Here is a 130,207-nt window from a genome sequence, read left to right as displayed (position 1 = left end):
ATTTTAATCGGAAAATCATCTTCTCTCCTCCCAAATTTTAATATTTTTATAATTTTCTTTATATTTATGTCTTTTTATATCTATATATCTTTCTAAATCTAGAATTTTAGTAGGACTTGTTATAGTTTTTGTTGAATGTTTTTTATAATGGAAGGTGTTGTGAGCTAAAAATTTACTTTTTTAGAATTTTTTTTGAAAACATAGATCGGCAAACATGAATTTTCAGCGGATCTAGCGATCTGAAGATAACTTCTAGATCTCTATTGAAGATGCGACTTAAATATTTTGAAGTTTGAAGATTAAAGCGGTTTTAAGATCATAATTTCAATATTTATGTATCTGTGTAACTTTTTGATGTTTGAAAAAATCTTATTCGATGACTGTATCAAACAGCTCTCATCATTATTCTAGATCAGTTCTTTCAATTTGTTGAGGAACTATTCCTTTATATAATTTTCATTTTATCAATAAAAGTTTTAGCCTTTGAAAAAAAAATTAAACGTTTAGAAAGGGAAAATTGATCGAAATGATCTAAAGAAATCTCTCTGAATTTATAATAAATGGTCAAATTGATTAAAATTATTCTTTAAATTAAAAATAAAAATATTAATTTAAATTTATCATTTAAACAAAAAAGCTATTTGAATTAAAAAAAAAACAGTAAACATTTTTATAAACGTGGACGATATTTTATTAAGAACAAAAGGTCAACGTGCCCCCCTGAACTTGTAACACGGAGTCATCTAATTCGATTTATACTTTTTTGAGCAACTAACCCCAAAACTCTTCATTTTTGGGTCAAATAACCCCATAATTTATATTTTTATTTGAAAAATAGATTTAAGATAATTATATCGCAATAATTAGAGAAGTATCTAATTAATTAGTTTCATCCCTCAACTTTGATTTCTATTTTACGCATTTTAAAAATACAATTATGGGATTATTTGACATAAAAATGAAGAGTTTTAGGGTTAGTGAGTTAAAAAGTATAAATTGAATTAGATGACTCCGTGTCACAATATAGAGAATGCGTTGACCCTTTATTCATTCTATTAAAAATTCTTACTTGTGGAGAAGGGAAACCGTGATTACATAATACAATATGAATAATCAGAATGAAAATTAATAGAAACAAAAAGCATCTAAACCCTACAAAATTTAAAACCAAATCTATCCTGAAAAATAATTGACGATACACTTTTAGATAATTCATTAATCGAAAAAATTCTAACATTGTTGAGATGATGACCAATTTCAATAGTGCATCCGCCGACATATTCCGCTCTCTAAAACATAATGAAGCCTTGTAGTACCCATCACACCAATAATGTAAGACTTTAAACGATCAACAATCCAGGGAGACCGAACATTGCCCATTTATGGCATCAACAATTATTTTCCAATCAAATTTAATAGAAGAAGATTTGTGTAACAAATGAGAAAAAGTATCCAAACTATAAAACAATCAAGCCTGACGACCACCATTGCCGGCTGCAAATTACAAAAAATCATAGCTTGATAATCAGCAGATTTTATGTGAACGCTAAACTTCTTCCCAATTTGAGGACTCAGTAGAAATTTACTGCCAGCAACAAACACATATTGAACATAAGCCTTTTTTTCCCTTTAAAAACTCCATTTGCACCTGGCTTTTCGAATTTTCCAACGAATTGAGCACATCGTCTGTATTTTAACAAAATGAAACTGATTACATTTGAACCTATCAAATAGAAGTAAAGTAGATGAACAACGGTCAGTTGATTCCCACAAATGCCAAAGACAATTCTGCACATTGCGCAGATTGTTGCAGCAAGCTTCTTTTTAAGGGTTAATTATATAAAAAATCACGACTTTTAAACGGTGGAATTTTAATCACGAATTTTAAAAAGTGGCATTTATTTGTTTCAAATCTATCATCAAAGTATAATTCGGTGTATTTTTTATGACTAAAAATTCATAATCCTACATACTCTAGCCGAAAGATTAAGATTTGATGTCGATTTATAATTTGAGTCTTTAATTAATGGTTTATTGAAAAACTTAGTCAACAAAAATACATTAAAATGATGAATTTGAAAAGAAAAAAAAGGTCATACCTTTAAATACCACCTTTTAAAAGGCACGATTAAAATAAAATTACATGCAAAGCTAGTGATATTTATGTAATTAACCCTACTTTCAAAGAAATGGTGTTGGACTATTTCAGCAGCAGCAGCAAGTACAACACATCGAAGCTAGCTGAATGCCAATACTATAGATTCTATCATCGCTCGAAATTTCACTAAACCATAATTTCCACATGAGAAAATTGACCCTCATAGGAATATTAATTTTTCATATTATAGTATTTCAAGAAAACCTTGAATCCAACAAATAATTGAAGAATTTCCATCTATAAAAAAATTAGGCTCAGCAAAGGGGTTATCTTCTTTATTGGAGATCTTAGTTTTCTCAAAAATCTGCCATGATGCACAAGGGACCAAAGAACAAAGGTGGTCTTTAATATCAGCATCATTGCTCCTGTCGGCAGCCGAAAGACCATCATCGATATTCAAATGAGCATAATTAGGAAGGCAAATACTTTCACGACTCGATTTCCATCCTGAAACTCGTGTCGAGACCGGCGCTAGAAAATAAGAATGGTTGTTCCGAAACCCGTAGTAAGCCTAGAAAAAATAATAAAAACTTTTCGCGTTTTGAAAATATAAAAGATTTCAATCTCTTTTCGTAAGTATTTGAAAACCTTTAAATATACGTGTAAATATGTCGCTGCCGTCGTCCCCTGCTCCCGCCGCCTTCCCCCACTTCCACCGCTGCCGCTCTCCTCCACCTTCATTATCAGAACGGATTTGTTCGGCCTCAGTAGAGGCTGGAGTGGAGGAGGGAGGCGGTCAGGTGCAAGCGTCGGCAACTGGCGTTAGGGGTGGTGGAGTTATGTAATCAGTTTTAGGGTTTTCTTAAGAGTTTTCTGGATTTTAGAAATATTTAGAGTATTTTGATGGCGTGTTAGATGATGTGGGGTGTATTTTTTTTTTAATTTTTTAGGCACCACATCTGCATCTGTTAATGTTGTGAGAAAAAAAATAGACTAAAGGACGTTACTGTCTTCTAAATCGAAACTCGGGGGTTTATAGGCCGAAATTGAACTTTAGAAACATCACTGATAAAAAGCTCAAAAATCATGTACAGTAAGTAAAATTAAGCCATTTCCGATATTTTCTAATGAGAATGGATTTGAATTTAAACAAGGCTTAATTACTTAAAAACACCCCACCTTGTAATTTTTTTTCGTTTATACCCTGTTCTAGGAAAATTTTCAATTGTACCCTATTTTGGATTTTTCGTTTTCATCTCTACCCTGAAGCACTAAGTTAATATTTTTTCATCTAAAAAAAAAGTTAAAATAGTCCTTCATCTTTAACCTATATTCTAATTAAACATAAATATTATTAAATTTACAAAAACACTATCTCTTTAAAAAAAATCAACTAATTATAAAAAATTAAAAATCCCTAAAAAAAACGTCGTCCGCCGCCGCCGCGTGTTCCTCCTTCCATGGAGGAATAGTGTTCCTCCTTCCATGGAGGAACATGAAGGAGGAGCTGCTGCTCCTTCTTTTCCGGATGGGGGACGGCGGCTCCGGCGAAAGTGTACAAAAATAAAACAAAATTAATTTTTTTGTTTTAATTTAGTGACGGATCGGAGAAGTATGATGGTAGATCGAAAAGTTTTTTTAATAATTTAATTTTTTAATAAATTTTTAAAAATAATTAATTATGTGGACTTGTTTACACTTTTTGAAAGTTGAAGGACTTATTTGTATTTTTCCAAATAAGAAAAAATATGGTAAAATCCTTCTATTTAATTGTTATTAACGTTTTTATCCTTAAAATATTTAAATTATTAATTGTACCTTTAGTTGGGGTAGAGTTGAAAACGAAAAATCCAAAATAGGGTACAATTGAAAATTTTCCTAGGTCGGGGTATAAACGAAAAAAAATTACAACGTGGGGTGTTTTTAAGTAATTAGGCCTTCAAACAAAGAAAAAAAAATCTAATAAACTTTTAGTGAATAATAAAAAAATATAAAATTACAAGGACACAATAAGTCGAGTAACAATATAAATTAATAAAATTATTAAACTAAATAGGCTTAATTTTTTAAAAAAACCCCACCTTACACTTTTTCTTCGTTTATACCCTGACCTTGTAAAAACACCATTTGTACCCAATTTTGGGTTTTTATGTTTCATCTCTACCCAAAAGCATTAAATTGTACTTTTTTCATTTGGAAAAGAGTTTAAAACATATTTTTTTCTATTTTAAAATATATAAATAAATCCTTAAACTTAAAAAATAATCAGATACATCCAAATAATTAATTGATTTTTTTAATTTGATAAAATAATAAAAAATTAAAAAAATTATTATTATTTTTAATTTTTTTGTCGGAAATATTTTTAAAAAAGTTGAAAAAATTAAAAAAAATTCGAAATATTTTTTAAAAAAACTAAAAAAAATTATTATTATTTTTAATTTTTTGAAAAAGATGGTATTTTTGTACTATTAATAACATTAATATCTAATTCGTATATAAGTTAAAAATGAAGGATTGTTTTAAACTTTTTTTCAAATGAAAAGAGTACAATTTAATGCTTTTGGGTAGAGATGAAACATAAAAACTCAAAATTGGGTACAAATAGTGTTTTTACAAGATCAGGGTATAAACGAAAAAAAATGCAAGGTGGGGGTTTTTTAAAAAATTAAGCCAACTAAATAATTACAAAGAGTTTTAGAATAACAACTATAAGTACAAGTCAAATACTACCAGTTTAAAGTCGAAGAAATATTAAGCGTAGCAAAGGAGGCGGGACATACAATGCTCAATGAGTGAGAATCTTCCGACGAATTATTTGACCTTTTATTGTTTTGGTCTCAAGAAGTCAGAATTCATAAAAAATATTGTCAAAAATAATGTATTGCTGCAAACCAATTTCCACCATTTTTCCTCCTATCATACTCCATCTCTTAACTGCCCATTACAAAGTTGGACATACCCAAAATCCTTGAAACATTAAATTGCCTCAACGTCAACTGGCTAAGGGGATTTGGTATTTCCAAAAAATATATTCCCTCGGTTACAAATTGATGAACAATTTAGAATAAACATAAATATTAAAAAATTTAGTAAACTTATACACAATAAGTAATTTTTAAAAATATATCCCACTTGCCCTTATTTAATACAGTATTGACTTTATTTCTTAGTGAGTTTTGCTCTCTTTTTAATGTAACATATTCTAATTAGAGTAATGCTATATAAGCTTCATTTTTAACCCACAACCCATCTGGCGTGGCAACAAATTAGTGGATGTATTAAAAGTTGTTTTTTGAGATATATACTTTTGGAGAAAAATTGAACGAATTAAATGCTGTCACGTAAGGAGGGACAATGAAGGAGGTACCAAATGGTGGGTTAAATAGCATTTTTTTCTAATTAATGAGGATATATGTCATTTAAGTATTAAAGCAATAAGACAAAAAAATAAAATAATGCCTATCAATTTGAAAAGGAGGGAGTATTAAACTTTATCAACTTTTTTGGTGGTAACTAAAAATAGTGGGTATTCTCAAAAAAAAAAGGTAAATATTTGGTTTTTCACAATACATATAAAAGATAAATCTGTAAAAGTTAAAAAGTAAAATAATTAATTCAAACAAATTGTAAAAGCAGTTTTTAATCTCCATATGACTAGATAATTTATAATTTTTTCTTTGTCCCCTCCTTTTCAACTAAGAAATTTTAAAAGGGTAAACTCAAACTTGAAAGGGAAAAGGCTAAAATATGACCTTAATGTTTATATAGTGTCTCATTTAGGGTCACAACTGAGCCAAAAAGATATTAGTGTCTAAAATGGAACACGGCATAAATATTAGGGCCATTTTGTAGTCTTTTCCCAACTTGAAACATTATCTGAATTAATATACACCAACCCACTTATACTTTTTAAGATTTTATCCAAATAAAGATATACACTAACTTATCCACCAGAGTCAGACTTTGCATACCTTATGTCATCCAAGTCCCTGAATTTGTTTCCATTTAGACTAATCAATCATCTAATTATCATCTAATTATCTAAATGTAGAGGAAATAAAAGTTGCCAATATTCACATCTTCCTATAAATGATAACCTCAAAACCCTAATTTTCCGAAGAGCTTGTTAAAGGTTTTTGTTTCTTTAATCACAAGGAAAATTAGGGCAAAATGTTTTCCTCCATTAAAAAGACAATATAAATGGGATAAATAGGACTTTGGTTTTTCCTGTGTCCTTCGTAATCCGTTTCGTATCGGCATTGGCTCAAATCACCAGTGCCTCCCCTGCGAACCGCCACCTTTGTTCTTGGCAAAGAAGGTATTCTTGTTCTTTGGTTTTGGTATATCATGAATGTCCATCACTTGAATTGTTCTTTGCTTCTTGGCTTCAGAAACCAAAGCATAGCACACCATTGAAATCCCAATCAGAACATGCTTAAATTTTTTAACTTCACCAAGTTGAAACAAAAGAAATAAACGGATAGAATCTAACCATTTTCGGCTTCTTTATAACTCGCTTGAAGCCTCTTCCTAGCAGAATCTAGCTTATCGGAATCAAATTTACTTGGTCTCTGTGGCTCTCTCTGTCTCTGCAAAACAACAAATATCAATCCTATATAACTAGCAAACAGGTGCCAAAATCTCAATTTCTGTCATTTTATACTTGCACCAGCTCGAAAACTGTAAATCAAAGCCTCATTTCTCAGTATCTAAATAAAACAAATTCTCAATTGATGCACATTATACCTGTACATTATGCAAAGCAGGTGAAGATACAGGGGTTGATCGTTGGAGAGGTCGCGATGGAGTTTCTTTTCGAGGAACTGGTTTTGGCTTTCTTTCTGGTTCAGAATTATACTTGTCGGACCCAGAGCTCCCATCTATGGTAACAGTGGGAAAGAAAAGGAAAATTCCAACACAAAAGCATAAGCCGAGAATGTAATAATTATTAATCCCATAAAACGGATGAAATAAATATTAAACCGAACTTAGAATCTGATTCTGTACTTACTGTGAGGATTTGGAGAGTATGCAAAATCAGGAACCTAAAAAAGGATAGAATATCAGAAAGAAATCAAAAAGAAACCCAGAGCCTTTCAACAACTTTCTCATACAAAGCAACTAGCAATAAAGAATTTCCTTCACCTGGTGATGACCATTCTGCGAAAGTTTCGGCTGTGGGGAGTCCCCATCAGCTGCAGAAAACATCATCATTAATTTACCATTCTTAGCTTCATCTAATTTAAGTAAATCTCCATTTCACTTAATTAAGATTGTTTTTTTTGTCGTGTACGAAAACGGAGAAAGTATTGAAACATAAAAAGGTTACCCATAAGACCGGAGGATGCATGCTCTCTTTGCGGATTTAACTTCACCCATTCGTCTACAATGTCTTTCCATTTCCTGATAGCAAAATAATCAACAAGTCCAACATAAAGAAACAAAGAAAAAACAGCAATTTCATCAATTATACTCCAAACTAAATAATTTGTTTAAGTTCATCCGAACCTGACGAGTTGCTTCACTAATCTCCGAACATCGTTGGACGGATGTTTTCGCAATTGATTCACATGTCTTCCAATATCAGTCTCCTATGAAATCCAAAATTTTAAGAACTCATTACAACATTAAGTAAACTTAAAATTTAATCTAAAAACACAAATACACAACTAAATTTACCTTAAGTGCCTTGAAGGTTATATCCATATCAGCTAAATTTTGAAGCAAATCAACCACATAATCATCAGGCTGAAACATCAAAATCACCATCAGAAAGTCAAACACAATTACCAAATAATCCAAAAACAATTGACAATCAACCAAATGAATCAACAACCTGGTCAGGATCTTCAAGATTTTGTTTGATCTCAAAAATCTTCTTCTGTTCATCATCAAACAATCCAGCATATGGATCCATATCATCCTCCTCCTCATCATCATCATTAACAACATCAACATCATCCTCATCACCATGATTAGACCTCAGCGGAGTCGCTAACGGCGACCCCCCACTTCCACTTCCACCACCACCACCACCTTTTACATCTTTAATCAGACCACCATGATCAATCCTCCCCACTTCAAAATCACAGTTCCTACAGCTACCAGACGATGCATACAACATCTCAACAATCTTATCTCTCCTGTGCTTCAATTCATCACCAAAATCCAGAGATGCAACAGAAATTGCAGTGTTTATAAAAGTCCAAACATCAACCCCTGAACTATCTAAAATAGATCGAAAATCATCCACATCCATTCTATCTCAAAATTCAACACAACAAGATGAGCTTAAATGGGAATAAAGCTTACAAATTTCAAAAACCAATTTGGAAAATCCGTACAAAAAAGTAATCAATGAGAACAGAATTTGAGAATCTGACAAAATGGGTACCAAAAATATATGCTTATGCTTATCTTTTTTATGCTTCCAACCCAATTGAAATTTCCAAAAACCCAATTTAGATCTGAATCAATTACTACACAAACACCAAACCAAATTAATCAGAGAGATCATACACTATGAATTGGGTTTGTTGTTGTTGAAAGTAATGAATAGAAAAACAATTAATAAAGTTTTTTTCCTATTTGGGTTTGAGATATGAATTTTTATGACAGAATGAATGGTATATTCTATGGGTAAAAAGAAAAGAAAAAAAAAATTCTGTTTTGGTTAATATTTTAGAGGGATTGGTTTGTTTTGTTTAGGGTATGCTGACCTATGTGTTACTGTCTAAAAAAGAACCAGGGTTTTGTTTGTTATGGGTTAGGGGAAGGACAGAGAGACTAGTGGTGTTTTTTTTAATAAATAATGTGTGAGTGCTTAACTCAAACAATCGTTGTGCCCGTCATTTTTATATCAAACAACGAGTATTTGCGATAATTTTTTTTTTAATTTTTTGCATTATTATCCAATTTTTTCATGATTAACGTACAATTGATTTGTTACACGAATGACACGGTTGTTACACGAATGACACGACACAACGGTTGTACCGTATAATTAATGATAATGAGAGTTAATTAATATTGCAAAGGTGTTTGATGATGCAGAGAAGGTGAAAAGGTGGGCTGCACTGAACGATTGCTGCAATTTGAGAGAGGTAGTGGGGATTTTTGTCGCACATGTACCACAAGAGAGTTGGATTTTTACAATGAAGCAATTACCAATGCCATGACGTTTCGTTTTCTCTATGCTTTTCTTCTACTTTGTTCATTCCTGGGCTTGTTTTTTAGACTAATAATTAGAGAAATTTACACCTATATTATAAAATTTAATGTCATAAAATTTATAAATTTTAGATGTTTTTTTTATTTTAATCATATAATTTAAATTTTTTCATTTTCATGAACAAACTATTATTTTTTTTTCAAATATGCACAGTGATGAGATATCACGGCTCCATTGATGTAATTTTCTGAGGTGGTGTTAGGATTATTCCTAGAATTCTAATTAGTTTATGACTTTAATTTATCCTAATATGTGTTGGATGTTGATTATGTCATTATTAGGTTTGTGTAGGAAAAGGAAGTCTAAATCCTTTTTGGATTTGAACTCCTTATTCCTTTGACCTATTTAGAACACTATAAATAGACAAGCTCATGGCTTGTCTAATTTAAGAGTGTGAGGCAGATTAGTACGACCAAAGCATTATTTGGGTTTATTATTGGGTTTGGGCATTAGAAAAATCTCTACCGTTCTTTTGTATTCTTCATCTTTTAGTGAATAAAACTCGTTCCTTTGCCCGTGGAGTTGTCATTGACGAACCACGTAAATCTTGTGTTTGTTTTTAGTTCGATTCTATATTTTGCCATAAGCTTGATTTCCTAATTTTTTTTCTGCTATTCCGCTGCGGCTAATCTCACAACAGGTGGAGGTCATTTTCCACCAACGAATGAATGTCACCTCAGTACCGTGCATAAATCTGAGAAAAAAATGATAGTTCGTGCATTAAAATGAAAAAAATTTAAACTGCGTGATTAAAATGAAAACACGTGTAAAGTTTGAATTTTTTTTAACATAAACGCTATTATAAAAGACTGAAATTTTGATAAGAGCTTTTTTTAGTAACAACCAAAATTCTTTCTTGGTTTACTTGTATACAGACCCAACTTTTCATTTACTAAATTCGGTACACGCTTGTCGATATATCATTTATACAGTATGTTTTCCTTCTTCTTTAGTTTTGTCTTTCTCATTTGCTTCCTGTTTTCATCCTTTTCCATCTCCGGATCTACAAATGATAAACACTGCTATTTCATCGTTATGTTGTCGCCTTTGTTATTCCACCCCCGCTGTCCCGTTTTTTTTCACCTTCAGATCTGAATCTAATATTGTCATTTTGTCTTCACTATTGCTCTATTACAGCCATCGTTCCGCTTCACTATTATACCGTTGCTACCGTTCTTTCACCTTCACCATGGTTTTCTCTATTGAAGTCATTTTCTTCGTTTGTTATCGTTGTTGCCATTGTCGTCGTTTTTCTATTTTAATTTCGGATCTGAGATTCCTCGTTCATTTTCTTCTTCTTTTTCTTCGTTTTCAGATCTACAAATTTCTTTTTTTGTTATTATTTTTATATAACAATATCTTTTTATCATGAAACATGTATAAATATTATTTTTAAAGAATAATAACACTACTTTTAACGTTACATTTATGATTTTATGGAATAAATTCTGTTATTTCTGCATTTCTACTGTGTTTTATTCTGCAGCATGATTTATTGATGATGGTTGATCGCTGAATTATTATAATATTACAGTGTTGTTGATTTTATGTTAATGTTGTGTTGATAATCAATTGATTTTATGTTGATATTTGATTGATTTTATCATTAACGAGACCACCATATTATATGTGAAATAAAATTAAAAAGTTAAAATAAAATTGAAACAATGTTAAAAATATAAAATTAGTTAAAAATGTAAATTAGTTAGTTTATATGTTATTAATATTTGGTTGATTTTGTGTTGGTTTTATGTTGATATATGAAAAAAAATTAAAATTAAATATATAATAAATAATAAATGATGATTAATTATGAGCAAAAAATAAACATAAAAAATAGAAAGTAAAAATTTGTTTAAAAAAGATTTACAAATTAAAAAATACTCAGTTTTTTAAATGTTATTGATATTGTGTTGAAGTTAGAATAAACGAAAAAATCAGAATCCCAAAAAAAGTAAATATATGATAAATATTAAGTGCATAAATGTAAGGGTTAATTGCATATAAAATCATGACCTTTGCACCAAGTTTCAAAAATAACATTACCTTCAAAACGTGTCAATTATAGAAACCACCTTTCATTTTTTTTTTCAATTTCATCATGGACACAATTTTTGGTGAAATTTTTGCTGGCTTGGACAGCCGATGGGTCTGCCACGTGTCATGTCACGTCAGCAAAAATGCCACTAAAAATCGCCGATGCTGTTTTTGAAAAAAATGAAAGGTGGTGTTTATAATTGACACGTTTCAAAGTTTATGTTATTTTTGAAACTTGGCGCAAAAGTAATGATTTTATATATAATTAACCCTAAATATAATGGTGAAAAAAATAAAAAAAAATTAAAAAAATGTTAAAAAATAAAAATTAGAATAGAAAGTAAAATTAAAAAAAATAGTATAGAAAGGAAAAAAATTGGTATGAAATATAAAGATTTAGAAAGAGTAGTATAAGTAAATGTTGTAGAAAAAACAGTATTTTATATAAAAATCTCTATTTATAAAAACTAGTTATAAGCATGTGCATTTGCACGGAACTAAATTAATAATTATATTTTTATAATAAATTTATAAACATAATAACCATAATTTAGTATTTTATAATTTATAAAATATAATATAAATACTTCATTCTATTTGAATAACTAATGAAAACTAGTTATAATAATAATTTTAGAAAAAACTAAAATAAGGATTCCATTTAAATTTAAAATTTATAAAAGTGCTTATTTGATATAAGTATTTTATTCAAGTCGGAAAACTAATAAAAAATATTAATTAATAATAACTTTTAAAAATTAAATAAGTGCTTTATTTAAATTTAAATTGGGAATTCGTGAGAATGCTATTTCAATATTCTCAGTTATATAAGTATATAAATTATTTATATCTCAATAATTATATTAATTTTTTCATAAATTTATTTTATTTAAATTAAAACTATATTATATTAGATATAGTTTTTAATTTACAATATATGAATGACGATGATTATTTTTCTATATATTATATAGTGCGAATAAAATTTGATAGAAAAATAAAAAAATTAAATAATATTTAAAACTTCTTAACTAATTTATTATTAATTATAAATAAAAAATTGATATAATTATAATAAATTTACTAATATATTTATTGAGGAGTTACGTTACGAGCTACGTGCATAGCACGTAATGCGAAACTAGTCATTATAAAAGGAACAAAGGATCAATTCACCCCCTCAATTTGACACAAAATATCAAATAAATCATTCTCACTGCTTTTGTTACAAATCAACCCGCAATTTGCGTTTTTAGCTTTAATTAGCCCCTCTGACACAAAAACACCCTAAAAAGAGATTGAGATTGCTAAATTTAAAAATTATAACTAATTAAATACAATCAACATTAATTAAACACAACTAACACTAATTAAATTTAATTATGATAACTAATTACTTACACCTAATCCAACTGAAACCGTCGCCGGAAAACGTCTCTTCTGCCGGAAAACATCGCCGCCATCCTGTTCTCAGTGTCACGACCCGGAATTTAGAGTCGAGACCGGCGCTAGAAAATTGGAGTGGTAGCTCCGTAACCCGTAGCAAGCCTGAAAACATTGTAAATTTTTTTCTTTCAAATCAAACATTCATTCATAAAACTGTTTTATAATATTATAATCCCATTTTAAATAAACATCAGAGTTAAAATACTTAATACATAAATATTAAAACACTAGTCTACTGCGCATTTCTAGAATAAAAATCTTCTTTTCAAGTCTTGAATAAAATGACTCCTGAAGAAATAAAACTTTAGAAGTTTTCATCGGATCATCATTTACTTTCCTGTAAAATTGGATGGACAACGAGGTCAGTATAAAACTGAATGAGTTCACAATATTATTAATAAATATTACATAAAGGGTAAAAACACTTTAAAACCACTTTATGTAAAATATACTCTTTTAAGATTATTTTTAATATTCTTCTCAATTAAATTCACCATCTACGGTCTTTTCAAATACCTTGAAAGTATTTATAGAAAATACTTTTTAAGTCAATAAAATCTTAATTAGTCTATAACATTAATACTATTGACAATCACTTATAAGCAAGTAAAAATCATTTTTCAGAAACATAGAAGGCATACAAAACATCTTTAAAACTTATAATCACATGCAGTGAACAAATCACTGTCGCCTCAAGTTTACCCGTTAAGTTCAGGTATCAAGGCAGTGAACAAATCACTGTTGCTTCCTGACTTAACACGTACGTACAAAAAGTCTGGGATCATTCAACCAGATACAAATTCTTTCATCTCAGTTAGTTGGGTTTGTTCCATTTTTGTCGTCTATATACATGACTCGACTCTATGATCACATCTCTATTTCAAACCGCATGCACATTCACAATTTGCATATACAAAACAATGTAAACAATACAATACAAGCCAATACAAGTCAAATCATTCAAGCCAATAAAATTAATTCTATCCAAACAATCTAATCCAAATCGATACCAGGCAAACAAATGCAAACCAATCCAATTCAATTTTAAGCCAACAATACAAATCAGAATAATACGATCCAAACCAATTCAATCCAACAATCCAAACCATACACATTTGAGATGCGTTCAAGTACTATTCATATATTATAACATAATTTTTGATACGATAATGCAAGTAAGTAAAATATACTCCCAACTTGCTATTCCATTCATTCAATATTTATACGTCGACCACTGTTGTTAGACTATACGAGTCGGCGTCAAATCAATAGCAAAACGAGTTGAATCTACTAGGGGAATCGAAATATGCATAGAATCGGTCCCGAATTGTTCGAATCAGACCTAAATTGTCAGACTCGGATTGACTCGGTCGATTCAAACGATTCTTATAAACCTTGAAAAAAATGTAAAAAAAATCTTGTTATGAATATGTAAGCTTTATTCACAAGAGACTCGGTATAGAAGCAAGCAGATGAGACGAGGTTTAGAGGTAGAATTAAAAAAAAACACAAAAAAAGAAGAAAAATTATAGAGATAGAAAAGCTTGAAGATGAAGATGTTGAAGATGAAAGTACAAAAAAGAATAGAAAAAGTTAAAAAAGAAACACAAATTAAAAAGAGTGGAAGGTAGTGTGGATAGAGTCTGACTGATGTGACAAGTCTTTGACTTTTTGACCTGTTAAACAAATTTTGACAAAAACACATATTCTAAACCTGAGATAAAAAGAGTCCTTCAAATAATGAAGGTAAAACGTTCATAATTTTATACTCATTAGTATATATACTTTATATTGAAATATTAATAGATTTATAATATTTATTTTATAGTTTCTCTATTTTATTAATAATTAATATTATCAATTTAAATTGAATCTTACGATTCGATTCAATTCTCCATTCTCCATTCCAAAATTAGAATTTCGATTCTCGATTCAACAACTATGACGTCAACCGCATTCCACTTAGTCAATGTCGTCAATCGTAAATCTTGTCGACACGTCTGTCACAAACATAACCAAATACGTTTAATTCTATAAATGTACATCACACATAGCAATCATAAGTTATAGACTTAGGTTGACTTAGTCCAACCCCGACATACTACTTAACTTTTATTCGCATTTTATCTCTTAAAGTCATCATTATTTATGACTTATACTTTACTTAAAAACATTTAACATTTTATCGAAATATCGTCAAACTAGTTCGCGTAGATTAGAATTGAAACTATTACGCGTCGAGGTTTACAGACTTATAGAAATTATGCTTTTATACCTACATATTCCAGCCCCAATATACATTCATAATCCCTTACAATTCATAATTTTAACATCATCAAACTCACTTGGACATGAATTACACTAAATAGCCGAATACTTCCTCCATTTCGCAACCATAATTCAACATTCCTACACGACTTAATTTCAGCTATAACAATTCAAATCCAAGCTTTATATTCATCATTTGAATCAAACATTATGCACCTAGCATAGTGGCCGAGTACTTCATCAAATTCCAATATCAAAATTTATTCAATTTATCCCTTCAATTCACAGCCACACATGCTTACTCACTCATATAATTATCAATTATCTTAAACTTCATTCAATTGCCAAAAATCCTATAATGTCCATACCCAAAATCAGCAATTGATTCTAACAATTCACTTAACCCAAGCCAATTTTCAATCATAAACATCGCATACTCATCAATTACATCCCAAAAATACTAGTTCTAAGCTTAGAATCATCAACACCATCATTTTCAATAAAATCCGAAAGTTACAACAGCAACCCTAACTCCAAGATGTGATTTTTACCTCAAATTATAGAGTTAGATCAGTAGAGCTCCTCCTCCTCGTTTTGTGATTGTAAGAATCGCTCAATTCCGTTGAAAAACGAAGAAGATATGGAGTTTTGAAGTTTTTGTGATTTGGGATTGAAGGAGACATACGGGCTGTTCTATTTTTAGCTGAAGAAATGAGGTTTTGATGATTTAAATTTACTTCTCTTGCTATATATAATTATGGCAAAAAGCCATCTTTAGTCCTTAAAGAAATCGACTCAAACTGCTTCGATTCCTAACTTAAAACTTGTCAGATTTCATCGATTAAATACCTGATTTTTACATCTCGACAAATTATATAGTATTCCTTGTCAAACTAAATAATATCACCCTAATATCTCATAATTCCATTTCTAATGATTTATTTTGGCAATTTTAGCCAAAAACGCTCAAATTCCAATTTTTGAGCTAACTTGCACTTCTTTTTCACTTTTTCGTTCAAATTTCATTATAATAACTATCGATAACCATTTTATCGATATTATTCTAATCAATACTAATTCCCGTTAATAATCTATTTAATTTCTATTTTCCGGGAATTAAAAGCTTATTTTTTAATTTTAGGCTAAATTGTACTTTTATCCACTTTCTCTTATATACCTTCTTAACTCAATTCCATTTCTCTTATGGAATATAATTATTGAAATTTTCTTAATAAAATTAAAATGTCGACCTACTCGAGTCCTCTTTCCCAACCTATTTGGCCTAAATTTCATAATTTCGGACTCGTGGTACGATCCAATTATCGTATCATATTCAGGATTATTACAACAATCCTAACAATTTACTTGTTCATATGAATTAGTGATACTGATAATGGAATTTCAAAAATTTAGAATTATACAGAGTAATAACGGGAAAAGAGTTTGTATAATAATAAAATTAAATGTACTGGATAAATATATGTCACGGCTCGATTTGCACCCAAAACTCGTGTCGCGACCAACGCTAGGAAATGAGAGTGTTTGCTCCAAAACCCATAGTAAGCCTAAAAATCTTTATAATTTTTTTTGCATTTACAACATAAAAAGGTTTGCAACCTCGTTGCAGAATCATTTTAAAACCTTTTCTGAAAACGCGTTCATAATCTGTAGTTGTATCTCAAGACATCAGGGCACAATTGATATTACACAAAACATATTACCTTGTCTGCATACAATGGCAGCAATATATGAAAACTGGGTCTTAAGACCCCAATTGAATTTCAAGAACCCAGAGCGCAAACGTCAATCTCTTATGACGTACTTGCTTTGTTTCCAATACAATCCTAAAATGCTAAAAACATAAAACAAGTGTAGCTCTCATACAACTGGTCATAGCATTTTAGAAAACACGCACCTTTTCAAACATATATTATTTATAGTAGTTCAATCAAAGTTTATCAAAATAAGTTGAACTACTGTAAACAGACAGACAAACTTCCAAGTACCCAACTACTTGCAGCTGTAAATGTATTATTGACATTGACTTCCAGAATTATCATAGAAGTCCAACCTCGTTCTTGATAACCTGAAAGGTGAATATTAGGGTCTGAGTGAGTCTATAAATTTACAGTTGAATATTCAAATTGCATATATATAAAACATTTGTATATATAAAATATTACCAATTACTGGATCCAGTTGAAACCCTACAAGGTACACTATTGTATGGGTCTCAACCTACACAATATGGGCCTTAGACCGTGAACTGAATCACTGCAGTCTAAGCCGGGTGTCTGGACCGTAACCGTGAAACTGCCATCACAGTGTTACATGTGACCATAACCGTTCAGCCGTCTCAGACTGTTAAGTCAGGGTTGTGTCACGACCCAAACTCAGAGCCGAGACCGGCGCTAGGGAATGGGAGTGGTTGCTCCAAAACCCGTAGCAAGCCTAAAAACGTAAAATAATTTTTCGCAAATATAACCGTCATGCACGACATACACAAACACGTGTCATGCAGAAGCACACATGCCAGGCACTAATATCCTCTGGCAGTCACAATATAAATAACGCAGCAGGCGTAAAACGTTTAAAACTTTAAAACGTTAAGGTAATATTTACAGAAAACTATATATTACAGCTGACTCACAAAATACTTATCTACTGCAGCTCTAAGAGTAAAGTACTGTTTCTTTACATACTCAAAAATACAGACTTCTGGAAGTAGGATAGAAGTCTGTTGCTTCAAAGCGTCTTTATCCTGAAAGGAAATCTGTGAGGGGTCAGTATATTGGGATATACTGAGTGAGTTCATACATTTACTAATAAGTATTCAAATAAAACATAAAGTCGTAATCAATCATATGCAGCCAAGTACAAGATCCGATTGAAACCCTAATCCTTAAATATGTTAACCGTATATATTCAGAGGAAGACTTATCCAATAGTCCGACCCGGGAGTATTCACACTCTACCACGTCAGTCGCGACACTTCTCTTAATCCCAGTGGTGGGTCTAACCCACTAGATACGGGGCTCAGGTTACACTGTAACCGAGTTCACTCTCGTATCACAATCATACATCTACCTTCAGAATTCATGTACTTAATCATATTCACAGCTGTATCAAATCAAAACTGGTGATCACACAGTCCTATTGCCGCTCAATAGGTAGCACGTTCCATCGGATCAATACTGGTTTCAAATCAAGCATATGTGCAACTCACTTAAAGATTTAATATGTAAATCATGCAATTCAAATATAAAGCAATATAAAATAATTGCTTAATTTAATACTTTAAAAGTAAATCGTATAAACTCACTGAAAACGCTTATCCAAAAATACGTCGGGGCTTTAGAAACGTCAAGCTTCCCGAGCTCCTGGTCCAGCTCCTTCTTGCTTCGCTGGATCTAAAACAATTTCAAAACATTTGACTCACATCAGAATCCTATTCTAAGATTGACTCTAGATTCAAGACTCGACACATTGAACTCTTACTAATCGTCGTGCTTCTCACGCATATCCCATTAAACGATATCAAACTCGTTTACGGATCGCAAATTACTTCCAATTCAATCTTCTTATAACCTCATTAGGTTAACTACTATTCGATTTCTGATTCAATACGTGAATTCCATTAATTCAATCGTGGCACGAAGACTCAGGGTGCGAGAATCGAAGGGTGCACGCTCGTGCAGGGAGGTACACGTTCGTGTACCTTGGTACACGTTCGTGTACCTTGGTACACGTTCGTGTACCATATGATGGTACACGTTCGTGTACTTTAGTACACGTTCGTGTACCATTGATGGTACACGTTCGTGTACCACAGTACACTATCGTGTACTGTCGTGCACGATCCCCGGAATCGATTTCCGAGGTTCCCGACCTGCTATATACGCAAAAACGCTCCAAACTCAACCAAAACGCGTATTCTAAGCTCAAAACGCTATATATCAATCCTATACTCGATAAAACGATAGAATCGTTTCGTGGCCTAAAACTTTGAATCGATATAACTTAAAATATGATCAACGAAACGGTAAAACGTCAAGCTTACCGTGATTCGCCTCGAGAGTACGATCAATTCGAGCTATTAAACGTCGAAAATGGACGAGAAACGGAATCGAGCGTCGGAACCGAATGAAATGAGCGAGAGAGAAAGAAATGAACTGAGAAAGAAAATGAAAGTATCTGGATCCTTCTCCCTCTCATTTCTTATATATATATTCTGGCTAATTTGCTCTTTGATCCTTGAAACTTTTCAAAAGTTTCAATTTAATCCAAAACCTATTTAATTAATCTTTCTATTAATTCAAATACGTATTATTTATCTCCGAATAAATAATACTAACTCAAAAATACATATTTCCATCGAAAATCCTCGAATTTCTATTTTCGGGCTTAATTGGCTAATTTGCACTTTAGCCCCTAAACTTTTCAAAATTTACAATTTAGCCCCAAAATGCTTCCACATCCAACTTTTCATAATAACTCCTTTAATCCCGCTAATTGACTCATTAAATTTATTCTTGAATTTCCGATATAATTAAATTAAATTCTCCTTAATTTAATTTATCGAAAATCTCGACACGTGGCACGACTTAATTACCTTAAAATATTTTGGGGTATTACATTCACCCCCCCTTAAAATAAATTCGTCCTCGAATTTAAAAATTTAGCCACGTACCTTGAGTGAATAGATATGGATACTTCTGTCTCATATCCTCTTCCGTCTCCCACGTGCACTCTTCTACGGATTGACTTCTCCAAAGAACTTTCACCATTGGAATCTTCTTCGTTCGTAATTGTCGTATCTGCGTGTCGACAATCTTCACTGGCCGTTCTTCGTAAGTTAGTTCCTCGCTCACGTCCACCACTTGTGGTTGAATTATTCGAGAAGGATCTGGTACATACTTCCGAAGCATGGAAATATGGAAGACCGGATGAACTTGCGACATCTCCTGTGGCAAGTCTAGCTTATAGGCAACTGAGCCTATACGCTCCACGATCTGATATGGTCCGACATATCTCGGAGCCAATTTACCCTTCTTTCCGAAACGAATAACTCCCTTCATCGGTGATACTTTGAGAAACACGTAATCTCCGATCTGAAATTCGATATCCTTCCTCTTGGGGTCCGCGTAACTCTTCTGTCGACTAGAAGCAGTATTTAAACGCTGCTTTATCAACGGAACTTTTTCTGACGTAATCTGAATAATCTCTGCTCCAGTGAGCTTTCGCTCACCGACTTCGTCCCAACAAATAGGAGATCGACACTTTCGCCCGTACAATGCTTCGTAAGGAGCCATCTCGATGCTTGAATGATAGCTGTTGTTGTAGGCAAACTCGACTAGAGGTAGGTACGTATCCCAACTACCTCCGAAGTCTAATACGCAAAGTCGAAGCATATCTTCTAACGTTTGAATCGTTCGCTCAGACTGTCCATCTGTCTGAGGGTGAAACGCAGTGCTAAAATTCAATCGTGTTCCTAACGCGTCTTGTAAGCTTTTCCAGAAATGAGAGGTAAATACGGAACCTCTATCTGAAACGATTGACACGGAAACTCCGTGTAGGCTCACGATTTTATCGATGTATATCTCTGCTAACTTTGCTGCAGAATACGTCGTCTTGATAGGAATGAAGTGCGCTGACTTCGTCAAACGATCCACGATTACCCAAATAGAATCAAAACCTTTCTGCGTCTTGGGCAATCCGATTACGAAATCCATCGTGATTTGCTCCCACTTCCATTCCGGGATGGGTAACGGCTGAAGAAATCCGTAAGGTCGCTGATGCTCCAATTTGACTTGCTGACAAGTCGGGCATTTCGCCACGAACTCTGCGATGTCTTTCTTCATTCCGCTCCACCAATACATTGATTTGATATCGTGATACATCTTCGTGGAACCAGGATGAACGCTATAGAGCGTTCCATGAGTCTCCTCCATGATCTTCTGTCTTAAGTTTTCCACATCTGGAACGCACATTCGATTGCCGTATTTCAAGATTCCGCTGACGATACTGAAATCTTGACTCTTTCCTTGTTGTACTTCCTCAATTAGATGCTTCAATTGAGGGTCATCCGCTTGCAACTCTTTGATCTGATCGATCAACGTCGATCGTATCGTTAACTGAGCCATTAGGTTTCCGAGAGATGAAATCTCAAACTTAACCCCTTGGCTAAACATCGTATGAATCTCGTTAATTAATGGCCTCCTCCATGTTGTTGTAACGTGCGCGAGACTTCCTGCCGACTTCCTGCTTAAGGCATCTGCCACTACGTTGGCCTTGCCTGGATGGTATTGTATCGTACAATCGTAGTCTTTCAGTAGCTCCATCCATCTCCGCTGTCTGAGGTTTAACTCTCGTTGGTCAAAAATGTACTTGAGACTCTTATGATCTGTAAAGATCTCGCACGTAGCGCCGTATAAATAATGTCTCCAGATCTTTAACGCAAAAATCACCGCTGCTAGTTCTAGATCATGCGTCGGATAATTCGCCTCGTGTTTCTTAAGTTGTCGCGATGCGTACGCTATTACTCTACCGTGTTGCATAAGAACACATCCTAGTCCAACTCTTGACGCGTCACAGTAAACTGTGAATCCTTCCGTTCCTTCTGGTAACGCTAAGACTGGTGCTGTCGTCAGACACTCTTTCAGTTTCAGAAAACTGAGTTCACACTGGTCCGTCCAGTTGAACTTCGCGTTCTTTTGAGTTAACTTTGTCAAAGGTACAGCGATCTTCGAAAAGTCCTGTACGAATCGTCTGTAATATCCTGCCAAACCAAGGAAACTTCTAACTTCCGTAACTGATTCAGGCCGTTTCCATTCTATCACAGCTTCGATCTTCTTTGGGTCAACCTTAATGCCGCTTTGTGAAACCACATGACCTAAGAAAGCCACTTCCGTTAGCCAAAATTCACATTTAGAGAATTTGGCGTAAAGCTGATGCTCTCTTAGCGTCTGCAGTATTATTCGCAAATGTTGAGCGTGCTCTTCTTCTGAACGTGAATAGATCAAAATATCGTCAATGAACACGATCACGAACTGATCCAAGTACGGTTTGAATATCCTATTCATCAAATCCATGAAGGCTGCTGGGGCGTTCGTCAATCCGAATGACATAACGAGGAACTCATAATGTCCATATCGAGTTCGGAAAGCAGTCTTTTGTATGTCATCGTTACGAATCTTCAATTGATGATAGCCTGATCTTAGATCAATCTTGGAGAAAAACTTCGCTCCTTGTAACTGGTCGAACAAATCGTCGATCCTAGGTAACGGATATTTATTCTTAATTGTCACCTTGTTCAGCTGACGATAATCGATACATAGTCGAAGCGATCCATCTTTCTTTTTCACGAACAACACTGGTGCACCCCACGGGGATACACTCGGTCTAATAAAACCACGATCAAACAATTCTTCTAATTGATCCTTAAGTTCTTTGAGCTCTGCTGGCGCCATTCGATAAGGAGGTATCGATATTGGCTTCGTGCCAGAAGCCAATTCGATACAAAACTCAATCTCGCGATCTGGGGGTAATCCAGGTAATTCTTCTGGAAAAATGTCTGGATATTCCGACACAACTGGCACATCACTTAAATTTACACTTTTCTTCTCCACGTCTCGTACTACCGCTAAGAATCCTTGACATCCCTTCTTCAACATACTACAAGCTTTAATAGCTGAAATAATACTCGTAGAAGATTCCATCTTATCACCCTGAATTGAAACCGCTTCAATTCCAGGCGTGTTAAACGTCACCGTCTTCTTCCGACAATCCACATTAGCGTAGTGTTGAGCTAGCCAATCCATTCCTAGTATGACGTCAAAAGCTAAAACCTCAAGTAAAATCAAGTCAACTAACAAATCTCGTCCTTGAACTTTCACAGGACAAGACGGGTAAACGATACTAACTTCCACACTTTCTCCAACTGGAGTAGCTACGGATAAGGGATTCCTAAAATACGCTGGTTGCACTCCTAACTTACTAGCGAAACTAGGCGAAACAAACGAATGCGTAGCGCCTGGATCAAATAAAACTAAGGCGTCTTGAGAAGCGATAGAAAAGGTACCTTGCACCACCGCATTGGAAGCCTGAGCCTCCTGAGGATTCAGTGCAAAGACCCTAGATTGACTCCCGCCAGCCTGCGAAGTCTGGCCAGTACCACGACCTCCGCCATTTCTGCCTCCTCGATTCGCATAACCACGGCCTCTCTGGCCAGTAAAGGTACTTCCTGTTTGATCATATCCTGACGCTATCTGCTGCGCAGTTCTCTGCTGCTGATAGGAAGGCTGTACTACAGTAGTCATCGAACCTTGGGGCATCTGCCTTGGACAATCTCTAGCAAAGTGGCCTCGTTGACCACAGTTAAAACATGCTCCATTAGCAGTGTAACACGCGCCATAGTGCCTCCTATTACAGTTCAGACATAAAGGAACTCCGCCTCCCATGTCACTCATCGATCTGGCACTAAATCCGGTGCCTGAGGTACTAACTCGAGTTCCACGTCGAGGTCTTTTGCGTTCTCGCTGACGTTGTGTATATCGAGAATAATTCCCAACATATGACTGAGTAGGCGCACTCTGTACGCTACGAAACGTATTATCTCTCACAGGTGCAACATTGGAAGGGTCAGGAATTCTTCCAAAACGGATCAGAGAAGCTTCCATTTGCCTAGCACTATCAATCAGTTGCACTAGGGTTCTTCCGATATCAGACGTCAGACTTACAAATTCCGCTCCTAGACCCTCTACAAACCTCGAGTTCACTCTGACTGGGTCTGTAGTCAGGTCTGGTGCAAACCTACTCACTCTAGTAAACTCCGTCACATACTCCTGCACAGACCGATTGCCTCTACTCAGGGTCAACCACTGACTACGATAACTCTCCGTCACCGCATAAGGTAAAAAGTACTCCCTAAAATGGTTCGCGAATTCAGCCCAGGTCATAGTCTCCATGGTTGGCTGAATATGCTGCTGAAACCAATCTTTTGCGGGTCCTTTCAATGACATTTCCACCATAATGATGGTCTGTCTCTCATTAGCTTGCAGGCGTCGAGCATTACGTTCTACTTCTTCGAGGAAATCGAGAGCATCGCCTGTACTGTCGAACTTAGTTGGCTTAAGGCGCATATAAGCCAAGACGATATCTCGGTCAGTGAAAGCCACATTACGCAACTGTTGCTGCTGTAGTGAAAGACAGGTACGAGAATCGGATATTAACAATTTAGTTTATCTCAATGCAATAGTAAAAGAAACGATGCGTTTATACCCCGCCGCACCACTTTCTCTACCACACGAATCCATGGAGGATTGTACGGTAGCTGGTTACCATATCCCACGAGGTACAAGACTGATTACGATTTTTTCGAAGATTCATCGCGATCCAAACACATGGCCGAATCCTTCTGAATTTCAACCCGAAAGATTCCTTACAAGCCATAAAGATTGTGATGTGAGAGGTCAACATTTTGAGCTAATACCATTTGGTAGTGGCAGAAGAATGTGTCCTGGAATTTCTTTTGCACTTCAGGTTTTACAATTGACACTAGCTACGTTGCTTCACATGTTTGATTTTTCATTGCCGACGAGTGAGCCGATTGATATGACTGAAAGTCTTGGACTAACAAACCTTAGAGAAACGCCTCTTGATGTTCTCATTAATCCTCGACTCGAACCTCATTTCTATCAGTAAATGAATTGTTTGTAACAAATAAAATGGAGATGCACCTGTTGTTAATTGTGCACGTGCCAATTCGTAGTTGATGGTTATTATTGCATATCTATAGTGAAGTGTACTTCAAAGTTTGTTAGTGTTCCACTGTATATTGTGCGTGTTGTATTCATAATATTCAACAATAAAATATATTTAAAAACTCCAATTTATATGGTAATATATATATATGTGTGTGTATGTGTGTATATTTACATTTTCACATGTTTTCGTAAAAACCGCCAAACTAACCTTGAGCATAACATCAAACTTGAGGATAATTCAAAACCAAACAAATAATAATTTGCACCAAATTTAAAATCAAAACAACCCCTTATCCAAAATTTATAGATTTGTAAAATATATCAAATAGTCCTCAAACTTATCAAATGTTACAAAATCAACCATAAACTTATTTCCACCACAAATTCACAAACAAACAACCCAAATATAAAATCACATATTTTCGGACTCTCTCTCATCTCTCTAAACTCTCTTTCTTTTCAGAAACCCTAGCCGCAACAAGAGGGAGGTGATTTTGGCCATTGTTTGGTTCAAAATCACCTCCCTACCTTTTCGTTTTCTCTTTAAATCTCGTATTTAGTTTATTTTACGTCAATAATCACAGATCTGAGATCTGTTGGTTTTTTCTTTCTTCCTTTATGGATGTTTTGTCTTCCTTAGTGGAGTTTTGGCTTTTACCCTTTATGGGTTTTGCTATTTCCTTGATGGAATTATCTACGGAATGTAGATCTGAAGTACTATCAGTAGAAATCTTATTTCTAATATTCTCTCAATCGGACTCATTCAAAGACCAAAGAGTCGATTTGTGGTTTAAAATAACCTTCGAGTGGAGCGGACGGATCGCCGAGTTGCACATTCAAAGAGCTCCGTCAATGCGATTGAAGAAATTAGATATGATTTTTTGTTACTTTACTGATGTTCTATTATTGTACCTCTTGAATGTATTGATATATTCAATATTTGATCAAGTTGTATTTTTATTTCTCTATTAATGAAATTTTCATTATTCTAAAAAAAAAAATATAAAATCACATACAATTAGCCCAAACATAGCATATAATCAATATATAATAAAATAATTATCAAAATTACCCCAAACTTTACAATTTCACCCATAAATTTGATTGCATGCAAAAATTAACCAAAATTCCAATCAATCATTAAATCAAATAGAATCATCCTCATATATCCATATGATGCCTCCGAATTACTCAAACATGCCAAATCACCAAAACCAATAATCTATACTATAATATAATCCTGAGCTCCAAATAAACATTCGATAATATTCACTACTAGAAAACAGTCGATTTGCGACGGATTTTAGCGACAGATTTGAAATCCGTCGCTAAAATCAAAATTTGCGACGGATTTAGCGACGGATTCAAAATCCGTCGCTAAATCTTAAAGAAAATTGGTGGGATGAATCCCGCCACTTTTAGCGACGGAAATTCCGTCGCTAAAAGTGGCGGGATGAATCCCGCCAATTTGTTTTAAGATTTTAGCGACGGATTTTGTAATCCGTCGCTAAAAGTAATACATATAGCGATGGAATACCATATCCGTCGCTAAATGCTAACTTTTAGCGACGGATTACTAAATCCGTCGCTAAAAGTATTATTTTTATTAAAAAAATTATAATTAAAAAATATATTTATTAAAAAATATATTTATTAATAAAATTATAATTAAAAAATATATTTATTAATAAAAACAATATTAATTATAAAACAATTTATTAAAAAATTATTTATTGTAATTATTTATTAAAAATTTATTTATTGTAATTATTTATTATAATTATTTATTAATAAAATAATTATTTATAACAAAATTATTATATTAGAATGTGGGAGTAAAGTGTAATATTAATAACTTATTGTTTATATTTAAAATAATTATTAAAAAATAATTTATTTTATTTAAAAATAATTAGTATGAAAAAATAATTATTTTATATGATATGGGAGTAAATTGCGGGAGTATCTTTTTGTTATATTTAAATATAATATACATAGATATAAAACAAGAATCTGAGCTGGATAAGTTAGAGTCACGCGCGGGGGAACTACAAAGTTAAAGAGGAGTGGATGGGAGTAATGTGAAGGATGGGTGACCTACTGGGAAGTTGGAAAATTTGCGATATTTGCGGGTCAGTGCGGGTGTGTGTTGTATAGCCAGTGGGTGTGTGACGGTGGTTGACCGTTTAAATAATATTTCATTTTACGATTTTAATTAAAAAATAATTTTTTTTATTTTTAAAAATTTGCGACGATTTAAATCCGTCGCAAAATCCGTCGCAATTTTTTTTAAATTCGTCGCAAAAAAAAAGTTTTCGGTCGCTGCAAAAGACGGACAACGTCGCTAAACTCGTTTAGCGACGGAATTTAGCCATTTAGCGACGGAAAAATCCGTCGCTAAATGGCTGTTTTTTAGTAGTGATTTAGCCAAGTGGACTCTTCTACATCAGCCATGTGGATAATTATTTCTAACCATTTGAATTTTTATTCATTTAAACCCTCTTAAACACACAATAATGATTATTCATTGTCTATAACTTTTCAGTCTTACTCATTAAACTCTCTTAAACACACAGTAATGATTGTTCATTGTTCATAACTTTTCATTCCTAAAAAATTCAAACTTTTCATTTAAATTCTCTTAAACACACAATTAAAATCTTTTATTGCCCATAACTTTTCCTTTTCCCAAAATTCTTTGAACTTCTTTACCATTCTTGCCTATAACTCATCAACACCATATATATATATATGTATCTGCTATATTCATTCAAAAAATAATAAATTTTTCATTTCATCAAACAACAAATTTACATAAAATCAGTGACATTCAATTTTATTGTTCTTCTTAGTCTATTTTGCACACAATAGTATGTTCGAAGAAAAATATATGATTTGTATTCTCGGTAAGATGTTATTTTTTGCTTCTATCTCGGTAAGAAAAATATATGATTTTATTTTTTGCTTTTATCTATAGCAGTCAAGATAATGGTGTTATTTGCAGAAATAAGCAATTTGCATACATATTAGCTTTCTCCTAAGACACTCAATCTTCATAATTTGCAAAAGAATTTAAATTTGAATTACTAATTACATTCTTTTATATTCCATGAACTAGGAATATTGATAATATAAAAAAATCGTAATATCATATTGCAAAATTTAAATAGATTAATATAAAGTATTCATATTGCATAACAACAACAAAAATTAGTAATTTAAGTTCTGCAAAATTTATGAATGGATGTTATATTTTATGTAGTTGAACTAACCTTTTAGTGTATTAGTTTTGATAATATGATCTAATATATACCCAATATTTGTTGTTCTTTCTTTTCAATTCTTGAAATAATTTATATTATTGAATTTGTACATTATATGTTAATATGGGAATTTGGCTGATGTTCAGTTATTGGTAATTGCATGTTGCCATATTTGATTAATACTCATATTCACTACAACAAAACAGAGCTATGGGGGCGGTGTAGTAGGTGCGGTTATATAAGCAGCCCCTATAATTTGTCATTTAGAAACTAAATCCTTTTATGGGGGCGGAAATCATAAATGCCCCTATTGTTGTGTAATTTTTAAAATAAAAATCTAATTTAACGAATCAAAATTTCTTCTTTTAATTTTTTCTTATCTCCCGCCTCTCAGCTTCTTCTCTTCATCCTCTCAAACATGATGATTGCCTAATTCTCAGAGGATCTCTTTGCTCTCCAGTGGCGAATTTGATTGACATATATTACTTCTCTCGATTTCATTAGCAGTGAATCTAATTTGTTCACTTCTCAGCTTTAGCGAATCTGCTCATTTAGGTTTCTGATTTCACTTTATTTCTCATGAGTTCTTCTTTCAGATTAATTTTTAGGGTTTAATGGTTTATGTTTCAATTTCTTCTCAATAGATCGCTACTCAACCATAGATTGTTGCTCTTTCAGGTAATTAATTGTCTTTGATGCTTTATATACATTTTTAGGTTTTATCATTTAATTTTATTTGTTTCATTGTGTACATAATAAGCTCTTTGATTTTGTAATGCTTCTGTTTTTTTTTCAGATTCCGTTGCAACCACAAACTAAACAGATACGTAGAAGTTTTTTTGTGCATTTTGCAATATTTGCTTGTCTAACTAGAAAAAAGTTGTAGTTAGGTAACTCTTGCTGAACATTACAGATAATCAGCTTTTGTTTGAAGTGAATGCGGAGCTCTATCTATATCTTAATCACTTGTGTCTTCATGGAAAAAAAATGCATCAATAAAATGATAGTGAATTTGTGACCACATGTGCTATAATCCAAACAGAAACTATATCTTAATCACTCCACTTAAATATCAATTTGTCCATTGAATTTACATGCAATGATCAATGAACACCATAGTTGCATGAGTTAGATCATGGTCGTTGATGTTTACTAATACATATTAACTTTCTTGTTGATTACATGCCTTGTGCTATGGTTGGAGAATCTTTTATTGGAAAGGAATTGATGTGAGAAGCTACAATGGTTTTTGTGTTGCACACAAGGTCTGTTACTTTAAGCAAGTTACACAAAGTTATGTCTTGGTTGAATATAGCCAATGCAATTTAGTTGCGTTTTATTTTCTTACTGATATTAGACTATTAGTTTCAGGTGTGCAAATGCTAATACTGAAAAAGAACAAAAATGGACTATTGTTCTTGTTGTTTTTCAAGTTATTTATGCTTCATCTCTTTTTATATTACGGTTTCACATTGGGATGGAATGAAGTTGCCTCTATCACAAAGCAGGACATAAATTTAACTGAACTGGGTCATTTTGGTTTGAGCTATAACATTTATAATTGACTTCTTGTGCAGGTCCTGAATTTTAGTTCTAGGAGTCTTTGGTGGGCTACTTACGGAGCTATTTCTGGTCTATTTTTCTAGTCTGCTGCAGTTTCTAGCAACTGCTGCTTCCTGCAATCCCTGTTTCTGTTCAGCTGTTGCTATTTCTACAGGCTGCTGTTTTTGGTATGTTGTCGCTGAACTAAGTGATCTAATAAATTTCAAATGCTTTTGTAATGTGTATTCCAATTTCAGTATGGCGTTGATGTTTTGTTCAATTTGAATTTGAATATAAAAAATGTGATTACTATTTTTATTCATCCATTGTGGATTAATTATTACTAAATGGGATGGAGGGAGTATAATCTAATGCACAACTTTATGCCTCTACAACTATAGCTTGAGACTTGGTATTGATGTTCTAGGGTTAGTTCATTCTTCTCTAATTTATTCTTGTTTCTATGTTATTTTGCTCGAATTCATAATTGTTCCTGGTTTTAGATTGTTATTTGTTAATTTTAGTCTTAGATCAACAAAAACTTATTGTGTAAGCTTTGCTCAACCGGGCTAGCAAGTGATGTCATCATTAAAGTTGGAGAAATATCCTTCCATCTCCACAAGGTATTATACAATTCAATTTTTATTCATGTACAAAATTGAGTTGCATAATGTGCTTAAGTTTGAAGTGCAATAGCCTAACTATTCTCTTGCTAAAACAAAGTTCTGGCGTGTTGTCTTCATCTTTCTTTGTGCAAAAGTGATTTGATGCCTTCTATTTTAGTCATCTCATCTTTAAAAAATCTGAAGAATATTGATTGCCCTATGAGCTTTTTTTGACATATCTACAGTTGGAAACCTTGAAGGGACAACTGAAGCAATCGCTAAATGATGATAGTTCACGAGTAAGATCCTGTTTCTATGTTCTTTTCTTGAACTATTGTATTTAGCAATTTGTTTTTTTTTCTTGAACTGCTGTATTTAGGATGTTTGCTTCTTTTGTTTCTTAAGAGGCGCTAATTAGTTTTTCTTTTATCTTAAACAGCAAAGTCAGACTGTTGACATTGAAACTTGTGACTATTCGCTTCCTAAAACCTATTTTGATAAAGGTAATACTGTTAAACTTGCTTCATTTCGTTCAGCATCACTTTCGCCTTATATACATTATGGCTATTATCTTTAACCTAACCAAATTCTGAAGCTACCACAAATTTTGTTTCTTTTTTGATTTGTAGTATGCATTTTACATTCCCATTGTTGGTGCTGTAATTTGGGCATCTTCTTGGGCAGGTTTGTTCTTTTTGACTTATTGTGTTCTGTTTTTTTAAGAATGTGTGAAAACTCAGCTTCTATAATTAACTTTAACTGTATATGCGCAGATAACATGTTGGATATGGACTAGAGAGACGATCAACTAAAAAGAGAATCAAGTATTCAAAAGCAGCTTTAAACCAATTGTTCAAATTTGAGTTGTGTTTGCTTTCGTTGTGGAATCGAGATCATTACAAGGATATTCATCAACATTGAACCTAAATGTACTTTGATGTTTACCTGTAATTGAAAATGATCTTTTACATATAAATATGTGGTTCTTTGGCTTAATGGAGTTCCCAGATGCTTTAGCTTAATATTAGTAGGAAAGTGTAAGTTCTGTTGGGGCGGTGTGAAGCTGCCCTAATATATTTTTTCAAAATTCTAGGAAGTAGGGGCGGTTTAAACCGCCCCAACATTTTTTTATTTCCTTCGATGTAGGGGCGGTTATAACCGCCCTATAATTTCGTCACAAAAAAATACTTTCCCCGGCAGGTGCTAAAACCGCCCCTATGACGTAGTGGCGCCCGGAAAAACGGCGGTTTAGGGGCGGTTTTGAGAACGCAGTTACCCCTTGTAGGGGCGGTTATAACCGCCCCTACGAAGCAAAAATACTGCCCCTGTAGATATTTTTTGTTGTAGTGATTACATGGTCGACAAAAAATTATGAAATACTAAATACCATAGATTAAAAAATAAATTCATTCAACCGCGCAACGCGCGGGTATCGACGTAGTTAACATATTAATCTCCAAACTAAACCATTAATTATGCCATACAAACTCAAAATATCATTTAGCAAATTATAAACTTGGTATGCATGTTAGATTTAGCCCTTAAATCATAATGAAATTCAACATGCATGTCATGTTTTTAACATTACAATCACCATCAACAACGATCAAGGCATGGTAAAAAAGCTTTCAACACAGTTCATGCTCAAATCAACCAAAAACCAGGGTTAAAATTAACATGCAACGCTACCAATGGGAGTTAGTCCAAGTGGTAAGCGGCTTGGTATCGCTTAAGCAAGGTCTCGGGTTCGAGTCCTTGTGAATGCAGAAAATTCCCACTGGAAGACTCACCCACCATGCCAGGTGCGCGACGTGGGTCGGATCCGGATTAGTCAGGGCGAAGCCTTGGAAACCGGATGGGCTTAATAAAAATTAACATGCAACGCTAAATCCATTAAAATATGGGTAAGACATACCTTAATGATGATTTGAAACTGCAATCAAACACTTGAGAATGAAAAATGAGAATCCTTTTACAAATTCTTGAAATTATTCAAGGAAAAATCTCTCAAAACTTAATCCATGTTACAAAATCCAAATTCTTGAAATTACGGGAAGCAAATTATAGATAAGAGAGTTTGTGAGTTTTGGGTCTAAAAAACCAGACATCTAGGCTTAGAATCGAAGTGGGGAAGAAGGTGAATAGCGTTTTGGAATAAAATTGCATTTTTTTTTTGAACAAATGGAGGTGTATTTATGTGATACTCCGCACCATCGTGACATTGGAATTTCATGTGTATATCTTTTGGAGGTATAAAAAGAGATTAGAATGTATAGAAAATATGTAATCGGACAATATTCGGAATTGAGATTCGATAATTTTTGAATAAAATAATAATTTATACAATAAGAGAAAACGAAGGGGGAATATCATTCGGAAAATTATGTAATAATAATAACAACAATAACAATAATAACAATAACGATTAACTAAGTAACTTTTTTTGGGAAAAAAACAATGCATTTCAAATAAACAAAAATAACGGGATGGTCGATTGTGAATATCTGATAGATTAAAATTGTTATTTATATGGATACTTTAAATTAACAAAAATAACATATACTTAAATGAAAAAAATTATAATATATAAATAATTGGATAAATAAATTTACATTTTATTAAAATTTAAAATTAATAAATTTCAATATTTTGATGTTGATCTATTTTTATAAACATGCAATATTTTACTATATTAATTTCAATAAATAGAAATATATATACTAAATAATTTTTATGTTTAAATTATTAAATCTATTTAGATCAATTGATTATCTATAACAAATATAAAAGTGTATTCGCGGGGGGAACACTTCCATTCACGGACAAAAATACCCTATACATATTTTATCCAAGTTGATATTCCTAATTGTGACATATAAGAGTATTTGTGCGTAACAAATAGAAAGATAACATTCCTAATCCGTAAGAAAACATATTAAAAATAATTATTGCAGTAGCTACCATTTAAATTCCTAATCCTAAAAGAAATTATGCAACGAGTTTCATTATGTGTTAAATTCCTAATCTTAAAAGAATATGACGAGTTTCATTAATATTAAATAATCATATTATAATTGTGGGGTTAAAGCTTTGATATTTTTTTATATTTATTAGTTATTTATTATGAAAAATAATATAACTTTTCTTCAATCATATTATCATTTTTTAATAACAATAATATCAAAAATTAAATCTATTGCTCAATTCTAACTTTTTAACATTTCCAATAAAAGAAATTAGAATTTTATAAAATAATTAAACAAAAATAAATAAAAAAACACAAGTCTAATAAAATTTAAATAATAATATATTATTAAAAAAATATACAATTATAATATTAAATAACGGGTCATATAGATACCGTTAACGTGCGTAGCACGTGGCAAAAAAAACTAGTACTAAAAAAAAGTGTATTCATTATCTTATAGAAGTTGACCAAAATAAATAAAAGCCGCCGCACATGTTCCTGTCCGAACGTTCTAATGCTCTTCTATATTGCATCGAACATCGGATACTTGGTACACAAACAAGGCTTGTTTTCTTTAGTTGTCAAGAATGGCGTCTCCTCAAACAAATCTATTCACGAGATTTCACTACAAACAAAATCTTTCCTTACCTCAAATGTCACTATAAAAGGTTAAATTCGGTTGGATCAGATTATAAAAGTTTCGGGTCAGCTGGACCGATTTCCGGTTCTTTCATCGCTGGGTGGCATACATTATAAATTTCTAAGTTCCATTTATAGATGGCGGGATATTAAACTCTCTGGGTCACTCAAGAGATAGAGATGGCAAGAGTAGAAGATGTGGTTATAGTCGGAGCAGGAATAGCAGGCTTGGCGACTGCAGTTGCACTGAACAGAGTTGGTATTCGACCTTTGCTTTTAGAAAGATCCGATAGCCTCCGCGCCACCGGGGCTGCCTTAAGCCTGTTTCCTAATGCTTGGCTTGCTCTCGATGCTCTCGGTGTTTCGCATAAACTTACTCCTCTATATTCTCCAGTATTAAGGTATAATTAACAAACAAACCATTTATGTAATATTTTAATCATCATATTTTTATAAATTAATCAAACTTTTCTCTAGGGGTTACATAACCAATGTTTCTACCGGAGTTGTGCAAGAAAACTCTTTTTCTACAGATAATAGGTAAACTTCGAACTTTGTTTAACATGTTCTGGATAAGATTCCGATGAACCTACTAAGAATTTTGAACTTTAAACAGCGGCAAAGTATTAGGACCGAGAGCGGTGCATCGGAGAGCTCTACTAGATGCGCTGGCCAACGAATTGGCGGCGGATTCAATTCTGTTTTCTTGCAAGATCTCTAGTATTGAAACGGCGGAACAAGGCGGTACTTCGATTCCTGTTCTGCATTTGGAAGATGGAAGTATTATTAAAACTAAGGTATTTCTAATAAAATGTCATATTTAGATCTTAAATTATAATGTTTCTCTTTTGTATTTCATTTTTATATACAGACAATATGTTATTGCAGGTTTTGATAGGGTGTGATGGGGTGAACTCTGTTGTGGCAAAATGGCTTGGACTGTCGGCACCGTTTGATTCAGGAAGATCAGCTGTCCGAGGGTTGTCTTTTTTTCCACAAGGTCATGGATTTAATCAACAAGAAGTGAGGCAATTTGTGGATGTTGGCAAAAGGGCTGGGTTCATCCCTCTAAATGACAAAGAGATTTACTGGTTTTTAACTTCCACTCAAAGTAATTCCTACCGTTTATGATCAGTTATAAAAAGAAAACAGATTGATTTAACCAAAATTAAATTGACAAAATTAATTTATTTTTTTGATCTAATAGACCGACTTAGTACACAAGTTCTTTTTATTATGCGATTCGATTTGTTGATGCTTGAATGTTAAATAAATAACTAATTCATAACATTTTTAGGATTCAGTGTGTCCTATTTGAAGTAGGCGAATGGGATCCTAGAGTGGTAGGATTCGGTATCCATTAAGAATCACCGAGTTAATGAAAACCAAATTAACTAAATTTTTTATTTCCTAGTCTTATAGGCTGAATCAGTAATTTCAACCGAAATCGAATGAAACAAATTAGTTAAATCTTAAAAAATTTGATTTCAGCAAAGGACATGCCAAAGAACCCAAAAGAAATACAACAGCAACTCATTGAGAAGTACGCACAAAACTTCCCCTCAACATACTTAGACGTGGTCCGAAATGCCGATCTTTCGACATTAACATGGGCGCCGTTACTGCTAAGAAACCCGTTGAATGTAATAATGGGCAACTTAAACAAAGGAAATGTGACCGTAGCCGGCGACGCAATGCACCCGATGACACCCGATCTCGGACAAGGCGGCTGCTCGGCACTGGAGGATGCGGTTGTTTTAGGCAGACACATCGGCACTTCTTTTATGCGAAATGGAAGAGTTATTATTGAGAAGGAAATGAGTCGGGTCATCGATGGATATGTTGGAGAAAGAAGGTGGAGATGTGCAGGGTTGATTACCGGGTCGTATTTTTCGGGTTGGATTCAAATAAGTGGGTCTAATTGGTGGATGAAATTCTTGAGGGATTATATATTTTATGGTTTGCTTTTTCGTAAGGTGTTTGGTGCTGCTGATTATGATTGTGGGACGTTGCCTAATGTGTCTGTTTCTAGTGATTTGCAGCAATTTTTCTCTCATAAAATAGACTAAATTTTCTCAAGTTCAATTGTTTTTATGAGGAATATATATGATGATTGTCTGTTTAAGATGTGTGTTTTTATTAAGTTTGGATTTAGTTTATACTTGTTTGATTAAATTGAATTTCACTATGTTCAAAGAATTAGTTTAAGATTCTATAGAGTATACATTCATTTTGTTAAGAGATTAGCCAGCAGAATTATTACAGAAAAATAACTAAAAAATTAAGCCAATAGTAAAATAGAGAAATTAACTAAAATAATACAAGAATTACCTGATTTGGCAATCAAGTCTATCATTTCTATCATTCATATCTATGCAATTTAAATAGTCATAGCAAAAAAAAAATTAAATATAGTAATGCAACAAATATAAAAATATGGTCAAACCCATAAATTGATCCCTACACTATCATTTTTTTTTTTTCAACTTGAATCAGTGCAATTTTCAACTTGAATCTCTACGTTGCACTGATAAATGTTAAAAATATGTTTTGCATTTTCAAAAGTCTTAGATGTAAGTCCCTCTATCTTAATCCGTTGGAGAGTGAGATACACACAATTGTCTCTGAAACTGGTGGTGTTTATACTACAGAATTTTTGCCAATTGGGTCCTTACACTATAGTTGTTTACCAATTGAGTCCCTATACTATAAATCTAAATTAAAAAATTTAATATTAGAAATTTAATAAATTATAATTAAATAATTAAATTAAATCAAAATAAATATTTTTGTAAATATAATTAATTTTTAATTTTTTTTAAAATAAAATTTATTAAAATCGTCCATCTTCCTCAAAACTGAACTTGATTCGTCTCGAGAAAGACGAACAAGATCTACTTCAGATCTTGTTCGTCTTCCATTAGGAAAACGAACGCTCTGTCTCGTCTTCCTCCCATGAAAGACAAACACTTTGACATACTTTGAAAAGCGTATGAACAAAGCGAACATACTCAGGTGCAATTGATATACATTCAAGATTAGATATACTTTTAACCTTAGGAAATCTTAGTGATTAATCCTTAAAATAATGAATGGAAACCAACCTATGGGTCACATACCGGACCTATACGTCTGAACCTTATTAAACATGGAAGATCAATTTAAGATTAGACAAACAATTGAATTTGTCACCTATAGGGTTCATCCATCTTAGGTGAATCTCTCGGGATTCACCCATAGGATTCACTCATCTTTTGTGAATCTCTTAGGATTCATCCATCAAGACCAATCTTTTTAGGGTTCGGCCAGAACACACTCCGAATAATCATCATCATCCGGATCAAATCTTGTTTTATCTGAACACAAACTTATTGTTTGAACACAACTCTATAGGAATATAAAAAGTTATAGCGACATCTAAAAGGATCTCGAACCATCTAAAACATAAATGAAGGATTGTACTCTAATTATATCAACTACGATATAATATTCGTATACAAAAATCCTAATTCTACTTTAAACACTACTATGTATTGCCCTCACTCTACTACTATAAAAGGAGCATGAGGTATATGTCTAATAACACATTATTACAATTAGTTTACAAGTTTTTAAATCATTTGTAAAATTTAGAGTGACTTTACCATCGGAGTGCTCATTGAACAACCAACGTCCAATCAACGTTTCAATTTTTATTTTGCAGGTTAACTCATACTAAAAGTAGACTTCATCAATACCAAGCTAATTAAACTTTAATTTTAAGTAATAAAATTGACCATATGAGCATAAAGATAATTCACATATATAACAGGAGAAAATTAAATAGTAGAATTAAATTCAAATTGCTGCCAACTTTATTTATAACTAAAATGAACAATAATTAATAGGGATCATATAAAATTTCTGCTTTCGAGGTTAATTATAACTAAACATTTTAAAATCATTCGATATAGTATGTTTTGCGAGTTTTCATATGAGTTTTGAAATTTAAGTCTTTCTGCCACGTTGATTGAAAAATCTGGTTATTTTCGAAACTGGCTATAATGGACACACCAACCTCCAAAACAAGTCAAATTAGATAATTTTAAAAAAAAATAATTAAAACTGACCTCAAATGTAAATGTATAATATTTTAAGAGAGAAATTACATCTGGCACAGTAGAATTGCTACTTATTCTCACTTGTATGGACACGCCGGTTTTTTTGCAAAAATATCTCACTTTTTTTCTTCCTTTCTTCTTTACATTTTCTTTTGATTTTTTTACTATTCAAAATTTTGAAAAATACGATTTGTGCTTCCAAAAAGAGTAGAGGTCCTGTTCGATCGATTCATATGGAATCGGGTCCGCTGAGATCTCTCCGGCTATGATGCGAAATTTCTGTTGAATTGGCAATGGATTACGATGTTGGGTTTAATTTAGTTGTGCTTGACTTGAAATCAACGGATCTACTCCTAAAAGATTATGTAATCTTCCCTAATTTTCGACCACGAGTTGCTACCACTGTGTTTTATTTTTAATTTCATGTCATTTAAAATAGTGAATTTAAGAAAAAAAACAAAAACGATGTCACATCCCCTCTCCAACCCTAACCCTAAACCTAACCAAACCACCACCAAAACCCACCACACTCCGGCCACCTTTCCAGCTGCTGATCAACACCAGGATGCTCCCCTACCCCTGCCGGTTTTTTACTTTGAAAACTTTCCAGATGACTGGAATTATATGCACAGGTAATTCAGAAGACACCGATGATGCGTTATTCTCCTTCTCAAAATTCATATTCGGATCTTTTGACTTCAATCATTGTGCGAGTCAGAGATATTAAATTGATCTTGAATGTTGCGACATACCTGAAGTAGAAAGGTGTCAACTTTGAATCAGTTTCATTCCTTGGAGGATCGGAATTGCTGATAAAATTTGAGACGTCTGTTGCCAAATCAGTTTTTGAAACTATCACTTTTCCCTCGCTTTTGGATTTCTTTGTCTCTTTTAAAAGCTGTGATTCTTCAAGTGTCAGCTCAGGAAGATTTATTTGGTTGAATATACTAGGCATACCGGTTTGTGCATGGGAAGCGAATTTTTTCATGCAAATTGGCAGCAGATTTGGCCAAGCTATTACTGTTCATCCTCTTGTTCTCTCCAAGGAAAGATTTGACTCGGGTTCCGTTTTGATATCAACGACTCGGGAATTTATTAATGAATCAGTCGCTGTTTTGATAGATGGGAATGAATTCTCTATTCATATATCAGAATCAGATATGCCTATTATGCTGGATGAGGATATTTATGAGGATACAGTTTCAGATTCTTCGGATGAATCTCAGGGAAGTAAAAGCTCTCATTCTGAACAGGACCTCGTTATACCTTCCAACCTTTCTGTGGAAACTCATGGATTTACAAGCCATTCTTCTCCTGCTTTTATTTCGGACAATAATAACAAGTCGGACAAGCTTTCTATAACTCCAGGTCTAGTTGCTACTGCAAGTCCAATTCCAAACACTGCAGCTAATAATTCTATTGATTCTTTGGTTATTTACGAGTCGGACAACCAGATATCACCAGGAATTTCTACTCCTAAGGAGTTCTTGGGGTTCATTACACATAGAAGGAAGAATAAGAGGATTAATGCTGCATGAAATTTAACCTCTTTATCTCAGCTTAGAGGCAGTTTAGAAAGCTCATTCCCGGACGATTTAATCAAGAGGCGTTCTGATAATATTTATGCAAAGACAAAGACTGAGGAGGAAGCTAAACTTACCTGGGCAGCTGGGCTCAAGTTGGGATTATTTTCAGAAATTAATGAAGCAGGAATTATTGAACTTCTTTCTCTAGGAATTGCACAGGATTTGGAAACAAGACTTTGACTTGTTTTTCTTTACTTCCAGGTTATTATTTTTTCTTATGTCGCAAAATTTGAATTTTGTTTCTTGGAATTGTCGAGGTGGTTTATCGTTTTCTCGCAAGTCTCGGTTTATTCGCTCTATGGTTGTTTCTCAAAAGCTCTCTCTTTTAGGATTGATTGAAACTAAAAAATAAGGTTTTGATGATTTTGGTGTTCGCTTACTTTGGCCGAATCTTGATTTTGACTATAGCTTTGATCCTTCGTTGGGTGCTTCGGGAGGTATTATTTGTATTTGGAATCGGAATTTAATTTCTCCAACGAGAATTTTTAAAGCTAATAGATGAATTAGCTTAGACTTTATTTGGCATGGCATTAGCATTAGATATATTCTTATTTATGCTAGTAACTGTGCACGTGAACGTGCGGCTTTATGGCTTGATATTCTTCCTGAACTTTCTACGGATTATTTGTGTATCTTGGTGGGAGACTTTAACGATATTCTTGATCCTTCGGAGCGATTAAAATGTGAAAGTTACTCGTCCTCTATGATGGCTTTCTCGAGTTTTATTTCAGATTCTAATCTTGTTGAGTCTACTCTTCAGGGTAGATTTTTCACGTGGCAAAATAGTATCTCGAGATCTAAGATAGACAGATGCTTTGTTTCTCCGTCGGTTTTTGTTTCTTGGCCAAATTGTTCATTGAAGGCGCTTCCCAAATCTTTTTCTGACCACATCCCGATTCTGTTTAACTCATAATTGCCTAAAAATTGGGGAGCAAAACCTTTTAAATCGATAAATGCTTGGTGGAGCCATTCAGATTTCAGCTTGTTTGTCGCTTCAACTTGGTCCTCCATTTCTCTTAGGCTGCCTGCTGCAAACCTCGTCATCAAGCTTCGGGAACTCAGATCTGCTATTAAAACCTGGAATAGAGAAGTCTTCGGGGATCTTAACTTCAGACTCGCAAATGTTAACTCTGACATTGCTGCTCTTGACGCAAAATCTGATTTTCAGAATTTGGAGGAGCCCGACCTGTCAACTTTGGCAGCTCTTAAATCTGAGTTTGATAACCTTTCTAAGCATATCGAATCTCTCTGGCAACAGAAACCCCGGCTTAATTGGAATATGAATGGTGACAGGAACACGAAATATTTTCATACGGTTAATTCGATTCATTCGAAAACCAACAATATTTCGAGTGTTTCTATTGATGGATGTATCTATTCCTGCCCCGAGTTGATGAAGCAAAAAATCCATTCTTTCTACAAGAGTTTATTTGCCCAAGATCCAGTAATAAATTTCTCCACAGCGGCTCTTCCTATTCAGATGCTTTCAGATGTGCAGGCAGCAAATCTGTCGATTCCGTTTTCAGAAGAGGAGGTTTTTGCTACGTTATTGAGTTGTGATAGCAATAAAGCACCGGGACCGGACGGTTTCAACTATTTCTTTTATAAGAAAGGGTGGAAAATATTTAAACAAGATTTCATCAATTTGTTTAATGAATTTCATCGATCAGCTACTTTTCATGTGGGTTTGAATACTGCTTTTTTAGTTTTAATTCCTAAGTTTCAGGGAGCTATGGACATTAAAGATTTCAGACCAATTAGTTTAATAAACGGGGTTATTAAACTAATTTCTAAGGTTATTGCGAACAGATTATCTCCGGTGCTTCCTTTTGTCATCTCAGAAAATCAATTCGGGTTCATTAAGGGGAGGAGCATACACGATTGCCATATGATAGCTTCTGAGATTATTCATCTAGTTAAGCATCGCAGGGAACAAGTCTTCCTTATCAAGTTGGATTTCAGGAAAGCTTTTGACTCCGTTTCATGGAATTTCATCCTGAATACACTTCACAGGATGAATTTTGATTCTAAATGGATTAGCTGGATTTCATCTATTTTTAATTCTGCTCAATTATCGGTTGTTCTTAACGGTTCACCAACAGATAATTTTTACATGAAGAAAGGTGTGCGTCAAGGGGATCCGATATCTCCTATGCTGTTTGTTTTGGCAGTAGAAAATTTGAAAGCAATTTTTTCCAAAGCTTCGGAAGTCGGGTTGCTATCAGGGGTTTGTGTGGATGGCTTGTCTGAACCTGTTTCTATCCTGCAGTTTGCGGATGACACACTGCTTTTTGTTCAGAATGATTTGCCAATGATTGCGAATATGCTTCGTATTTTGAGGTGCTTTGAGCTGATTTCAGGACTCAAAATTAATTACCAAAAATCTTCAATTATTGGAATTAATATTGATTCAACCTCTATTGCACAAGCGTCTGAAATCCTTAACTGCAAAGTGGAATCGCTCCCTATTACTTATCTAGGTCTTCCTCTTTCAGACAGATCAGTGGGTGTTAGATTATGGGATCCGGTTGTTTCTAACTTTACTTCCCAGTTATCATCGTGGCGAGGTAATATGTTGTCGCCTGCAGGTCAACTAACGCTTATCAAGTCAGTTCTTTGCAATTTACCGGTGTATTATCTTTGTTCTATACGTATGCCTCAAGCAGTGATTTCCTCTCTTGAGTGTATTATGCGCAGATTTCTTTGGAGCGGAAATTTGGACCGTCAAGGATTCAGTAAGGTAGCATGGAATGATGTTTGTTTTCCATTTGATTCAGGGGGCCTGAACATAACTCCTCTTTGGTCTAAAAATATTAGTTTGCTTATGAAATGGCTCTGGAAATTAATGATCGGCGACAACAATTCTCTTTGATTTGCAGTGGTTACTCACAGTTCTTCATTCTCTTCTTGGTATGATCTTGAAACAGCAAATATCAATCATCTTTCCCACATTTGGAAAGGAATATATAGAGTTTGTGTTAAGGATCAGAATGTTTGGGAGACCTTTACTCGTTCTGTTGTTGTTTCAGTGGGTAACGGAAACAAAACAAGATTTTGGAGAGACCGATGGATTTCGGAGCCGCTGTGTTCTTTATTTCCAGACCTGTTCCATCTTTGCAGGAACCGGGAAGGTTTAGTTTGCTCGTTCTTCAATAATCAACAGCAGATTTTTCATAGCTTCAGCTGGAAACGTAGTTTGCGAGTTGGAGAACAAGACCGGCTTTCTTCTATGCTCATTCTGCTGCATTAGGTTCAGATCATCCAGCAGGCAAACGATTCTTTTTCTTGGCATTTGGGGAAACAGTTCACTGCTGCAGCAATGGTGAACAAGCTCTCTTCAGTCTCAGCAGGTTTGCAACGTGGAGTTCCTCACTTGGCTTGCAATATTTGGAAAGAAACAGTACCACCGAGAATTCAATTCTTTATTTGGCTTCTTGCTCGTGACCGTATTTCATCTAACGACGTTTTAATGCGACGAGGAATTCTTCGGGAGGATTAGAATTTGTGCGCTTTGTGCAACATGACAGAAACGAGTATCCATATTGTCCTTCATTGCGATTTTGCTTGGATTTTTTGGTCGATTATTTTGCTTAAATGCAATATTTCATGGGCGGCTCCCTACTCTATAGAGAACTTTTTTATTATTTGGTCTTCTCTGGCTAATGGTCGGTATCGTACTCTTTGGAAACTCATCTGGTTTTTTTGCGTGTGGCATCTGTGGAAGGCTAAAAATAAAAGAGTGTTCAAGAACGAAGTAGATAATATTCAGAGCTTGGTGTTTTTGTCGATTTGCAAGGCCGTGTATTACTTTCGAGCTAGGAATCATCAATTTCCATTTAATGGGAATGATGTTTTTCGTACTATAGATTTTTTCTGTAATAATTCCTAGTTTTTGTTCTTGACTTTTTTGCCATCCATCTCTTTAGTGGATGTGCTAATACACCTATCATTTATCCAAAAAAAAAAATCATGTCATTTAGGATTTTAATTTGATTGCTGAAACTTTATTTTATGAAATGGGTAGTGTATAAAAATAATGGGTTCGATGGAAGAGTTAAAAAGAAGTTGCACACATAGTGTTTGATGAAAAGTCTTAGAGAGAATTTTATACTAGTTATGTGCTCAATTTATTTTGTTAAGTAAACCAATAGTAAATTCTTATTTTTATTTTAAAATAAAATTAATAAAATTAAACTAATTTAGCATATTTTTTATAATGCCGCTAGTAAACTGATAGGGAATTAAGAAATAATTTATTTTAATATTTATAATTTAAAAATAAAAAATAGAATTTTAAGTAAATTGATTGTAGACCGTTACTAAACCGTTAGTAAACTAATTTTTATTTTAAAATAAAACTAATAAGCTGAAATTAATTTAATAGGTGTTTTAAAATAGAGTTAATGTTATAAAAATTCACCAATCTTACACGTTTTCTCATTTTAAGCACGCCGTTTGAAAATCGTCATTTTCACACACGAAGTACCAATTCTCAAATCCATACAGCATTCACAAATCCGGTGAAATCAAGCTAATTAAACTTTAATTTTAAGTAATAAAATTAACCATATGAGCACAAGGATAATTCACATATATAACTAGAACAAATTAAATAATAAAATTAAACTCAGATTGCTGCCAACTTTATATATAACTAAAATTATCAATAATTAATAGGCTGAATTCTTGAAAATATAAAATCTTTGCTTCCGAGGTTAATTATAACTAAATATTTCAAAATCATTCCATTTAATCCGTTTTGTGAGTTTTCATGTCAACTTTGAAATTTCTGCCATGTTGATTAAAAGATCTTGTAATTTTCAAAACTTATTATATACTTGACACACACAAACCTCTGAAAAATAATAAGTTATATGATTTTAAAAAGTTAATTAAAATCGACCTAAACCCAAATGTTTAGTAATTTTAAGACCTTCTGGCTGAAAAGTACTCCCTCCGTCCCGTTTAAGAAGTCTCATATTCTATTTTGGGATGTCCCATTTAAAAAGTCCCATTATTATTTTTAGAGTACTTTTCCATTGAATACCCTATTTTACCCTTATTTTAGTCATCTTAAAAGAGTTCTATGGAAAATTCCACTATCATTAATAGGGGCAAAACATGAAAAAACATGAAAAGACAAGAATAATTAATGTTTTCTTAATCTGTGTGTAAAGTCAAATGGGACTTCTAAAGTGGGACGGAGAGAGTATTTAATTTGAAAAGTCAAAATAACGAATCAAATGTATTTGACTCAGTCAAGTGGGTCATATATATACCTAGCTTCCAAGATTCCTGTGTAAGCTGTTGCTGTCCAAATAATTGGGAGCTAGTGTTCTTCGTTTTGAACTTGTGCAAGCCGCCGGTAATTACTTGCCACCCAAGGATCATATTCTTTGTGGTCAAAAATGACGATCTTCAAACTAAAAAAACAAAAAACTCATCACTATAAAAAGATCATACGAAAAACATTGGCAATACATAGTAGATCAAACACACATTTAAAAAACTGAAACATAAAGAAAAAGAGAGACATGGAAATTATGGAAGATGTGGTGATAGTTGGGGCCGGAATAGCCGGAGTGGCGACGGCTGTAGCGCTGAAAAAAGTTGGTATCAGAGCTTTGGTATTAGAAAAATCGGAGGGACTACGAACTACTGGTACTGCTTTATCACTCTTTCCTAATGCTTGGATCGCCCTTGATGCTCTTGGTGTTTCTCATAAGCTCACTTCCCTTTATCCTGCTCTTTTAAGGTATTTTATTATTTGCTTAATTTTTTATTTATAAAAGTAGTACATAGTTTACCTTTTTTAAAGTTATTTAATTAACAAGTGATATTATGCATTGAAAATTAATCCTTAAAAATTATGTATGTAGATACAAAAACAAATTAAATTTTTTAAAAATGCATATTTCTTTTTTATTACCGTAAAGGAGAAATCCGCTTATGAAATTCAACTTTTAATTCATCATTTTAAATGTTAAAAAATTAACATATAATTGTGAAAAATATTATGATTTAGAGCTATAAATTAATGGTATTTAATTCTTTTGATTAAATATGTAAGAATGTGAAAACGTTTGGATATTTTGAACTACTAAACCTTTATTTTAAGTATCACTTTCACTTATCTTGATAAAAGAATTAGCAACGATTCAATGTGAAAACGTTTTTTTATTTATTTTTATAATGTTTTGCATGTTCATGATGATTAGGGGTTGTGTAACTAATGTTGCTACCGGAGCTGTTCAAGACATCAAATTTGGCGAAAATAGTGGGTAAGCTTCTTAGATTCGACCCCTTAAAACTTTACGAGCAAAGCGGATCAGTCTGGTCCTTCAATTTACAACTCGAAATTAAATAACTCATATCAATTAAGGACAACTTTTTCTACTTTTGAGTTAATTAAGGACTATAAAATAAATTTAGGGACCGAAATGATCCAATTTTATCCTTAATTGACTAGAACAGAGAGTATTGTCCTTAACTGATCCAACAATTGAAAGTATTGTCTTTAATTGATCAAAATAATTTAAACCATAAGTTCAGGGACCGAGTTAACCCTTCATTCAAACCTATATTGTTTTCTTTCAATAATTTATTTGGATTAATTAACTTTTTATATTAAATAAAATATTCATATGAATTATTATTATAACTTAATCATTTAATTTTGCATAGACCAAGAGCTATTCATCGCAAAACTTTACTGAATACTCTAGCAGAAGAATTGCCACCTCATTCGATCCGATTTTCTACCAAGATTACTTCTATTGAATTGCAAGAACATGGACGCATCTCAATTCCTGTGTTACATTTAGAAGATGGAACCACTATCAAATCAAAGGTATATCATATAAATGTTATATTTTAAGAATTTAAAATTTGACTTGGTAAACATTTTTACGTTTCATTTCGATACTGAAACTTCGTCATATCAAAACGGTTATAATTATATTTTATTTCAAACAAGAGTATCTCATCAATTAGTCATCCACTCGCAAAATATATCTTTGAAATATATTTATCGCATCGATCGCTATATCAATCATCGTTTGACATAACGCCTTGCATGGTATCATACTATCATATGATGACTACAAAGTAATTATTTTTATTCATTTTACATTATTTTATCCATTTAACATTAATAGAAAAAATCAGCATCCTATATATATTTTCAATATATGTTGTAACTGACTATCATATATGAAAAAAGTTTAATGCAACTCAAATATTTTGTATGGCAATGCTATTGTAGGTTTTGATCGGGTGTGATGGAGTGCATTCGATGGTTGCGAAATGGCTCGGACTTTCAGAAACAATCCATTCAGGGAGATATGCTGTGCGAGGATTATCCGTGTACCCAGAAGGGCATGGATTTAAGCAAGAAGTTCATCAATTTGTCGACGTTGGCAAAAGGGCTGGTTTCGTACCTCTCAATGACAAAGAGCTTTATTGGTTCTTATTGATCCCTCCTCAAGGTATTTAATAATGACCAAAATATTAAAAGTTTTGATTGTATTTTTTGACTATTAGCCTGATTATTGTTGTTTTTTTGATATTTCAGGAAATGAAATGCCTAGAGACCCCGAAATAATACAAAAAGAAATCATCGAAAAGTATGCAAAAAACTTCCCCTCACTATACCTAGACGTGGTTCGACGAGCGGATCTTTCCGAGCTAACATGGGCGCCGTTGATGCTGAGGAATCCGTTAAACGTGATATTCGGAAATACATGCAAAGGAAATGTGACAGTAGCTGGTGATGCAATGCACCCAATGACGCCTGATATAGCCCAAGGCGGCTGCTCCGCCTTAGAAGACGCAGTTGTACTCGGCAGACACATCGGCAACTCCTTCATTAAAAATGGAGTTGTGGTTCCGGAGGAAATGGAGGGAGCCATTTATGGATACGTTAAAGAAAGAAGATGGCGAGTTGGTGGGTTGATTACTGGTTCGTTTCTGTCCGGTTGGGTTCAACAAGGCGGCTCTAATTGGCTCATGAAGTTTCTCAGAGATTTTATTTTTTATGGTTTTATATTTAGTAAGCTCAGTAAGGTTGTGGTTTATGATTGTGGGAAATTGCCTACTGTCTCTGGTGATGATGGTCAGATGCATTCCTCAAATCATAAAACAGATTAGCTAGCTAAACTACTTTCAACCTTTGTTTCACTGGACAGAGCGGTTCGATTAGAAACTGAAAATCAGTCTGGTTCGTTTCTTTTAAGATTATATTTGTCTTGCTCAAATTAAGATATTCATTTCTGTTTCGGAATATAATATGATTTTTTTTTGACAGCAAATAAATGAGACTGTAGGTCCTTATTGTTGTATTTTATTTTTAGCATTTCATATTAATAAGATCCCAAATTTTTTTACTTGTGTTATTTTTTAATTTTGTTTATCTTAGTTGACAAATCTATATAAAGCATGTCTCCCTTTCAAAAATGGTTAATTTATTCCAAAAAGATACCGATGCCGATGACATGACAGAGCAAGGGAAATTCTTAGGTGAACCTAGTCCATTACATGAGATTATGAATCACCCATTAAAAACATGCCACATGTTATAATCACATCAAACTTAATCATGGAAATTCTTTATCTAGACCTGGTTCATACAAAATTAATGGACATAACCAATCAAATTCAAACACCATTAATATGATTTTTCCTTTTTCATGTTTAATAATTCACAGAATGCTAAAATAATCAGACAGAATAATGCAAAACCAACAAGAAATCTTTACGTGAATTTTCTGAGAAGCTATTTTAAAATTTGCTATGGCTATTTCATGAACCAAATACTTACATATGCAATTTTGAAAAGCAAAAAAAATTAACAAAACAACAAGAAGAAATCAACATCAACAGGCAAAAACAATTCAAATACAAGAAAAACAATTTCAATAGATGAATTTGAATCAATGCCGTGAGTTCATCTACGGACTCTTGAAATTCAACATACTTTTAACTCTCGAAATTCACAAGGTTTCATTTCGCTTCTCATGACCTTTAATATCAATTCATTCAACCATGCCATTTCAGAAATTAAGATGACAGAACATAAGAAAAGGTTGCTGTCCTATAAAGTTTTCAAACATGGCAAACATTTTTTCAACATCAAGAACCCAAAAGCTATTTTATGATTCATTAATATTAATAGTATACACACATATTGATCCAAGTAGTTAAGAGTAGGCTTGCCCCTTAAGTTATGTTTCAAATGGAAGAGTTTTACTCTCCTTGTGAGTCGGAATTTCCAAATACCAGCTCCACTCTAGATGAGTCGGAATTTCCAAATACCAGAAGATCACTAGAAAGCATCATTAAATTTGCTATTATTTCTTGTTTAGACTTCTTTTATTCTAAACAAGAAATGTTTTTGTACACATGTGCTTCAACAGGCATAGCTTTAGCTCATGCTAATGTTTGATAGAGCAATAAGAAGCCACAAGACTCCATGGCTTAATAACCATTGTAATTCAGGAGTTTCTACGAGGCATTTCTCAGAACATTTATAATGGAAAGAACAATACTAATTTATTTTCCAGGAAATCAAAAAAATTGCTGAAGATTATAAATTATGCATAAAGAAATTAAAATTCTTCATGTTTTTGCCAGATGATCATTACCACACAATAATCCAACAGTACAGTAGCATTTAAAGCATCACTGATGCAGAATAAAAATGGGTAGCAAGTTTTATACCTGTACGATGGGAAAATGTTGGTACTTCGTGTTGTAGGAGCTGAACATTAGAGTCCTCTGAGGATGCAATTTTAAGAATTTCAAAAATTTGAAGGGCCTAAAGCATCCAGCCCCCAAGAAGTGATGACATTGATTGAAACAAAATTTGATATGCAGTCATAATTCGTCCTTGAGAGCAATTGGCTCAATTAACTGCAAAGAAAATTGGAGGCAGAAATGTTGTTCAACATCAGGTGTCAGGTGATGAACTGCTGGAAACAACTGGATGTGTTTCCTGCTAATTTTCCACTTCTTTCACGCCCATTTGAGCGGCAACAGAGAACCAATGTCATGCACTACTTATGTGCATTGAAATGGAAAAGATGAGACCAAAAACCCTGAAACAGAAAACGGCAAAATGATATTTTTTATATGAATATGTTATAATATAAAGTTAAGCGTTTGGGAAACGGAAACGAAATATCGGAATGTAGAACACGATAAGTTTCCAAGCAACATAGTTAACTACCTTGGCTTGCTCCTTGCTCATTCTAATTCTTTAAGGGAATCCATTGAATTGCGAGTCCAGCTGGTGATGGAATTGGAAGTTATTTACTGGCTTATCAATGTTTTTTTCCGGCACAAGCCCATCATCCAAGTTCTTTGAGAAAATCTGATTGCCAATCATGTTATCCATTGGTTGCAAAGATAATGAAAGCCACTGTTTCCTCTGTAGTGCATCGGTGTTGGTTGGCATAGGAGGCTCAAGGTGATGGTCACCATTATTGCTAACCATTTTAGACTCTTCAGTTGCTCTTTTCTTTATTATTGGGGAATGTACATTATGTTCCAAGTTATTATCGGTGCTTCTCTTCAGATCCAATGACGCGGATCCTATTGGACAGCTTAAGGATTTAGTAATACTTGGATCAACCACTACCTCATCTCGCTTGCCAACCACATAAACACCACAACTTTTTAGGGTTGAGGCCCCAGTTGGCCCGAGGACTTTAAACGATACCTCAAAGTGAACGGAACCATTCTGCTTCAGATGCAAGCCCTTAATATAGCGACGTGGAAGATAGTACAACCAGACATGATCAAACTTCAATGAAAAGAACTCTCTTGAAAACATAATCACATTTTGCCCATTGATGAAAACTTGACGAGATATATTCGCTGTATCTCCATCTTTTAGACTTATAATAGCACAGAGAACTAATGCTTTGATTTTCTCACAATGACGTGAAGGTACTTGGAAAGAAAATGAATGTGCTTCACTGCGATGGCTGAACCACTCTGGGATCTCACTTCCAGGAAGAAAAATTTCAATTCGAAGGTCCTGTCGAAATCTCTGTTACATGGATATAGCCAAATTAATGGACAGGACTAGCAAATAATACAACCACCCAAATGGGGAAAAATAAACACTGACAAGGGTATTTGGTCTAGTGATTACTGACTGGCCAAATGTATATAAAATGGACACAAAAATAAGCACAACAGCATGCTAAAATATAAATACTCATTCTATCCCAAAAAGATCCACTTTTTTTTTACATTCTAATAAATAAAAATAAAAGATATGAAAACTCGTACATTTTACATATTTCCTAATTTATCCTAGGGATTTATAGTAAATATTTTTACAGAAAGTGCTTTCATTTAAAATGGAAAATTAATGAGTAATTTGGAAAACTAATTTTAGAGTTATGTTATAAATAGAAAGATATAATCATTTTGGAACATCCGAAAAGGAATAATGGACAATCTTTGTAGGATAAGGGAAGCAGAAACAGCTTGAGATCAATATCAAATTTAAGGAAGACATGCAAAACCATATTCTTAACTTTTTTGCTGACTTACCAATAACGTAACAGAATCGACACATGCAAACAAAGCAAATTTTGGGGGAAAGAAAACCAGTGATATATAGATGCCTAATAAGTGAAAACAAAAACTGACCTTAGAAAGCATTGCTTTCTCTAGAAATTTCCCTTCATTTACGGCAAGTTTATGGCAGTTGGATAAGTCAATATCATGAAGTCTGTAGCGGCTTTCCTCTTTATTACAACTAAAGACCTTTGCTAGTTGTGGAAATCTTTCCAGTGATTCGCAGTCTCTTGCTTCTATTCTCTTGATATATGGTGGAAGTTCTGGAATTTCTCGGACATTCTTACACTTGGATAATTTGAGGCTCCTCAAGTTGTTAAACAGGTGAAAGCTGGAAGGAAAACTAACAAAATCATTTCCTGACAGGTCCAAATCCTTCACCATGGCAAAACAATTGCTCTTATTTAGGAAATTGACTTCCAGCAGATTGCAGTTTCTTAGATCCATGCATCTTAACGTAGGAAATCCCAGTGAGGAATTAAGATTCGTGGGAAACTCATTAAGTTTTGAGCAACCTTCAAGCAGCAGATGCTTCAGATGCTGCAACTTGTAAATGCTATGTGGAAGATTCGTGAGGTGTCTGCAGTATGTCAGAGTTAACACTTTAAGGCCGGTGAGATTTGCAATTGATGAAGGAAGATTTTTTATTGCAGTCTCAGTTAGACAAAGTTTATCCAGCCATTCCATCTCTTCCACAATTTCAGGGAATGCCTCAAGTTTTTTGCAGCCAGTAAGAAGCAGCGTTCGGAGGGATTTCAGTCTGAACGTACTTGGAAGATTTCCGAGGTTAAAGCAGAATTCGAAGCTCAAAAATTCGAGTTTAGGGAGATTCCCAATAGATTGATGAACCTCAGCTAAATTTGAGCAACCTCCAACATTAAACCTCTCAAGATTAGGGGTTGCTGAAAAGTCAGGTGTTTCCATTAGAAATTCACAATCTCTCAAGTCCATAAATTTCAACATTTTGTAATTCTGTAAAACAAAGAAGATAACAGAAATAAAAAATATGTAAATATTTTCTAAAAATATTGTTATGTAAGTAACAGAAACAAACGGAAAACATGTATATAACCTTGAATCCCTCCCCAAATCGCCTAATGTAGCTTCGATGCATGTTAAGTCCAATGAGTTTTCTTGCACAAAATCCAGATGGCATTGATGTCAAAGGACAAGCAGGCCATTCAATCCACCTTAACTCATTAGGGAGATCGAAAGGGCCCCCAGTTATAGTTGCATTGCGGATTAATAGTATTCGTAGACTTCTCATCTTTACGAAGGCATCAGCACTCAAACGTAACTCTTCAGATTTAGGTAGATCTAGCAAAATGCCTTCAATATCATATGATCCCTAAGAACCCAAAAAAAAAAGGTAAACCATGCACTTGATCATAAATTAGTCAAATTATGAAGACGTTAGTTGCAAACAAGCAAACAAATAGAGGTAGTAGCATTTAAAGTAGTTCATTTTAAAAAAATCTTTGACATATAAAAAGAAAAATGTTTTACATTTGTGGACCTTACTTTATTTCCTGTCAGTACAGAAAGAACATCCTCATGAAACCACAATCTTGTGCGCTTATGAGGTTTAGGAGACTGCTGGCAAACAACTTCACGGCCCATTGATTGCAATAGAGCATGCATCTGGATCGTATTGTTTTCTATACTTATTAAGGACTTCTCAATGAGAACTTGTACTCCAATAACTGGTTCAAAACCACAGGCATCTAGAATTTTCATCACAACATCTTTGTCCATCCCTTTAAAGAAACAAGCAATATCAAGGAAAATGGCCTTCTCCTTATCATCCAAGCCATCATAACTTATTTTGAGCATTTCATATATTTCTTTGTTAGGCTTTTGTTTCAGTTTAGCTATTTCACTTTTCCATTGAGGTACCGTTCTTTTATACAAAAAAGAGCCCAGCACAACTAGAGCTAAGGGAAGTCCGTTCGCATAATTTACTATCCATCTTGAGAGCTCCACGTAATCATCTGGAGGCTGGGGATTCTTAAATGCATTCCAACTAAAAAGCATAAGAGCATCATCGGGAGGCAAGTCACTGATCTTATAGCAACCTCTCACTCCATGTTGAACAAGCAAACGCTCATCTCTAGTTGTAATAATGACTTTGCTTCCTGCACCAAGCTGATTCACTGTAGCTAACTTTCTCAATTGGTCCACATGATCCACATCATCAATCACAATAAGGACCTTTTTACTACATAACCTATCCCTTATGCAATTAATCCCCCTAGAGAAGTTTCCGATAAAGACGTTCTTATCACCTAATACCTCAAAAAGAAGAGACTCTTGTAGTTGAACAAAGCATTCCTCGGGTGATTTTCTAACATTTTCAAGGAAACAACTTCCTTCAAATTGATAAGAAATTTTGTTGTAAATAGCTTTGGCAATAGTAGTCTTGCCAATTCCACCAGTTCCGCATATTCCTACCATTCTAACATCTTTTGAACCAGGGTTTAACATAGAAATCACCTCTTTTACATGTAAATCTAAACCAACAGGGTTTTCAGCAACATGCAATAGTCTGCGGTTCAATTTAGCTGAGACAATTTCAACTATGCTGTGAATAAATTTATATTCATCCCTGCCATATAAAAAGCAAGAGACCTTACATGAGAAAGGCCAAGAGAGAGAAGTATAAAGGCTTTAAAATTTACATTTCAATCACGAATAAGTAACATTTCATCTCTGCCAAAACAGTTATCGAAAACTTGAATCAAAACTTTAGACCACCTAAGAAATTGAACAAATATGCACTGAAAACTACTTTACCACACTCATTCAAAGGAAATAGTAAGCACAGAACACACAATAGCACAGTCCAAAAATTCTTTTTATAACAAATCATTAAAACAATTGAAAAGCACAACATTAGCATTGCTTCATATCACAGAAGAATATGATTTAGAGATAGGTGGTAATGATATTAAAGTTCCATCAATCCTAGGTACTAATTATTCTAGTCGACTTCCTATGCACCTACTGCAGGGTTGTTAAAAGGTTTGTATTTGTTAGGAAGATGAAATGTAACCCATTTCAGAGCTTCAAAGACTAAGTTTTCAGTCGCCATTTTCGGCCTTTAATCATTCACAGCCATTTTTATTTTTTCTATTTCATGAAATGATAACAAGGCAAGATGAACAATAAACTCTTTACAAGTATTTGGATCATGAAATGGTAACAACTAATAAGAAAAAAGAGACCAATTAAACTCTTTAACCTACTAAAAAAAATACCACTTTAATAGATAAAGGAAATTCAACCATTAACAGAACACATCTGCTAAATTCTCAACCATAAAAAGGAACAATTAACACAAAAAGCTAACTAAAAAACACAATAACTAAAGTCAAGACTAAAAAAGAAAAAGATTACCCATTATTATCCAAGGGCCACCCAGCCAAGTTAGCAGCTTTAGCAAGAGCCTCCTTCCATTTCAACACTCTCTCCAAATCCCCATGAACCTCAACTTCAACTCTACTAAACCCCTCACCAAATCCACCGCTCTGCTTCTCCACATCTTCTGGGCTAACTTTATAAAAGATGGGAATCAAGACATGATCTTTACACTCCTTACAACAAGACAGCATCATTAAAAGCTCATCTAAACAATAAGAAGACGATGCATAATCTTGGGAAAAAACAATAACATAAATCCTTGACTGTTTAATAGCATCAACTATTGCTGGTGAAATTTCTTGGCCTCTCTCAATCTTTCCATCTATGAAACAGTTTATTCCTTTGCTGCTTAAAGCATGGTATAGATGAGTGGTGAAGTTGAATCGGGTGTCTTTGCCTCTGAAACTCAAGAAAATGTCGTATTTCCAAGAGTTCATTGAAGATGAAGAAGAAGCAGCCATGGTTGGCTACTGGGTGGGCTAAGAATGTTGAAGACGGAGGTATATGCAAATGGGAAAATGAAGGTTCACTGTAGTTTACCGAACCATAAAATATGATTGTCGTAGGCCCGGGAGGAGAGACGAGAGCTGAATTTTCTCTCTTGTTTACGGACAACAAAAACTATTGTTCTTCGCTAACTTTAGTTGTTGAATATTTCCTTATTTTTTCATTACCAAATGAAAATACATATTCCATAAATTATACTAGTATTATAGATTATGAATTTTTGTTGTGAATCTTATTGAGAGAATATAAGCTATATATAAATTTTATTATTTTGACGAGTTATTAAATGAATGTAGCTTTTTAAATATTAAAATTTGTATCACTATAGAAAAAATGAACCTACTCTCGTAATATTTATATCGAAAAGTTCAATAATATTTTAAAAATTAATTACTTAAAAACCACCCATATTGTAATCTTTTTTTGTTTATATCCTAAAGTAGAAAAATAACTGTTTGAGCCTTTTTTTTTTTTTGCATTTTCATGTTTCACTTCTACCTCAGATTTAAAAAATTGATAATTTTATAAATTTAATGATGAAACTATTAAAAACAAATAAATATAAAGGCTATATTATATATTTTTTTATTTAAAAAAATACAAACAAATTATTCAACTTTAAAAATATTTAAATAAGTCCTAATAATTAAAAAAAAAGGTTTCGACCAACCCCACTAACTATCGGATTGAGAGGCTCACCGCGGCCTACTAGAGAAGGAGCTGCTCCGGTGAGCCGCAAACGTTTTTAATTTTTCGGAAAGGGTGTTTTTTATGGTTTTGATTATAAAAAATTATTGATAATAAATTTAAATTTAATAAAAAAATTATTACTCCCTCCATCCCAAATTGATATATCATTCTCATAAGAAAGGGTGGTATAAGAGTAAATGTTGTAAAAAAAACAGTATTTTGTATAAAAAGCCCAAAATTTTATAGGTTGGCCATGGTCAATTTCGATCCGTTAAACTTCCAAATTGGCCTATAAATTTTTAAGACATTGCAATTAGTTCAATTTCTGGATTTAGACTACAATATCTTTATATTTTTATAGGCTCTTTATGTTTAATTACGTTTTAATCCTCAAAATTTACAGCTATGCACAGATTATGCCTGTATGAATTTTAGCAAACAAATCCATAACTCGTCATCCAGACAAATTTCTCTAAAAATCATTATTGAACGCTTCAGTCCCTTATCACTTTTTACCTAAATAAATATCTACACCTGCCACCACGACTTGTTGCAGCTCGTCCTCCACCTCATCCTCCTCCCATGGAGGACAAGCTCAAGCAACCCATCTTTTTTTTTTTTGGTAAATATCAATTGGAATTATTAGGGCCCAAACGCCAGAGTTCAACAATACAAAGCTGCACTACTTGCACAACAGCAAAAAAAACCCAACTGCTCACCTATATATAACCTATACAAGTTATAAACTCATCTTTTACTATCTGTACATAAAATTAACAAAACTTTTGCCAGTTCTTATAGACCAGCATATACTTCTGTGTGCTATTCCTTTTGCTATACATCTTCAACAGCATATCTCTTCTTATCCAGCTCAGCATCAATGGGATATTCACAGCCTCCTTCTCAAAAATGCATCTATTCCTCCCCTTCCAGATATAGTAAATCATACTGGTAAATACAATTCTTCTGATTCTTGCCAGAAAACTTTTACCTGCAGCTCTTCTCGAGAACCAAGCAACCCATCTTCCCATAGAAGACTATCAAGCAGCCTGTCCTCCCATAGAATACAAGCTGAGAAACTCGTCTTCTACGTGGAAGACGAACTTGGCGACGGGTCCGAGTGAGGTGTCGACGAGTCTTGGGGATGCGCCGACGGAGTCAAAGGTGTTTTTAGTTAATTTTTATTAAACAATTTTTTTTATTATTAACTTTTTAAATTTATGAAGAAAATTATTTATTTAAGATATCTGTAATGTTAAATATTATTTAAAATATATATTAAATATGAAAAATTTAGTTTAGATCTTATCCAAATAAAAAGAATACAATTAGATACATAGGTACTATTAAAAATAAAAAATACAAATCACAGACAAAATTACAATGTGAATACGTTATCGAAAAAAGAAATCAAAAGATACTGGTCTTCAGTGTACTAGAAGAGCAACAACAACCCATAATAAAGGCGATAATAACTGTATGTTATGGAAACAAATGATGGAAAATATGGGTGTTATAAGTGGTAGCTGTGCTGTGCTATTTATGCAACGAACCCACCACTAATCTAACCACACACAGAGATCATCAATGGCGAAAACAGCAGAAGAAGAGCATCCACAGAAGGCATTTGGTTGGGCAGCCAGGGATAGTTCCGGAACCCTCTCGCCTTTTCATTTCTCTCGCAGGTTTATATTATTGATCAGTGGGTCTTATATAGAATAATGTTTTGTTTTTTGTGTTTGGTTTCTTATTTAAGAATCAATAATTAATTATGTTATTTGCATACGTTGAATGGAATACAATTATTTTATGTTTGTATCATCAACAAGTCAGATCTGAAAACTAAAAAAAATTACATGAATTTTGTTTTATTTCAAAATGGTTTTATGAGTTACTCAATTTGGTCAGCTTAGTGTTATTATTGTGGACCACTAGCTGCACTTTGGAAATTGGCTTTTACTACTTCAATTGTGTCACCTCTTACATTACAAATGTTTCTTATGCCACTAATTGTACATCAAAATTTAAATGGTGAATAGTTTTAGATTTAGAATTTTGTTTTTATCATTCAAATGTGAAGGCTTTTGATGGTACATTTTGTTAATTTGCAGGGAGAACAGTGGTGAAGATGTGACTATAAATGTGCTTTACTGTGGGGTGTGCCACTCTGACTTGCATGCTTGTAGGAATGAATGGGGTTTTTCTCATTACCCTTTAGTTCCGGGGTACCATTCTTTTATCTCAATTCAGTTATGCTTTAATTTGTTATTTATGTTTTATCAATAATATTATTGAAATCACCAAAATATGTGAATTCTATGATTGATGACTTTATGTTCATAGGCTAGCTATGTTTTCAATTCAAAGTAAAACTGTTATCTGCTAGAATTTTAGTTCATCTAGGCGGTGGTAACACGGAAATTCACAAATTGCTGAATTTCATGATATGTGTTAAGTTGAATTCTTGCACTGCAATGTTTTTAATTTAAGTGTGTCTACTGCAAGATATAATAGAGGTTCTTCCCTTTCTAGAGGAGATTTGAGATACGCCATGTTCGATCTAAAAAATAGAACATTGTGTTGCTACTATTTTGATACTTTTAATGCCAAATTCTTTGTCTTTGATTATGTATTAATAACCGCATTCTTTGTCTTTGATTTGATCTATATGATGGTACTATTTTGCATGTAATTGCAGATACATGCTAATTTTGCAACTCAAAATTTTAAAGCAACACTACTATTTGAATTTTACATGAAAAAGTGGGCATAAAACCTGCCAAATTTTGTTCACCATATATAGAATTTTAATGTAAACTTTCTTGTATTTGTTGTCTAGTAAAAATATGCATTATGATACATATAGCTGCTATTCTCCAGACATGAAATTGTTGGTACTGTGACAAAAGCGGGGAGCAATGTGGAGAAGTTTAAAGTGGGAGATCGGGTTGGTGTTGGCGTTATGGTGGGCTCTTGCAAGTCATGCGAGTATTGCAAGCAGGACTTGGAAAATTACTGCCCTAAAATAATGTTTACCTACAACTCCCTTGCCGCTGATGGAACGAAAAATTATGGAGGTTATTCTAATATGATTGTTGTTGACCAGCACTTCGTCATTAGATTTCCTGATAGCATGCCCTTGGATGCTGGTGCTCCACTCTTATGTGCTGGGATTACTGTATATAGCCCAATGAAATATTATGGAATAACCGAGGCTGGCAAGCATTTGGGAATAGCAGGCCTTGGCGGACTTGGCCATGTCGCTGTGAAGATTGCTAAAGCCTTTGGGTTGAAGGTTACTGTCATTAGTTCCTCACCAAAGAAGGAGAATGAAGCAATCAATAATCTTGGTGCTGATGCATTCCTTGTTAGCAATGACCCTGGAAAAATGAAGGTATGTGATATTCTAGCTTCTGAATTGTATAAAACTTGAAACAGAAAATAATAATAATAATAAAGTATATACTAAAATGATAATTTAGACTCACCAATTCAAATCACGTAGAGTTCAGATTGGTGGTTAATAGACTCGTTATGGACTGCATTGTATTTGACGGTATACTTTGCACATATAGTCCATAGTGTACCTGATTAGTTGAAATTAGGCGTATAGATGAAGCGAAATCATTTGATGTTTATACAGTTTAAGCGCGCTTGCCTCATATATTAAATCAGATCCATATAAGATTTAGATGTTGAAGGGTTTCTTTACAAAGATGACACTGTCAAATGAATATCACTATTGCATACATTGTTAAGCCTCATCTTGCAGTTTACGCTTTTTAGATAGATGCATGTTTGGCCATCTTTTATGCTTATAAATTCTATATCTAGAAGTCAACTGCATAATAATATAAGATCATAGAAGGATAATTTATGTTGCCAACTTGCAGGCAGCTATTGGTACCATGGATTACATCATTGACACAGTGTCTGCAGTTCATGCCTTGGCACCTCTCCTTAGCCTGCTGAAGCCAAATGGAAAATTGATCACTCTCGGCTTGCCTGATAAGCCCCTAGAGTTGCCTATTTTTCCTCTAGTTCTGGGTAAGTTGCATTATTATTAATTGCAGAATGTAAGAAACTAAAAGGGCGAGATAACGTATTTCGAAGGTTTTATTATGTTGTTTCTCATTTTGTCTTGTGGATAATTCTTTCAGGGCGGAAGCTTGTTGGAGGGAGTGACATAGGAGGGATAAAAGAGACTCAAGAGATGCTCGACTTTTGTGCAAAGCATAATATAACTGCGGATGTCGAAGTTATCGGAATGGATGAAATTAACGTGGCCATGGATAGGCTTGCTAAGTCCGATGTCAAGTACCGATTTGTGATTGATGTTGCAAACTCCTTGTCTAAGTCTCAGCTATGAACTTATGACACACTTATGCTAAGAATGAAGTTGTGATGCATTGGTTACTATACTCTGTTATTTTGAATTCTGGATTTTATAATAAAAGATTTAGCATCTTTCATATTCTATGTGATTTATGAAAAATAATAGACTAACATGAAGGAATTTGAGAATAGATTTTTATGTTTATTCATTTATCGAGATTTATTAATTTTTATGATTTACTTATTATTTTGACTGTTTATTATAATGACGACCCAACGACCCGTGTTTGATAACCCAATTTATTACTTAAATTAATGTATTAAGCACTTAATTGTTTTAAGTTGGTTTGATAACTCAAAAAGGTTTAACTCAACTTATTCAGTGAAGTCAAAAACCACTTAAAATAATAAGTCAGAAATTTTGACTTATTTTTTTTGCTGAAAACATTAAGTTATTAAATATTAGTCTGATCATTGAAAAAACTTTATATTCTTATTATTTCCAATTATTACTCACGAATAAAAATATTTTATTTCACATAATTTTTTTTTATTTTTCTTAATATCACAATAAGTGTATTATATTTAAATTAACACTTAAAATTGCAAGCTACTATATTTTTTATTATAAATATTTTATTTTCTATCTTTATTTTTATTTTTATAGTCTATGTCATTTATTTATTATTTCCGCTTTTTAATATTATTTGAACTTCTGTTTGTAACACACAACATTAATTATCAGATTTAAACGATTTTTTAAAGTTTTAAAAACTAGTAATATATTTTAAAGGTTAATTTTCAAGTTAAAGGGGAACATCATTATAATCTTTAAGGACTAATTATCTACATATGCAACTAACATTTATGATTTTTATTTATGATATATGTAATATTCATAATATATTTTATATACTATTTATTTATATTTTAAAAATTTAAATAATATATAATTTATATTTAGTAATTTATTTCTAAAATAGTTAATCTTTAAAGGTTTAATATGTAAATATAATAAAAATTTAAATAATATTCAGTAATTGCAGACTTGCAGTTATCAAACAGACTTATTTAATTCAGTATTTAAAAAAATCAGCAATTATTATTTTCAGCACTTAAAATTCAGCACTTAATTTTCAGTTTTATCAAACACCACTTAAGTTAGATAAATATATGTAGGTTCTTAAGCAGGCAGCTAAGTAATAGCATGAAAATAGTTATCTACAATGGTTTAAAAGTGAATAAAAGTATATATATATATATATATATATATATATGAAAATAAAATTTGCACTATTATATGTTTATATATAGATGATTTACTTATATTAGGTTTGAATATTTATGCAGTAAACACCGTGTAATGATTGTTGCGTGCTAATTTTGATATAAAAATTTCAAAAAAGCGAGTGTAATTCTTATTATTAAGATTATCAGGTCTGAAAAGAGAAATTTATCTAGATCAATGACACTAAGGATGAACACAGATCCTGGATATCTCTAAAATCGAACTGAACGAACCGAAAATATTCAGAACCGAAAAATGTTATTGGTACGATTCTAGATCTTAGGTAGATAACCGTACTGAACTATACGCAACCGAAGAATCAAAATTATATGTATATACTATTCTATTTTTAATTTAATTTTATATACATATTATATTTGAATTACTAAACTTTAAAATTATTTTATAATATTGAATAATATATTAAATTTATTAGTGTATATATATATATATATATAAATTATTAATTTACAAAAAATATATAATTATAGAACTTAAATTATATTAAATAAATATTTTTTATTTATTTCAATAAAAATTATATAAATTTGTCAAAGATTTAATAGTTATTAAAAAATAAAAATTTAATATAAACAATTTATATATTTATAATTCTTGTATTATTGTAGTTCTGACAGAAATTATGTAGTTTTAGCCTTGAGAAAAAAATGAGTACCGTAATCAAATAATAAAAACACGCGATATTATTATGATAGTTGGAAATATAAAAGCAGTGGAATGAATAAATTAATTTAAAGAGTCAAAACAATATAGTATATACTTGCACAAAATCCTAAAATTCATGTCTCTACAATGTTTTTCTACTTTCCCAGTAATTTTGAGCAACTATTTTTAGGTGTTAGTAGATTGATACTGTTCAATGCAGAACATAACAAAAAAGTGATATGCAATCTTTTATTTTTGAAGCGGCGTGGTTGATAAACAGTCTTGCACGGCGTCCAAGCCGCAAAACGCCTTTAAAAGAGCGATTTAGTTTGCGACTCAGCCAAAAAAATTCATTTGGAAATTTTTTTACAACAATAAATGCTTTAGAGGTTAACATAGATATACAGTAACAAATGATTCGGAGATTATCACAGATATTCAATAACTATTAAAGTATAATTACATTTTAAGAACAAAACAAAGACTTTCCTATCAAATAAACTTTATTGAGTACTAGAATCAATCACTCTAACCATGAAAGCCTTGCATTCAAACCATATTCAAAGACAACTAACAAAGTAAAAAAATTATTTTCTACAAAACAACATATTAATACAATATCTACAATATTTATAAAAGCATTAATTTAAAAATACTCTCCTTCTACAAATAATTGATGCAATTCTGGGGGTTGTCCAATAGGTTTAATAAGATACAAATTATCATCTTTAATTGTCCAATTGCATTGCAAGCATTGCAATCTCACTTGATATGCCCAAAATACCCCATGGTAAGTTTCATTGAGTTGCATATAACACCAAGATAGAGGAAACATTATATCAAATAATTGATATGAAAATTTCTCTCCTGGTTTCAATTTGTGAAGCCCTTTATCATAGTTTTTGGTATCACACATAAATAGCACATCATGTTTTCCATTGTTCACCATTTCCACTTCTATTAATGGAAATAAGTAGTTTACGAATCTTTTTACCGAATCATAACTAGCCGACGATGAAGATGGCCATGATAGAAGAAGGACGATGCAAAATATACCTTTCAAACTCTCGCCTTTTGATATAGTCATACCGTGATGTTGATGTCCGTCTTTTTCAAGACGGAATAGAATAATGATGATAACGGCGATGATGATAACAACGATGATGAAAATTGATATGTATTAAATAATTTTTCTTATAGGAAGAAAAAAAATGAAGGAATGTGGAGTTGCTAGATTCTTGTTAATTATATTGTCATAAGGAGTTAGAATTTGTTTTTAGTTAATATTTATTCTGTCATTGATTGTTAGTAGTTAATAATATGTGTTAAATTCGGTAAATTTTACCTAACATTCTGTGAGTTTTGATGTTGTTAAACTAAAAACTATGTGATTGCTAGTAATTTAATTAGTTGGAAATAACCATTTACTAGTGATCTTTTTCCTAAAAAAATTATGAGTAGATATAATTGGGATGTTCGCTTAAAGCAATCAATTTGATTGAAGTACAATGGCTGAAAAATCTCTAACCTTTATTTGCTAATTTTAACTAATCATTACAAATTAATCTTCCAAAAATATATTACTAACAAATTTATCGTGTCAGTTAAAGTAGTTAATTTTCTAAGAAAAAATAAATTTATAGCTTAACCTTATTAACTTGAGAGTATGGAATATTTGCTAAACTAATTAGAGTCCAGCAACTATTCGGTTCAGTAATAAGAGTCTATATATTTCATTAAGGCCTAATGTCTTAAAAAAACATGACCTTTCATCCCTTTTTCAATCCTATCTTGACGTTGCAAATCAATCAATTTTACCCTATTTCGTATTTTTTTCATTTCAATTTTTTTTTTTTGACAAAATGATATAATTCATTAATCGGAAAAACGACTATAAGAGTCTCGACTCTAACCACATCAATTGTGCTAGGGTCATTATAAAAATAACTATCTCGAAGGGCTTCTTTGGCCACTAAATGAGCCACCCAGTTACAATTACGTCTCACAAAAGGGCTTTTTATGCCAAATACAGTATTTGAAGGACTCTTTACTTTTATACAGTTCATCTCATTTTTTTACTTTCTCCACCATCTTATTTTATAAATATAACCTAACATCTTATAATTATTTCTTTTATACGATTTTTCATTTTGGCTCTCAAATTAACAGTTATTTTCTCCATATTCTTCCATCCCCTGCTCTTTACTTTTTTTCATGGTCGCCATTCTTCAGCAAGTTTCAGCGGCGCTTCGCTGCCGCCTTCATCCTCGCTGTGCCGCCGCCATTCTTTTGTTTCCGTGTTTTCTTTTCCAGATCTGAATCGGAGTTTTTGTCGGAATGAAGAATAGATATCGGAAATTTTTAACGACTTTAGAAGTTTTTTAAAGGCATATGATCAGATTTCGAGGCAAAATGATTCATCGTTCTTCTTCTTCTTTTTCATTTTCAGATCTAGAATTTTTTGTTAATTGTTTTTAAATAACAGTGATTTTTTACCATTAAACATGTGTAAAGATTATCTTTAAAGAATGTAATACTAATTTTCATGTACATAAAATGATTTTATGATTTTATGGAATGAAAATCTGTTATTTCTGTAGTTTTACTGTGTTTGGTTGCATTTCTGCGTTTTTTATTGGGCTTTTTATATAAAATACAGGATTTGGGCCAGACTTTACTTTTATACGGCTCAATCCATATCTTTACTTTTCACACCATCTATTTTATGAAATCTAACCTTTTTTTTGGATTTTTTTCTTTTTTACCGTTTTTTTATTTTCCTTCTCAATTGGCGGTTTCTTCATTCTTCTCCGCCATTTTCGCTTCTCTTCTCCACGATTTTGCTGTGCGTTATCTCCATTACTGCACGACTCCTCTTACTTCTCTCATTTTCATCTCTATTTCATCATTATCTCAATCGTTCTTATTTATATAACAGTAAATTTTTTTGAGTTGTGAAAAAAATTCACGATTTCTACTCCTTCGCTTCCGCCGTTCCGCCTTCGCTGTTGCGCCTCCGCCGTTTCGCCTCCATCGTTCCGCCTTTGTCTCGCCGCGCCATCTTTCTTTTATCTTTTTAATTTTAGATCTGAAATTTTTTGTTCTTTTTTTTATTTTCAGATCTGTAATTTGTTTATCTTTTACTGTTGATTCACCATTAAACATGTATAAAGGAGTATATTTAAAGAATCTAATACTTATTTCACGTTATATAGAATAATTTTGTGATTTTATATAATAAAATTCTGTTATTTCTGCATTTTTTTGTGTTTTGTTGTATTTTTGCGTTTTTTTATTCTGCAGAACAATTTGTTGATGATGATTGATTACTGAATTATTGTAATGTTACGGTGTTGTTGATTTTATGTTGACTTTATGTTGATATTATGTTGATATCTACTAATTCTTTTTATTTTAACATTGACAAATAAGATAATATTGTCTGTGAAATAAACTTTCGTTGGATGAAATGAAACTGTATCATAGCCGTTTTTGTCAAAATTTAGTTAGGTATGAGAGGTGGAACGCAAAACAATTATACAAGTGATTTTGAAAAAACTGTGCAGCTGCAAAGAGAATTGAGGGAAAAAAAATATTTTGAAATAGATTTCTTTAATTTGTGAACTGTTGTGTTGGTGTATATTTAATATATTTTTATTTTTCTATGTAAGAATAATTTTATTTTTTTATTTGAATTATTGTTGTTGTTTTTTCATATTGTTTTGATTATTTACTCTGCTAACATCTTTATCTGATTCATTTATTTTAAACTTTTTGTACCTTTATTGTTCTTTAGTAGAATTACTACTATCATATTAACAAGTTATCAACATAATGTCAACATGATATCAACAATTAATGCTAATTTAGTCAAGATGTTTGTAAAATGAGAGCATCGATTGATTTAAGCCAAAAACAATCACCATATTATCAAAAAACATGTCAACAGCTCATCAATACAGCAATTTAAGACTAACTTTACTTTTCTTTTAATAATTGAAAAATCAACATGTTATCAACAGTATATCAACAATATGTCAACATAAAATTGAAAATCAAAAAAAGTTAAAATACTTATCAACATAATGTCAACAATAAATCAACAACGAATCAACAATTAATGCTAATTTAGTCAAGATGTTTGTAAAATGAGAACATTGATTGATTTAAGTCAAAAACAATCAACATATTATCAAAAACATATCAATAGTTCATTAATACATCAATTTAAGACTAACTTTATTTTTCTTTCAATGATTGAAAAATCAACATGTTATCAACAGTATATCAACAACATGTCAACATAAAATTGAAAATCAAAAAAAGTTGAAATATATATCAACATAATGTGAACAATAAATCAACAACGAATCAACATAAGGAATAAAATAAAACATAATTTTTTGAAAAATTGTAACAATCGATAAAATATCAACAAGAAATCAACAACTTGTCAACATGATAATGCTAACATATTCTTATCTAATCTCATTTAAATTTTGTTTTTTTTTAGTTTATTTCACGCACAAAATTATCTAATTTGCTAATGTATTTTTTAGAATAAATTTTTTCAATGTTAAAATTAAGGAAATACCAACTGATTATCAACACAAAATCAACATAAAATCAACAACACTGTAATATTACAATATTTCAGCAATCAACCATCATCAATAAATCGAACTGCAGAATAAAAAAACACAGAAATACAACCAAACACAAAAAAATACAGAAATAACAAAAATTTATTCCATATAACCATAAATTTACATTACATAACATGAAATTAGTATTATATTCTTAAAATATAATCTCTATACATGTTTAATGGTGAAAAAACAGTAAAAAAATTGTAGATCTGAAAAAAAAACAATGAATAAATTATAGATCTGAAATCAAATAGATGACGGCGATGAGCAGAGGAGATGATGACGTTGACGAAGATGACAACGGAGACGATGATGAGAACGATGACGGAGGAGCGGAGGAATAGAGGACGACTAAGCGGAAGACGGCGAACGGTAAAAAAAAGAGAGGAAGATGAACTGAGAGGAAGAGAGAATTGAATGATGAGGAGAGAGAAAATAATTGAAATTATGATTTGTATGCTGTTAGGGTTTAATATATGGAGTCCGTATAAAAGTTATAATGCAGTCCGCACATGGTAGTTTAGAAAACCCAAACCTGCACCCGTATAAAAGTTAAAACTTTGACAAAATAGGTTGTTTGTGTAAAAAGCCCTTTTTTATTCTGCAACACGATTTATTAATGATGGTTAGTTGATGAATTATTGTAATGTTTCAGTGTTGTTGATTTTATGTTGATTTTATGTTGATATTTTATTGATTTTAACATTGACGAATAAAATAATGATGTCCGTGAAATAAACTGAAATAATAAAAATTTAAGTGAGACTAGATAATGATATGTTAGCATTGGAAAATAAGACAAATAAACATATTGAATTATTGTAATGTTACAGTGTTGATATTGTGTTGATTTTCGGTTGATATTTTGTTGATTTTAGCATTAATGAAAAATACTTATTATGAATAATGTTACAATGTTGATCTCGTGTTGATATTATGTTGATATTTAGTTAATTTTAACTTTAACAAAAAAAATCAACATTACAATAATTTAGCAATTAATCAAAAATTAAGGTATCGTTTTTTCTATTTTAATTTAATTTTCATTTTTTAGTTTATTTCATATGTAATATTATTTTGTTTGCCAATGTTAAAATCAACCAGATATCAACACAAAATCAACAAAATATCAACCAAAAATTAACATAATATCAACACTTCAACATTATAATCATTCAAAATTATTATTTGTCTTTTACCCAAATGTTAACATATCATTATCCAATCTCAGCTAAATTTTTATTTTTTTAGTTTATTTCACTGACAATATTATCTTATTTGCCAATGTTGAAATCAAACAAACACCAACTGATTATCAACATAATATCAACATAATATCAACAGCACTGCAACATTACAATAATTTAACAATTAATCATCATCAACAAATCGTGCTGCAGAATAAGAAAAACGCATAAATACAAACAAATGCAAGAAAAATGCAGAAATAACAAATTTTTATTCCATAATATTACAAATTATTTTTTAAACATGAAAAGATAATCTTTATACATGTTTAATGATAAAAAAATACTGTTATATAAAACAGTAAATAAAAAAAAAACTTGTAGATCTAAGAAAGAAGGAAGAATAAGAACGGTGAATTTCAGATTTGAAATCAAAATAGAAACACGACAACAAGAAGCAACCCAAGAACAACAAGAAGCCATTTTACAAGCCAAAACCCTATGCGGATCTTCAGCTCCAACAACGGCGAAAAGAGAAACAATATTGACGAAACTTGAAGTGATGTTGAACGGCGGCGTTAAGATAGATGGATGAGGGCGGCGAATCTGAAAGAGTCGGAGGAGGCTATGTGATTTAAGAGAGATTAGAGAAATATGAGTTGAGAGAGATGAGAGAAAATGATGATGATGAGAGGGAAAATTATTGTAATTATGAAGGTTGGTTTGAGATGAGGGGTATATATTTGGACCGTATAAAAGAAAATATTTCTAGCGTGTACTGTAGTTTTAATATTGAAAAGTTGTATCCGTATAAAAGTAGTAAACTTTAAAATTTTGGTTGTTTATGAAAAAAGCCCCTCACAAAATGCAAAGAAAAATGGGCTTTTTACCCAATATACTGAAAATTGGCCCAAGTTTACTTTTATACAGTGCAAAGCCAAACTTTACATTTCATACCATCCAAAATTAAAATTGTAACTTAATTTCTTTAAATTCTTACTTTTCTACTATTTTTTTTCTTTTTCTCTTGAATTTTGGCGGCTCCTTCTTCTCCACGAGTCCAACAGAATTTCTCCACGTTCTTATTCCTTCGCTTCCGCCGTTCCGCCTCCGCCGTTCCGTTTTTGCTGTTCCATCTCCGTCGTTTCGCCTCCGTCGTTCCACCTTAGTCTCGCCACGTCATCTTTCTTTTCTCTTTTTGATTTTAGATCTGAAATTTTTTGTTCTTTTGTTTTCATTTTCAGATCCGTAATTTGTTTATCTTTTACTGTTTATTCACCATTAAACATGTATAAAGAGTATCTTTAAAGAATCTAATACTTATTTCATGTTATGTAGAATAATTTTGTAATTTTATGTAATAAAATTCTGTTAACTCTGCATTTTATATTTTGTTGTATTTCTGCGTTTTTTTTATTCTGCAGAACGATTTGTAGATGATGATTGATTGCTGAATTATTGTAATGTTACAGTGTTGTTGATTTTATGTTGATTTTATGTTGATATCAACTAATGTTTTTTTATTTTAACATTGACAAACAAGATAATATTGTCTGTGAAATAAATGTCTCCTGTAAGTTTGCGGAATAGATGTTTACTTGAAAAGTAGCAAGATGGAATGTGGAGTGCACATATTTGTTTAAATGATTGATCTCTTTGTGTTTTTTTCTCGATAAACGTTCTGGAATTTCCTACATAAACATATGATATTGGTATTCAGCCATTTTTTTATAACTTTCATTTTCTAGAGTGTTGATTTATTAGAATACATATGTTGATTTTGCTAAATTTATTTCGGCATTTTTGAAATTTGGTTGGTTTTTTTGCTCCTTATATTATGTTCTACGTACAAACTTTATTATAAAATCAATGTTGAATTTTATTGATGTACAATTATTTAAGCTATATTAATTAAAATCAACGCAAAATCAACTCGATGTCAACCTAAAATCAACCTAAAATTAACATGCGCATATCCCTAAAATTAATTGAAGATCACACAAAATTGACCTTTTTTTATTTGGTAAAAAATCTCTAAATTGACCCTTTTTACATTAGATTAACTTTTTATATTAAATTAACCATTTTTGAATAATTTTTTTGAACTTTTGTCAAATAATTAAAAGACAATTTTATGCTTTAGGGTACAATTGAAATGAAAAAATATAAAATATAGTAAAATTGACAAATTTTCAGCGTCAGTATAGGATTGAAAAAGGGATAAAAGGTCAGGAGTTTTTTTAAGGCATAAGCCTTTAATTAAGAGAAAATCACAGATATATTAACTTCACAGCAGTTTTTTACTCAAATAGCCACTTCCTTAATTTATTACATTTACTAGCCAATTCATATTAACTCTTGCTGACTCACTATTTGAAATTATTACTTTTTCTAACCAATCTTTATCACCATACACGTGTACAGTTAGTTTGATTTCAAACAGCTAAAACATTACATGCTTAAATAGTTATCTTCTTCTTCATCTTTTACTTTTTATTTCTGTTTTATTTTCTTTCTTTCTCACCGACTGCTGCGGTTCTCCTTTCTTCCGGTTGTTGATGTTCTCTCCGTCTATTTTTAAAAATTCTTGATTTATTAATAACTATAAATTAATGGGTTGAAAAAACCAAGATCTTGAGTCAGGTTGCTGATGGTGTTGATCTGTTGATGTCGTCAACGCTGCCGTCTTGAAAGAATTGATGGAATCTAACATACTGCAGGATGCAAAAATTGGTCATTTATGGGTGCCTCATCTAAAAACTGTTTTGATTTGTCCGATTGTGTTTGATTTTGTATTCAGATCTCATTTATAGTTCACTAGTTCTATTTCTATAAAATTGCAATTTTTTTATTGTCGTTTCTTTTAATTATGAAGATATTTGTGTAATTTGAATAATCAAAAAAGGATGTGGTTGGTCTATTTAGCACGCCGTCTCAGAAGTCTACTAGAAAGGAAGATGGTGGCTTTTTCTATTTGAACATGCATGTAGAGATAATGGGTAGTAATTGAAATTAAGAGATTGCAGAGTACAAAATGTATAGCTCTTAATTTTTAAAATAGATCATATGTAGATGAAGCACCAAGTGCTATTTTGTTCTTTATTTTAACACAATTTTGTCTTCTCTACCAACTCACCTTACCCTTTTGTAAATCTTTTTTTAAAATTTTTAATAATTTGTTTGTTCTAACAAATTAATGCCTATTGTTTTAATTAATGGAGCCAAATGGACCGCTTTTATGTTTTAGAGGTGTAAGAAAAAAGTTGTTGAACTATTTCGATGCAAAAAAATTGTCATTTGATTATAAGAAGTTTAAAATACGTCGTTTTATTTTGAAATTCTGAGATATAGAATGTTATAATTTTTTTAATTTTTTGAGGCGTATCTTTACTGTTTTTGAGATGTATGTTATCTGTTTTTCAGATGTATCTAAAATGTATTATTTTATATCGTTGTATGTATTATGTGATATTTACTAATATGTTTTTGTTTACTGATTTTTCTCTTTTGTTTTGCAGTTTGATGAGTTGATCAATATTTTTTGCAAGAAGTTTAGTCTATTTCCTTTATTTTGAAGAACGTAGCTGAGCTAGTACATGTGCTGTTTTTTAGACATGTATGAAATGTTTTTAAAATGTACATGATTTGTTTTTTGAGATGTATTCGAATTATTTGTGAGATTTAATTTGTTATGTAAATTAGAAAAATAGAAATATTTACATTTTTGATATAAACTCACATGTGTAAGATTAATTTCAACTGATGATAAATTTAATGAAGGCATTATATAGTTATTTGTTCAGTTTATTATGTATATACATATTGGATACATCAATGATACATCGTATATACTACTGTTATATTGTAGATAAATCGTCAATACATCATAGATACACAACTGATACATCGTAGATACAAATTTTTATATTTTTCGATTATTTTAACGAAATAATATTGTAAATACACCGTAGATTATAATTTTTAAAATCATATGCTCTTATTAACAACATATTGTTTGATTTGTTTCTAACTAAAACTTAAGTTGGTTCAGTTTTTATTTACATGTTATTATGTATACATATTAGATACAGAAACGATACATTATACATACAACATTGGTACATCGTTGATACATCATAAATACATCATTTATTATATTTTTTAGAATCAGCCTCCAATTCAGAATAATTATTTTCAACGAATAAATTTTGAAAAAAATGATACATTTTAGATACATCGTCAATGCATTATTTCTATAAACAAAAGTAATTCAAATATCCCTATTTAAAGACCCCATTATTATAAAAACACATCCTTAACTAATTCAAGTTTCTAGGTTCTTAGAGGCCTGAAACAAATTCATCCAATAATAAAAAATGTAGTATAATTGCCTAATTAGTGAAATTGGTTGATTAATTAACCAAATAAAACTATAAGAATTGAAATTGAGTTACATATATGTTTTGATACATTAATGATATATATAAGATACATAAGTGATACATTATAGATAAATTGCCGATACATTATAGATACACTGCTGATATATCGTAGATCCATATTTTTATTTTTTGGATTATTTTAACGAAATAAATTGTATAGATACACCATAGATTATAAATTTTAAAATCATATGCTTATTAACAACATATTGCTTGATCTGCCATAAATTTTTAGCTATCTCTAACAAAAAATTAAGTAGGATTATATATATATATTAGATACATCAACGATACATTATATATACAACATTGATACATCGCTAATATATTATAGATATATCATTTATTATAACTTCTAGACAGTCTACAACTCATTATAATTATATTCAACGAATAAATTTTGAAGAGACTGATACATTATAAATACATCGTCGATACATTATTTTCAAAGAACAAAAGTAATTCGAATATCCCTATTTAAAAAACTCATTATGACAAAATTACATCCTTAACTAATTCATGTTTCTGGGTTCTTGAAGACTTGAAACAGATTCATCCAATAATAAAAATTTTAGTACAATTGCTTAATTAGTGAAATTGGTTGATTAATTAACCAAATAAAATCATAAAAACTGAAATTGAGTGGCAAATATTTTTTGATATATTAATGATACATAAACGATACATAAGTGATACCTGTTTAAATAATTCTGACACGCTGACACGCGTTGATGCGTGACTGGCACGCTTTTCTGACACGCGTGTCAGACGCGTTACTGTCACGTTGTCACACGTTTTTACAGCTGTTAACACGTTTTTTTTGACTTTTTTTTTTCACTTTAAGTGTGACATGTGTATATTATTTAGTGGTTGGCTAGTAAATGTAAACTTTTAGCTGATTTGGTTATGAATGTAAAGATTTTGGGTTTGGGCTATTTGAGTAATATTTGATCTATTTTTGAATATTTTTGTTTTTTTCTCTTTAATTAATTATGGAGTAGAAGGTGTTGTTTGATAAAATAAAAAATGAAGTACCCATATATTACTCCCTTCGTTCCAATAGAGTTGTCCATTTGCAGAAAATTTTTTGTCCCAAAACTCTTGTCCACTTTCAAAAAATAACTAACTTTTATAGTTAATTTTCCTATATTATCCCTATTTAAAATTCACGAATGAGTAAATTAAAAGTGAACCCTATAATTAATAGGGGTATGACAAGAAAAGTAAGGAAAAATTTATAAAACCCATAAATAATAATTGCTTTTCTTAAACTATGTGATAAAGATAAAATGGACAACTCTATTGGGATGAAGGGAGTAATTAGATAATTTGAGTATAGAACATAAAATTGTGTTATTTTCTAACTGTTGAATAAAAATAAATATGTGTGTTAACTATAATTATAATACTCTCTCCGTTTCAAATTGATAGGCAGCTTAAGACAAACACGTGTATTAAGAAATTTCAATTCTCAAAATAAAATGACTGAATAAAAAATACCATGTTTATCCTAATTTAATATAATGGTAATTTTTGTCTTTTTGTAAGTTTTGTTGTCTTTCCAAATATTCCTATAATTAATGAGGGTATATGAGAAAATTACTTAATAAAGAAAATATCTAGTGCCTATAATTTGAGACAAAAAACTTAAAATAGTGCCAATCAATTTGGGACGGAGGGAGTAAAAATTAGGCTAAATTGCATTAAAAATCACAAACTTTCGCGCGTTTTTGATAACATAATATTTTTCTCTTGGCATATTTAACATTAACTTTCATTTTTTGGCATATTTGTCCACGACACCATTTTGGATGAAAAACGGCGTCGTTTTTGGATGTAAAACGGCGTCGTTTTGCATCCAAACCGACACAAGTTTTCAAAAAAAAACGCAATCATGGACAAATATGCCAAAAAATGAAAGATAATGTTGCATATGCCAAGAAGAAAAGATTATGTTAAATAACAAAAACACGCGAAAGTTTGTGATTTTTGGTGCAATTAAGCCTAAAAATTATGCAAAGTATTAATTTTAGGCCTCTTTAAATAAATGTCCATAGAAGGATAAAATATTCTAAAAATACAGTCAAAGTTTGTTTTTTAAAAATAGAATTTCTACTTTTTTTTGCAAAAACAATTTTTGTCATTCTCAAAAATATTTTTTTAAATCTAAAAAATATGATTTGTTAACCAGAGGTATATTAATAGGTTATTAATGGTAGATTAGAAAATAATTTATGTTTAAATGCACAATTTAAGTTTACTAATAAATTATTAACGATGTATTAAAAATTAATTAACTATAAATTTATCAGCGGTTTACTCTCACTTCACTAGCAGTATTCTGAAAACAAAAATATTAATTTTTAATCGAATAATAAAATACACAATTCAAGTTTACCAACGATTTATTAACCATATATTTAAAATAAAATTATATTACAAGTTAACCAAAAATTTACCCAACATTAACCATTGGTTACCAACACCCAAACCATTACAGATATACAAATAAAAACAATTGCATTTACAGAACAGCCAATGATTTATCCAAAAATAACCATTGGTTAACCAACATTCAAAAAAATACACATACACATAAATATTTCTTCAAACACCAAGCATGCAGTGATGTCCCTGCTGATGGTGGTGGATGAAGGTCACGGGAAGAACAGTGGCGTTTCCACTTGTGAGGAGCGACGACACTGGAAAAAAGGACGACCTTCATCGCGAAACCCAAACCTACCACCGCGGCTTCCACCATCGCGACCTCCACACCAGCCGCCAAGTCTGTTGCTAAATGCGGGTCGCCAGATCAAAAGAAGGATATGCGGGTCGCCGGATCTAAAGAAGGTTGCGGGTCGCCGGATCTTAAAAAGGTTGGGGGTCGCCGGATCTCTTGTTAGCCGCTGCCGAATCTTCTACCTACTCCAAGACTGGTTTTGCGAGTTCCTCCGATTAAAGAGACGGGACAAAAAAAAGAGGCAACTGTCGTTAAGTTGTTGTGGTGGTTGCGGTAGCTATGACGTATATGAAGAAAGAAGGAGAGATAGGCAGCAACCGTTTTTCATTTTTGTTTGTAGAAGATGAATGTTAGTGTTTGATTATAACATAATAGGGTTTTAATAAAATGTATATTTGTCAAAAGGGAAAATATATAAATGAGAAAAAAAAGATCTCTAAATATTTTTGCAAATTGAAAATATTCACTGTATATGTGAGAATAAAATTGTCTATCCTAGTATACTGTGTAATTTTCTATTAATTTTACCTATTTACTTATTTAACTTTTAAGTATTGTTTGCACTGGCCCAAAAAGAGCTCATATTGGCTAATTCAGGTTTATTGAGCCCAAAAGCCATCAACTATCCTTTTGTTACTATCTTAGCTTAATAGTTATCTTTTTTAGTCATTATCTTATTTTAGTCATTATCTTAATTATTTAGTTTAGTATTATCCAAATAAGAGATTGTATCTCACTAGATTAGGTTTTCTATTTTAGGGTTTGTCCCCTATAAATAGATAGCTTTAGGTTTGTATTAACTACAACTCAAATCAATCAAACAAATACAACTTAAAAGCCGTGTGCTTTTCTATCCCCAACCTCCGCGGTTGGTTAATTTAGAAGTAGTTTTCAGTATTAATCTCGTCTGAGTTCATAGCTCCCAGATTATTACTACTAGATCACGTAGTTAAGCGTCTTTAACCAAACAACACACTTTTCTGACTAAATTTCGGTCTAAAGCATACTTCCATACAAAACCCATTATAAATTCAAAGATTCGCGTGTCTGGAAATTTTCCACGCAAACAAGTATCAATTAATTTTAAAGTTTAAACTACTGAATGTATATTATAACTTATTTTAATCCTTTAAAATATTAATAAAAGATGTATAAATTAAAGTGGCCGTAAAAATATTATTTAATAGATATAATATAATTAAAAAAATATTTTGCATTTTGATGACGTGTTATAATTGTTAAAAATTAAACAACTAAAAAGGTTCATTATAATCATTAAATTTTACTATTTTCACTTGCTCATTAAGTGGGGATTCTTTCAAAACTATTCCAAAAAAAAATATTTATAAAATACTAGATTTAAAAATATAGAAAAAACCTTAAGTAAACCAAAATTAAATAGGTTTATTTTAGGTTTACTTTTAGTTTACTTCTGATTTATTTTTTGGTATTAGTATGCTGAAATTACAACCCAAAAACAGTGAAAATACAAACAAAAGAACAAAATACCAAAAAACCCAAAATACACTTAATTTACTTCTAATAAATATTTTTAAAAAATTAATATATAACAGTTAATAAAATTAAAAAAACACCAAAAAAAACACCAAAAACAACTCCAAGAAAACGCTAAAAATGCACATAAATAACACCCATATAATACAGTTAACAAAATCAATAGTCCCTTGGTCAACAGTGAATGTACCACGTGTTGACAACCTATTGACCATCAGTTGACCGTTGTTGACTGCTGCCAACCATAAATTTTCCGGCCATTTTCGACAACCGACTACTGGACTCATGAAATGTATTTTTTATGTCTCTTTTGTGTTTCTGATGTTTTTAAAAACCGTATTTTTATAAATAAAAATTAAGTGGTCAAGTATGAAGTATGATTTTTAAAATTTTATAATATTTTTATAAATAAATTTTAAAAGAAGGTAAATAGTGTAATTTCCTCCAGTAAATAATGGTGATACCTATATCTATCAGGCAACATTAAGTTTAACTAAAAAATATCTAGATGGATCAATGAAATATATAGGGATCAATGTTGAACACTGTATATATCAATGTTTGGCTATGAATGAAAGGTCAACAACAAGTTGTTACACTTCAAAGTGATGCTTCTTTTTTCAATTGACAATAATATTTCATTGATGACACAACTCGAAGAGACTCGATTCTAATCATACCATTCGAGTTAGACAATGACAACAAAAACATAATTTTGAAAGGCTTCTTTTACCACATAATAAGCCACTCAATTTCATGTTCTTCAAACAAAATCAAAATAATGTAACAAAATATTCCTACATAATACATGGTTGTCCTGTATAATAATTTCATGGTTAATGTCCACTATAGAACCATCTATTTATTTTATGTAATTTCTTTTGCATATACTAAAAACTATGCTTCTATAAGTTTAAGCCTAGACACTAGAAAAATCGTCTCTTTTAAAGCTAAAACTTCAGCTAGCAAATATGAGGACACATGGTCAAATTGTTGTGAAATAGAATAAATTACCTTATCCAAATGATTTATGGCCACACGTGCTATGGCTCTCGTCTTTGACTTAAATGATAAGCTTAGTCAAAATTAATTTCATAGGCATCTACAAGAGGTGGAGTCCGTTGAAAATTAATCAATATAATTATCGCATTTGTACCAGGCTTACCTACAGCTGAACGTTGGTCACAAGAGTTAGAAAAATTAATATGAAGCTTTTCTACTACATTCAAGAATGATCGAGGAATACAATTAGTGTCTTTAAAAATTGAAGGATTTCTAGCTAACCAAAGAGCCCCTAAAATCTAAACAGCCTTCGTAAAAGTATCTTCGATGTTAGCACAATCTGAGAGGTTACTTTTTAGAAAAGACCATAATTTCCTAAGGTGGATGATAAGTTAGCAGCAGATCAAAGATCAATTGACGAGCAGTAGAAGAGCATAGGGAACACAGATTCTGAACTCTTCAAGCAAGGACTGAGATTTAAACTTCTTGGAATTCTCACATGAAGATTACAATATGATGCGAAACCATCTTTGAGAGATTTTCGAGCAAAGAATCTGATATTAAGTTGAAGTCTTTATTTCCAAAAAATACTTTTAGTTGAACAAATTAGTGTTGTAATGTAAGAAATCATGACTGTTTAAGGAGGCAATTATGAGGTTGAGATTGTAGGAGCCCGCGCGGTGGAATCATGTTTGATATTTTTACGGAAAGGGGTGTGGTGGACTCGAGGTTAAAAATGTGCATTTCAATTTAAAATTGAAAATCGTTTAAAACCATTGATCACATCAACACCCAAATATGAAACAAGTGTCAACATGTTCAAAATATATAAAAGAATAGTTAATGTGTCTACCTCTTATACAGACCCTAAGAAATTCTTCAAACGTCCAAAATACAACCCCTCTTACTTGTACACACGAACAAGACTTTGATCGAATTCTTCCTGTTTGAATTGAGCGGTTATGATCCTCTGAGTATTGAACCAAATACGGATTGTTCCACTCGGTTTGGAAAACTTGCATATATAGTTCTCAAGACATACACTTTGAACTTAAACTTGTGATTTCTTAAAGATCTTCATCTTTGATTAAATCTCTACAACACTTGTAGAATTCAATCAACCAATCTTTAACTCTTTAGTTCTAACTTCTTAGAAGAAAAATATATTGAACACTTCAATATCTTGAAATTATGATGAATATAATGTTTATTAATTTGCAATGATTGAATCCGCCAACAAATGCAACACTTGCATTAGTATGAATTCAAGCTTCAAACCTTAGAACATAACACTTATACTTAAGAGTTTCTTCTTAGCAGATGCTTAGAATTTCTGTGAATGTGCAAGTATGAATAATTTTTACCCAGCAATTTATGTGTCAATTTTGCATAAACTCTTTCAACACCTAAATCATGCATATGACACTCATTTGCATATGTGTTCAATATGCAACATGACACCTAAATCATTTATGTGTCAATTTTGCATAAACACGTGAACCACACATATAAAACAATATAACTAATTACATAGCCACTTCTGATTTCGGAGGAGCCTAAAAACACAAAATCAGAGTTCGGGATCAAAATCGAAGATCTGGAAGAGCTGAGGAAATATGAATCACGGTGCCAGATGGACTAGCAGTGGCGCCAGAACAGAATTGCGGCGGCGCCACAACTCTGGGGTTCGCCAGAACAGAATTGCTAGAGCGGCTGCTAGAGCGCTTGAAACTCCTAAAGCGTTTGGAACTGCTAGAGCGCTTGAAACTCCTAAAGCGTTTGGAACTGCTAGAGCGCTTGAAACTCTTAAAGCATCTGAAATTGCTAGAGCGCCTGAAACTCTTAAAGCATTTGAAACTGCTAAAGCGTCTGGAACAGCTAGAGCGGCAACTAAAGCGCTTGAAAATTCTGGAGCGTCTGAAACTGCTTAAGCGGCTGCTAGAGCGCTTGGAACTACTAAAGCATCTGGAACTACTAGAGGTCTGAAAATGATAGAGCACCTGAAGCGTCTAGAGAAGTGCCTGGAGAGCGAGTGGAATTGCTAAAGCAGTTAGAGCATTTGAAATTTCTAGTTGAAGCGCATGCAACTTATAAAACAACACAAAAAGATTTGTGAGTTGGATTTAACTTTGGTTAAGAAAATTATATATAAATGGCTTTACTTCTAAAACATCCATATACAGGGGGTGTTATTTATACCAAAATTAAAAAATATCGGCCAAGGCTCATAAGCCCACATTCTTCTCAAAAAAGCCATTAGACCGTGATTAACTAGCCATAAATAAATCTTCAGATATTTAGCCAAAGGCCAGAAATAATTCTTCAAAGGTTTAGCCAAAAGCTCAAAAGTAATTTCAGAGGTTTAGCTAGAACCTCAGAAATAATTTCAGAGATTTAGCCAGAAACTCATAGATAATTCTTCAGAAGGTCTATAAAGTCCAAGTTCATCCTCAAAAGAGTAAACCTATAATTAAATTGGTCATTAAACTGTGTTTAATTGACCAGAATCTAAAGATATTTTGTCAGAAGTTTAATTGACTAGAAGTTAAGGATCTCCAAGTTGCTAGAAGTTTAGGATCTCTAGAAGGTCAAGATCTCTAGAAGACCAAGAGTTCATAATAATTCTGAGAGTCCAAAATCAATTGGCCAGAAGTCCATAATTAATTGGCCAGAAGCCCATAATCAGTTTGCCAAAAATCCAGAATCTTAGAAGCCCAGGATCTCACATTTTAGCATGTGCTAGCAGTTTATCAAAGTGGCAGTTTTTATGCAAGTGGAGAGAGTGAGGAATTGGAGAACGTGGACAGTTAAAAAGAAGTGAATGGTTAATAAAAATAGTCACCTGAAAAGATGTGGGCATCTGACAATTTTAAAGAGACGCTATAAAATGCAAAAGAAGGCAAGATTACAACCTCCCAACAAATTCAACAAAAAACTCAAACACTCTCATAAAATTTTCATGTCAAAAACTTTAATTTTATTAAATCACTTGTACTATACTTTTATGCTTTTAGTTTTAAAATAGGCTTAATCACCAAAAAATATCAAACTTATACGTTTTGTGTCAATTATAGCCAAATCTTTAAAAGTCACCAGATTTAGCCAAATCTTATATGTTCTGTTTCTTTTTTAGCCATTTTTGAATCGAACCGGTTTTTCTGACACCGTGTCGTCCACATCACCGCCAACTAAGCAATTGACTGGCATGACAGCTGAAATATTTAAATAAGGTTTGGCTATAACTGACACAAAATGCATAGATTTGGTATTTTTTGGTGAATAAAACTAATTTTAAAATTAAATAATTAAATGATTAATTATATTATAATAAAATTCATATATATTCAAAAAATAATATTTTTATTTAACACTAACAAAAATTAATTAATTTTGTTTACTAAATTTAAATAATTCTAATAATTTTTTTTTTTACATATTTGATGGATATATAATTAATTTAAATTCTATTAAAAACAAAAAAATGTCATATTCATCTTAAAATTTATTTATTTTAAATTTCAGTCGTCGGTTCTTTGACACCGCCGCCATTTGAGACTCAATTGTTCGTCTTCCAACGAACAATCTGAGAGTATATACACAACAAACATACGACAATGTTCATAATTCAACTATACACACATAAACATAAAAATAATCACTGAATAGACTGCTTATTTAAAGGACGAGTATAAATATTTTGTCATTTGTTTTCTTTAAAAAGTGAAGCTCATTGTGGTCTAATCAATATATATCATGATGTTTATAAGCATAAATGCATATGCCATTTTATTCGGCATAGCCAAAAACTTACCTTAATTTACACATAACTATTTTATTTATTATCTAAACCCAGTCATAACAAGATCTCAACAACATTAAAAATAATAAATCAAGTTCAAAATCATCATAAAAATTAAACCCTTTCACCAAATTTAATTCAACATTAATTCCTAAGTAATACATTAATTCATTTTTTTAATTACATATTCATTAAAATATATTATAATATAAATTTATTAGATTTAATTAGGTTTAATAAAAAAATTAAAATTAATTTTAATTAGTATTAAATAGGAAATATTAATTATTTTATATATATATATATATATATATATATATATATATATAAATTTCATAAATGATATAATTAATTTACTAATTAGTGAATTTTAAAATTGGCTTGAATTTATAATTAGGTTTATTCGCCCAAAAAATACCAAACCTATTTTTTTTTGTCAGTTATAGCTAAACCTTATTTAAATATTTCGGCTGACATGTCAGCCAATTGCTTAGTTGGCGGTGACGTGGATGACACGATGTCAGAAAAACCGGTTCGATTCAAAAATGGTTAAAAAAGAAACAGAACATATAACGTTTGGCTAAATCTGGTGATTTTTAAAGTTTTCGCTATAATTGACACAAAACGTATAGGTTTGACATTTTTTTGGTGATTAAAATATTAGTTTTAATATCAATTTCATTTACGTCACCAATTCTAGATTTTTAATTGTAAAGGTTTTTTTTTTAATTTTAAAGTTTCTCATTAGATTTTTTACATCTTTTGAAAATCATTCACAATCGCTTGATTAATTTTTAATTTTTAATCTGAGATATAACCTTCTGACACGCTTACACACTCAAAGGCACAAATCGTTTTTTTTTTAAATTAGCAGGAAAACACGATTTACGATCAATTTTTTTGTTTTGTTTTGCACATAATTATTTCAATTAAGTTTTAATATAAATCAAACCAAACCAGAAAAATCACCAAAACAAATGGTTTATCTCGGTTTGGAAAATTATTTCTCCAAATCCCCCAGATCCAAGCGCCCCATGATCAATCAACACTTTTCTCACAATCCGACGGTTAAAACTACATTCTTTTAACTCTATATAAATCCCCTCACACTTGATAAACTCCCATCATTATTTCAGAAAAACCGTTCCCGCCAAAACCAACAGAATCACACAGCACAAAAAATGGCTCTGATTAGTCTCATCTTGATCACACTCTCTCTCCTCCTAACAACCACCGCAGTAACGGCCGCCGTCACAAATCAAGAACTGGACGCAGCATTATTCACGCTCCGATCAAGAGGCTACACGCTCTTTCCAAACGCAATAACCACCTCCGATCTCCGGCCACTTCTGCTCTCACAGAACTACACTTTCACCCTCTTCTCGCCGCCGGATCCTCACCTCTTTTCTCTCGATCTTTCTTCAACCGCTTCCAACTACGTTCTGTCGTTACTCCGCCACGTGTCGCCTCACCGGTTCACTACTTCTGAACTGAGGTCAGGGCCTCCGTTTCTTGACAGTCTGATTCCGCCGCACCGGTTTTCGATTGAGCAGTCTCTTGCGGTTGAAAACGGGACGTTTTTGGAGTCTGTTTTGGTGGACGGGGTTAGGGTTTCTGTTCCGGATCTTTTTCTTGGGCCTTCTATTGCTGTGCATGGCTTAGAAGGGATTCTTGTTTCTATTCCTGACGGTGATGATGAAGAGCCGCGTGTTCATCAATTGCGCGGTGATCAACCCCCTCTTGCCGGTCAGCCCCCTCTTGATGGCTATCCACCTCTTGCCGGTGATTCTCCTCTTGCCGGTCAACCCTCTCTTGATGATTATGCCGCTCTTGCCGGTGATTCCCCTCTCGCCGGTTATCCTCCTCTTGCCGGTCAGCCCCCTCTTGATGGTTATCCACCTCTTGCTGGTGATTCTCCTATTGCCGGTCAGCCCCCTCTTGATGGTTATCCACCTCTTGCTGGTGATTCTCCTATTGCCGGTCAGCCCTCTCTTGATAGCTGTCCACCTCTTGATAACCGTGCCCCGCTTGCCGGTCATCCCACTCTTGATAGCCATGCCCCTCTTGCCGGTCGTCCAATTCTTGCCGGTCATCCCCCTCTTGCCGGTCATCCAATTCTTGCCGGCCATCCTCCTCTTGCCGGTCACCACCCTCTTGCCGGTAATCCCCCTCTTGCCGGTCACCCTTCTCTCGCCGGTCATCCCCCTCTTGCTGACCATGCCCTTCTTGGTGGTCATTCTCGTCGTGGAGGTCATCCCCTTCTTGGTGGTCATTCCCGTCGTGGTGGTCATGTTGTTCTTGGCGGTCATTCCCGTCGCGGTGGTCATGCCGTTCTTGGCGGTCATCCTCCGGTTATGTCCCCAGGTGGATTGGTTGGGAAAATTTCGCCGGCCAGTGGTCCTTCAGAGATGTTGAAAAAGAAGAGAGCTGGGAATATTGGAAATCACAAGGGGAGGATTCGGCATAGTAGGTCTAGTAAGTTCCATCGTCGCCGGCATGTGTAAGTTTCTGTTTGGATGATGTGAAAATTTGATGGTTAGGTAAAGTCAAGAAAGATTCATTTTAGGTTTTAGGCTCTGTTTGGCTGTTGAGAAAATGCATGGACAGTGAAAGGTGTTTTCTTTTAGTGCAAATGTTGAAGCTTATTTCAAGAATAGATGCATAGAAAAGTGTAAAAAGTAGAGGTTAATTCAGTAGAACATTTCATATCTTGCATTTGGAGTGATTTTGGAAGTGTTTTTTTAGAATGTTGTTGATGATGGAAGTGTAAAGTTGATTTTCTTGGATATTGAATAATCAAATTCATTCTGTGTGTGTATGTTTCTTGAATAGTGTATAATTCATTCCAGTTTTACTGATAATTGTTGATTGTTTGCCTCAACAACATTGAACAGAAGATTTGATAATGACATTCTTCAAGTTGATTTCGTTTTGTTGCTTGCAACTGTACTAATGATGTCAGTTAGTATAAGTAAAACTAATTGACTGAAATTGCTGAAAGGATAGCTGAATCAAAGCTTTGTTAGGCATGGATATACATCTTAGTTACTGCCTTATTCTTTTAAATTCTACTTTACAAGTTTTCAAGCCATTAGTTACTGCCTTATGATGATTTAATTTGGAAGGGATCTTATTTAGCTGATCATATGTAATGATCAATCATGTTACAGTTAAGCAACATAATAATAGAGATTTGCACGCGGAAATTGCTGAAACGGAAAATTGCGAAACATATTTCAGAAGATTTTCATAAACGGAAACGGAAGGACTTGACGGGTTTCCATGCAATATAGGCCTTAAAGTAAGCAAACCAGGGGTCATGGGATATTATATTAGTGGAAACTGAAAAACACAGTTTCTCATTCCAGAAAGATTTCTGATAGTGGAAACTGAAAAACTCTGAAAGGATAAAACACTCATTTAAAAAGTAAACAACATTGAAAACAAGAGAACACCTAGAAATTGCTAACAATGTTGCATTGGGGAGGCAGCAACAACGGGCGAAGGAGCAGCAGCAGGAGCATCTGAAGTGGAAGGAGAAGCTGAATTATCACAATAGCCTCGCAGTATATATCCTTGTTCAGCAGTGAACCCAATGGAAGTAAGCATCGCAGGCCAGCAATTACGAGTGATGATCGCAATAGAACGACAACAGTCTGTCCCAATATCAGTGTGACCATTCAAGAAAAACAGAACAATCTCATTAGAACACGATTTGATCTCTACCAACGCATTCCAGCACTCAACTAGACTTCCATTTGATTCGACCAGACCATCCCCATTAGCAATCACAGCCGATGTGAGACTTAAAATGAGAAACAGAACAATCTTGAAAGCCATTAGTATGTCTTTTGGTGTTTATCAGATGAAAAAATGATGGGTGGAAATGCTTAGAAGCTGAGTCTATTTATACAGATTTTGTGAGGCAGAGGAATAGGCATTTGCATAGCTTAAGAGAAGCTAATAAGTTTCTTATAGTTATAGTTCGTAACTGATTCAAACTCTACACTTTCTTTTTATGTAATTCTACAGACTTTTGGCTAACTCTGCCGTTTGTTTAAGTCTGCTCTTTAGACGTTACACTTCAACTATTAACTATGATTTTGAAGTCAGAGTAAAGATGTGCATAAACTAAACTAGCAAACCAAACCCACAAATTCAGTTCGGTTTATAATTATAAAAGAATTGGTTTCTCCGTTCGGTTTGGTTTAGAAGTAAACTAATTTCTTTTCACTTTCTATACAAAACGGAATTGAATCGAAAAACCAGTTGAAATAACTACATTCGATTTAGTTCGGTTTGAACGGAATCCACATTTTCGAGTCCACAGAATGTAACTAGGACAACATTTTATTAACCCAAGTCCAACTTGCAATAGTCCGATGTCAAATTAGGCTCAAATTTACCAATTGAACGTAATATAATTAATAAAAGCTAATGATCTTAGAAAGAATAAGGCTGGAATTTGATAAATAATATTGAAATTAAAGAACTTCATTTCATTTTGTGATCAAACATTGGAGTTCATTTATTCAAGCCGAAACGAAGAGAAATGGGAACTTCTACTTGATCTAATTTTGGCGGTAAATGTACGCGGGGATGCTTTATGGCTCTGAAATCCGACCGTTATGCTTCGAGTCAATTCTTAGTTTACTCCGAGTAATTAAGCGAACGATTTCATTAATAGGCCAAATTTAATTGTACACAAATTAAAAAAAAAGTTAAAAACACCTATTACTTTCAATTTAGTTATAAAGATATTTTTAGTTACATATTTTCAAAAACACCTATTGCTTTTTAAAATTATAGATATATTTCAAAAAATTGAATTTATTAATTAATTTTTGCATTTGATTAGATGATAATTAATGATGATTATAAGCTAGTTAGTGGTTGAAATTAATGAAAAATAAAACTGATATTTCAACTAAACTAACCAAACTAAAATGAAATATTTATCTTCATTTTGGGAATCATAAAGCAGATATTTGGCCTATCAAAATAGAACGGAAGGGGAATTTAAATTTAAATTTTAAACATTTATTTTAGGCTTATTCACTAAAAAAATATCAGCATTTCCGCGCTTATGAATTATATCCAAGAACTTTTTTAAAAAATAACCAAGATTTCAACTCGATTTACAAAAATATGGTACGAATTTTCTAATAGCTAAACTATGGTACACGGGACTGAGTTTTACATGTATACAGTCTATATAAATACTCACATAAAAATCAAACCCTCATAATTTCATTTGATTTTCTCTCTCCCCATTCTCCAAAATTAGATATGTTTTTCCTACCGTTCCGCCTTCGTCTCGCCGTCGAAGTCATTTTCTCTGTTTGTTGCTACCGTCGAAGTCATTATCTCTGTTCGTTGTTACTTTCGTCGTTTTTCTATGTTGATTTCAGATCTGAAGTTCATCGTTCCTATTTCTTTCCTTTTTCTTTTTCTTCGTTTTCAAATCTATAATTTGCCTTTTTTGTTTACAGTTTTTATATAACGGTAATTTTTCATCATTAAACATGTATAAAGATTATCTTTAAAGAATATAATATTACTTTTCATGTTACGTAAAATAATTTTGTGATTTTATAAAACGAAATTCTGTTATTTTTACATTTTTACTATGTTTGGTTATGTTTCTTCACTTTTTTATTATACAACATGATTTGTTGATAATATTGACTATTGAATTATTGTACGTTACCGTGTTGCTTTTGTGTTAATATTATGTTGATATAAGATGATAATTGGCTCATTTTAACATTAGAAAATAAGATAATATTGTCCGTGAATTAAACTAAAAAATAAAAATTATACTGAAATTGGATAATATTATGTTAGCATGAAAAAAACACAAATAATAATGTTAAATTAGTGTAATGTTATAGTGTTGATATTGTGTTGATTTTCAGTTGATATTTTGTTGATTTTAGCACTGGTAAAAAAGACAATAATGATTTTCAATTATCATAAGAACAAAGGGTCAACGCAATCTGAACTTGTGATACGGGCCATTTAACGCAATTTGTACTTTTTTGAGCAACTAACTCTAAAACTCTTCATTTTTAGGTTAGATTATCCGATAATTTATATATTTTTAATATAGATAGATAAATAATAACAACAACAAAATCTAGGGATCAAAAATTAAGGGCGTTGCAGAGATTGTTTAGTGTGTTGAGCTCAATTGTGTGCTTCTTGATTCGCTGAGGGAGGAATGTGACAGAACATTATAATTTGAAAAGTTTGTTTAAAACGCTAAATATTATCACATATATCCTTCGCCGTAAAGATATTGCAAAGAGGTGTCAGTCTATGTAAAACACTAAGGGGGTGTTTGGTTCAGCTTTTCAGTAGAGCTTTTGACTTTTACTTTTCAAAAAGCTCCACCAAAATGTTTGGTGAGATTTTTTTCAAAGCTTTTTGGAGTTTTTTGAACCTCCAACAGCTGCTATTTGAAAAGTTTCATTTTGAAGTTTTTTGTCAATCTGTTTCATTATTTAGACAAAATTACCCTTATTTCAGGATCGGTAAACGCCCATCCTGAAATATTAGAGGGAAATATTTTACGAGCGTCGATCGCAAAAAGTGAAGATATATTTAAATGAGATCAAGTGAAATCAATTTTTTATACATTTTTTTGCTAAAAATAACTATACATCAGAGCTGCATCAATAAATTTAATTAATGGCGTCAATTAAATTATATGATTGTTTTGGTTGATAAATTTGTTTTACAGATTAAAACAATTTGGTGGTATGGATACTGAATTCAATTAGCAAAATAAGAGAAAATTAGTTTGTGAATTTGATTTTAGAATTTGGGGAAGATTGAGAACTGATAAGTTTTTATGGTTTTTTTTTTTGATTCGAAAAATGAGTGAAACTTTGTTGTTGTTACCAGATTGTTTTCACCATTGGTGAAAATCAAGGCATTTTTTAGGGTTCTTCCTTAAAAAAAGGCCAAATGTTTTAAAAAAAACCCCGACCTTTTAGCCCCTTTTCAATCATATCCTGATATTAAAAATTTGTCAATTTTACCCTATTTTGCATTTTTGTGTTTCAATTGTACCCTTAAAAATTAAATTAACGTCTTTTGCGTTTGGAAATTTGTTTAAAACATTCTCCATGTCTCGCATATATTGATTGTATATTTTTAAAATTTATTTAAATTTAGTTAAATTAACTAAGAATTTAAATTAGTGTTAATTTGATTATGGTTTTTAGTTAGTTTTTAAAAATAAAAGACTTATTTGTACTTTTTTGAATAAAAAAGAATTTAATTTCATGTTTAGACTTAATTAATTGAATGATTTCATCATTTAAGTAAAAAAATTAACAAAAATTAAAATGTTGGGGTACAATTGAAAACGGAAAATTTAAAAGTGGGTAAAATTGACAAATTTTCAACGTCGGGGTGGAATTGAAAAAAAGTTTAAAGATGAGGGGTTTTTGAGTGATTAGGCCCTTAAAAAAATTGAAGCAAAATCACCCATAAAGCCTTTTTCACCTCTTATAATCTTTTTACAAGCTCAAATCTTTTAAGAACATAAGAAAAAATATAATTTTATTAGGATTAAATTGAGAGAAATTGAAGTTAGCTAGTTAGAGAGATTAAGAAAAAGATGAGGAATTTGATACAATTTTAATGATCCTTTGTTAGGTTAGATTAATGGAGCTTTTGATTATTAGCTTTAAAGAGTTGTGATTTGAGTTAGAAAATGATCAAGATGATAACCCATGAGTGAAAATCTTCAGATTTTGCAGCTTGAAAATTAATAATTGAGATTGGCTGAGTTTAATTTTGTTCATGAACATAAGTTTTATTGACGCAGTTCTGATGTATAGCTAGTGTTAAGGATGTCATTTTTTTAGAAGAGAGAATGAAAAATGAGAAGAGGGGAAAACAGAGAAAATAAAGAGACAAAGAAAAGTTAATTAATTTTTTTTATTTCAAGTTTTCAATGTCAACAGACATCTCCTGACATCAGTGGCGGAACCAGAAAATTTTTCTAGGGGGTCGAGATTTCACATAAAAATATAAAAGTACAATAAATAATTTTTTTTTTAAATTAAAGTGCTAAATATTAAGTTGATAATAATAAAAATACAAAAAATTAATAAACACTAAGATCATTTTTAGGTGATAAAACATCAGTAATAGTAAACATTCTAATTCAATATATATTATATATGACCTAAAAAAATATAATTTAACATCATTGTTAGGTGATAAAATGAAAAAATTAATTATTATAAAAATGAAAAAATTAAGCCAAAATAATAAAAAAATTATAATATTTTTGATGATTGAGCAAATATAATGATGGTTTTAAGAATTAGTATAAAGTGATTAATTGAGTGAATGGGATTTCAATTTTAGGGTTTGAATTTTAGAAAATAAAAAAAGAAAGGGAAAAGAAAAATTAACCTAATTTAGTTTTTCCGTTTGAAACAGAAATTAGGCTATTCTGTTTCAAGCAACATTTGAAACGACAAGTAGTTTGGCTTTAAGCCGAATGACTTGTCGTTCGGTTTAAAAACAGATAGAATGAAAAAGGGCCGAACGACATGTCGTTCGGCACTTTAAATTCATCAAAAAAATTCACGAGTTGCAGCGCTGCAACTCGTGAAAGATGGTCGGACCGGAGATGTGGCCTGCAACAGATCTCCTCCATGCTGTTACGCCTTCCATGCTGCTGCGGCGGCCAGAGACTGAGAGTGAGAGAGAAGGGTCGAAACTTGAAACGAAGACAAAATCTTGCGGATTAGCACCGGTCCATCATCTTTCTCCGGCGAGGAGGAGGGTCGGCCGACCCTCCTGTGGTTCCGCCACTGCCTGACATAGACTAAAAGAGACAGCGCCATGCGGGGACATGTGGCGAGGAAAAGGCTGAAAAACGATTAAATCGTTGTGCCGTTAGTGATTTTCATTTTTTGGAGACGGAAGGGCCGTGAATGGCGCCGCAATAAAAATTAGGGGGTTTAGTGACCGTTTTACAAAATCAGGGGATTTAGTGAACTTTAGGGTAAAGGTTAGGGTTGATGGGTGATTATTAGCCCCATTTAAAAAAGAGAGAATTAGAGAATTACCTAAATAAGAAAAGTATTAGCAATTACCTACCATAAAGTTTGGACTTGACTTACATACGTACCCGTATAAGCCATTTATTTTTATACCCTATCCTATTTGTTTTTATACCTAATAATTACTCCACCAGTTTTTATCATAACAAATTTCTTCTTTCTCCTCAAAATTTTCATCTCATCTTTTCTATTCTTTTTCAGATCTCAAATTTCACTATTTCTTCTTCAATATTCTGTCATATATTTTCGAATTAATGCTTCATTATTCAAATTCATACATTACGATCAACAAAAACTGCGGATTCAGTGAAAAAAAGGATATAGAATTGTTCAATCGAATTATTTTACAGTTTTAGTATGTTTAATTAGGTTTCAAAGATTTTCGAGATGTTTAAATAGTTTAAAACGTAATAAAAATTATATAACAGTTGCAAACTGTTTCATTCGCTTATATTCAATTACGGTTTCAAATACAGTTTCAATTACCGTTTCAAACCGTTTACAAAGGTTTCAAACAGTCTAAAACAGTTTCTAAAAAACGCTTTTAAACAGTCTAAAAAATAACAGTTTCAACCAGTTTCAAAAAACAGTTTCGAACAGTTTCAAACCGTTTACAAAAGTTTCAAACTGTCTAAAACAGATTCTAAAAAATATTTTCCAATAGTTTATAAAATAACAGTTTCAAATAGTATCAAACAGTTTCAAACCGTTTACATAAAAAATAACAGTTTCAAATAGTATCAAACAGTTTCAAACCGTTTACATAAAAAATAACAGTTTCAAACCGTTTACAAAGGTTTCAAACAGTATAAAACAATTGCAAACCGTTTCCAAAGATTTCAAGCAGTCTAAAAACAGTTTCTAAAAAATACTGTCAAACAGTTTAAAAAATAACAGTTTCAAACAGTATAAAACAGTTTCAAACCGTTTACAAAGGTTTCGAACAGAATAAAACAGTTTCGAGAAAACAGTTTCAAACGATTTCTAAAATTAATTTAAAACATTTGAAAACCAGATCAAAATATCATTAATGAAGAACATTACGATTTTTTCAAAAAAAAAGTTGTAAAAAATTCCAAAAAACGATGCTACAATAATTTAAAACAACATAGAAAGAAAAAAGTAGAAGAAGAAGAAAAAAAAGAGAAGAAGAAGAAGAATTTTCTCATCTATCACCATCATATTATCTCTTCAACTCTTTTTTTATTCAAATTTCTTTGTCTTAAAGTTAATTTGTATAATGTGGAAAATAAAAAAAGCAGATTCAAAAAAAAACGAAGAAGAAAGAAGTTGCAGAGAAAAGAAGAAGAAGAAGAAAGAAGAAGAGATAGAGAGAAGAAGAAGAAACAGAAGAGAGAAAAAAGGAAAAATGAGAAGGAAGAAAGAGAAAAAGGAGAGAGAAAAAAAACGAAAAAAAGGAGAAAGAGGAAAGAGAAAAGAGAAAAGGAAGAGAGAAAAAAAAGGAAAAATGAGATATGCATGTGTTTAAAAGTATGAAAGTAAAAATACAAATAAATTATTTTACTAATTGAGGTACAACTAAAAATAATAGAAAAATAGAGTAAAAAAGTAAATTTTTCAAATTGAGGTATTTAGAACAAATAAGTTAAAAATAGGAGTCTTTTATACAAATTCCTCTTTAAAAGATGATGGAAGTTATAAAAATTCCGATTTTGTAATACTATTGTTGTATATAAATCGTGTAAAATGTCTTAAAAATTCTTGATCTTTAAAAAAACTTCAATAACATTACAATGTTGTAAAATTATCATTTTTATTCTATTTCGCATTTTTGACTTTCAACTGTGCTCTAATTAAAAATTTCGAACAATTTTATTGCTTTAAAGATGAAAAATTTTGAAAAATTTCGAGCATATTACATTTTTTATTTGAAAAAAATTTCAAATAATGCCTTTATCACTAAAAGAATTTAAATAAATTTTAAGCGAGAAATTGATTAGATATATAATTAACTAATTTTATTAAAAATTAAATAAATAAAAACCGACATTTATCACCTCCGACTTTATTGCCACCCTCCTCTGATCCGCCAACACCTCAGACTCGCCATCTGGTTCGTTTTCCATGGAGGAAGACAGACCAGAAATGGTCGAATCAGATCTAGTCTGTCTTCCTCCCTCCAAGTTAGACGAACCAGATCGTATTGCAGGAGAAAGACAAACCTATCTTCCTCCATGGAAGACAAGCCAGAACTCATTAAGAAGACGAGTTCGTCTTCCTCCATGGAAGACGAGCCAAAACTCATCAGGGATCCATGGAAGACGAGCATCATGTCTTCCCGTCTTTCTCATGAAAGACGAGCCAGATTCTTGACAGGTTCAAAAAAAAACGGTGGGGAGTCGGAAGCTTCTAAGTAAATATAAAAATTTAATACATTATTTATATATAATAATTTAAATTATTATTATTATTTTTGAATTTATGAAGAAAAATAATATAATTAAAAAAGATTAATTTAATATTTCAGAATAAAATTAAAATTAAAAAATAGAATAAAATTGGCGGTTTTACAACGTGGGAATGTTATTAATAAACAGTCTCAAACTCGATAACCTTTGAGACATTTTGACAATAAATGGTGACTTTTGTGTTTCAATATCGATTCCCATCCCCGTAATAGCACAAAAATTAAAAACAAATGTATGGCAATTCGAAGGATTCGGAGGTTCTAGTTTATGATCTTCACATGCTGAAAGGTGAACTTTAGCGTGCTAACAAGTAACAACACATCACCCCATTTGCATGCTTGAGATACCTAATGTGCTTCACCACCTCATAGTTATCCCTACGGTATTATATATGGCATTGTTTTTCGGATTGGAATTCTTTTAAGTTCATTTGAATTTGAGAAACTCATGTTCACGATTTACACCGTTTATTGTAAAATTAACTGTGTAGAGTAATTTAATTAAAAAATATTTTTTTATCTACACCGTTCAATTTGTAATAAACGGTATAGATTAATTTAATTAAAAATATTTTTTTAATCTACACCGTTCAATTTGTAATGAACGGCGTAAATCGTGAACAGGACCCCCTCAAGTTCAAATGAACTTGAGGGACCCCATTTCTTATTTTTCTCCTAAATATTATGTTCCTTATTATATATTTTCTAATTGTAAACAAAAAATTAAAAAAATTAAATTTACAATTTATATTAAATTTTATAATTTTTATAATATTATTTGAATTTGACAATTTCCTAACAGTTTTATTTTTTTATTTTAAGAAATTTAATTTTGTCTTTTATCTTAATACAATATAAATTATTTTTATCTTCAAGATTTTTACTTAATCATAAAATCAGGAAATTTAGAATTATATTTTAATCTTATATCTAATTTTTTATTAGAAATTAAATTTAAAAATTTAAAAATTAAACTTTACTAATTATGAAGTTTTTATATAAATTTAAATGAAAATTAAATTAATTAAATTAGAATTGCAAAATAAAAAAATTGAATAATTTGATTTTTTTTACAATTAATTATGCATTTGTTTTCTTTGTTTTTTTTTTCTCCATATCCTTATTCTAATCTTCTTAGTATTGTGAGTCACAACAATTAATTACTCAAATTAAAATATGAGTTAATATATTATCGTGATAATTACTATAATTTTTAAAATTAGATTAAAATTAATATTTTTTTGTATTTTAAACAATTATTATTTCTTTCATAATAATTAAATATTATATAACTAATAATATATATTATATGGTGATATATTTGTTTTTTAATTTTTTTTATCACAACTTACCGAATTTTCATAATGTATTATATCAAATACAATTTAATTTTATGTAAAAAATGAAAATTAATTCAATAATAAAAAGTAATTTTATAACCTCATTGAGAATATTATAAATTATAATATATAAGAGATGAGCTGTTTCTGTGATTCTATGAAATCTCATCAATTGTTAAATTGACAAAGATATGTACCATTGCATAAACTATTAGAACCCAACTTTTTTGTCTTCAATATTATTTTATCTTTCAATGTTTTTCTGGAATTTTTGTTGTAGTGGAGATCACTTGAGAGTCAGCCACCCCACTATGGTTCTAGATTTCCAGTAATGGAAGTGAGGCGGTGACTACCCACCACTATACCTTTTTTATTTTTATTTTTTTAATAATTAACAAAAACTTACACTTAATTTTTTTAGTTATTTTAACACCCTTTTGTGCTCTTACTTTAAATCTAAGCCTCTAATTAATATTGCATGCCTATTTATCATTATCCACCCTCTAATTTTGATGTTTAATTTCTTTCTCTTTACTCATCTCCAACCTAAGGGTTGCCCATTACAATAATGCTAAAAACAAAAAAGACTACGATTTTGTGGACCACAAGGAAAGTACATGCATTTTGTGGACCACAAAAAATGGCATGTTTTTTTAGATAAAAAGGTTGCTGGGGTCTTTAAATTTATACATTAAAATCAATTAGTCCATATTTAACCATTTAATTTATTAAAAAATTCTATATATTCTAAATCAATTAAAAATAATATTTTTTAATCAATGAGCCGTAACTCAAAGAGTATAAGCTGCTAAACAGTAAACTGCCAAAGTCGTGAGTTTAAATCTTCACACGATCACTCTTCCCTTTCTAATTATTAAATTAAAAATATTTTATATTATCTTTAATTGATTAAAATGGTTAAGTATGAGTTACTTGAATCTGACGCACAAATTCAGAGACCAAAATAATCATTTGCTAGTTTTTGAATTTAATTTGCATAGTCATAATATTTCTGGTGTCAAAATGAGTTGGCAGATCCTGTTTGTGTCGTGTCATTTCAATCCACTCTGTTAACTCGATTAGGGTTAACACGAACACGACTCATTAAACTAATCGTGTTAAGATAAACGGGTAACACGATTAACACAATTACACGACTAATACAACACAACTAATACAATTCACTTAACATTTAGGAATATTTAAACCATATAAATATATTTTTACCCTCAAATTTATCAATTAATACTCAAAATTTGATAATTTTATTTTATTTTTTATTTTATTTTATATAATTATAACTATTTTATTTTTATACTAGTTTAAATATTATATTGTAAACGGGTTAGATGGACTAGATGGATTCATGTGTCAACCCGTGATACAACCCATTTATTTCGTGTATAAACGGGTTGACACGTTTTCGACACGAACCCGTTAAGTTTCAAACCGAATTCGTCAAACTTACGTGGTAGGCAAATCGTATTATCGTTTCATGACCTATTTTGACACCCGTATAATATTAAGCTTAACAGGAAATATTTTTCTTTTCTTCAAAAAGAAGCACACATTTGAGCAAATTAAGTATACCCTTCAAACTTATATAAGTAGCACGCAACTAAACACTACACTACACTTGCAATATTCTTCATTTCACAGCTTAAAAGGGCAACCAAAAAAATGGCTATAATTACTCATTATCTTATCACTTGTTTAGTAAATGTATTAGCTTTTTTTGTACTCCATACTTGTGCTGTGGATCCAACTGAAGGTTTTGTAGAGCTGCCATTTAACACATCGTATTACTATATTCAGAAGCCTTATGATCTTAAAGTAAGCGACCGATACAGCTTTGAAAATGGAACACACAGGCTTTGGGTTTACTCTACCGATAAGCCTTTGGCCAAAAGCAGTCCTACCAGGCCTCGATCAGAAGTCATCATTAATGTAATTCATCTCTTCTCTTTACTTATTCCGTTTTTAAACTCCTTTTCATTTATTATTTTCGGATATCGGAGTATGTTCACACAAGAATTTCCGATTTGAATTCGAGACTGCATTGCGTGACCTTTTTTTACGGGGGAATTTAAATTTTAACTAGAATTCATATCGACCCGAACAAATTTGATCCCAAATAGTACAATTCAATCTAGGCTTAATCCAAGTGCTTTTTTTTTAGGGAAAAAGGTCATTTATGTCCCTAAGGTTTGTTTACAGGATCAAGTGAGCCCCTAACGTCCGGAAAGGTTCAATTATGCTTCTAACGTCTTAAAAAGTGAACAACCAGACCTCTATTTTGATTTATAAATGAGACGTTGGGGCCTAATTGTCAAAATCGGAGGGCCTGCTTGTCAAATTTTTAAGACGTTAGAGGCATATTTGAACCTTTTCGGACGTTAAGGGCTCACTTGATCCTCGAGTCAAACGTTAAGGGTATATATGACCCTTTTTCCTTTTTTTTTTACTCCTTTCGTCCTACAAAAATAGATAAAATGGCTATTTTGAGCATCCCAGAGTATTTGATTTTTTCTATGTAATTGTCCCTTTACTATTTATTTTTTATCTAATGGATCCTTTATGGACGAAAATTATGAGCGAGTAGGTCAGTCGCTATTAAGTGGCTAATAAGTTTCACGTCAAATTTGACAAATGGCCTCTATATTTCTAAGTTTTTGTTTATTTAGCTAGTTTTTTTTTTAAAACTAATATGGCTTATTTTCCCAACGTGTCGAGCTAGATGTACACTTAATTTCGATCTCACACCGATTTTACGGATCATGTAAGTTAATAATAAATTCTTTGTTTGGTTGTTTAATTACCAGGGATATAATTACACGTCTGGTATATGGCAATTCGAAGGATACGCATACGTACCATCAGGCACATCAGCTGTATGTATCTTCCAAGTGTTCGGGGCTAGCCCTAACGCCACAATCACAACCACCCTAATGCTCCGAGTCTACGATGGAACCCTAAAGTACTACACCGATCCGGTGATTCTTCCGCAGATTTACGACCGATGGTTCAAAGTAAACGTAATTCATGACATGGATGGTTCCAAAACTATGGTCTATATTGATGGGGTTAAGTTATATGAAGGAGTAGGGCGTGGTGGAGAGTTTCATTTCTTCAAATTTGGTGTGTATGCGCAGAAAAATGAAACTTATTATATGGAGTCTCGTTGGAAGGGAATCAGGATTTTTAATAAAACTACTACTCCTATGGACCATTATCATCAGAAACATCATCATGTTAAACCTAGGTGTCCTCATTAGAATGTAATCGAGTGTGTGCCAAATTTCAATTTGATTGTACTTATTTGAAGAAAATAGATAAAATGAATTAATAAAAACTAATTTGATGTTTGTTATACTATTTTTTTTAGTTTGGTTAATTAGGCACTCATAAGGGTTTGGATTATCAACTAATTTTGCAATACGAAAAATGAAAATGAACTTTTTTTTAACAAAGGATCAATTCACTCTTGAACTTGACATAAAATATCAAATAATTCATTTTTAAAGTTTTTGGTACAAACGAATTCCCGGATTTTGTAAAAACATCACATCGCACTTCCTCCAGAGAGTGATACACACTCTCCGGTTTTGAAATGTAAAAAATTTAAAGTTTTTTTTCCCATTTTCTGATTTTACTCTTAATGACTTTTAAATTTGACCAAATGATCAAAAAAGGCCAAACCTTTTCTGAAAGTTTCACAAAAGTCCAAATCATTCAACTTTATCCAATTTATCCTGAAACGTATGATTTCGTTTCAATAATATCCAACTATGTAATTTTGCTTATGTGGCGCTTATGTGGCGCTTATGTGGCAATACCATACATCAGCGCCACATAAGCAAAATTGTGTAGTTGGACATAATTGAAACGAAATCATGCATTTCAGGACAAATTAGATAAAATTGAAAGGTTTTGATTTTTGTGAAATTTTCATAAAAAATTTGGTCTGTTTTAGTCATTTGGGCTTTAAATTTCAATTTTGCCTCTTATATTTTAAAACTTCAAAAATCAATTTATTTATTAAATAACAATTGAGAGACTTTTTTTAACCTTTTTTTTCCTTTTCTCCGGTAAACCCCCGATAGTGGTTCAAAACGAGGAGCTCCGCTCCTCGCAAACAAGAAGTTGCTGCTCTTCGGAGGAGCAGCAGTTATGCTCTTTAGGAGGAGATCTACAGCTCCTCATTTTGGAGGAGCAGATATGTAGCTCCTCCAACAAGGAGCAGTGACTCCTCATTTTGGAAGAGTATATCTGCTCCTCGGAGCAAACAGTCAGTTTTTGATTTTTGGGCGGTAGATGGCGGCGTTACGGTGGCAGCGGCTGTGTAAGGGAAAACGAAAAGGGTGAATTAGTGATAAATTTAAGATTTTAATCAATGTTAATTAAAATTATTTAAAATTAATTAAGATTAATTTTTTTAATTAGGTAATCCACTCTCCTTCGGAAGGGTGAGATTAATTTAGTTTTACTAAATTTATTAGAGTATATTCATGATGTTCTTGATGGTTTGCTGCTACTCATACACGCTGCTTCACATGCTTCTGCTGACCACTCCAACACCGGATCATGGCTTATTAATCCAGCTCATATACAGCTGGAATAGGAGGCAGTTATTCATTTTGTATTGCTAGATTAGGAAGCGGTTATTGATTATGTTGTCTATAAATAGTGTTAGGTTTATTGTTTTACTTCTTAAGTTTGTAATTTACAAGTTTCAATATAATTCAAGTTCTTTTGTTCTCTGATTTCCAATAAAATTACAGGTTGAATTGATCTGCTTTAGCTAAGTTTTTGATTGAATTGTACTAAAAGCCTCGAAAATGATATTTTTAATATTTTATGCCGAGTTCAAAAGGTGAATTGATCCATCCTTTGGAACTTTTTATATCAAAACTTTGATTTATTGTTAATGGAGAATATTTCAGTAACTAAATTTTTAAACTAAATAGTGAGATTTTCTCTCTCTAAAAACTATTTTTATTGTAGCGCTATGCGTTGACCGCAAAATAGCATGACTTGAACTCCTAGAAATGATTATTGTTATTTTATTATCTTTCAATCTCATTTCTATTCTCATTACATTCATGATATTCTCAAAAAAAACTAAACTTATTTTTGTTTTAATTACTGTTTACAATATTTATTTATTTTGATGAATGTGTTTACAATATTAACCAAACACACTCTAACAGAGTTTGATGTTTTCATTTCCATTCACATAGATCTATCAAACTTGTATCCATATGCTTTTTCTCTCTTAGTATAATTTAGACTATTTTATCATAATAAAAGAAAAGAATGATCATGTTAATAAAAGTACTATATTTTTTAGTTCTCTAGTTTATTGTTATGATAAAATAATCCATAATGTATATACTGCTTTTTAGTGGAAAAATTTAGTAACGAAATGTTTTAAATTCTATTTTTTCGATAAATAATTTTTCGTTGTAGCACTCAACATTAATTACGATGAAACACTGATAATAGCAAATTATCTCTCTTGATAGTTAGATTCTAATTGATTTCAGAACTAAAAAGCTTTCTAACTTAGAATTCAGTCATATGACACATGATTTATGTTATGCACTATTACATTATTAAGTATAATTATCTAAAGGACATTAATAAAAAAAATACTATAAATTTTGAAAATTTATTATTTGAATTTTCAATTTCCCATGGCTTGTGTTTTCCACATATTTTTATAATTGGATCTCCAATTAGAACAATATTCTCAATTTATATTTTCCAAGAAGACCAACTGGAATTACATACTACCAAAGAAACAGAAACACAATAAAAGCATGGGAAACTAAACCACAAGACACATTTAAAACATGTCCACCTTATTCATCTACATTCATTAACCCATGGAGTTGGTTATAGGGCTAATTGCTTGGCGTTGGCGACGTAGCAGCGAGCGGAGGAGCAGCAGCAGAATCGGAATCACTATTATCACAATAGCCTCTTAGAATGTCGGTTTCCTCCGCGGTGAAACCTAGAGAAGTAAGCATAGCAGGCCAGCAGTTGCGAGTGATGATACCAATGGCACGGCAACACTCAGCTCCAATGTTAATATTATTTGTCGGTCCATTCACGAAAAATAAAATGATTTCGTTCGAGCATGATTTTATCTCCATTACCGCATTCCAGCAATCTACCAAGTTTCCACTGCCGCTGGTAATTTTGATGGGAATGTCCCTAATTGCAGATGTACTTGCAATCACAAAAGTAAGGCATAAAAGGAGAAACACAACTTTGCAAGCCATTTGCTATGTAAGAATTGTGAGAAATGATTAAAAATGGTAAGAATTATCAGATGCTTGAGGGTTTTTTTATAGGAGAAATGCATAGGAATAATTAAGAAGTGATAATCATGGGTTTCTTGACATGTAACTGATCAAATTTAATTATAATTAAAACTGTATTAATTGGGGTTATTGTTATATATAATCATATAAAATGTTCATAAGTAAGAAGATGAAGGATTTTGTAACAGAATAAAATTAATTGAAGGAAATGATTTGTTCTTAAGTAGTGTGTACATTAAAGCACAAACGGATCACTACAATTCAATGCATTGAAGTTCATAAAATTCTTTACACATTCATAATTATATCTAGTTGTCTAAATTGAAAAATAATTTTGAGTTTGAGTACATTATTGTACAATTGCATACTCTACCTATATAATGTTTATTTTTAATCAATGTTATAAATGGATAATGTAAAGTTATGAAATTCAAAAAATTATCTTTATATACATTAAAAATAGAAAATTCACATTTTCATTAACAAGACAGTTATGGATATCACTGTATTAATTCAAGAACAAAATCAGTTACATTGTAAGATACAGGATAAATTTATAAATCTGACAAAAATAAATTGCCTATGCTATAAATTTTTTTTTGGCCTAATCACTCAAAAACCCCTCACCTTTAAACTTTTTTTCAATTCCACATCGACGTTGAAAATTTGTCAATTTTAACCACTTTTGAATTTTTCGTTTTCAATTGTACCCCAATATTTTAATTTTTGTTAATTTTTTTACTTAAATGATGAAATCATTCAATTAATTAAGTCTAAACATGAAATTAAATTCTTTTTTATTCAAAAAAGTACAAATAAATCCTTTATTTTTAAAAACTAACTAAAAACCATAATCAAATTAACACTAATTTAAATTCTTAATTAATTTAACTAAATTTAAATAAATTTTAAAACTATACAATTAATATATGCGAGACATGGAGAATGTTTTAAACAAATTTCCAAACGCAAAAGACGTTAATTTAATTTTTCAGGGTACAATTGAAACACATAAATGCAAAATAGGGTAAAATTGACAAATTTTTAATGTCAGGGTATGATTGAAAAGAGGCTAAAAGGTCGGGTTGTTTTAAGACATTAGGCCTTTTTTTTATGAATAATGGTATTATAAAAGGCCACAAGAAGTGGCAAAAGCTAAATCACACAAAACTTTCGCACAAGGGCCTATGCTATAATTATAAGTGACTTGATTGCAAATCTGTCTTACAACCCTTTAAAAAAGTGAATTAAAATAACTGCGCTGGAATTTAATACAAGGTTGAAGAAAGTTGTAGCTGGAAACTTAAAACGTTGTAAAAGTTGTGGAAACCAACGTAAATCCGTGACAAAACAAACTGAAAAAAAACTTCATAAAACATGATTAATCAAGAATCGAAATAGGTGATCGCCTAGAACAATAAGATCTTAATTGAATTCGTAAAACACTCGACAAACTCATACTTAACTATGTACATACATAAACTGCAAAAAGACTATAAAACCACACTGCAAGCTTCACAACAGAGCAATTTATTGAAAGAAAAAAACACGAAATATATACATAGACATAACAAACGGAGAGATAATGACTTCCAACCAAAGACAAGAGATCAGCGCCTCCCGCCCACCAAATGTGAGGATTGAAACTGTCTTTTCTTTTAAAAAAAATGGTGTTTCTCACTCACTCTACCTAGAGAGAGCACCACTTATATGATTCTCGATCAAATAGCTTCTACACTTTTTATATTTATGAAGTTTTATATAGTTCAAATCAAAAGGATTTTTTCATAGCGTCTTAGCTTTTTATTAATTTTAAATAATTACAATTACTTTTTTTTAACATAGGTAAATACAATTTTATATAGGTAAATACGTTCTGATATCTTAATAAACATTTGAATATTTTTTTAATATCTTTTGACTTTTTTTTAAATTAGTATTTCATAGAAAATTATTAAAAATAATTATAAATTTTATTTTTAAAAAAAAAAATTGGATAGAAATTAAATTTTATATTTCACGAACTGTCTAATAAGTTAACAGACAACAAATATACTGATAAATATGTGGGGTATCTGCAAAAAAAATTACCTTTTACATTTGTAGTGGCTTAACAACAATTTTTTAAATTTTGGCACTGTAAAATTTAACTTTTTATTTTTCGGTATTGGTACCATAAAAGCATCTTTCCTTTATTAATGATGCTGATTTTAGCGTTTTCAATGAATAAAACGACATCATAAGACTATAAAATACAAAAAATAATTATACTTTTTATGTTATAATTTGAAAAATATATTTAAATTGCTAAAAGCTATAATTTTTATTTTATTTTATTTTATTAGCAATGGATGATGTTTTTTTTATTTTGTTAAACTATATTTTCTTTTTTAGAATATAGTATTTCTTTTTAAATTTATCAATATATATAGGGGTGGACATGGACCGGTTAACCGGTTCATGAAGGTATTGTAAACTGGTTCATAATAGTATGGTTTTCAAAATTAAAAGCCTAAACCTAAAATTTAAAATGGTTAACCATTAAACCAGTTAACTATTTAAAACGTTCTGATTTTACGGTTTTATGATTTTTAACCATATAACTATTTAAAACGTAACTCTCGCTAATAATTAGACAAAAGAAATTTATAGAATAAATCTTTTAGTATAGTCTAATAAAAAAATTAATTCCATTCTATTATTTTTTTTCTAACAAATAAGAAAACTATAAAAATTCAAATTATATATAAAAAAATTAAATTATTTTTTTGAATAGGTGAATTAGTTCAAATATTATAAATTATAATTTATAACTAGCAAATGCATGTAAACCGTTTAGTATTTATAGATTTATAATTTTATATATTACTATTTCTATTAATTTAATATTTTATTGAGAAAATAAAGTTCTTTTAAAATATTTTTTGTGAATATTTTTTTTTTCAATTAAATTATGTTAATTGGTTAATAAAAGTCTTAAGTTTTTTCAATTTGACTTTTTACTATTAAAATTTCCAGCTTCAAAAGTATATTTGAGCATTTTTTTCACTCTAATTTAATTAAGTTATTAAATATGAAATTAAAAATAAAAAATGAATTAAAATTGACGCTTTTAAAAGTTTAGATCATATACAAAAAAAAAATCAAAAAAAAGTGAGATATTTTTTGATGATTCAACAGAAAATTATAATAGGCAAGACTTTATGAGTATCAATTTTCGACTTAAGCGGAAATTTTCCGCCTCAACTTACAAGCGATAATCAATTACCACATATTTTAATTTTATAGTCAGTTTATTCATAAATTTAGTTTTCTTTTCATCAATTTGTCTCATTTTATCATAATAATTATTATCGAAAGTGAAAAACACACGCCAAATCATGTATAAAAATAACCTAAACTGTTAAAGAAAACAAATTTAAAACTAAATTGACTGTAAAATTAAAATCTGTGCTAATTGACAATTGTTTGGAAATTGAGAGAGTAAATTGTCACTTAAGCCGATAATTTCCCCCTAAAGTTGTAAGCTTAGCTATTCTCTAAACGATACCGTATGATACTTTAATTGCGATAGCATTTGCATCAAATCAACCAGTTCCCTTCTCATCGCCAATCAAAATTGCTAAATTAACAAAACATTCCCGCCTGAAAAAACTGTAGTGAACAAGTCACCAGTCGAAGATGAGCGTCTCCGATTTGCCACGCAATGAATCAAACACCTTAAAAGGCCACGAAGGAGCAGTTTTAGCCGCACGATTCAACGCCGACGGTAATTATTGTCTCAGCTGCGGCAAAGACCGCACCATCCGCCTCTGGAACCCTCACCGTGGCCTCCACATCAAAACCTACAAATCTCACGGCCGTGAAGTCCGTGATGTCCACGTCACTTCGTAATCTCTCATCCCCCTCTCTCTAATCAAATTCATTTTAACAATTTTCGTTAATTATTATTATTATTATTATCAGGCCGACCTAAGAGCTTATGCTGGGCAATGCATAAAATTTATATTTTGTCAATTTTATACATTTTACAAACTTTTAGTACAATTTTTCCCACTACTGATTATTATCATCATTGCTAGGGACAACTCAAAGTTAGTATCTTGCGGTGGTGATCGGCAAGTTTTTTACTGGGATGTAGCAACTGGTCGTGTTATTCGAAAATTTCGTGGCCATGATAGCGAGGTATTTCATATTTTTATTTATTTTGGTATATGCTTCTGTTTTATTTATTATGTAGTAATACATAAAAATTAGGATTGTCATACGATATCCCACCTTCCGCTTTTTTTTCCTTTGATTTAAGCACATTTTACCAAATTTGGGACGATACATCCCAATCTTTCAATTTTTAAGCATAAAAGTGCCCGATGTTTCATTTCGTGGCATTTATACTTACATGTTGCCGTTTTTATGATTCAACATGGCCAAAACGATATCGTTTTTGCAGAAAGAAATGCCTAAAATGGCTTTGGGCTGTAGGATGAAAAGTTTGGAAAGGTTGGAATGTGTGGTGCCATGTTTGGCAGAATGTGTTTAAATCGAAAAAAATGTGAGGGTAGGGATATTTTATGATAATAACTCTAAAAATTACATATATCCTATTTATTTATTTATTAATTCTTTCTATTGTTATTTTTGAATGGATAGGTGAATGCTGTTAAGTTTAATGAGTATTCCTCCGTTGTAGTATCAGCCGGGTATGACCAGTCTTTACGTACTTGGGACTGTAGGTCTCATAGTACTGAGCCTATTCAGGTTTTCTTTTCTTTTATTATTGTTTTTTTGCATTTTCACTAGCTAATCTTTGATTTATTGATATTAATTGAATTTGGTATTCATTAGGTAATTGATGCATTTCAAGATAGTGTTATGTCTGTTTGTTTGACGAAAACTGAAATTATTGGTGGAAGTGTTGATGGGACGGTTAGAACATTTGATATTCGTATTGGTAGGTATGTGTAGCAGATTTGCAAATGCTATTGTTATTCTTCATGCTTAAGATTTGGACAACTGGTATCTTTTGATGGTTTATGTTTTGTTGAATTTTCATGTAGAGAAATAGTTGATGACTTAGGACAGCCTGTCAATTGTATTTCTATGTCGAATGACGGCAATTGCTTATTAGCAAGTTGCCTAGATTCTACTTTGCGCCTTTTGGACAGGTACATTCCTTTTTGGTTTGAATGATTCTCTACTTTGAATCCAGATTGTTTCTGGTTTTGTTTGTATGGATCGTAACCATTTATGCGTGGCAGGTCAACTAGTGAACTGTTGCAAGAATACAAAGGCCACACTTGTAAGGTTAGCTTGTTGATGCTTCATTTGACTTTGATAGTTGGTTCGATGCCTTTTACTTTTTATTTAATTTGAAAGCTGGGGTGTCAGAGATTTAAGTCAATACTATAAGTTCAAAGTTCATTTTATTTATCTACTTTGGGTGGTTCTGCTTCAGTCGTACAAATTGGATTGCTGCCTTACCAACACGGATGCTTATGTGGCTGGTGGATCTGAGGATGGCTATGTTTACTTCTGGGATCTTGTGGATGCCACTGTGGTGTCTAGTTTCCGTGCTCATTCTTCCGTGGTAAATACATTTTTGTTGCTCGGTTATTATGTGTTTGTTTTAAGTGCGTCACGATCACGTGTTAAGTTGCTGGTAACCCTTGGAATATAAGTTCTCACTTCTTTTCTCAGTACATTTGAGTTCATGTCATTCAAGACTAGGCATGCCCTTTGAGTTGTTGTAGCTGTTAAGTTCTTTATTTATATTGTTCTAGTTCGACAAGTTGGTGTTAAGACTATCGAGAATTCTGACAATTACTGAATAAGCTGTTTATGTTGCAGATTTTTAATTGTCTATTCATGACATTTCTTATCCATTACTAACTTTCTCTGTTGAATTTCTGATTCCGAATGTAATGAGAATGAAGAGTTTCTGATTCTTGAACTTTTATTTTGTCTCATGACCCTTCATATTTGTCCTTTCGTATCCTAGTACGTTTGGTTTTATCGATAAAAAGGTATGAAGGTTTTGACTTTTCAAAAATAAATGATTTGATTAAATGCTCTATGAGCTGTCATTTTCAATGATGTTAACTGAGTTGGCTAGCATGCATATACTGATACATTTGATGGACATTGAAATGATGACACCTAGAGTGGGTGGTTGAAGTTCTTATAAACACTTTAGTTTTTTCGAACTGGTTTAATATTGTGTGTATGTAGGTCCATGTGCATAAAGTAAAATTCAACAGTTGAGATGGAATCCAAAAGCCACAATTTTAGGTTTATATGCTAATTTGTTTGATGTCAATTGTCTGCCTTGCCAATGTGGGCCTAGCCTAGATGGTTATGGCTTCTCCAAGTACATTCGGATCGGAGGTCGTGGGTTCAAACCCTGACTCTGTAACTAATATCTAAAAAAGCGAGACTCTAGTAGTCGGAACCCTATCTATGTCAAAAAAAAAAAAAATTGTCTGCCTTATAATTATGTTGTCGTCATGTTTGCTTCCATATTCTGTATCCTCAATTCTAGCTTAGATCTTGAGTTATGGTGAAATCTTGGTTGTTTCTCTTATAGAACATCCTGTCTTTAGCTTTATCATGTCAATCTTCCTTCAATGCTTGCCTTGTATTACCCGCTATTGGTCATATGTTGCACATTGCAACCAAGATCATCACTCTGCTGGAAGACGTCCCTATGCTCTTTATTTTGGTTTGATAAAAAGAAATTTACTTATTGTGTGTTTGGCTGGGTGCATGAGCAAAATGTTTCCAATAGCTGAGAAGCGTGAGATGCAATCTAAAAGCAACAAATTTTGGTTTTGTATGTCAATGAATTTGAAGTCGATCGTCTGCATTATAATGCTATCATCACTCATCATTTTTGCCTTTTAAATTCCATGTCTTCTTTTCTAGCTCATATCTTTGAGTGTTGACAGGATTCTTGCTACCATCTTATAGAACTTTTTGTATTAGCTTTATTATGTTCCATTATAATATTTTAAAGCTTGCTTTGCATCACCCACTTGCTTTTCGGATAATTATTCTACAGGAGGTTAATGTTATACTTGAGTCTTGATTATGTGTGTCATCTTTGCTGGTCGTTTTGGCAGGTTACAAGTGTGAGTTACCACCCAAAGGACAACTGTATGATAACGGCCTCAGTTGATGGCACCATTCGGGTATGGAAGACTTAACAACAAAAGCAAACAAAGCCTTCTTCATGTCAGCCTTGCAGTTCCAAACAAACCTTGGGGTAAGTTTACTCTAAGCCAACACTTGTAGAGACAAAAAATACTGTGGTATCTGTTCTTAGTGATGAGAAAAATTTATTTCTCAGGTTGAAGCTTCTTTATTAGTAAATTTATCATAATTATGTACTATGATTACATGTAAATTGCACTATTTAATTTAGAGAACTCGATTTTGCTGACAGTGTTAATACACTACAACAGGGACGGAACTACCCTAAGGTTAGGGCAAGCTTCAGTCTAGGCTGACGTTGGAAATTTTAAAAAAATAGAGGTAGGATTTGTTGTGATCTCAGGGTTAGAGGGAGGCTAAGCCCGGGCAGCCGGGAGGTCAAAAGTAAACTAGAAGTTAAACCTGGGCTGAAAAAAATTCTGGATCCGCCACCGTCTACAACTGTCACATGGTAGTTTTCATAAACCTTGTTTTGAAAACTTGAGAAGGCAGAAGACAGTAGGAAACAATATGCAAAGTCATGACTCTTATATAGCAAGTCATTTTTGTTTGTCTTTGTTGCGTGTACACGAGTTCAATCTTTAGGCTGTGTGGTTATTGTCTTTACTCTTTACAAAATGCTCATAATTATGAGAATGATTCAGATGCTGATGTTAGCATTTAGTTTTTTACTGCTTGCTTGCAACAATTTCATTTATATTTTTAATGTTTATGTTTGGCTCGGTCTCAACTCGTCGTTTATGTGCTAAACGAGCAGTGATACTTAAATGAACAAGACATGAACTGAGCTCGGACTCACCTTGTGTTTGTTTGTATAGGTGCTATCGAGTCGAACTCGAGTTCATATAATTTAGCGCTTAAATGAACAAGATATAGATAGAGTCCGAGATCGGCTCGTTTAACATCTAAATGAAGATAAATTGGAGTTCGATCCAGTTCGGTTTATTTGGACTACGTATCAAGTTGAGTTGAGCTTTTTTCGAGTCAAGGCATCCAACTCGATTCATTGATATGAAAATAAAAACTTTAAGTTCAAGTGGCGTGACATGTCTTTTTTTAAAAAAAAAAATATACTCGGTGTACTGATAAATCAAATATTAGGCATTTCTGTGTTCTAAAATTATAATTGGTGGATCTTTTTTACTATAATTAAAGAAAAAGGTTGACAATAAAGAAAGAAAAATGTTGGGGGCCATAAGTGAAATTACCCCATATTAGGGCTACCAGAATCTGAATTTATTTATTAATTAAAGAGAAAATGTCATGGAATCCCTCAAAAATTGAAAAGTTTATGTTAGTGACCCATGATTTCATTTTTTGCAAAAATCTCTCAAATTTTAAAAAAACTTTCCATGCCTACCTTTTTATAATTACTCTTCCTATTTTATCCCTATGGTGTATTTTACCTATTGTGTTTTTGTTACACTCAATAATTTCCCCATTTTTAATAAATCAAACCATTGGTCGGAATATTATTGACCGGACCATTTCCGGTCAACGGAAGTCAACGTCCGGTCAACGTCCGGTCAACGGAGGTCAACGCCGGTCAACGGCCGGTTGACATCAGGTCGGACCATTGCTGGTCGGACCAACAATGGTTTGTGGTCTAACCATTTTTAATGGTTGAACCAATGTTGGTTAGATAATTAAAAATTAAATAAAACACCATTTTGTAGATAAGGGGATTTGAACCCTTGCCCTCTTGAATGAAAGACTTTGTGCTTTGCCATCAAGGCAAGGCCTTATTGTTGTCAATGTTTGCTCTATATGATATATATATAACTGATTATAAATTTAAATTAATTTATTAAAATGAAATTAGTTCTACAATACAAATTAAATAAAATATAAATATCTAATTAAATTAAATTTACTATAAATATAATATTAAATTAGTCTAATTTAATTTATTTATTAAAAAATTACATAATAAAAAAATAAAAATATTTATATTTCACTTTTTATTCATACATGTGTAAAACTAGTAAGATTTTTCACTTGTTAAAATTGAAAAATATATTTTGTTTGTTAAAATTAATAAATATGGTGGTTCGGTGGTCGGACCGAAGTGGTCATGGTCGGATACGTGGTAGTGGTACCCGTCGTGGTGTGCGTAAACTCAATATCAACTCAATGTCAACTTCATTATTTATACTACTAAAAATAATTTATGAAATGAGATAAATTATTAGTAATTTGAATTAAACTATCTAAGGTTTTATTAAAATGAACAAAAAGTAAATTTAAAATAAGTGAACTGAATATCAACTCAATATCAACTTAATGTGAACTCAATATAAACTTAATTTGAACTCAATATAAATTTAATGTCAACTTAATATCAGCGCAATGTAAATTTAACATTAACTTAACGTCGACTCAATGTCAACGCAATGTAAACCTAATGTCATCTCAATGTAAACCTAATGTCAACTCAATGTAAAGCTAATGTCAACTCAATATAAACCTAATGTCAATTCCATATAAACCTAATGTCAACTCAATGTAAATTTAATATCAATATGAAGTAATTTTTTAGTAAATTGTTTTAATTTTAAAATGTAAACTAATATTAACTCAATGTAAACTTAATAAATCAATGTTGACTGAATGTGAACCTAATGTCTACTCAATGTCAACTCAATGTAAACTTGATATAAACTACGTGTCAATTCAAAGTAATTTTTTTAGTAAAATATTATAATTTTAAAAATTAACTTAATATCAACTGAAGGTCGACTCAATGTCTACTTAATGACGACTCTATGTAAACCTAACGTCAATTCAATATAATCCTAATGTCAATTCAATATAATTATAATATCAACTTAATGTAAACTTAATAACTCAACGTTGAATCAATTTCAACTCAATGTGAACCTAATGTTCACTCAATGTCAACTCAATGTGAACCTAATGTTCACTCAATGTCAACTCAATATAAACTTAATAACTCAACGTTGAATCAATGTCAACTCAATGTGAACCTAATGTTCACTAAATGTCAACTCAATGTAAACCCAATGTTCAATAAATGTCAACTCAATGTAAATTTGATATAAACTACATGTCAATCCAAAGTAATTTTTTTTAATAAAATATTATATTTTTAAAAATTAACTTAATATCAACTGAAGGTCGACTCAATGTCTACTTAATGACAACTCAATATAAACCTAACGTCAATTCAATATAATCCTAATGTCAACTTAATATAATTATAATATTAACTCAATGTAAACCTATTGTCAATCTGAAGTAATCTTTTAGAAAATTATTTTAATTTTGAAATGTAAATTAATATCAACTCAATATAAACTTAGTAACTCAACGCTGACTCAATGTCAACCTAATGTAAACTCAATGTCAACTCATTGTAAATTACATGTCAATGCAAGATAAAATTTTTAATAAATTATTATAATTTTAAAAATTAACTTAATATCAACTCAATTAACTTATATAATCTATTTTGAGTTTTTGTCGAGTTGATATTAAATTAACTGTGTTTGTAATACATTAATATATAAAATCTATTTAACTTCGTTTACTTTAAGTTAATATTTAACTTACACTACTATTAATTTAATTAGAGTAATTTAATTTAAATTTTGACAAGAGTAATACTTTATTAGTGTTTTGTAATATATATCATTTATAATCAACCATTTTAGTAGGTTATATTTAGTTTATATGCTTTTTTATACATTATTAAAGAGTACATGTATTAATATTAAAGAGTAAATAAAGACAACAAGCATGTCTTGCCTTTGTGGTTAGGCACATGGACAAAGAGTGAGAGGTCATGGGTTCGAATCCCACTAAGAGCAAAATTATATTTTATTAATTCTTTTAAAATCTCACCACTACAGTTGACCGCCGCTGACCGGGAGTTGACCGCCGCTGACCGTGCGTTGACCGCCGCTGACCGGGCGTTGACCGCCGCTGACCGGGCGGTCGGGCCGGAATTTGGCCGGTTGTCGGTTGTGGTTGGTCTAACCAAACCCATATTTGCCACGTGTCAACATTTTATTGACTAAAATATAGACCAATGAGATGTTGCCAAATAGTGAGGACAATATTGTCTTTTTTTTTTAAATTTTGGGTTATGAGGGATTCTTGAAAACTTTTTTTTTTTTGGGAGATTTTTGCCAAAATCAAAATGGTGAGGGAAAAGTGAAACACTATAGCACTTTTGAGGGATTTGTGTAAAAAACCCTTAATTAAATGTTCCCATTAGCCCAATGATACTAAGTTTAAATTATGACTGTCCTTACGAATAATAATGAACAACATTAAGTTTACTTATGTAATTACTGGCCCTACTGAACATCTTTCTACATCCAAATTAGTATGTTTCTTATGAGAAAAAAAAAAGCGAATAAATTTTGTAATATGCTCTAAATAAAAAGTGGCATTGATCAAATAATTTAACATTTAAAGATACCCACCTACTACTCATCACATTTTAATATATATTTCATAATTCTGATATGATCACTAAATGTGAACCAAGAACAATTTTAAGTAAAGACAAAGTAATTGTTAGTCTTAAATGCTTACTATATTCATTAAATCCATGAATTGTTAGATTTTACACACTCGGTTATTTTTCTATATTGGCATGCCTCTATTTAAAGAAGAGTTAATTACATATAAAATCACTATCTTTACACGAATTCTCAAAAATAACACGATCTTTAAAACGTGTCAATTCAGGACATCACCTTTCATTTCTTTTCAAAAACAACATGGGCACATTTTTAGATAAAATTTTGCTGATTTAGACAATCCAATGGAATGCCACGTGTCATGCCACGTCAGCAAAAACACCACTAAAATATGCCCATGTTGTTTTTGAAAACAAATGAAAGGTGGTGTCCTGAATTGCCACGTTTTAAAGGTCGTGTTATTTTTACAATTTTGTGTAAAGGTGGTGATTTTATATATAATTAACCCTTTAAAGAAAAACAAAAACAGAATGCTATTTATTTTAGTTTATATTGTTTATTTTCAATTGAGTGGCAATGAAACTTCTATATCTAAGAGTTTGAACAAAAGATCAATTCACCCCCTCAACTTGACCAACAATTACGAAAATAGAATAAAAAAGACCAACAATTACGAAAATCGTTCAAACACCCCCTTCTGAAACAAAACGAGAGTGGCATTGCTAATTTGACCTAATTAATCATACTTAATCCTAATTAAACTATGATTTAATTGATCTCAACCTCAATTAATTTGAATTAATTATAATCGTCCAAAATTAATCCTAACCACCCTAATTAACCTACAAAATAAAACTATCCCTCCTCAACATCCGTCGCCGCCGGCCATCAATAGCATCAATAAATTTGTTTACACCGGAATTACAAATTAAAACACTAAACAAATAGAAAGTGACTTAACAAATTAGATTGTTTCAACCGGAATTACAATTATTATTAGCCATCTCCAGACGCAACATCAACAACCGCTGTTCTCACCAGACACAACACCAGCAGCTGCAAGCCATCTCCAAAAACAGTAGCAACAACTGCCGTTTTCACTAGACACAACAGTAGTAGCCGCCAGCTATCTACAAACACAGTAGCAATAGCCGCCGCTCTCACCAGACACAGTCACACAGTAGCAGCTATTAGAGAAGAAAGTACGGCTGGAGATCGGCATCGGCATTGGCATGGAAAGAAGAAGATGGATTGAAGAATATTTTAAGATGAAAAAGAATCGAAAATGAAGAAGAAAAATATATAATTAGGAGAACAAGGATCAATTCACCCCTCAACTTGGCACAAAATATCAAAAAAGTCATTTTCGCTGGTTTTGGTACAAATCAACCCGTAATTATGTCATTTAGCATCAAAAAGGCCCCTCCCCACTCTCACCTCAACAAGTGAATCACACTCTCCGTAAAAAAAGTTTAAAATACCCTTGATATTTTATTTATTTTTTATGGTTCTTAATAATTTTAATTTTCAATTATATATTTATAATTTTAAAAGTTATTATTTATTTTTAATAAAAAAATTAAAGGTCTTTTTTTCTTCTTCTTCCCCTCCCCTTCTTCTTTTTCCAATTCTCTTTTTCTTCTTCTTAACCACCGTCCGCCGCCACCCACCATCATCCGTCTCCACCCTCCGCCGTCTACCTCCATCCACCGTCCACCTCCTCAGGCAACTTCTCGCTTGAGGAGCAGCAAATTTGCTTAGAGCGGATCTGCTCCTTTCAGGCGAGAAGCAACGACTCCTCGTCTTGCTCCTCGCCTGATGAGCAACAGCTCCTCGTTGGAGGAGCTGTTGTTCCCAACGAGGAGTAGCAGTTCCTCCAACAACGGGCAGAATCTGGTCTTGAGGAACATATCCGTGGAGGAACAGATCTGCTCCTGAGGAGCACATTTGCTGCTCCTCATTTGAGGAGTTGTTTCCGACAGCCGAGGAACTGTTTCTGACGGCTAAGGAGCAATTTCCGACGCAAGTTTCATGGCGACGGCGAATTTCGGTTGATTAGGTTTAGGTATTTAGTTAGAATAATAAGGTTTAATTATAGGTTTAATTAAAGTTTTAATTATATTTAATTAGAATTGAATTTTAATTAATTAGTATTAGTTTTTGGATTTAGCAATTCCACTCTCATTTTAGGAAATTTTTGTATCATAGGGGCTGATTTGATGTTAAATGACCAACTTACGGGTTGATTTGTACCAATACTAGCAAGAATGAGTTTTTTGATATTTTGTGCCAAGTTCAGGGGGTGAATTGATCCTTTGTCCATAATTAGGAATTAAAAATGTAAAAGAGTAAAAAAAAGTCCTTAGATTTTTAAATAAATTATTATATGATAAACAAACTTTTTGAATTATGTAAGTTAAATTGATTTTTAAAAATATTTAAATGATACTTTGAAAGATGAAATGAATATTGAGGACCATTTAAAACTTTTTTTTATTTTATAATGGACAGTGTTTCAAATATTGGGTGAGAGTGGGAAAGAGTGTATTTGATCCGTTTTGGCATAATTGTGGATTGAATTGATCTGGTTTTGCGAATTTGGGTTATTTTAATATTTTATGTCAAATTCAGGGGGTGAATTGGTCCTTTATTCCTAAGAGTTCCATATTTAAACATAATATCACTTCTTAAATTTTTTATATTTAAACATAATATTACTACCTAAAATTTTAATAAACATAATATCACTATGACTTCGTTTTCTTAATAGTTGAGAAGAAATGAATTTCCTCAAAAATAAAATTGAGAACAAAATGATCTCATGTACTCTTTTAATATTGTAATTTTTTTTGTTCAATCAACCAAAGCAAGCAACTTTATTGCTAAAAGGAAAAAGGGTCATCCATTTCATATGGTTTATGGTAAGGATCAAATGGTGTAATACCCCATATTTTTAAGGTACTAAAGTTATATCACTCGGTGGAATTATATCGGCACTGTACTACATGGATTAATTTGATTTGATATGATACAAATAGAATACGATATGAATTAGATATAGTATAAGTAGTTGTGATACGATTTAGGATTAGGGTTTCGATCGGATCAGATATTTGGTTTGTTTTAATGTATGTTTTCTGTATAGCGATTTATATTTATAATAACTTTTGTAAATGCGAACTCACTCAGTTTTGACTGAACCCCTCACAGTGTTTCTTTTTCAGGTTTACATTGATTCGAAGTGGTCGAGCTTCCATTCTTTGTTTCGACAGTCTCAGTTTAAAGTATCTATGGAGAGCTTTTGATCCTATCTAGAGCGACAGTAGTCAGTAGTAGACCTAGTCTGTATTAAGCAGTCTTATATGTTTTGACTTTGATATGATGCTATGTTTGAACAAGATTTTTATTGTCATACCTCGCCTTACTTAGCACGAGATTGACGGTTAATTAAAATATATTTATCTTCAAATAAACATTTTAAAACGGGTTCTATAAATAATTAAGCACAAATATATGAAAAACTTTTATACAACATTTTATTTAAACCACTATATGAAAATTAAGTATTATCACAAACTTTTATACATATGATTCAAAATATATATTTAAGTACAAATAAGTTTATTCTAAACAAAAACATCGAGACATCTCAAAACTCGGAGATGTGGCCAACCTCTATGTCTCAAGCCCAAACTCTAAGCCCAACTCCCTCTCTTGTCAACTGTACTGTAGATTGCCTTGCTAACTGAAAAGGTTTTAAAACAACTAAAATAAGCGAAACCTCAGTGAATAGACATAACAAGCATAAAACATTTATATACTTAAAGTAAGTATATCATATAAGGACGAATACTAGAAAACAGTTCAATACAACACAAAATACTTGTAAAATTCATCACGAACACATTTACAAATATAAACAATATCAAAACAATTTCACTTTAAATATGAAATGTAGTTCGTATCAATCATCAATTATAAGATTGATATATTACCCTGTAACAATAATATAAACCATAGACCTGTAATCAGGAACACAACACTGATCTACAGTCTAACCAACATATCTAGGAACACTTGATGGCTAACCCTTCTCCATCATTAGCACGACTCAGCCCTTCTCCCTTCACTGACCATCAATCAAGTGGCCTGTGTCAAATGCGCATAGACACTCACAATATCTCACATGTGCATATAACTAACTCAGCACATAACCAGGTGCATATCACAACTCAGCACCACTCAAATATGTACCATTACAGAGTAAGCATATCATATAAAAAGAAATCTCAAATCATTGCATCAAAACGCAATACAATTCAATAGTAAAACCATTTCAAATTCTCATTCAAAACTTAACCAAATCAAACGACTATTGAATTGCCAAAGGTATTACACATTCATAAACAAATACTCATTATATCAAAAGCATCAAAGCTTTACTAAAATCAAACAATTATATAGATTCAATTCAAAACTTCTTTCATTTTATACAACATTTGCCAAAGGTAGTATTTGAAATATTTAAACAAGGCATTTCATCGAACACCTTTCGTGCATTCCAAAACAACCATATATAACCATTTAAAACACAATAAACCTTGAAATTTTGAATATCAAAATAGCATATATATTTCAGTAGCAAGGGCTAGTATATCTACTCACCAAAATCGCTTCCAAAACACACACCACGGGTTCACCGTTTTGCCTAATTCGCACCGGCACTTTTCTTTCCCTTATCCGCACCTAAACCATATAAATATAGACTATAGTCAAGTATTAAGTTTATATATACTCCCTATTGTACTTTCCAAATATACTATACACCCATTACACAACCCTTTGGATCAATTCTATATGAAAATGCATGAAAAGGAATAAAGTATCAATTCTGCCTACTAAGGCAGAACATATGTCTTGTACTAAACATGCTATAAAACTCAATATATAATCAAGTGGATCAAACCCTTTCGCATAATTGTAGCCCTGTGAGTCTAGAATCATAATCAAAAGGAATTTCATCATTTCAATATCTAAACAATGAGTTATACTAGTTTTAGTGAGGTGTGCTCAGACTGTCTTCACAGCTGAAGCAATAAAATGTCATGGTAAATTAAGGCATTAATAAGACCGAACCAGATTAACCTCAAAGAATAAAAGTTTTAGGAGACACACTAAAGTGTCTATATCAGAAAACAGAACACAATTTGGAATTATATTACTCGAGATATGAATCTCGCACTAAACTGCATATACAGAATTCAAAAACAGAATTCGTTATCACTAGGTAAACTTCAAATACACAAACTATTTAGATGGAATTACTTACCAATTGATCTTGAATATCTTCCTAGACCTTGAGAACTCAGAGAATATGTATTTTTAGGGTTTGTTTTGGGTTTTAATGAGATGAATTTCGTTTGAATTCTCTCCATAATAATATATACACGTCAATTAGTAATTTACTAAAATAAACATAAGTAATTATCCTAGGTTGGACACACATGTCATTCTTAAGGGTAAATTTGACATTTATATATAGATGGATAGGCTTCATACAAATGTCCTTTTAAGCCCTTAATGATATATTAAACATATCTTTTAATCCTTGAGTCTTTTCTTTCATTCAATTAATACTGATTCAATTAAACTAATCGTAATTTTTGTTTTCAATTTACTTTTGACATCTAAAATGCATATATCCTTATTTAAATTTCTCTTCTATAATAATTAGACATGATATGCAATGCATAATGAATTCTAAATGAAATTAATTAATGAATTCTAAACGAGATTAGGTTACGGTTATGACATTTATATAAGTTATGTTTTAATTAATGAGTTCCGTTATGTATGCATGTTTTGTGATGTGTTTGATGTTTGAAAGCGAAACGTTTGTAGTGATTTTAGGTTTGCTATAGGTTTCGGAGCTACCACTCACATTCCCTAGCGTCAGTCTCGACTCACGGATCTGGGCCGTGACAAATGATCCCTCATCGTTCATAAAGGTTCAATTGTGCCCCCCAACATTTGAAATTTTGAACAAATAAGCCCCCTAGTTTGACATTGTCTCTGAACATGGCTTTTAATTAAGGAAAAATGGCCATACATGGGTTTATTGTTTGGGCCAGGATCAAGTGAGACCTTAATGTCCGAAAAGGTTCAACTGTGCCATTAATGAAAAAGCAAATCCTCCAATTTGACACCGTCTCTAACTTCATTACTTCAATCCTACATACCGTTGCCATTAATGACATGACTTTTATAAGAGTCATCTTCCTATATCTTCTGTACTAAAAATATTCTATATTTTATAGAGACTCTTGTTTTGTTATTAAATCTTTTTGTTAAGAAACTTAAACAATTAAGAAAATGAATTATATAAACACTTATGAAAAAATATTATGATAATATTAATGATACTATTATGATAGTGGTATGAGAAACCATATTTTTATAATTAAAACACTCTTAGCCTGTATAAAATTATTTTTTCTGCAAATTTTAGATTATAAATTGAATTAATCATTTATAATTAATTCCAAATAAAACAAACTATATAAAAAAAATATGAAAACTGATTTTATTGATTTTTTTCAAATCACATTTTTAGAGAGAAAAAGAGAAAATAAAAATTATACAAATTAGTTTTAGGGTTAATTGCAAATATATACACGACTTTTACCCTAATTTGCAATTACAACATAAACTCTGAAACTTGACAATGTTAGTAACCAACTTTACACTTTTGGCAAATCGATACACCAAACACGAAAAACACTAACGTGGACATTGTAATATACCGCCATGTGTCGTTGCGTGATTGGTCGATGTACCAATTTCTCAAAAAAATAAAAATTTGTTACTGACATTGAAAAATTTCAAATTTTATGTTGTAATTGCAAATTATGGTAAAGTCCGTGTATGCATTTGCAATTAACCCTTAAATTTATACCAATTATTTTATATCTAGAGTTGAAATAAATTGCTATAATTGCATGAGCTAAGAGAACTTGTCAACATTAAATTGAAACTGAATCAAAATTGTTATAATCAATTTATGAGGTAGAAATTAATATTTTATAATAGAGAAAATATGTTTTATTAAGAGATACAGAGAGGGAGATATCTAGCTGATTTAAAAAAAAAAACTTTTTCTATTAATACATTAAAATCACAAAACCATAGGGGCATGAATGATTTTTTTCCTTAATTAAAAGTCATGTCATTAAGACAAAAGTAAAAAATAGCCACATAGAATTGAAATAACAGAATTAGGGACAATGTTAAACTGGGGGGTCTGCTTGTTCAAAATTTTAAATGTTTAGGGCACAATTGAACCTAACTAGATGTTAAGAACTCACTTGGTCCTCACCCCAAAATCATAAGGGAATGGATGAATCTGTTCCCTTGCTATAAAGAAAAAACACCCAACAACAAGGTTAAAGCCAAACAAGCCCAAAGGCCAAGATCCTAACTAGCTAAAAATTAATCTAAAAGAACAATACGAAGATCTTCAAGCAAGTAGCAAAACAAAAAAAGAAGAAAACAAAGACAACAGCCAAAGTTAAGCAATAATCTCTTGAAACCACTAATTCTCATCTCAACAGCCATAGCCATATTCTTGAAAACTTGATCAGCAGGGATAGAAATCAGATTGAAAATAACGTCACTTCTTACTTTTTAAATGAAATAAACAACAACAGAAAACCAAATCTTTCTAATCTTAGCAGACAAGAATTTCCTAGCAGCTCTTTTAATAAAAAAAAACTCACTTTTCTATTCTAGGAGAAAGGATTCCTTCTGAATTTCAGAAGTGCAGGGATCCTAGACCAGATATTCTAAGAGAAACAACAATTACAGAGCAAATGATCAATATTTTTAGGATAATTGCCACACCAACTATGTAAGTTTGAAAAACAGTACCATGACTACATAAATTAACAGTATTAAGACTGGTTAATTTAAAAAAAATCACATTCAATTAGATTGATCCAAAATTTAAATCATTTGAGTTAATTATTATTACCTCTCTAAGGTTTGATTTATTTTTCTTATCAATATAGATATTAGATTTACGTGAAAATTGTCTCCTAAACTTGCAAGTGATGATCAATTAACATATACATTAATTTTGTAGTCATTCGTAAAAAAACCTTTATAGTCAAAATAGTCATAAATTTATGTATTCTATCACTTTGTCCCATTTTAGGATCATAAAATATTATCAGAGGTGAGCAATACGCGCCAGATCGGGTGGAAAAGTGGGATAAATTGATAAATACAAAGGTAAGTTTAGGAATAAATTGACCTTAAAATTTAAAACATGTGTTAATTGACCATTGCTTGTAAATTGAGAAAGTAATTGTCATTTAAATCATACATATTATCACTAGAATTGTGGCACAAATAATTTTCAAAATCAGATCTGGTAGAAAATTATTTTACACGTTTAAATTAAGTTCTCTAATTTTTCATAGTATATTCATTTAAAATAACTAATTACTACACGTCCTAATTGTTAACCTTAGTTAAGTGCTTTATTAAAAAAATTGAAAAAGTATATCATTCACCTTTCTGTATAACTTATTACTATTAGTTTTTTCTAATTTACACTTCCTGCTGGCTTATGTTTTTAGGATTTACCGTTCTTACAAACATATATGCATTCCACACTGTTTTAACAAGGAATCGCTAACTACAAATTCTCCAATAGTTTTTTTTTTAATTTTTGTTCTTCATTTTCGCGATTTTATCTAACTATTTTCTTTTATTTTAAATTTTCGTATTCTTCTTTTACTCGAATTTGTGTTGCTTCGTTCAAAAAATTTCAAAGGAAGCTAGGAAAAATCTTCAAAAGGAAGTAAAAGTATCTTAAGACAGCAGTTTTTTGCCTCATACAACATGGTGAATGTAACTAGGAAAAGCAAAGAAATTTTTTCGTGATGGTGGTTTGAAGACTAAGATATCTAAAGTTGAAAGAAGCAATCGTTATGAGATTTGTAATATTTTTGTTGTATTTTTAATGGATTGTGATGTATGTTTTATAGGATTTTTGGTGTACAAATCACTATAGGTACACTTTATATACATTATAGATCCAATATATATCTACTTTAAATACACACAAGATCCCTTATTTATTTGTCAAATGCATATATCATCTACAGAATTTTGTCTGTAATAAATTTTTTTGTCAATAAACCAAAAGCGATTGTTATAAAGACAAAAAAAACCTCTTAAATAGGCACAAACCCTGCAACTAATTACAACCATCAATCAATATCTGCTCCATCTAGCCGATGCTGAAATTTGCTAGTAACAGAAAATCTAATTTTTTTTAAAGACATCATCTGCTCTAGGCCTAATACTAAAAAAATATGACTCTATTCCTCTCCTGCCAAATAAAATAGGCAGACAAATAAAAAGCAATTCGCCACACACTATTACTTGCATTCCTGGCACCACACTTCCTGGAAAACCAAATGATCTCTCTGCATCAAATTATAGGAGGCATGTTAACTCTGCAGGTAGTAAGAACTCTCTTCCAAATATCACAGGAGAATACACAATCAGCGAAGAGATTTTTGAATCAATACATTTTTCAAAAAAAAAACAGTTAGGATTATCCATAGAACACCATCTAAATAACTTATTTCTAGTATTTAGACCATTGTGAGTTGTCATCCAAGCACCAAAGTTATACCTAGGAATTGTAGGAGATTTTCAAATGAGACTGGACCAAGACACATGATGAATAGCAGGAACTAGATTATTCCAAGCATCTTTGATAGAAAAATTCTTGTGCTCATCTGGTTTGAATAAAAATTTATCATCCTCAACAAAGTTGATAGTAAAATTAATGTGTAAAAAATCCCAACCTTGTAAGGGAGACTCATCCATAGCATCTAGAAGACATTAATTAGATTCCATTTCTAAACAAATTAGAAACTTTTGCATTTTTAGGGATATCATCATCAATAATATCCACTCCTGAAAACACCTCTAAAATAGACTTCACATTCATCCAAGAAGCAAACCAGAAAAGAGTGTTTCTGCCATTTCCAACTTTATACTTAAAGAGCTCTTTTGCTGAATTTTTAACATTCACCAAATGTCTCCAGCTCCAAGAGGCCTTGTAAGGCTTTATAATGCCCGAGTAACTAAGCTTCTTCAGTTTATTTTGAATAACCCAAAAGGCTCATAAGGAGCACTTATTAGTAAGCAGAAACCAAACCTACTTCAGGACAACAACTTTGTTCCACAGGTCAACCTTCTTAATACCCAGACCACCTCCCTTCCTTTGGCAACAAATAATTTTCCAAGAGATTCCACCATATTTCCTGCCATTAGAATTGCCTTTCTAGAGAAAAGACCTACAGATGTTCTCAATTTCTTGGATAACAACTTTTGAGAGAATAAAAATTTGGCACCAATGGGAATGGAGACTCATAAGCACATAATTGATAAGCCGGAGCCTGTTAGCATATGAAAGGAATTTAAAATTCCAAAATGATTTCTAGAGAGTGTCCTTTCTTCGGGAAGTAGATGTCGTCTACAAGTGTTATTCAACATCGTTTCAGTAGTAGAGACATACATTTTTCAGCAGGATTTGCTCAATCTACAACTTCTTTTAGAGGCCAGCGGGGCCATGGTTTTTAAGGACACCTACTTCCCGAATATCTTTTGTTATCGTGGTGCAAGGTATTACCCCAATATCCTTTGTTGAAGTCATGGTGCTGTTTGATCCGGGTGCAACAAATTCCCTTGTGTCTCCTTGTTTTGCTGAGAAATTGGGTATGGCACCGTCTTATATGCAACTCCTCTTGTTTGTATCTACACCCATGTCTGATAATGTTGAAGTGGATGTTGTCTTCCCATCATGTTCCATGGTTATTCAGGTTAGAGAGTTGACTGCTGATTTGATTTGCTTGAGGTTATGTCCTTTGATGTGATTTTGGGGATAGATTGGTTAGCTCACCATTATGCTAGTATCAACTGTAAAGAGAAGTCGACTGCGTTTAGAATTCCCAGTGATGTGCCTTTTGCTTTTTGAGGGGAAAGGGTGATACAGCTACGAACCTCATATTGGTTATTAAAGCGAGTCTGTTGTTGAGTAATGACTGTTAGGGTTTGCCGAAGGACGATATAAATGGACAATTAGCAGCTTGGAAAAGTGTTGAGTAAAGACTGCTCTTCATGTGCTCAATTAGCAGCTTGGAAAGTTTCTCACATTTAAAATGGACAGTTAAGGATGGCGAGTTTGCTGAAGGACGATGGAAGGGCATGGTGGATTCCTCCAAAGGAAGGCTGGCTTAAGGTAAATGTTGACGCAACGGTTTTCTCGAGTCATGGTGGTGTGGGCATCGGTATAGTAGTGTGAGACTGGAAGGGCAGTATTATTCGGGCAAAACAGATTAAGCGCCAAGGGAATTATTCACCAAGAATTGTCGAATCGTTAGGCATTCGAGAAGCGCTAAGTTGGCTTAAGGGTTTCAATAATATCGTTATAGAGTCGGATGCTATGGAGGTGATTTTGGAGATTCGAAGTCCAAGCTTGGTTGAGTCGGAGGTTTTGAGTGACGATTGTTTGATTCTTGAAAAGCAGTTATGTAATGTTATTTTTATTTTCATGAGGCGATCTGTGAATCAGACTGCGCATATTTTAGCGCAAAATGCCCGTTTCTTGTCAGGTCATCAGGAGTGGTTATGTCACTTTCATGAATATCTCACAAATCTAACTGTTGTGGACTATCAATAAATTATCCTTTTTGATAAAAAAAATAATTAATACTAATGTAAATAATGCTTTTTCAGTACTTCAAAAAACTAATTTCTTTTTGCCAGTATTTTTGTAAATTAGTTTTTTGTTTTCGGGATAATTTTGAAAAAATCTCATGGCCAAATGGATTATTTCATTTTTTTTAATAGAATATGTATTAGTTCTTTTATATCAATATAAAAAAAATTAGACTAGTCAACTTTTTTGATAAAAAAATACGCTCATAAAAACATTAAGAAAATTTTTTAGTGTACACTTTTTTGTATGTTATTTTTAATTTTACATCGTTTTCAAACATATATACAGATCGTATTTTTTTTACCAGCAATGCCTTTTTTAAATTTCTAAAATACCTTTTTCACCTTTATACTGATTTATGCCTTTTTTATTGATTTTTTTTTTGGATATTTTTTTGGTGTTTTTTATCGTATTTTTAGTGCAACTATGGTGTTTTTATAATGTATTTATAGTGTTTTTTTAGTGTAGTTATAGTGTTTTTATAGTTTAATTATGGTGTATATATAGTAACTATAGTGTTTTTTAGTGTATTTATAGTGTATACCTTAAAAACACTGCAAATACACCATAAACACTGCAAATACAACAGAAAAACATAGATACACTAGAAAACATCATAAATACGCCATAAATATATTATAAAGTAAATACATCATAAAAACACTTCAAATACAACATAAATCAATTTATTTTTACAGAATCAATAACATTAAAATAAAAAGAACAAATCTATGAATAAAAAAGACAAAGTAATTATATGAGTAATAGAAAAAATTTATAATAAAAAAATAATAGATCTATAATAAATTATTCAAAAAATATTTAAATCATCATAAAAACCCTATGAAATAACAAAAAGTCTAAAAACGATGTCGAGTAATCCATATCGCGAATTGAAGAGACGAACGGAAAAGCGCGAACGGAAGAGACGAATGGAAAAACAAACAAAAAAGAGACGAGAAATCCACTGGAAATAGACGAATGAAAGCGCGAACGGGAGAGCGAACGGGAGAGACGAACGGAAAAACGACCGGAAGAGACGAACGAGAAAGCAAACGGAAAAAAAAGAGAATTTTGAGAGGAAGAGATGTAAAGAGAAGAGAGAGTGCGGCTATGTAAATTTTTAACTTAAAATGGAATAAAAAAATTATATATACTAGTATTTTTATAAATATGTTTCTTATTAGTATAAAGAGGAAAATTATGGAAAGATAGTGTATAAAGTGGTAAATACTTTCTAAAACAGTGTATTTGACAAATAGTCTCCAAAACATTACTGATTAATATTTTATGATATATCTAACAATAACTGATAATATAGATACAAATTTAAATTTAACCAACTAAATTTTATTTGTTTAATACGGCTTTCATATTCAATACATAGTATATCTATATAATAAAAGTAGAAAAATGAGCATGTAAGTGGCTGTAGTTTAGTGGTAAGAATTCCACGTTGTGGCCGTGGAGACCTGGGCTCGAATCCCAGCAGCCACATTTCTAGCTTTTTAAAAATACAAATTGATGATTTTTTTTTCTTTGTTACCAATTCATTTGTTTTAACTTTGTTAGATAGTTTATACAAATTGGTGATCTTTTTTTGTAATATTATGATAGCAAGGACTATTACAATATAAATGGATACTATAGTGTAGGTTGAACTCAAAGGTGACCTATGTCCGGCCATTTCTGTTTTAAGTAGAATCGAATATTTAATTTTAAATTTAAATTTCATTTTAAATTCGGCTTGTATTTATTGGATAAATTTTATTTTAAATCATTACATAAACTTGACAATTACGTATTCGGATCTGTACAAATCTAACTCATAGAATGAATTGGTATAATTAAAATTAAATTCAAAAATAAAATAAAAATTAGAGTTATCGATAAAATAGTTAAATATGGTTAAATTCCGACCTATAATCACTAACAAAAACGAGAAAGTTGAGAAGTGTGTAAATGGGCTGATTTAAGGACTAAATTGTGATGTTGAATGAAAAAGTTGGGGCTGATTTGTGCATATTTAATTTTGGCAAGTAGAAAGAAAACCACAAATGTCCGTTTGTTTCTTACTTGGAAATAATTGACTTGATAATTAAACATAGAAATTAATAAATGAGAGTTGAGTCAGAGGCATCGCCAGATCGCCTACTTCTCAATATGGTAATTTGAGATCGTCTGCTCTGATACACTGACTAGTACATTCATTTCTCATACATTATTTCGCACTATACAGCAAAATATTTAATTGCAACTTCTCCAACATTTCATCAAAAAATAAACAGAGAGCTAATAATATATCATTAAATGTGTAAATTTTTTAATACATAAAACTATATTGACACATTTTTCTACCATAGAAATGTATTTAGAATGTTAACGGATTCTATGATGATAGAAATTGAACTATTACCAAACTTTAAAAGTTTATAGCTCAATTTGATTAGTTGCATGATTTTTAAGAGATTGTATCTGAAAATTAAAATTGTATAGTCTTAAAAGTCTTTTTGAAACTTTCAAGAACCAAACTGATGTATTGCCACTTTTCAGCACTACAAAAATAAAATTTTGATATTAATTAAAAATTCATAAAACTATCTATACGCAAGGCTAAACATAAACCTAAAACCTATATAATTCCTATTTAACTGTAACACCCCGTAAATTTAAAAAAAAACTAAATTATTCCGTATAAGGAGTAATTAATAGGAACGGAAGAATGTAAATTAAATTTAAAGATAAATTTAATTTATAGTGTCTTTGAAAATATAAAATAGATATAGAAGTTAAAATTTTAAATTTAACTAACGGGAATTAAGAGACGCTTATAAATTAAAATAAAATAATTTATAAATCCCAAGTGAATAATTACAAAAAAAATTATAAGATTTGGACATAGAAATTTTATTGAGTGAGACTAGTTTAGACCCAATATATTTTAAATAATTTATTAAAAATAAAATATAGGTCCTGTTTATAATTTATGGAATTTTTGTATAAAATTTCATAAAATTTGGAGTTCGTTTTCCGTTTTAGTTACAAACAAATATTTAGGAATTTGCATTAAATTAACGCATAAACCACTAGAAGCAAGTTTGACTTTTAGCCCATTTCAAAAGGAAATGAATACAGAAACCTAATGGGAAAAGTTGAAAAATACTTGATTTTGTTAAAATAATCTCAAAAATACTTATGTTCGTTTTTATTTGCGGACAATACTTACAAAAGAAAATAAATTGCACCTAGCACTTGATTTAATAAAAACATTAAACCTAACACTTAAAATCTTATATTTCTAAACCCTAAATCATACTAAACCCTAAACCCTAAATCATGCTAAACCCTAAACCCTAAATTCCAAACTTTAAACCCTAAAACATGCTAAACCCTAAACCCTAAATTCTAAATCGTAAACCCTAAACCCTAAATTATGCTAAACCCTAAACCCTAAATCATGCTAAACCCTATATCCTAAATCTTAAACCCTAAACTCTAAATCATGCTAAACCCTAACCCTAAAATCATAAACCCTAACCCTAAAATCATAAACCCTAAACCCTTAAAATTCTAAAATCTAAATTCTAAGTCTTAAAAAAATGGAGTTAAATGTTGGATGAATAAAAAAATGAAGTTAAATGTTGGACAAAATAAAAAGGTTGGGTTAAGTGTTGGATGAAATAAAAAGGTGAAATCAAGTGCTGGATGAAATAAAAAGGTGGAATCAAGTGCTAGATGAAATAAAAAGGTGGGATCAAGTGTTGACAGAAAAAAAAAAGATGCTCAAGTATTTTTGGAATTATTTTTGATAATCAAGTGCTGAGTCTAATTTCCTCAAACCTAATTTGGTTTCAGTTGCTCTCATTTTGGCTCCAGAGACGCACGAGCTAGGGTTTAGAGTTTTTCAATCCGATTCTCGTTTCTAACTCGAATATCTTCGCGAATTCGATAGTAATCGAGATAATAACTGTTATTTTGAATTCGGTTTTATAGAAATTGGATAATACTCGAAGTTATAACGGTTATCGTATCGAATCGATAGAATACGAATCGATTTTACGTTCCGATTGCGGAATTGAGTTGTATGGTGTGTGAATTAGTGATCGGAATTAAAAATAGGTATTTAAGCATGTCGAGAAGCTTGGGGGGAGTGCCCCGTGGATGTGCGTTCTTGTTGTGCAAACGCACATCTCATCTATGCGGACGCACAGCGACACCGTTGCGCCGGTGTCTGATCGTTTTGCTTCCAAATTGGTACATTCAATTTTGATCTAATGGACTTCAAAAAGTAGAACTGGGACGCTATAAAGACTAGAAAGGACTTAGAATTTAAGGACATTCGGTTTATTAAAATATAGAAATATTTTAATTAGGTCCTATATTAATCTAAGTGATTAATAATGAGAGGACTATAAGTTGATACCGAAAATAAGGATAGACTATATACATTATACATCTAGTAATGCCAGTAGAATCTACTCTTTAGAGTTAAAATTCTTATTTGAATTGTGTTTTAACAATTGAATTCTAACTAGATCCGATAGGCCAGCGAGCTACCGGACAAGCAGAGCAGTGGACATTCAAATCATGTTTTGGAGATAGTGGTTCTGTGAGTTTGCATTTTACTTATGAATATTGATGCCAAAATGTTTATAACTCAAATTGTATTTAAATCGCATTACATTGAGTCGATTTGAAACTAATATAGATCTATTGAAACATGCTACCTATTGAGCGGCAATAGGGCTGTGTGATAACCGGTACCGATATTATAGACTAAGCATGTGATTATCTATAAAGATAAGGATGATTATATTAAGTTATTGGGCAACATAAATATTGGTGACCCTGACTTAATGGGTAGTCTTGAGGCGGTAGTAACATGTTTGCGTCCGAGATACCCAGTACAAAATTTGAGACGGCAGTGATTCAGTTTACGGTCTAAATTGATGTATCAAACTATGGTGTGATATATTGTGGTTCATACTATAGTTTTACCCATTAGGGTTTGATGTTAGGGTTTCCTCTGGATCGGTTGTCTGGCTGCATAATGTATGTTTTACACACGAATTCTATTTTATTAATAATCCTAAGTAATTATGTGAACTCACTCAAGATTGACCCTTGTTGATATTTCCCTTTTACAGGTAAATAGAATTTTGATTTTGCAAGGCTTCATGTTCTATCTTTGGAAGTTGTATCTAAATAAGGTCACTCTAGAGCTGCAAAGTAGTTCGATCTATCCCATAGTAGTTCATTTTGTTTATACGCTTCGCTCAGATATGAAACTATTGTTAGTATCAGCAACTTTGAAAATATTGCATGTTTGTACAAAAAGGGCTTTTGCTAGCTGTTTATAAAGAAACTGGATTTGTGTTTAAAGCTATGTGTTTGTACAAATATTTTTAACCGGTTACCTGACAAGTGATCTGGTTTACACTGCTGGCATTGTATTCTGACAGGGCTATCATATGGTATATTGTCACGACCCAAATTCAAATACTGTGACACACGCTAAGGTATGGGTATGGTTGTACCGAAACTCGTAGCTAGCCTCGCGGACAGCAACACAATATAAATAAACCTGTTAAAAACCAATGCTCGGGGGAAACAGAGACTCCAACCTAAGCTAGTAGTTTATGTAAACAATTAAATAACCAAATGCTCGGCTCAAACTCGAGACTCCAACAACATGCCTTATATAAATAATAGAATTTGAAGTATAACATGCCAACAACATAAATAAACAGTCGGACCAACCCGACAAACCAAAGAATAAATAAACTATGAAAGGTAAACTAGTTCTATTGCGGTCTAAGAGTATAAAACATTTTGACTAGTTTTACTAAAAACAAAAGAACCTCCGAAGAATCAAAGAAGTCGGAGATCTACCAAAACTCTCAAATCATAAACCTGGAAAGTGGGGAAAACAACGGGGTCAAATATAATGAGATGAGTTCATACAACTAATTATATTTATTAAGTGAAAACCTGTAAAACCTCAAATCTCTTTTATACTAATATATATATAATATTATGAAAACATTATTGAAATGATCCCAGCGTAAGTGTGACATATCAAACCGTATCCCAGAGTGGACGAGAACAAATCCTCGTCAAATCCCAGTGTAAGCAAGACATTTGTTTCCCGATCCCAGAGTACTTACCAGTGCCCACTC

General features: G+C 31.7%; 9 protein-coding genes, 3 long non-coding RNA genes, 1 other non-coding gene and 1 pseudogene across 24 annotated transcripts; 8 read left to right on the top strand and 6 right to left on the bottom strand.

Moving 5' to 3' along the window:
* Positions 1–6,158: 6,158 nt before the first annotated feature.
* LOC126656610 (probable mediator of RNA polymerase II transcription subunit 26c) lies at positions 6,159–8,887 on the bottom strand. The gene is made up of 9 exons (XM_050351214.2): positions 7,938–8,887; positions 7,781–7,849; positions 7,610–7,692; positions 7,431–7,504; positions 7,247–7,296; positions 7,113–7,146; positions 6,848–6,981; positions 6,594–6,690; positions 6,159–6,486 (listed from the first exon to the last, which is right to left on the bottom strand). The coding sequence occupies exons 1-9, from the start codon at positions 8,358–8,360 to the stop codon at positions 6,371–6,373; spliced, it is 1,080 nt and encodes a 359-aa protein (XP_050207171.1). The 5' UTR covers positions 8,361–8,887; the 3' UTR covers positions 6,159–6,370.
* A 3,644-nt stretch (positions 8,888–12,531) lies between these two features.
* LOC126656612 (uncharacterized) lies at positions 12,532–15,864 on the bottom strand. 2 transcript variants are annotated; one of them, XR_007633269.2, is made up of 2 exons: positions 15,635–15,864; positions 12,532–12,917 (listed from the first exon to the last, which is right to left on the bottom strand). It is a non-coding gene; the product is annotated as an uncharacterized LOC126656612 (long non-coding RNA). The 2 variants fall into 2 exon arrangements; XR_008789594.1 differs by lacking the exon at positions 12,532–12,917 and adding an exon at positions 12,956–13,152.
* A 12,433-nt stretch (positions 15,865–28,297) lies between these two features.
* LOC126654616 (uncharacterized) lies at positions 28,298–31,253 on the top strand. Of its 8 annotated transcripts, none has more exons than XR_008789571.1 (8): positions 28,298–28,338; positions 28,505–28,788; positions 28,907–29,375; positions 29,688–29,840; positions 30,503–30,556; positions 30,697–30,760; positions 30,887–30,941; positions 31,031–31,253. It is a non-coding gene; the product is annotated as an uncharacterized LOC126654616 (long non-coding RNA). The 8 variants fall into 8 exon arrangements; XR_008789573.1 differs by lacking the exon at positions 28,298–28,338 and adding an exon at positions 30,177–30,275 and having other exon boundaries at positions 28,372–28,788; XR_008789575.1 differs by lacking the exon at positions 28,298–28,338 and adding an exon at positions 30,226–30,275 and having other exon boundaries at positions 28,373–28,788.
* A 2,542-nt stretch (positions 31,254–33,795) lies between these two features.
* Positions 33,796–35,989, top strand: LOC126654763 (monooxygenase 2-like). Its single transcript, XM_050348735.2, has 5 exons — positions 33,796–34,265; positions 34,342–34,404; positions 34,481–34,661; positions 34,753–34,975; positions 35,356–35,989. Exons 1-5 carry the CDS (start codon positions 34,045–34,047, stop codon positions 35,931–35,933), a joined length of 1,266 nt encoding a protein of 421 aa, XP_050204692.1. The 5' UTR covers positions 33,796–34,044; the 3' UTR covers positions 35,934–35,989.
* A 9,032-nt stretch (positions 35,990–45,021) lies between these two features.
* Positions 45,022–47,848, top strand: LOC126657811 (monooxygenase 2-like). The gene is made up of 5 exons (XM_050352594.2): positions 45,022–45,305; positions 45,769–45,831; positions 46,235–46,400; positions 46,815–47,037; positions 47,124–47,848. Exons 1-5 carry the CDS (start codon positions 45,085–45,087, stop codon positions 47,696–47,698), a joined length of 1,248 nt encoding a protein of 415 aa, XP_050208551.1. The 5' UTR covers positions 45,022–45,084; the 3' UTR covers positions 47,699–47,848.
* A 1,797-nt stretch (positions 47,849–49,645) lies between these two features.
* Positions 49,646–55,200, bottom strand: LOC126655629 (disease resistance protein RUN1-like; annotated as a pseudogene).
* A 1,580-nt stretch (positions 55,201–56,780) lies between these two features.
* Positions 56,781–60,230, top strand: LOC126656632 (probable cinnamyl alcohol dehydrogenase 9). Its single transcript, XM_050351242.2, has 6 exons — positions 56,781–56,920; positions 57,335–57,441; positions 57,868–57,981; positions 58,637–59,150; positions 59,650–59,803; positions 59,917–60,230. Exons 2-6 carry the CDS (start codon positions 57,344–57,346, stop codon positions 60,123–60,125), a joined length of 1,089 nt encoding a protein of 362 aa, XP_050207199.1. The 5' UTR covers positions 56,781–56,920; positions 57,335–57,343; the 3' UTR covers positions 60,126–60,230.
* Positions 60,231–82,495: 22,265 nt separating this feature from the next.
* On the top strand, positions 82,496–84,209 carry LOC126654849 (uncharacterized). Its single transcript, XM_050348844.2, has one exon. It carries the CDS (start codon positions 82,561–82,563, stop codon positions 83,881–83,883), a length of 1,323 nt encoding a protein of 440 aa, XP_050204801.1. The 5' UTR covers positions 82,496–82,560; the 3' UTR covers positions 83,884–84,209.
* Positions 84,210–84,626: 417 nt separating this feature from the next.
* On the bottom strand, positions 84,627–85,470 carry LOC126656821 (egg cell-secreted protein 1.4-like). Its single transcript, XM_050351443.2, has 2 exons — positions 84,850–85,470; positions 84,627–84,721 (listed from the first exon to the last, which is right to left on the bottom strand). Exons 1-2 carry the CDS (start codon positions 85,217–85,219, stop codon positions 84,627–84,629), a joined length of 465 nt encoding a protein of 154 aa, XP_050207400.1. The 5' UTR covers positions 85,220–85,470.
* Positions 85,471–95,862: 10,392 nt separating this feature from the next.
* On the top strand, positions 95,863–97,609 carry LOC126656251 (citrate-binding protein-like). Its single transcript, XM_050350765.1, has 2 exons — positions 95,863–96,186; positions 97,062–97,609. Exons 1-2 carry the CDS (start codon positions 95,920–95,922, stop codon positions 97,512–97,514), a joined length of 720 nt encoding a protein of 239 aa, XP_050206722.1. The 5' UTR covers positions 95,863–95,919; the 3' UTR covers positions 97,515–97,609.
* A 2,282-nt stretch (positions 97,610–99,891) lies between these two features.
* LOC126656602 (egg cell-secreted protein 1.4-like) lies at positions 99,892–100,679 on the bottom strand. Its single transcript, XM_050351201.2, has one exon. The coding sequence runs from the start codon at positions 100,524–100,526 to the stop codon at positions 100,146–100,148; it is 381 nt and encodes a 126-aa protein (XP_050207158.1). The 5' UTR covers positions 100,527–100,679; the 3' UTR covers positions 99,892–100,145.
* Positions 100,680–104,212: 3,533 nt separating this feature from the next.
* On the top strand, positions 104,213–108,647 carry LOC126654436 (uncharacterized). Of its 4 annotated transcripts, none has more exons than XR_007632615.2 (9): positions 104,213–104,458; positions 104,651–104,753; positions 105,219–105,326; positions 105,414–105,523; positions 105,626–105,733; positions 105,827–105,872; positions 106,024–106,155; positions 107,687–107,829; positions 108,596–108,647. XR_007632615.2 is itself a non-coding variant. In XM_050348291.2 (8 exons), exons 1-8 carry the CDS (start codon positions 104,250–104,252, stop codon positions 107,768–107,770), a joined length of 900 nt encoding a protein of 299 aa, XP_050204248.1. In that variant the 5' UTR covers positions 104,213–104,249; the 3' UTR covers positions 107,771–108,008. The 4 variants fall into 4 exon arrangements, 1 of the variants encoding a protein (XP_050204248.1); XR_007632614.2 differs by lacking the exon at positions 108,596–108,647 and adding an exon at positions 108,029–108,448; XR_007632613.2 differs by lacking the exon at positions 108,596–108,647 and adding an exon at positions 108,010–108,448.
* A 7,134-nt stretch (positions 108,648–115,781) lies between these two features.
* Positions 115,782–117,646, bottom strand: LOC126657607 (uncharacterized). Its single transcript, XR_007633378.2, has 3 exons — positions 117,558–117,646; positions 116,894–116,974; positions 115,782–115,973 (listed from the first exon to the last, which is right to left on the bottom strand). It is a non-coding gene; the product is annotated as an uncharacterized LOC126657607 (long non-coding RNA).
* Positions 117,647–125,453: 7,807 nt separating this feature from the next.
* On the top strand, positions 125,454–125,525 carry TRNAH-GUG (transfer RNA histidin (anticodon GUG)). Its single transcript has one exon. It is a non-coding gene; the product is annotated as a tRNA-His (tRNA).
* Positions 125,526–130,207: the final 4,682 nt, after the last annotated feature.

The sequence above is a fragment of the Mercurialis annua genome, linkage group LG7 (genome assembly GCF_937616625.2).
Source record: "Mercurialis annua linkage group LG7, ddMerAnnu1.2, whole genome shotgun sequence".
Taxonomy (NCBI): Eukaryota; Viridiplantae; Streptophyta; class Magnoliopsida; order Malpighiales; family Euphorbiaceae; genus Mercurialis; species Mercurialis annua.
Note: the sequence above shows the minus strand (reverse complement) of the source record. Positions and strands in the feature narration are given on the sequence as shown.

Bases quoted from the DNA above. Each gene is read 5' to 3' on its own strand.
- LOC126656610 (XM_050351214.2), bottom strand. From the start codon at position 8,360: ATGGATGTGGATGATTTTCGATCTATTTTAGATAGTTCAGGGGTTGAT. The intron at 7,147-7,246 runs GTGAAGGAAATT...ATCCTTTTTTAG, and splicing joins CGCAGAATGGTCATCACCAG to GTTCCTGATTTTGCATACTC. The intron at 6,487-6,593 runs GTTAGATTCTAT...TGGTTTCTGAAG, and splicing joins TTATAAAGAAGCCGAAAATG to CCAAGAAGCAAAGAACAATT.
- LOC126654763 (XM_050348735.2), top strand. From the start codon at position 34,045: ATGGCAAGAGTAGAAGATGTGGTTATAGTCGGAGCAGGAATAGCAGGC. The intron at 34,405-34,480 runs GTAAACTTCGAA...AACTTTAAACAG, and splicing joins TCTTTTTCTACAGATAATAG to CGGCAAAGTATTAGGACCGA. The intron at 34,662-34,752 runs GTATTTCTAATA...ATGTTATTGCAG, and splicing joins GAAGTATTATTAAAACTAAG to GTTTTGATAGGGTGTGATGG.
- LOC126657811 (XM_050352594.2), top strand. From the start codon at position 45,085: ATGGAAATTATGGAAGATGTGGTGATAGTTGGGGCCGGAATAGCCGGA. The intron at 45,306-45,768 runs GTATTTTATTAT...CATGATGATTAG, and splicing joins CTTTATCCTGCTCTTTTAAG to GGGTTGTGTAACTAATGTTG. The intron at 46,401-46,814 runs GTATATCATATA...ATGCTATTGTAG, and splicing joins GAACCACTATCAAATCAAAG to GTTTTGATCGGGTGTGATGG.
- LOC126656632 (XM_050351242.2), top strand. From the start codon at position 57,344: ATGGCGAAAACAGCAGAAGAAGAGCATCCACAGAAGGCATTTGGTTGG. The intron at 57,982-58,636 runs GTACCATTCTTT...GCTATTCTCCAG, and splicing joins CATTACCCTTTAGTTCCGGG to ACATGAAATTGTTGGTACTG. The intron at 59,804-59,916 runs GTAAGTTGCATT...TAATTCTTTCAG, and splicing joins TATTTTTCCTCTAGTTCTGG to GGCGGAAGCTTGTTGGAGGG.
- LOC126654849 (XM_050348844.2), top strand. From the start codon at position 82,561: ATGGCTCTGATTAGTCTCATCTTGATCACACTCTCTCTCCTCCTAACA.
- LOC126656821 (XM_050351443.2), bottom strand. From the start codon at position 85,219: ATGGCTTTCAAGATTGTTCTGTTTCTCATTTTAAGTCTCACATCGGCT. The intron at 84,722-84,849 runs GTTAGCAATTTC...TGTGTTTTTCAG, and splicing joins TGCCTCCCCAATGCAACATT to TTTCCACTAATATAATATCC.
- LOC126656251 (XM_050350765.1), top strand. From the start codon at position 95,920: ATGGCTATAATTACTCATTATCTTATCACTTGTTTAGTAAATGTATTA. The intron at 96,187-97,061 runs GTAATTCATCTC...TTTAATTACCAG, and splicing joins GATCAGAAGTCATCATTAAT to GGATATAATTACACGTCTGG.
- LOC126656602 (XM_050351201.2), bottom strand. From the start codon at position 100,526: ATGGCTTGCAAAGTTGTGTTTCTCCTTTTATGCCTTACTTTTGTGATT.
- LOC126654436 (XM_050348291.2), top strand. From the start codon at position 104,250: ATGAGCGTCTCCGATTTGCCACGCAATGAATCAAACACCTTAAAAGGC. The intron at 104,459-104,650 runs GTAATCTCTCAT...CATCATTGCTAG, and splicing joins CGTGATGTCCACGTCACTTC to GGACAACTCAAAGTTAGTAT. The intron at 106,156-107,686 runs GTAAATACATTT...TCGTTTTGGCAG, and splicing joins TCCGTGCTCATTCTTCCGTG to GTTACAAGTGTGAGTTACCA.